The following is a 136,499-nucleotide window of genomic DNA, read 5'->3' on the forward strand; positions in this document are numbered from 1 at the left end:
CCAGGGGCGCTTTCCCGCACATTCCCACATGGCCCGGGCTCCTGCACCTGCCTTCCCGGCGGGAAAAGCACCGGCTCCCTGCGTGTGCTTGGCTGAACACAGGGCAAAACAGAGTCAGAGCAGAAAAAGAGCGAGAGAGCCCAGCAGGAACCTGCCTTGGGCGCATGCCAGCGCAGCGGGCTAGGAGGGGTGGGATCCAGCTGCCAGCGGCACCCAAACCTGGATTTATTTTTCTTTTCCTGCTCAGCCACCAGCCGGATGGGGACAGGGAAGGCCACGCGGCCCCGCCGCCCCCGTGCGGAAAACAGGGCCGATTGCAAAGCACCGGGAAGAGCAGGGTCAGAGAGCGAGGTCCTGGGGAAAGCCAGGGAGCTGCCTGCGGGCGGGCTCTAAAGCTCAGCCCATTTCAACTAATTCAGGGGATTTTTGCCCCCTGAGGCAGCCATTGGTGAAGGCTTTGCCTCTAGACATCTCCATCAGGTGATTTTTAAGTAGTTTTCAGCCCATAAAACAGCAAGTGCATCAAGAGGGGCCTGAAGGAATAGGGATCCCCAAAGTCTGAAGGCTGCCTGGTCCCAGGGCCGATGACGGAGCGATGGGGGCCTTGGGAGGAGCAGAGCAGCGCCCAGCCCCTCTCCCAGTGGAAGAAAGCAAGAAAAAAACGAGGACTAAGGAAACCTGGAGCTGCTTCCCCCTTTTGCGGGGAACGGGAGCTCTAGGGCACCCCAGCTCGCGCCGGGAGTCCGGGCTGTCTCTTTGCACGGAGCAGATCCTGCGCCGGGGCCCAGCTCGGCCCCGCGGGGCCGGTTCCGCACCGAGACACCCGTCTGCAGCTCCACGGGCTCGTCCGGAGCGGACGCTCCTGGCCCATCCGTGCTGCTCGTGCCATGGACGCGGCGGGTGGCGCCTTCGTCCCGAGTTCCCTCCGAGCCCAGGTCCAGACGCCGTCGTCGTTTCCTTTCCATCCTCTTTTTCCCCTCTGATGGACGGACGTGCGCAAAGCTACATAACCAGGAACATTTGTATAAAGAAAACACCAAATGTATCAAGTCAGCAGTGCTTAAACCGCCCTGGCTGCTCTTTAAATAATCAATTCCTATTTAATTAGCTTACCACAAAAATTCCATTAAATTTAAATAAATAGACATGGCAGGAGTCCTCCAAGGCCCAGCAGGCTGCGTTTAAAGAATTCTCTTTGAGTTCGTTAGGTCGGTGTCTAATCAGCTCGCGGGCAAAGCCCTTGTGTGGCCCGAGCCACCCCTGCGACGCCGATAAAAAGCAACTGAAGTTGCAAAAGCCGCTAGTTTTGGGCTGGTTTAGGGAGACGAACTGAGTCACTGAGAAATCAGGTGGGCAGCAGAGCTCGACAGGTCTCTGCCTCTAGGAAAACCTTCTGGTTTTCCCTTCTCTTCCCGAAAGTTGGAATGTGGCTGAGCTCCGTTTGCTGCTTCAGGGCAGCAAACTGCCCCTGCCCAAAGGGACAATTCATTCCCCAGTCTTGTCAAATGAGCCCAAATGATTTTCCAAGCCCTCTTTTAATATTTTGGGACTTGCCATGGAGGGAAGGGATCGTCCGGGCGGCTCGGCAGCCCCAAGCTCCAGAGGAAGCTGAGGTCAGAGCAGGACTGCCGAGCTGCAGCCTCCATGGTCATGGGAAGGACCAAAACCTTGGGAACGTTTGAGCCCACAGCTCAGCACCGGGGGGATCCCATCTCCTGGCTCCCTCCCTGCCCTGCTGGGGCGGTTTCTAGCAGAGCTCTGCTTTGCCAAGGGAGAAATGGCTCCGATTCCCTCTCGTGGGCACTGCTGGAGCTTGAATCATTCGGTGCTGAGGCCGGGCACGTCCCAGGGTTTCCAGGATGGCTGGTGGGAGGCCACAAGCATCCCTGCATCCCGGTGCTGGAGCTGCTGGGAGGGTCCAGCAGCTTATCCCTGTTCCAGGTGCGGTTGGAGCGGGAAGAGCCCCCAGCAGCCTCTGTTAGTGCCCTGTCCTCCCTCTCCACCACAATAAATCACCACTCTGATATTGGGAATTCCAATGGGAACACAAGCCCCACCAATGGGAACAGCACCAAAGTGCATCCCGCAGAGGGGCCTCCTCACTCCCTGCCTCAGTTTCGCCTTTCTCCCTAGCCAGGTCGGGTGAGAGTCCATGGGTCGGGTGGGATCCCAGCCCTGCCTGGCTCACGCCTGCTTGGAAAAATCCCTGCGGAGAGACTTGCTCCCTGGCATTGGCCAGCTGCCCGGCCGCACTCCGCCCGGGAAGGCCGCTCCGTCCGGGAAGACGGGAGATGTCCCGCCAGTGTCCGCGCCGCTGCCCTCGCAGCCCCCCTCCCCGCATGGGCGTTTCGAAACGAGCCCTTGCCTGGCGAAATGAGCAGAGAAAAGTCCCCAAGCCAAAACCACCCTGCGCAGAGCAGGATGTCTTCCCACCCAGCTGAACTCCACACGTAATTTACGGCTTGCACGGAAAGCTTCGAGGCGCTGGCGGCACGGAGCGCCTCTTCCACCCAGCCCGGCTGCGTTCCCGGAGGTTTTCCCTCCAGAGGTTTCTTCTAGCCCGGAGATGCTCCAAACGCTGCCGGCAGCCGGGGCTCTCCGCCTGGCACCTCCTCACCGGGCTCCTCCTCGGCAGCGGGACCGTTTGCAGCTGCCCCTTGGCTCTTTGGCCCTTCTTGCACCTTCACCTCCAGCTCTGGGGAATTTTTGGCAGCTCGGCAATGTCTCCAGTGGGGGCAACTCGCCAAGGCTCCTTCTGCATCACTACATAGAATGGACTTTGGGGGCCCTTTCTCTTTGGCTGTGTCCCTCGTGGCACTGTCATCCATTGCAAAAGGCGCCAGGGATGGGGGCCCCCTCGGTCTATTTTACAGTTGGAGAAACCGAGGCACTGACCTTCCTGCAAACTTCTCATGGGCTGCTTGTGCCTCCCGTGGTCCGTGGAGCCCGGCCACGGTCCCCTCCAGCTTGTGGACACATCGCCGAGCTTTTTCAGTGCATTTATCTCAGGGGACGAGCGGGGTTTGAAGTTTTACCAGCCAGCACAAGTGCACAACCCAGCACATCTGCTCGCTGCAAAGAATCATGAATATTCGGCACCGCTTTGCCTCCAGCTGCGTCAAAGCCAGCAGACAAAAGGGAGCTTCCTCCCCAGCCTAAAATCTTTGTGGCCGCGCGGAGCAGCTGTGCGAACCCCCCGCCAGCCCCGTCGTGCGGGGGACGCGCCAGCGCGTGGCTGGGCACAGGCACCTCTTACGCGGCGAGACGCAAACGTCACCCGCGTGAGCATCTCTCAGGGCTCTGTTCCTCCCTAGGAAAAACTGGCCGGCTCTGGCCTGGAGCTCCGAACCGGGGCCGAGCCGCTTCCCAGCGTGCCTGAGCTCCGGCACGTAGGAAGCAGCCCCCGCCGCAGCCTCCGCCGTGCTCCGGCGCTCCGGAATAGCGCTGTCGCTGCGTGCCATCGCGCCACCGATGCTGCTCGGACGCCTGAAAATAACCTTGGCCGCCGTTCTGCTCCCGCCATGGGGCTCCGCGTCCCTCTGTCCATCCTTGTCCCAAAACCGCCCATCTGCCCCTCGGCCCAGCCAGACCTGGTGAAAGAAGTGAAGATTGGGAAGAGCCGCACCTGGTCCTGGGGTCATCAGTGGGGCTGGACCCCAATGCCCCCTCCAGAACCCACTGACCCCTCCCATGGGGACCTGTCACCCCAACACAGGGCACCCATCACCACCACCCTCAGACATCTCACCCATTGCCCAAACCTGGAGCACCCATCAGCTAACCCAGCGCCCCCAATGTGGGGCACCCAGATCCCTAACATGTGGTACCCACTGCAATCTCTCACTGTGGGACACCCATGACACTAACATGGGTCACTCATCACCCTGACTTTGGAGCCCACCACCCCCTCCCCAAAATGGGGCACCCACTGTCCCTGCCTTCGCGCAGCTCAGCCGGGACCCTCACAGGGCCACACATCACCCTAAAGCAGGGCACCCCCCTCAAAACAGAGCAGCCACCACCCTAACATGGGGCACCCATGACCCTGACACGGGGCACCCCGCAAACACATGGCACCCGTCAAAACGGGGCACTCATGATCCTGGCATGGGGCACCCTGCAAACATGGGGCACCCATTGAAACGGGGTACTCGTGACCCTGGCATGGGGCACCTCACAAACACGGGGCACCCCTCAAACACAGGGCACTCATGACCCTGGCATGGGGCACCCATCACAACAGGACTCCCCGCAAACACGAGGCACTCATGACCCTGGCATGGGGCACCCAGCAAATACGGGGCACTCATCAAAACAGGGCACCCATGACCCCGGCACGGGGCACCCCGCAGACACAGGCACCCCTCAAACACGGGGCATCCATAGAAACGGGGCACTCATGACCCTGGCATGGGGCACCCCGCGAACACGGGGCACCCCTCAAACTCAGGGCACCCAAGACAACGGGGCGCCCATGACGCCCGCCCGGGCGCTCTCCCCGCCGGGCGCCGCGCTCCTTCCCGCCCGGCGCGGCGGCGCCATCTTGCGGGCGGTCCTGGCCCGGCACGGAGCTGCGGGCGGCGGGAAATGGCTGCGGCGGCGGGGCGAGGTGGCGGGAAAGGCGCGAGGCCTGAGGAGGGCGGGGAGCTCCCTCCGGCCACCCCCGCCCCGCTCCACCCTGTCACCGCGTCCTCCCGGTGCCACCGGCGAGCCCTGTCACTGCTCATGGTGTCCGTGACACGTGGCCAGAGCTCTGAGTCCCTCCTGCAAGTGTCCAGCAGGAAGAGGCTCCGCAGGGACGCAGGGATGCAGAAGGCAGGGGAGCAGATACACTACCCGCCACAGGGCTTATGTATGAGCAGAATGCTCAAGTTTCTGTATTCATCAATAAGGGGGTTTCTCCACAGTTTGGCTGAAGAGCAGGACAAAGGGAGGGGAGACTGAGTGGAGCCATGAGCCGAGTGGGACAAAAAGAGCCATCTGCAGGGAGATGGGGCCTTTACAAAGGAGGGAAATAGGGCAATTCCCCCACATTCTTCAGCAAGGGGGACAAAGGAGTTGGTGAGCTCAGGTGAGAACAGATGGCGGGAGGCCGGAGTTCGGTGTAGGCGGGCTGGGAAGGCTGTAACTTCTGAGTACCTTGGCCAATGGGGAAAAGGAGAGGGCGTCCCTCGGTCGGGAAATTAGGATAAAAGGGGGGCTGCGTCCCCCAGCAATCTGAGAGACCCCACAGGGATATGCCCGGTGGACTCTCCCTTTATTCGAATAAAGTTGTAGGACTCCTCTGTCTCCTTTTGGACATTCAGTTCTTGACAGCGAGATTTTCCGCACAAGTAAAACCTCTGTGTTACCTTCCCCACCCAGCGTACCAACCTGGGGTGACGCGCACGTTCAAAACTCACATGCTGCAAAAGTCTTCTAGAAATAGGTTGTCGTGAGGAATAAGCTGTCCTGAAACTAGCTCAGACACTCTGTTCCGTAATGGCAGGTGAGCAGTTGAATTCAGGTCACCCTTATGACCATGCGAGTCTGGCCAGCTCTAAATAACGGCACCATGGCGGCCTGCCTGCCCGGCTGGCCAAGTCCATGGTCTCCACATTGGCCATCGGTCTTTCCAGATAAAATAGGCATTGAGCTGGTATGACAGAGCAGGACTGGCTACCCAAAAGCGCCAACAGCTCCCATTGATAAAGCACTTTGCCAGGTACCACGCATAACTGCACAAAAATAGCTTGCATCCATAGAAACATCTCCACGGGAAACAAGGGAGAGCTGAGTTTACGGCACGCTGGCTGGGTGCCAGCACCAGAGACCACGGATGTAGGTGTAGGTGGTGTTTCTGGCCCAGCTTAGGAGCTTTAGGAGTGTTTTCATGGAGATCTGCATTTTGGTGTAGCCAAAGGTACCTGGCACTGAGGGACATCACGTCCTCAGGGAGGGCCAGTCCCATTCTTCCGTATGTCCAACCATCCCGCTGGCAGGAACAGGCCATGCGATGAGCCGCTCCATGGGCATTTTCCCATGGGATACATCAAAGGAGGGCAGGCGGCAATTTGGCACAGCCCTTCGGCAGGAACGTAGCTACAGCGAGAGAATATCCCTATTGTCTCCAGAGGATTTGCCTATGGAGCTTAAGTAATTCACGTGCTTAAGTGGTTTGCTGGAGCGGAGCCCGAATGCAGCTTTTGTGGAAAATCACTTTTTTTTTGACCTTGGTGTTTTAACAGAGCTGCTTTAATGGTCCTTTCCCCAAGACTGGTTTACACAAAGATAGCAATTAATGAATACCAAGGTTCTCCCATATCAGTTAGTTAAGGGAAGCTGTGCAAGATGGGGCGAGAAAATTCGCAGAAGCTGTTGCCTTCCATCAAGGCTCTTCCAACTAAAAGCACATTTATTCAGGGAGGTTGTATTGCAGGCTACTGAATTGCCAAGAGGCTGCGAGTGCCGTAGGAGCAGATACAGCTGCCCATGGGAAAGTCTGTTCCCGGAGAAAGCCGGCTGTGAAATTACAGCAGCTAAAACAGAAGGTGGCGTTCTATATTAAAATACAAATCAGTTTAGCCGTCTTCCAGAGAGAAGCAGCTTGGAGCATCTAGGGTCTTTAGATGTTATCAAGGTCAATGGTTAGGGTTAGAGCCATGGTCTTAACTGAGGATGATGATAAAGAGTTTCATGCTCTCTATAGCTAAGAGAAAAGTGACTCTACGCTCTATACTGGCCTTAAAAAAAAAAAAAAAAAACTAACTTGGACCATCTATTGGACCATTTATACCAGGAACAACAGCAACAAAAAATCCTTCTCATGGATTCTCATTTTGGGGTGATCCTATTCTGGGTTGAAATTCATCTCTACAAGACTCTCCCAATAGCTTGGACCCCAGCACTCTGATTTTGGTGGTGCTAGAGCTCGACTGCAGATGTTTATCAGCACAACAGCATGTATGTTGGTCAGACCTTCAGAAGGGATAATGTTGAAATGATCTGGATTGAAAACAGCACCTGTTTTCATGGTTTGCAGTGTAGTCCCACAGTGAGCTGCATGGGCCCAGCCAGGAAGGTGGTGGCAAGGGCAGGACCTTTAGTGGAGTGTGGCGCAGTACCTTCTCCAGCTGCCATCACGTGAGGACCCCCAGGGTTCCTAAGGCAAGAGCGTAGCTCTTTTTATTTGACTCTTTTCCTTGAACAGGGAAACATAATTAGGTGCTCCTTAGAGCACCTAAGGAAACTCCATACCCACAAATCCATGGGCCCTGATGGGATGCACCCCAGAGTTCTGCGTGAGCTGGCGGATGTCATAGCTAAGCCGCTCTCCATCACCTTTGAAAGATCCTGGAGAACAGGGGAGGCGCCGGAGGACTGGAAGAAGGCCAATGTCACACCAGTCTTCAAAAAAGGCAAGAAGGAGGACCCAGGCAACTACAGGCCAGTGAGCCTCACCTCCATCCCCAGAAAAGTGATGGAAGGGCTCATACTGGCTGTTGTCTCCAGGCACATGGAGGACAAGAAGGTGCTCAAGAGTAGCCAGCATGGATTCACCAAGGGGAAATCTTGCCTGACTAACCTGATAGCCTTCTATGATGAAATGACCGGCAGGATAGACGAGGGGAGAGCGGTGGATGTCGTCTATCTCGACTTCACCAAGGCTTTTGACACCGTCCCTCACAACATCCTCCTGGGCAAGCTCCGGAAGTGTGGGATAGATGAGTGCACAGTGAGGTGGATTAGGAACTGGCTGGATGGCAGGGCCCAGAGAGTGGTGATCAGTGGTGCAGAGTCTAGTTGGAGGCCTGTAGCTAGCGGGGTCCCCCAGGGGTCAGTCCTTGGTCCAGTCCTGTTCAATTTATTCATCAATGACCTGGATGAAGGCACAGAGTGCTCCCTCAGCAAGTTTGCTGATGATACGAAACTGGGAGGAGTAGCCGATACCCCAGAGGGCTACGCTGCCATCCAGAGGGACCTGGACAGACTGGACAACTGGGCGGTGAAAAACCTCATGAAATTCAACAAGGCCAAGTGCAAGGTCCTGCACCTGGGGAGGAATAACCCCAGACACCAGCACAGGCTGGGGACCGACCTGCTGGAGAACAGCTCTGCAGAGAGGGACCTGGGAGTTGTGGTGGACGACAAGTTGACCATAAGGCAGCAGTGTGCCCTCGTGGCCAAGAGGCTAATGGGATCCTGGGGTGCGTTAAGAAGAGCGTCTCCAGCAGGTCGAGGGAGGTGATCCTGCCTCTCTACTCAGCCCTGGTGAGGCCGCATCTGCAGTATTGTGTTCAGTTCTGGGCCCCACAGGACAAGAGGGATGTGGAGCTGCTGGAGAGAGTCCAGCGCAGGGCTACAAGGATGATCAGGGGCCTGGAACATCTACCCTATAAGGAGAGGCTGAGGGAGCTGGGCCTGTTCAGCTGGAGAAGAGAAGGCTGAGAGGGGACCTGAGCAGTGTCTAGAAGTACCTCAAGGGAGGCAGTGAGGAGGGTGGTGCTGGCCTCTCCTCACTGGTGGCCACCGACAGAACTAGAGGAAACGGCCAGAAACTGGCATCAAAAGTTCCACAGGAACTTAAGGAAAAAATTCTTACCACTGAGGGTGCCAGAGCACTGGAACAGGCTGCCCAGAGAGGTTGTGGAGTCTCCTTCTCTGGAGATCTTCAAACCCGCTTGGACGCAGTCCTGTGCCACGTGCTCTAGGTGACCCTGCGCGTGCAGGGGGTCGGACTAGATGATCTCTAGAGGTCCCTGCCAACCTTCAGCATTCTGTGATTCTATGATAAGGGGTAGAAACTGAGATATGTCGCCATTTCTGAGTAACATAAAAACCAAGGCTATGAGCTCCTGTCTTCTGTGAGGGTCCAACAAAAACAAACAAGAGGGCAAAAGCTGAAGAGAGAGGACAAGGAGGAAAAACATTTTAAGCCAACAGAAATGGTTTCCTTCTCCTGCCATAAAGAAGCTCAAAAGGATGAGCAGCTTTTTGCAAGGTCACATCTTTTTGTTTACAACTTCCTTTTTTCCCCAACGCCAAAATCCCTTTCGGAAGGCAAAGATGGGGTAAAACACCATTTTCTTGTTCTTTATCCAGAGCATCACCCACCACACTAAGAAACCTCCTGCTCCGGACAGATGTCACACACAGATGACACAGGGCAGAGGGATGGTGGCCACGCTCCTGCTTGGCAGCAGGAAGGCTGGTCCCACGGGTCTTTATATCGTTATATTTCCCTGGCGGTGACGTGAACGACAAGCGACTGCAGAGGGTTATCGAGGGGCACTGGTGGGCGGCACTAGGCGGCACTGCCAAGCGCCGCGTGTTTCCCTCACGCGGTTGCGAACGCGGACGGGGAGTCCCCGCGGGGCCGCCCCCCTCCCCGCCGGCCTCGCCCCGCCACGTGGGGCCGCCCGCCCCGCCGCGCTGCGTGGGGGGGAGTGACCACGGCGTGGGCGTGGCCACAGGAGGGGCGGGGACACATCGGGGGCGGGGCTAGCGGTGTCTGCCGGCAGCAGTGACGCGGCTTTCGCGGGAGGGCGCGCGGGGCGGGGGCGGGGCATAGCGCGGCTGGGGGCGGGGCCAGGCAGGGGCGGGGCCGAGCCCTCAGCTGACCGGCCGCCATTTTGTCAGGCAGTCGGAGCCTGAGTGGAGCTGCCGCTCGCGGCCGCGGCCGCTGCTGCCTCGTAGCCGCGTCGGGAGCGAGCCCTGCCCGCCCGGCATGTGAGCGGCGTGGCCCAGCCCGCTGCTCTCAGCCGCCTCTAGCGGTAGCAGGAGCCGCGGCGGCGCCCCCGGCTGAACCCGGCCCCTCAGCCCGGAGCGTAGGCCCGGCGCGCCGCCGCCATGGCGCTGAAGATGGTGAAGGGCAGCATCGACCGCATGTTCGACAAGAACCTGCAGGATCTGGTGCGCGGCATCCGCAACCACAAGGAGGACGAGGTGAGCGGCCCCGGGGGCTGCAGGAGGCGCCACCCTGCTTGGGGCCCGCCCGTCACCCCGGCCTGTGCCCCTCTCCGGGCACTTGGGGCTAGGGCTGCCTCTGCCCCGGCTGCGCTAGGCTCAGGCCCGCCGGGTGGCTCCCCCTCCCTGGAAAGGGGATGTTGCCTGGAAAGGGGAGGGTGCAGCGGTCCTCAGAACGAGGAAGATGAGCCGTATCCGTGGGCTGGAGGCCAGCAAGGAGGCCTTGAGGGAGGGCACTGGGGGAGCAGTGAGTCAAAAAGGTGGATAAGAGGGGGTGACACTCTGTATTTGCTTTCCTATTTAGTGTGTTATTGTGTTGTTGAGGTTGTTAATACATCTAGTAAAGGAATTGCGGACTTCCTGCACAGCAGTAATCAACTACATCTAAAGCTGAGTTTAAGCACAGTTCCGTTCTGAAATTGTTAATATATACCGTCTAGCTAAAGCATTTTCTGCACTGGTAAGCTTATGTGGGTAGGAAACAGTTGGACGTGTTGGCCTGTTGTTCGTTTTGCATTAGAGAGATGTTATCGGACAATTAGTAGAGGTCAAATAATTAGTCACCAAGAACACGTTATGTGAGATTTTCCACGTTGAGTTGGAAGTGTCATATATTAATTTGAAAATAATGGACCCTGAGGATGTGATTTATATTCATCTACAAGTAAGCGGTGGTTGCCTTCAAAGCTCTTATGAATGGCCTAACCTTTTACTGAGGACAACTACTTCTTTATTCTTAACCGCTGGAGCTGTTGGATGGTTGGAATTGTAGCTTATCTTCCAAAAAACACTTGGCTTTGCAAATGACTTCTAAGCACCACATGCACCATGCAAGGTGCTACTTGCTAATGATGATACCTGGGAAACTATTTAATTTTTATTTCTGTCGCTGAGCCTTGGTTTGGCGTCAGAGGAGGATAGTCCTGCTGTGCAGTGTGCAGCACCCTGCAAAAAGAAAGGGAAACTCTATGGAGGATTGGGAACAGTGTTTATTAAGCCAGGTGATACCTATATGGATATTCCCCGTGTTCAAATGCACTCCTGTAGTTTTAAAATGTTTTTTGTTAGAACTGGAGCAGCTAATCAGTAAATTTCATGGGATGTTTTTGCATGGCCCCGTCTGTGTGATGCTTTTAATAAACATGCTTTATTTTTTCTGTGCACAGGACAGCAAATGCTTCTTGAACTGCCAAAGCTCTGAGCATCCCTCTGTGCAGGTCCAGGCTTCTGTGCCTTCCATCCTCTTTGAGGAGGTTTGCATGTGCTGTTTTCATTTCTAAGATAATTTTGTGAAAAATAGCTCCTTTTCCAGGATTTCATTTATTCAGAAGGTAAAGGGCACGAGTGACGTTACACCCATCATGCTTGAGAAATTACTGTGCATCATGAGGTGGACTTAGTGTTTGTTCTTAGCCTGTGGCAAAGCTTGGTTATAATGTGGTAGCTTTAATTTCCTTTGCCTGAAGTTAAGAAGGAACATATAACAGGTACTTTTTTTTTCATACTGTTGGAAAAATATACGCAAAGATAAGGTCGAAGCAAGTGTGTTGCTTCTTCCTTCTGTAAGTTAAAGTTGTCAGTTGTGCTGGTTGAGGGGTAATGTGGTTGTTTTCTCTACTACAGCTAGCAAAATAGGACTGTAAAGCTTCTCTTACTAAGATTGGACATAGATTTAGTGCTTCCTAGTGCATAACCATGAACAGTATTTCTAGTTTTGAGGTGATATTGCAAAATGAGAATAGTATTTTAGAGGAAGTAGCTGCAAAAATTCTTCCTCTTTTTCCTACACTGCTTCCATTGTGCCTTGTATCTACCAAGGGTTGCTCAAATACGATGTATACTTGTTTGATTGGCATCTGTGTCTATGCTTAAGACACGCATTTTGGCGAATTCGGAAAAGCAAATTCGTTGAGAACAAACTGCAATATGATTTGGTCGCAGGGGTATTAACTGCTGACTCTCAATAAGAAATGCAGTGAAAAAGATGTCTCTGGAAAGATGGTGTTGTGGTTGTTAAATAAAATGAAAGAAATGGGATAAGAGTATTGTCTTGACCTTTTTCATACAGTTATGCATTCTACAGAATGCTAACTTCTGTACATTTGTTCTTGCCTCTTGAAATTAAAATAGTCATGTGGAAATTCCATCCTTGTGTCTTTTCACCTATCTGGGCAGCCTCTCCTGGTTGGAAGGAGTTGGTCAGATTTATTCCCTTGCCGTTCTTAAATGCAAGTTTTCTATTCCACTCTAGGTGCTATCACAGGCTATTGTATCTGGTATTCCATTCAGCTTGTGGCTTCATCCCACTGACACATCAAGGGTGTATTCATAGTGAAGGATATGCCAAATGGCTGTCACCTAGATTTATGTGGGAGGTTTTGACTACAGCTTTTCTATAGACCAACTACGTTCTTCTGTGATATATTAATCTTGTGATCTTGAGGCTATCAATTTTAAGTCCTCAGCTCATAGAGGAATGGAGGGTGCTGGAGGGCACCTCAGCTAACATCCATGCTGCCAAAAGCTTAATTACCTGTCAGAGGCAACGCTCATTTTAGTATCTGATCTGTATCCAAAGCTGACCCATTTATTTTGAGTTTAAAACACTGAAATTGGAGGCAGGGTGTGCTGTAAGGAGAGAGGCAAGAGGTAATGCCTGAGTTAACCCAGCCGCTTTTCAGTGTGGACCTGCTCCAGGCTCCCAGGGAAGTTTGGAGCTGCGTCGTCCTCCTGTGAAGTAACCACTGTGAAGGGTATGAGGTAGTATAACAGCATTAGATTGTTTCCTAGTTTAACCTGTTATGTTTATTTTTCAGCACTTTATGCCGATGCTTTGATCCCTGCAGTGTTTCCTGGTGCTGGTTCAAAATTTCAGAGAAAGACAAGCCTACTAGAAAGACCCAATTTGTGCCATTCTCACTTCACTTTTTTTTTTTTTTTTTTTTTTTTTTTTTTTTTTTTTTTTTTTTTTTTTTTTTTTTTTTTTTGTTCCCCTAATCTCTCAATCTCCCAGAAAATCGGTCCTTTTAACAGTGAAAGCAATGGATCTTTTATCGGTTATTTATTAGGTGCTTTTGTAACCTATGCAATATATTCTCCCAGTTCTGTCTAGGTTTTGGATGCACATCTGAATGAAGGGATAAGTGGTTGGTACCATGAATGGATCTTCTTGCTAGATAAACCAAACTTCCAAACTAGAAAATATTGTTTTTTCTTTTTTCTTTTTTTTTTTTTTTGGTTAGGGATGTTCTCCTGAAGTTGAAATGGATGGAGAGAGACTCCTTTGCTTGATACTGTTTGGCTGTTGCACAGTGTTTTGTATTTGCATTTAACAAGCTTATTGTACCCAACAAGAAAAGCACTGTTGCCTGCGAAGGCGAGAGGCACCTTTACAAAACTGAGGTAGTGAAGTAGTAGAAATGGAGCTATTAAATGAGTAGTGACTTGCCCTGCTCAGGCTATAGCCCTGTGTGTTTCAGGTGCTTATATAAGGCTAAAGCAGAGGCACATTGGAGTTTTCGTATAATGTGCTGGAAAATGTGCACTCAAGTACTCAAAAAAATGTCACTTACCAAGTTGGCAGTAGGTTCCTGCTTCTTTAATGACTTATGTAACAAAAATGGACTTAAATCATTGGAAAAACCTCCCTATCTCCCGCTCTTTTCTTTCCTCCTAAATAAAGGGTTATTGCAAACAAATACAAATAGCTACTTTTTCAGGTAAAATCATGGTATAAGGTGTTTTGAGGAATCTTATAATATTACGGAGGTCTTGCATGCACAGCCTGTCATCAGCCAGGCTGGAGATCATCGGATGCTGCAGTCTCTTGGCTTGGCCTCCAGCTGCTCTTGCAGTATCAATACCTAATAATAAAGATTATGGAGCGGGACATAATAGGGGAATTCTGAGGGATACTAAAAAGTTTGTGAAGGCTGAAGCCTGGAAACCAGCCCAGCTGATAGGCAACGTGCAGATCCTTGATGCCAGGTGCTTCTTCCTGTTGCTGACGCTCCATCGGTTACTGCTGCCCGTATGTGTTAATGTCTTTGAAGGGAGCTCGTTATTCCACCCACTTCTGAGTAGATCTAGTGTCGCTATTGTTAGTTGTGTGTCTGAATCACTAGAAAAGGCGAAGTCGGAAAGAGAGACACTGCACAAAGGGAAGTTTGCTAAGGACCTTACATGGACCAGTAAAGCAGATTGACCGTGGCCTCCAGGGTAGTGAGGACAGTGTAATAGTGTCCTTGGCTTAGTGCCTGTGTCACAGGAACTACAGGGTCTGGAATCTGGTAGCAAAAAGGAATGAAATGAGCTTTTCCTCGTATACAGAGAGCAGCTTAGGCTTGGCGCTACAGCTGGCTTCCATTAGCTTCTTGCTTTCTCCCGTCTTAAATATTATTTAATTGGTGGTGGCCTAAGTGGGGCTCCTGGCCTTGTTCCCAGTCTAGAGCCTTTTGTAGCTGTCTTTATGAGGGTTTGAAGCTCTGCACAAGAATCACTTTATCATGTGCATAAACACAAATTCGAGTGCAGAGAAGAGGAAGAATGTTCTGATGCTTCATCCTAAGGAATGGAGGGGACATGCACGGTGTGCCTCTTGTGAAGTCCAAGGAAGTACTACCAAAAAAGTCGAATAAGAACAAAGATATTAACTGCTTTGCTGTGGTGATCTTCAGAGAGCTACTTACTGATGTTTGATGCAGCCACCTTTGTCCCCATGTTAAATGTAGAGAATGAGTTTTTCGTCTTTTTTTGATCTCTTCCGGTGTGTCCCCAAGGTTTACTGAGAGCCCTCTTCCTCCGCAATGCAGGTCAGTGAATATTTTTGATGTGCAAAGATTACCTTTGGGTTGTTTGTCTGGAAGTGTTCTTGAGTGGTGTGTCGTGTTCCTGATGTGGTACCGAGAGCAGCCAGGGAGGCATAAAACTGCACATCAGAAAGTCTGAGTCATGGGACCAGTTATAAAATAAGTTAAGGAACACAAATGATTCTTTAAAACCCCTGACTGTTCATACTGAAAAAAATTAAAGTCCTTCATAAGCAGTCTGCCTAAATCCAGAAAGATGCAGAAAAAAAACATGGTTTGTGGTGATATCAATTTTTTTTTTTAATTAATAAAAAAAAAAAGCATAAGTTCCAAATAACAAAATGTCTGCAAAGCCTGCCGAATACTTGAGCGTAACTGGCAGTAGAAAACTGGGACACACAGACACCTCCTAAACCAGTGGTCTGTGGGGTGGTGGAACCAGCAGCTTGCAGGCCACATAGTTGAATGCTGGTTTTGTATATGTATATTTTGTTTTATAACCTAGATGTTCTAAACTGTTAGTTTTCACTGAGATGCATATGTTAAAAGATTTGAAGAATGTTTCAAGACGCCCATACTTATGTCTGCTTTACTCTTTAAGTAAGCTGGTTTATCATGGTAGGATTAGACCTGAAGAAAGGTATCACTTCCAGCTCCATCTGTGTGTGACTAAATGTCATTCCCTCAAGCAGTGGACGTTTAAGTACAATTGTACAGCAGGAAGCAAGTTAACAAACTGACTTCACTTACACAAACGTTTTTACTGCATTTAAGAAATAGGAGATGGCCATTAACCATCTTTTTCTGACCACTCTTCCTTATCCTTCTATTGCTTGGAACTTCTCAAAACATTTTCATTTATTAGTGCTACTTTCTAATATTTTGAATGCTTTGTTTCTATGTAATATTAATCCATAATATCTCACTGAGCTTATTTAATTGTTGTCATTTCCCTCCAAACTAATTCCTACCAGTGTGAATCTCTAAGACAGCAGATACTTTGGTTTTGTAAAAGGGGGCAACTACTTCTTACATGGACACAGAAACTCCTATTAAAGCCTGAGATGATGCACAGGAATGTGACTGGGACTAACAAATTGAAAAAAAAAATCAATCTTAGAAGTTCTTTTATAGCGTTTTCCTGAGTAATTTGCTAGTAAAGGTTTGTATTACATACTGTGCTTGCAGGGGCGGGCGTGTTTACGTACCCTGTGAGTTTACTGATGTCTTCTCAGGTATAGTTTAGACAGCATAAACTACTGAGGATTTTCTTAACTGCTATGCAATTAAATTAAGTGTCATCAAATCGGAGACATACTTGTATTGAGGGGCATCTCTAAAGTCTTAGTGTCCATGTGTGTTTACTGGTTTTGTTGGCATGCATTGGGTTTTGCTATAGAATATTCACGTAGTTGTTGGCGTCGCGGAGGAGCCTGTGTGGGGAAATGGTGCGTGAGAACTGGCTGCTCTGTGCTCCGGGCTCCACTATAGAGGCGGTTCTGTGTGAAATGTTTCAGGTGGCTTTGGTTAAACTGCAAAAATGCTGCTCCTAGCCGGAGAGTGACAGAATTTTCGTACACCTACAAAGAAAACCGTTGATTTTTGCAGTGCCTGTGTCTTAAGGAGAGCGTAATGCTGTGGATATATGCATTGGCCTCAGTTTTAATGCCTTTTCTGACTTGCTCTGGCTTAAGACAAGCAGCTGCAACTCTGTATTTCTCTTTTCCCCACATCTAAGCCTTCTATGTTGCTTCCCTGTTCTGAAGACTGTATGTGTTTCTATAGTGTCTTATGGAATTGTAATTGATCTTTGTTTGGAATTGCCTGATATGAGTCTAAGACAGATGCATTGCTTAGTATCTGTCTGAATTCTTAAATAAAGGTCAATGGCTTTTATTGGTTTATGAATCAGTTTAGGATAGGTGATCCTAAGCTTCATTTGGTGCATGTAACTTCAGCCAGTGTAAACTAAAACGCAGATATGTGTGAGTAATTCGACTTTTCACACTCTGCCATCAATATTGTTTGTCTGAGGAGTCTTGCTATCTAGCGTCAGTCGTGATAGCAAAGAGCATAGCAGATAATGCACCGTGCTCCTATTAAGTGATATGGAAGATGACTGTTGCCAAGTGAAATGCCAAAGGGTGACCAAAAAATGTCAAGAGGTCTCCAATTTATATCGTATGGAACCATGCGTTGGTCTAGGATCTTGCAACCACCTACAAGATGCGTGACTAAATCCCTGGAAAGTCAAATATTAAAGGCAAGCTAAAAGTTGTTGAAACATGTAGAGCAATAATTTTTATTAACAACTGAGCAAAAGATAAACTTTTCTTTTTTAATGCCTTTCAAGTTGTAAGGCGTTTTCTGAGCTCTTTATTGCATCTCAGTAGTCTTTACATCACGTTATTTTGTCTCCTGACAACCCTCGTGGTTTCCTGATAACTGTTCTCATTCTGTAGTGCTTGTTTAGTTTGATTAGTTTATGGTTTTAGTGGAGTAAATTTAATGTGTGGGATTGTGTCTTGCTGCTCTGTTTCTGTCAAGCCAGGTAGTCGCCTTAAGGAAGGGAAGGACCCTGTTGCTTAAATAGCTTTAATTTTTTTTTTCTGTTAGTATTTAAATGCTGTAATTTTTTTAGCTCTGTATGGCTGAAGTTAACATCCAATTTGTTCCTCTGGTACTGTCCTGTTTTCATTGCTCAAGTGAACTGAAAAATAACATCTTTCACTGTTTTTGTGCTCTCAGCCATTACCTCAGTTGATGTATTTGGGGCTGTCATGGTGTGGTGCTCAAGTTTCAAGTGCTGTATGTAGTCAGTTTATTGGTATATAAGTTAAATATAACTAGTTCAGTTGTGCTAATGCAAATTATTCCTTCTGGGGAGTTGTTAGAAACCAGGCAGGTGAGTAGCATTTCTTTGCAGCTGTCTTCTGGAAGTCACCAGGTAGCAGATGATCTCTGTGCCTGCAGCGGTATCTCTTGCTCGAAGCATAGGAGAGTTTAAAAGCTGTTTTGCCTCTCCGAGGTGTGTGGTGCAAATGTGCTGTGGCTTGCATCCGACTGGCAGCCTTTCTTAAGGTTGGCAAATCCAAGGAGCGGTTGTTGTGGATTTTCCTGGAAGTCGGTGCAGCCAGTGCTTCGCTCTCATGTGAGATCGTGTCATGTGCTTGCACTCCAGGTGAGTTTGTGGAGAGGCACGCTTAAACTCAAAGTGCTTAAAAAGAACACCTCATAAATCCTGCAGTGTTTAAAACACAGGCCATATTCTACAACTGCTTCAGTTCTCTTTATGTTCTTATTCCAGTTTGTTTTACAGTGATAATTACACATTTATTTTAGATTGTGCCTTAGGCCTTGTGGCATTCACTCTTAGTAATCACCTTAAAACAGTGTATTTAACCTTGAAAGAGCAAGACAAGTAGGGGCTGATGCTCTTTGGTGTTTTTCTGTTTTAATCTGGATGAAAAAAAAACTTTGCTGTTTCAGTAAGTGGCAGGTGAAAATCAACAAAACAAATAATCCATGGCAGATGCACTGGATAGAGATGCTGGTAGGGATTGGGTGGAGGATTTCCTTGCCTTGGTTTGCTTGACTGCAATCCTCAGCAGAATTAATAGCAATTTGCCTTCTGTTGACTTCACATGACTGATATGTGGCTGAAATGAGGGTGCAGCTTCCTTAAAGTAACTGAAAATGGATAGCTTTCATGATTAAATTTAATGTAAAAATACTGAAATGATATTCTAATTATTAGTGTCCTTTTATATCCTGTGAAATACTAAATTTTGAATGCAGATAAAGGATTGTATTTTGAAGAATGTAACTGTTTAGGTGTATTAGTGGGTTGTTTTTTTGGGGGGGAGGGTATTTTTTGCAAATTTCTTCCTTCTGTGCTTCTTGACAAACAACAACCTTTCAGTCCTTTGTAAACCTCTCTCAAATAGTGAATTCCAGGTTCTCTGGAGGCTGGAATAAAGTTTTGGTACTTTTCAAAGTTAATTCAAAAAACCTGGCTTGGTGGAAGCTGAGAAGCTGGAGAATGAAAAACCTTATAAGTTGAAGTTTTGGCTTCTTACCATGACCCACTTTTCTCTCTGCTCTTAGTTTCAATGGGCTTATGTCTTATTTTCATTCTTGATTCCTCCACCCTCACTTTAGCCGTTTGCATTAGCTTAAATACACATATTTTCTGGGTGCGGTCTTGGAGCTCCTGAAAAATTCAGACCTGTTCTTAAAATCACCATGTACATTTTGGAAACGGATGCAGAAATGCTTGCCACATCTGCCTGATGGAATACATTAAGGAATGGCAGTTATGACTCTGTGCTGTATTCACAGCTTTGCAGTGTGATTACCCTATTCATCTGCTTGCTTTATTTGGGTTTTAGCTATGCTGCTGCTAATATTTCCATAATCTTTCTTCTTCTGAGCAATATGTGAGAAAAAACAACCCCTAAAGTGGTTGCTGTAGCATTTAACTTAAGGAGCCTTTCCCGGGGCATTGGGAGGGGCTGCCATCCTGCTTGACAGTCCAACAAGAATAAGAAGATCCCTTCCTTCCCGTGACACTTTTCCCTGGGTTATCCATACTCCTGTGGGCACTTTGCTGCCATTCTGATAATGTCCTTTTGCCTGATGACTCTGCTCATCCTTAGCTGCAGAAGTGAAGTGTTCTTAGAGCTGCAGTCTGGGAATGGCTGGAGATGTGTAGGTATCGACTTCAGTGTTTTCCTTAGTTGACTGGCCAGAAGTGACCCTCTTGCGAGGGCTTCAGGTAAGATAGAGTTAAGGAACATAATAGTTACGAAGCATGCAAATATTAAAATCAATACTGGGAGAATAAACAAATTCTGAAATATTTTCTTTCTGCATTCCTTTTTCTTTCCATGTCTTGTCTTTCCTCCTTGGGTTATATAAAATATTTTAGGAAAACATGAGCCTTTTACAAGCTTGGAAACTTTTTTTTTTTTTTTTTTTTTTTTTTTTTTTTTTTTTTACCATGCTACAAAGTTACTATATTGGAGGAATTTCTCTGTGGGCTATCAATGAATCAATGCTGGTACAAGCATCCAGATTTTGGCCTGGTTTATATGTAAATGTTTCTCTCCTGCAAATATCTAGGCCTTGTTCTGTCTACCATGCTGACAGATGCTTTAAAAAAAAAAAAAAAAAGAGAGACACTTCATTGCATCAAGTGGTTATTCTGAATTTTAGCCTAGTTCTGCAGCCTGCATCGAGCACCCTTGAAGCTGTCATGGAGAGTTGAGGGTATCGCTCCGTGTGAAAATGCCCAGTCTGGGATTCTGCAAAGACAGCGCTCGGATTAGCAAGAACTGGTCTGGAGAAGCACATTTGAGTACTTGTTTCCTTCCTGTTTATTTAGACACTAACTGTGGTAGCAGATGTGGCTGAGAGCTGATTGTTGGATTTTGAATGATAATGCAAGGCTAAAAATAGATCAGTTTTGTTCGTATCACCTATTCACACCAGTGTTACTCCACAGAGATTATCGAAATGTTAATACCCCCTGATCCTCTAAAGCTTGCTATCTATAGTACCTTTTGTTCCTTGTAGTCTTTTAGAATTTGATGTACAGATATTCAGGAAAGACTTTTGTGCTTTTCAAAAATCTTGTATTTTATTAGCTTATTAGATCTATTTTTTTTTTTTTTTGCTTTCTCACCCCCTTTTAAGCAAGTTGGTTATTATGTTAGGCTGATTCATAGAGCAGGATTTGCCTGCAGGCTGCAGAGGCCGTGGGTTTGAACAGTGACCGGAGAGATGTTTGGGAGCGTTAAGCTAACGTTCAAACAGTTTGGGGATCGAGTTTTGGGAAATGCCAGTAATGCTTTCTGTACATGGGCATCAAGAATGAGAACCTGCATTGAGTCTGGCTTTGAAAGCTGGCTCTGATGTTGTTGGCTGAGATGTGGCAACCAGATACACATGGGAAGGATTCAGTGACACTGTTCCAGCATGCTGCTCTGTGCATAAAAAATTCAAGGGTAGGTACAATGTATTTCTAGATCACTTGCATGTTGTGTAAGTGGTTCTTTCAGCGTCTCTGTTCACATATATTTTTGCCTACTACCAAAAGCTTTGACTTCGAACGCTTGAGTTTAAACTTTCTATGGAAGCTGCCTGGGCATGACTCCCCTTCAGGCTGAGAAGGATCTAAAATCCCTAATCTTTGTGACTTGGGATAGTTCTCTACTTGAGAGCAGCCCTCTCCTGTTCTGGTGGAGGTGCTCGCTTCCCCATCTCCAAGAGGACAGCTGCTCTCTGTAGGGATAAGAGTTGTTTGGTGGTTAGTACATCTGCAGACATGAAAACCTCTCTGTGGTGTTATTTCTTTCCAGATATGGGTATTTGGGATTATGTTACATTTCTTAAAGTAAATTCCTTTGCTAGTTTTCTGATCCCAGTGCCTTCTGAGTTGAGCTGTCCTCAAGAGCGGGACTGCAGGAACGGGCCAAGCGTTGAGGTTCACCAGAGTCAAAGTGTCTCAATAATGGTACAATTTCACTTGAGCGGATCATGCCATGAGAAATCAGCTTTATATCTCTAACCTCAAGATTTGAGAGAAAAAAAAGTCAAATTATTCAGTCTGCTTTGAAGCTGTTAACCCAAGGAGACAGCTCCTGCCCTGAAGAGCATTTATTCACCTTGTATCTTGGTGGTGGGTTCCAATTCTGGGATCGCTAGACTCTAAATTGCAGCAGTGTAAGTGGTCGTTATGTGAGTGTGGCTCAGAGCATAAAGTCCCTGCATTAAAATTCAGATGCTGCTTTTCTTCCCTTGGGTCACAGTAGTTTCTTTGCACTTCACACCTTATATAAAGTATTTTTATTCTCATCTGTTTAAGAGTAGCATCCTCCAATTTGAACTGCTGAATTTCATACTTAGAAGTATAAGGACAGTGTAAATGGTCAAAGAACCATGAAGCAAATAAACTTCATGGGAATAATGCATTAATTCTAGTATAAAGAGGAGAAATGTTAATAGTTGAACTTTGATGTTGAAAAATGTTTTAGTGGAAAATAATAGTATTTGTGCAGAATTTTGCTTTGCAGTTAGGTAAGCTGCTTCTGGCCTGGTTCCTCTTACAGTTGATTTTTATTGAATGATAAATACCTCAGTGCGTATGTGACTTTCTAAGAGAGATTATTTCTCTGTCTTTAAATCTTTTATGATATCTCTAGCAGATGCCTTTAACACTTTAATCATAGTTAATTGTAATCTGAAAGAGTCTCTGTCTGAATTAAACCTATTTATAAAGTAAAAATCTGTACACATTTAAAAATCGTGTTTGCCATATCCTTCCCACAAGCACAGACATGATTGAAAAGAAACAAAGGCCAAATATTTAAGTGCAAACATCAATGTTTAGCTCTCCTACTTATTGAGATTTGTACAAATAAAGAGGTGTTGCTTACCAAAACGTGTAAATAGCAAGATCCTTACCTAAAACACGCACCAGGGCAGTACCTTAACTTTGGCATTTTTTGAATAAATGGAAATAGTTAACAAGTTCCAGCTAAAAGTATTTTTACCTTGTCTTCAGCTCAGATACCTGTGCTTGTCCTTTCCCGTGCAAGGGCTGTTTTGTGTGCACATATACAGTGTTGTAGGCACAGGATGCCCAAACAAGGGTAACTTGTATTTTCATCAGTCGCTTAAACCTGTGGGCTATTTATAGTCCTTTTATAGTGCCTTTTTTTTTTTTTTTCCCCTCTCTCTATACACTTAAGTAATTTTGGACTTTGCGTTGAGGTTAGTGGCTAATATATGTTCTAAGAGCAGTGAAACACACTATTCATTGGGCAGCTTTTCTTTACAAATCTTTGAAATGAGAGCTCTGGACTGAACAGTATAATGAGGGGAAGGAAATGCCCTGAAGAAACCTTTATGTGGATTTCAGGTTTTGTAATAAAGCATGATGTTCCTGGTTAATGAGAGTTTCCATCAAAATTAAGTGCCTACCTAGATAATGTGGATGTGGGAAATTTGGTGCTTACAAATGATGAGTTTAGCTTTCCTCTCTGAGTTAACAGGCTTGAAGCCTACAAAACTGAATGTTCTGTGGTAAATGAGCATGAAAGTAACTTTCTTTCTTTTCTTCATTTCCCTCAGGCGAAATACATCTCCCAGTGCATCGATGAGATCAAGCAGGAACTAAAGCAGGATAATATTGCAGTGAAAGCAAATGCAGTCTGCAAACTTACATACGTAAGTGCCTTGCTGGGACATAATGTAACATTATCTATAACTTTCTGTCCTTCTTGCTGACTGCCAGCTACTCAAACAAAAGAAGCCATCAACTTCAACCATGGTAATTCTTGCCTAAGTTCCCACGTGATTACACAAGTATTTGAAACTCGGATCTCAGTTTCTCTTTGCTCAGGCCTCTGTGGAGAAAGGGGGAAAATGCTGCTGAAGAAAGGGGTTTTCTTAATTGTTTTCTTCCTTCTCCTCCCTTTGAAAGGGGAAAACAAAAATCAAGCTCAACCAAACTGGGAATAAAAATCTTCCCCAATGATATGTCAGTAATTGCAAATGTAGTGCCTGAAGTTAGGCAAACTTTTAAAACTTGCTTCTGGTGCAGCTTTTATGCTTTTACAGTGTGACATGGAATGTAGCATTAGCCCCACCTTTAGATAACTTACAGTACTGTTTTTTGGACTCTTACCTGGTTCCATCTTTAATTTAGGGTATCCGACTATTTTCTCAAGTATCTTGTTTTACAACTTTGTTGTCTTGGCTTCTCTGTTAACAGTTGCAGATGCTGGGCTATGACATCAGTTGGGCTGCTTTCAATATTATTGAAGTCATGAGTGCATCAAAGTTTACGTTCAAGGTAAGTTCTTTGTGCAATTAAAACTGGCTAACAGCAATAATAAAAATTTGCTACAGTGAAGCTAATAGTTTTTAATCTGAGCACTGTCTGAGCTTATAAATAACCAGCTTTCTCCCGCTATCTTGTTTACAGAGAATTGGTTACCTAGCTGCCTCTCAGTGTTTCCATGAAGGGACTGATGTAATTATGCTGACAACGAATCAAATCCGAAAGGTAAACTTTTGTCTTCAGTTTTCAAGCTTCTTTTTTTGTGTGTGGTCGCCTGACCTGTAACTTCAAATCTATAAAAAATACCATTTGGGAGGGGAACGCAGAAAGGTCCAAGTGGAATTCTGTCATGGTCTGCTTTCGTTCCACAATCTGAGGGCATCAAATGCTTGGTACTTGTCCTTAGGTTCCCTCCTGCCATCTCATCCAGCTGTACGTTTACTCAGCACAGTGCCAGGTGAAGAGCATAGCACAATATCAGTGACAACATCAGTGTCTCAGGCAGCCCTCGTAAGAAGGCAGTGGCTCAGCGTGAGGTCTCTGTTCCTGAGATAAACTGATCAGTCATCTGGTTTTTGTGAACTTACAGGAGGGACTGTTTCCTTCCAGTAAGAACTGATCAAACTTGGGCTTGCTGTGTATCATGAGCTCTGATTTTTATAATTCGTACTAGAATATATGCACATAGGAATATTAATTTATTTAACAGTTTGAATCTTAGAAATACTTGAAAGAAAATATGGTATACTAGCTTCAGATAGGCACACTGGCTTGTGTTTTGTCTTCTTGGACTGAAAGTCATGAGTTGATTTTTTTCCTTCTAGTTTACTGACAGCTTCTCTTCTGTAACAGAGAAGTTAAGGTGGGCACTAAAAGACACCATGAGGTTACAGTGAAGTGATGGCAACTTTGAATTAATACTATATAATTTGGGATTTTTCGATTTAATTTCTGATATTTTTTGGGAGATTTTTGATTGTATCTGGGGTATATGATCTGATATGTCTTCCTTTCCTTGTTTAGTTCTGATGCTTCATGCCCTTTATTAAACCCCGGGCTAAGTGTATTTTAGTGGGGATTGGATGGCATCCCTCTCAGTAGTTAGTATAAATGTTCCCATGAAATAGGAAGTCTTCATAACGAATGACTAAAACTGTTCTGAGAAAGTTGTTTCTCTACTTCTTGTTAAATCTTAAATTTTTGAGCCTTTTTTTCCTTTTTTAGGATCTGAGTAGCCCTAACCAATATGATACCGGAGTTGCACTGACTGGCTTGTCCTGTTTTGTTACTCCAGATCTTGCCAGGGACTTGGCAAATGACATCATGACGCTGGTGAGTTGATAAGACAGACCAGTCTTTTGCCATATGTAGATGTGTAAAGAAAGTTTAAATCATTTGAATCTGGTAAATATCTGTTGAACTTTGAACTGCAAGTAAGAACTAACACTTTGATATTTTTGTAAGACTTTTGGGGAGCCTTCACAGATGTTAGTTAGCTAAAAAGGATAACTTTGTATATATCTGCTATTTTGAGGGATAAATGGCGGTATTTTTTTTCTCTCTTCAGAAGCTGAGTTGTTTAAAAATAGCCAAAATCCTTAGAGAACATTTTTGAGAGCTACTGATGTTGAGATGCGGACCCTGAGATGAGTTCTGGAAATGTAAATTTGTTAGAGTCTGATCTCAGTTGTTTCACTAACAGATGTCTCATACGAAGCCTTATATAAGGAAGAAAGCAGTGTTAATCATGTACAAAGTCTTTTTGAAGTACCCAGAGTCCCTCCGTCCTGCATTTCCTCGCCTTAAAGAGAAACTTGAAGATCCAGACCCTGGTGAGTGTATTTTCATAAATTCTGCTCAAAAGCACCTAGATATAAATGTCTTGAGACTTGGTGGAAAGAGAGAACATGCAAATATTTTGTGGCCATCTTTGGTGTACTGATTCATCGTTTAATAGGTGGATGAGCTGAATTTACCGTATCAATAATGCATTCTTAGCAGCATCCCTTTCTTATTCATAGGTAACGCTGTTAAAACTGTATAATCCCTGGGTTTTGTATTTACATGTGTGTGCTTGCATGTGTGTGTTTAGAGAGAAATTTAAATATGTGTGTTGGACTAATTGGTAAGAGTACGTAAGATCCAGCTTTCTGGGATGATTTAAAAAAAAAACAGAGGAGAAGGAAATAGGCTTATTAATGATGCTTTATGAAAATGCTTTATAAAAAGTCTTTTCTACTAGAAAACGTGGACTACCTAGAATAAAGGACTCCCAAATGAGGGGGGGGGAGAGGGAATGGATTTTGAGGCTAAAAAAGAAATGAGTATGCTGAATGAGATAAAGACTTTACTTTTCTTGCAACTGTTTAAATTAAAAAAAAAAAAAAAAAAGGTATAATAAAATACCTTTTAGGTATAAAATACCTAAGGTATTTTTATACCTAAGGTATAAAATACCTTAAGGTATAAAAATAAAAATAATTATTTTAAAGAAACAAGTGTCTCGAAGCCTGATGATGGGTAGGGCTATTGATTATAACGTCTGTCTTCTACAAACGAGCTGTCCTCAGAACAGGAAAGGAATAACAATGCCCTGTTCCCTGACCTAAGGCAGACCTCAGCTTGTTGAAAGATCATAAAGCAACCAAAACACGAGAGCAGCCCAAATTAATAAAACCCTTTTCCAGTTTGCTTTGCGTTCTTATTCTTTGTTCCTTGCCTCAGTCTTGGCAGTGAGACTCTTTTAAGGTAAGGCTCAAAAGAATCAGACGTGAATCTGAATCTTTAACCGCTTTTGTTCAGCATATTCTGCACCAGAAACAGCACTTGCTGTGAAGCCTGTGATGAGATTTCTGCTTTTCCCACCTGTGTTTTAGGCGTGCAGTCTGCTGCAGTAAATGTTATTTGTGAGCTGGCTAGACGCAATCCCAAAAACTACCTTTCCCTGGCTCCGCTGTTTTTCAAGTTGATGACGTCGTCAACCAACAATTGGGTTCTCATTAAAATTATAAAATTGGTGAGTGTTCTAGATCTCTCTTTGCAGGCTTGGGATTCTCATTCCCTAACTTGGGGTGTGGAAATAGATCCCCTGCTTTGAGCTATTGTTACCATTACAGCAAAAAGAAACTAGTAATCTCTCCTAGTGTTTGCAAACAGAAGAAAAAAATAGTTTAATGTAGCTTTGTAAAATCTAGTGAATTGTAATTGAAGTGATGTTTTTACAGTGCTTAAAACCAGATATTAAATCAGTTTCTTGTCCATGCTTTTTGAATAGTTTGGTGCTCTTACTCCATTAGAACCTAGGCTGGGAAAGAAGTTGATTGAGCCCCTGACCAACCTTATACACAGGTACGTACGACAAATATCACGCTGGTGGTTCAGCATCGGTGATGAGCATTTTTGTGGAATCTGGATATACTGGCAATGAATGACAAATTGAATTACATCAGGACTATTTCTAAGAACTCTAGTAAGATATAAAAACCTTAAAGGAAAAAGTTTGAATGGGAATGAGCAAATTTGACACGGACACCTGTATATTAGTGAATGGCTGGAGCGCCTCTCAATTGGCAAATTTTGTCCATCCTCCTAATATTGCCCTGGGGCTCCTCTGAGTTAAGCCAGCCAGCAGACTTGCATCCAAATATGCATCTCCTACCCTGTTTCTATCCCACCCCCTCTCCCTCACCGTGAGAGTGACAGTAATGTAGCTATTAGTGAGGGTTTCATCCTGCTTGTTTTTGTGGGTTCAGGCATTTCTGATCTAATATCCCTGGTGCATGAGGCAAAACACCCTGCCATCTTCCACTAAATGTGCAGAAACCAGGAGGATTGTCCTAGTTCTGAGTGTACTTGGGCCTTGGGTGTTGTGGGTTGGGTGAGCGTTGAGACGCTGCTCATGACCGCGACCTCGGGAGCTGTTTGCTCGTTACCTTAGCAGACCTTGATTCCCAGCTCTGCTGCTTTATTGCTTGTGAGGTCACTGTGGGACTGGGAGATGCTTCATCTCCCAGCTTGTTTTCTTTGAAATTCTCTGAATTGCACTGCATGTCCAGAGGGGTGCCCTGGCAAGAGTTTTCTTGAATTTAAGTTTTGGGAGGAATTGAACATTTGAAAAATATATTGCTGTCTTATTGGAGTGAGCAAGTGTGTACCTGCAAGCTAGCAGATTTCTGAAAAGCTGTTCTGCTTGTGTCCTACTGATTCTATTTGGCAAGTTTTTTTTCGGGGTTCTCTGCCTTTTTTACCATCTCTTAAGATCAAAAAAAAAGTCAAAATTTGATTTGTTTCTTGGTCAAGATTGGTTCAGAGTTCCGTAACTGGTGCTGAGGTTTTGTGTTATCACTTCCTTCCTCATTTCCCATGTCAGTGCAGTTACTTGCTTCCTCCTGGAGAAGCAGTGGTTTAAAGCAGGACCCTGTAGATGTTTTGGAAGTCAAGACGAGGACTGCAGAACTTTTTTAAATTTCAGTAGCCATTTCCCCTCCTCCTGTCCCCCCAAGAGTCTTTGAGTGAGGGTTGTTCCTTCATCTTTGAAGGTGTATATGGAACAGAAGACAATTTCCTATGTAATTAAAGGTGTTAACTTGTGTCAAGATATTGCTGACAACTCTTCAAAATGTGCTGTTTCTATTCCTTATTTAAAATACCTGATTTCTGTTTCAGCACCTCAGCCATGTCTCTCTTATATGAATGTGTGAACACAGTAATAGCAGGTGAGAACTGAAATTTGTAAACTAAAAAGAACATGATTAACGTCATCATCAATTAACACCATCTGCACACTTTTTTTTTCTTTAAGTTGCAGCCTATTAATATGTTTCCATAACTGAATTAACTTGCCTGGCAAATTTGTTTCATTATAGCTGTGACTAAGATCCTTTGCTGTCAGTAGATAAAGCTGAGTTATTGCTGTTACGGCATATTGGCTAAAAGCTAAAACAAAGGAGTAACCAACAATTAGTAATTATTTGTGCACAGACTCCTAAATATTGCTAGAACTATCAAATATGTCAGTAGCAATAAAATTAAAATAGGGTTGATGGCTCTTGTAGTCCTGACAAAGTTTCTTGTTTGAGGAGGAGTAGATTTACCTTTGCTTCTTCATGGCTTAAAGTCTTGGTGCGATTCCTTGAAGGATATCCCTGATTCAACACTAATTCATCCAGGCAGTTGCTGTTCCTGCTGTCCTTGGACGTGCTCTGTGGCAACAGCAGTTACTGAGATAAATGCTGCTTTTTCTGCTTGAGGTTTCTTGTGGCCAGAGCTTTACAAGTGTCCGGTATAATCAACCTGAAGACCCATTTTTTGCCCCAAGTGTCTGCTGACTTGATTACAACTTCAGTGTAATTACACTGAAATCTAGAATCAGTTGTTGAAATTCATTATGTTAGGGGAGCATGCACTTAATTCAGCTCTGCAGTAGCTCATGACGGCTGATTTAGTCTTGGCTGTGACAGGATATTAATGAAATAAACATTAATGAGAGCAAAGCTTAATGAAAAGCAGCTGTGACCTGACTTCTAACAATTCCAGCCTTTGCCTTTTTTTTCCTGTCCTGCTCTTTATTAGTGTTATAAAAGTATACACAACTAGTTCCTGTAACAACACACATGGGTCGGCAAGGAGACATCTTTCCTTGTGAACTAAACTGTTGACTTTTATGTTTTGTGTTGTAATGTAAGCAATAATTGAGAAGACAGGAAAAAATCTAAAATATTTGTTTCTGTGTTTCAGTTTTGATCTCTCTGTCTTCTGGGATGCCTAATCATAGTGCTAGCATCCAGGTACAGCGCTTGGGATTGGGGTGGGAAGTTGGTTATTTGTTCTGCTCTACTAAAGGCCATGGGGAAATTGAATTGGGTTCTTCTGCCATGAGTCCCAAGTAGTGCCTCACTGAAGTGCTCTCACTTAGCTAGAGTCTTAATGACTGAAGTATTTTCTTTATAGATTCTCTAATTTCCTTTGTTATGAAATGCAGGTTCTTCTCATTTGGAGGTTCCTTAACTGTAATATTCATCTGCTGCTATCACTGCAATCATGAGAACTGTTCTTTTAGTTTTAAAACCTGCTAGTGCAGCAAGACTGGCTTCCTAGAAGCTAGAAGGGTCTTGGTCAGCATACTTTGTTTATTAGAGCCACCCCTGCATACTGAATGTGCTCTATTAAGAAATGTTTTAAAGACTTTTAAGGCTTCTATAACAAGCATGACCCAGTCTTCTTTTTTCAGCTTTGTGTTCAGAAGTTAAGAATATTAATAGAAGATTCTGACCAGAACTGTAAGTATGTTGCTTATCTTTGTGGAAACTTGTAGTGAACAACCACTGGAGAGAAACTGCAACAGTTGTAGAGCAATGAGCTGCTCCTCCAAAGAGCTTGCTCAGTATAATAGTGTCTGGTATGTTGTAAACAATTGCTGGAAGTAATTTTGGGTAGTGAACACTTGTAAGGAGTTTTTTAAAAAGACAGGAATTATTGCTGTTTGTGGTCTTGTAAATCTAAAACATTGCTATTTCCATGCTCTGGCCTTTTGCTCTTTAAAACCTTTCTGCTTGGAAAGTAGTGAGGGATATTTTGTAGTGTAAGCATAATAGTAACATGCAGGAAGGGTGGTTCCTTTTTGTTTGTTTTGAATACACTTTGCTCCTTAAAGCCATTCTTTCTTATGCAAAACTTCTTGCTGCCTTCTGTGCGTTTTGGAGGGTTTTATTGTTTGTTGGATTTTGAGAGCAGGGCTCCTACTTAATAGCATTAATAAGATGGGATCTCTAAAACATGTGCAGTTTTAATACAACACAGAATCTCAGGATCAATAATTTCTGTCGGGGCAAAACAAGACTGGTAAAGATGCCTATGCAATTATGTCCCTATCTGTGATATTGCAAAATGAAGGAATGCCACCTGTGATTAGGACATTTCTTTCTCTCCTTATCAGAGTTTTATTTCAGTGTATTAAAATCGGGGGGTTAAGTAGAAGCACCCATTAAGATTTCGTGCTCAACACAAAACAGTATTTCTATATTTGGAAAGAAGTTTTATTTTGTGTCTTTCACAGTGAAATACTTGGGATTGTTAGCTATGTCCAAAATCCTGAAAACACATCCCAAGTCAGTTCAGTCTCACAAGGATCTCATTCTCCAATGTTTGGATGACAAAGATGAGTCCATCCGACTCAGAGCTTTAGATCTCCTCTATGGCATGGTACGTATTTACATGTATTTCTTTTTCCCCTCCAGTCTCTCTGACTTTTTAGTCGAGAGGCTGATGTTTAAGAAAAATACTCAGCTCTTCCCCTCTCCCCAGTAATCTTGTGGTTCTGATCCCTAAAGTATCTTTCACTTGGTGCAGGGAGAGAGGTTGGAGAAACCTATCTCATATAAAGGGATAATGCGGATACTATGTCTCAAAGCTTCCCATTTAGAGGAGAAAGTAAAGAATACAAAGGCTTTTTTTTCCCCTCATGAGATGACAGTAACTTCATTAAAATTAGATTAGGGCAGCAGTTTTTTAGTGTTATTGCAAAAATAATTGGTGTTTCTTGTTAGCTGTGTGAATTAACTTCTGCTTAGCCAAAAGATGGCCTAGGAGAAAGTTGATCTTTTGCTCAGTCCCCTCTCTGAGGAGTGCTGTATAATGAACTTTATTGCAAAAATACTTTTACTTATATTTTTGATAGAGGTCTTTACATATGCTTACTGAGAGATCATAGCCAGAGGCAGAAGGTCATAACAACTGGTGATATTTACTGAGTGGTTTGATTGCTTTATTTAGACAAATGGCTTTCTGGAACTGCAGCAGAGCTGTGTTCTGAAATGCTAGAGTTCTGTTAGATGTAAACAAATCCTCAAATTTCTTCAGTTTTAAAGTAAATGTTACATTTTTACACCATCAGAAGCAGAAAAACTCATTTCTTCCTGGATTTCTGCATTATTGCTAGTAAACCTGATCCTTTTGATCAGTTTTCCATTCATTGGAAATTTTTAAAGCTTGACTGGACCAGGGCATGAGCAGCTGATGGAGCTTTGAAGTTGGCCCTGCTTTGAGCAGGTGGCTGGACTTAGATGATTTTTCAGAGGTCACTTCCAATTTAAATCGCTCTGCATCCTTGTCTCTGGAAGAGTAGACAAGTCCAACTTCATCCAGGAGTGAGCAAACTTAGTTCCTCTTTGCAACTGAACTGCTTAGATAGGAGTGAACATCTGCTTTCAAAATGTTTTGCCATCTCTTGTGTTCTGATTAAGTAATACAGGTCCATCAAAGAGTTAGCAGCTGCTTTAATGCAATTAGAAGGACTTAGCCCAGCCAATGGCTTAATTTTTTGTTTGATCTTTCAAAAACTTCGACAGGTATCAAAGAAGAACTTGATGGAGATAGTGAAGAAACTGATGATTCACGTGGATAAAGCTGAAGGGACAACGTATCGGGACGAGCTGTTGACCAAAATCATAGATATTTGTAGTCAATCCAATTATCAATATATCACAAACTTTGAATGGTCAGTGGTTTTGTGTGTCAACTTCTAGTCAGCACTGATAATGCATGATCATCTGCTAATAAAACTGTCTTCCTGTAGGTATATAAGCATCCTGGTGGAACTGACCCGACTGGAAGGCACGCGGCATGGGCATCTCATCGCGGCTCAGATGCTGGACGTCGCTATCCGAGTTAAAGCTATTCGGAAGTTTGCAGTCTCTCAGATGGCCATGCTCCTGGACAACGCTCATCTCATAGCCAGCAACGCCCAGAGAAATGGGATCTGTGAGGTGCTTTATGCTGCTGCTTGGATATGTGGGGAGTTTTCTGAGTAAGTTTTGCAAAAAAGCAACCTGGGTGCCCTTTCAGTAGCTTTTTTTCGAGGGAGGATTCAGGTCACTGTTACTCCTTTCAGTGTTTTAGGTGTTACCCACTTCATTGTCATTCCATTAGTAAATAAAAATTCCAAGTTCACTAACGTGCATGGTGAATGGCAGGATGGGAAGGAGGTGGCTGGATTGCTGCACCCAGAGATGGAACCTAAAAATGGAGTTGGATGCTCAGTTAGCAGGGGGAACCCTGCACTGCTGTGGACAGAAGCTGCCGTGCCCTCGTGTGCACACACCCCTTTTGGCTCGTTAGAGGGTTTTTTTGGTTTGTTTCCTTTTTGTTCTTTTTAGTGGTTTGTTTGTGGGTGGTTTTGTTATTGTTTTTGTGTTTTCCTGGTAGGCTAAAGCTGTAAATTCTGTGTTTTGTTATGACTGCAGTCTGGAAGGGAAAAACATGCAGATAGCAAATGTTTATGTATTTGTAGCCTGCCTTATCTTTCCAGGGTACATCGTACTGCAGTCAAGGTTTTTACAAGTTCTTCTGTTGGATGAAATGTTGAGCTTTGTCCATTGCTGTCTCTTATTTGTCCACCCTGTCTTTTTTTTAGACACCTGGAAGAAGCAAACCAAACTTTAGAAGCTATGTTGAGGCCTAAAGTTACAACTCTACCAGGCCACATCCAGGCAGTTTATGTCCAGAACATGGTGAAGCTCTATGCGTCCATCCTGCAGCAGAAAGAGCAATCTGGGGAAAAGGAAGCAGCCCAAGAAATCACACAGCTGATGATTGAGCGTTTGCCTCAGTTTGTGCAGAGTGCAGATCTAGAAGTTCAGGAGAGGGTAAGAGAACAGAATTACCATGGTATTCATCATACAGGCACCAACAGAAATGATAGATTCTGCTATGTATTTTTCTATGAATGTGTACATGTGCTTTTGAAAGCAGTGCTGCCACTGGAACTTTGCCTTTTTTCTGTACTTTGTGTAAGTCAGGGAAATGGGCACCACAGAATTGAAGTGGGAAGAGCCATTTCATGTCAGAGCCTGGATCTAATTCCAGTTCAGTACCAGCTCTGCAGACTGCTTGCAAGAGCTTCACTCGGGAGGATTTAGTTTGTGATTATGCAAGCGTGAATGTCATTAAGCATTCATTTCTGTACTTTGAAAAGCATGAAGTATCGACAGACTTGAAGTCTGTCTTCCAAGGTGGCCATTCAGAATGATATAAATTGACTACAGTGATTTGGTGGTATGCTACTAAGTTAATTAAAAAGAGCTGCTTTTAAATATTGATGCCTGAAATGGATCCCCAGGGCAGTCATGTTCTGAAACAAGCTGCCCTTACATCCATCAGAAATAATCATTGGTTGGAAGGTGAGCAAGTTGAAGACCATTATCTGTAGCGTCTGCAAAAACAAAACATAATTCTTAAAACTTTACTGTAGCTTGCGGAATTCTCCATATAAGACTGGTAAATTAAGTTTATTTTGTTTTTATGTATGATGTAGATTAAAAATAGCAAATGGTTACTTTATAGTGAAGCAAGATAATCAGAATCTGCTGCTGAGTTTTTCATCCAGTGATTAAAAAAAAAAAAAAATGTGGACCATGAAGCATGGACTTGACCTCCTCAGCCCAGCCGCATTACACATTCCCTGATTAAAAACCTACATTTTTACTTTCAATATTCCTTTTATTTTAAGAAAATTTGTTTCTGAAAATAGTCTAGTGCATACCTAGATCTAAAAGAAACCTTTTGTAAGGCTAAGTAAATATTACTGTATGCTATGGGGAGCAGAGATGCCTGTGTTTGGAGTTGCATATTCAACAAAACACACTGGATGCAGCTAGAAGAGAGGATCTTGGATCTTTAATATTTGTTCCAAATAACCAGTTTATGGTGCTTCCGTTAACTTTGACTACTGCACTGAGGGAATTTTCTTTTGGTGTCTTCTCTTGCAATTGGGTTTTAGTTCAGTTGTTATTAACTTTGAAATTGCTTTTCCATTTGTTTTTAGGCTTCTTGCATCTTACAGCTAATAAAATACATTCAAAAGTTACAAGTAAAAGAAGTACCTGTAGCTGAGGAAGTAATAGCCCTGTTTGCTGGTGAGCTGAACCCTGTAGCCCCTAAAGCACAGAAAAAAGTCCCGGTTCCCGAGGGGTAAGTTTCATTCTCTCTCCCAAAGCCTTATTTAAACTTGTGAACTCTTAAACGAAGCGTACGGCTGGAAAACTCGAAGCCTCTGAGTAACGTTCCATGTTTGTGTTTACTGAAACTCTTTCCAGCTTGGACCTTGATGCCTGGATCAACGAACCTCCGTCAGACAGTGAGTCTGAGGACGAAAAGCCCAAAACGATTTTCCACGAGGAGGAGCAAAGGCATGCCAGACACAAGCAGCCAGAAATAGATGAAGAGGAGCTGGCCAGAGTGAGCAAGCTTTTAAAATGTTTTTTCTCTGCGTACTCGTTAATGGAGATTAAGAAGCCTCACTTGACTGTTTTGTTCAAATGGAAAACGCTAGCCCTTGCTAGTACTGAGCTGTTTAAACTGATGTATTAGTTGTGATATATATATATACACACACACACACACACACATATATATATATATAAAACAATATATGTATATAAATATATATTGTATATGTATATAAACATATATTGTTTTGAGTACTGTGGAGTTGATGTTTTGTAAAAATTAATGACTGCTTAGTGATTTTTTTATTATTATTTTTTTTATTATATTTGCTGATTGATGGGAGAGCTTGGGTTTACTTTGTGAGAGTTTACTGTTTCTTTCCTGCCAAATCTATGTCTTGCAATCCACTTTGAAGTGCAGGGTGCTAAGGGTGGATACATGCTGAGCTCTGCGGTTAATTTTTGTTACATACCTCCTCTGCTCAGCTACCTTTTATTCCATTGCCCCCTGCAAAAGAAGCAGCAGTTAAAATCTTGGTACCTTTGGTCATAGACCACAGCACACTGTTAATTACTGTGTGATGTGACTGTTGCCAGTAGTGATAGCACCTTTCCCGCTTCTGACTTAGTTCCTATTTTGATGGAGAAATTTATTTATTTATAAGAATCCTTACTACTTCCTCTCTGCTGCAAAAATGAGGATAGAAATGATTGAACTGCTATCCAAATCTGCTGTCTAGAAGTTACTATCTCTAGACTAGACTTGGGGCATCCTTTCTTTACCTTTTGAGGAGTATTCTGGTGGTTTTAGCAGCTCTATTTATGTTCCAGTGTGTCTCATAACTCCCAACCTCAACAGCTGTTTTTGATAATTTGTCTGTAGTCTTTGCAAGTAGTTTTGCAATGCTCCAAGCAGGGAGATCACACTTGCCCTCCAATGTCTTTTATCTGTCTTTGCTTATAAACCAACATTACTACAATTATCATTATATTTTCCTTTCAGCGTCGAGAAGCCCGGAAACAAGAACAGGCAAACAACCCGTTTTATATTAAAAGCTCCCCTTCCCCACAGAAGGTGAGTCACACTGCACATCTACTGCTGTGAGTGGTTACCTGCAGCTCTTAAGCCTTGTCTTTAAGAAACCCACAAAGGATCTTCTATCATAAGGTCATCCAGCTCCCTGTGCATCTTGAGTGGCCCTCCAGCTTAGAGTTAAGTGCTGCAGTGATGCTGGGTGCTTCTGCATGCCCCTGTCTGACAAATTCATGGTTTGCCCCGGCTCTGGGGGATGGAAGTTGCCAGACACATGGTATAGAGCAACAGAGAGAGAAAAAGTAACATTTCAAGCTCAGTACTGAATAGCCAATCCAAATCATGCCAGCTTAAACATGCAGTTTATTTTCTGGATCAAAAAGTCACTGCAGTTTTTCTTGCCACTTCCTTCTTTATTCTCTCTGCTCTTCAGGGAAGCAGCCTAACTTTATCTCCTTTATATTATAAGGAAAACCCCTTTTCCTTCCACCTGGGCTTCATGACTTATCTTTTGAAGTGGCAAGTTATTCCCAACAAAACAAAAAATGAGAAGTTTTCAGAGTTGTAACAAACCATTTTCATGGCAGAGCACTACAGCTAATAATTACACCTTGCTACCAGAGGGGATTTAGTACCAAACTGTTTGAAATGTGTTTGTTTATATAGATATGTATCTGGTGATACTCAAAGTAACAAATTTTCATTTGGCCAGCGATACCAAGACACTCCAGGTGTGGAGCATATACCTGTTGTCCAGATAGATCTTTCTGTCCCCTTAAAAGTTCCAGGTAAGTGCAGCTAATCTTTGCAGTGTGTTATAGAAATTCAGTTAAAACGCACAGGCAGGGAGCATGCTTCGTGTAGATTCTTAAACACGTCTCCTTAACTAACGTGTCTTTGAGAATACAGGTCAGCCTGAGCGAGAACCCGTGTTTTCACAGATGGACTTTGCAGGCTGAGTGTCCATCCTCCCCAAACAGTATTTAAAGAAACTCTCTGACTAAGCATGTTGCACAGCCAAGTCTGTAACACAAACACAAACTAATGACTGTCCTGGGTAGGAAACAGTCACATTTGGAATGTTTTAGTGGGCTGTCTTAGAGCCCGTGGTTATGTAAAGTAATGATTTTTAGCCCATCTTTGTAATCTGCTTAATGTGAATGAGAATCGGAGAGCAGGATAGAGCTTTGTCCTATTTTTGAAGAGAGATGGAGTCTAGTAATAAAGCTGCTGCAAGAAGATGTTAGAGCTTCCCCTGTGTGAGCTGATGTGGAATTGTAGAGAGGTGTTGACCCTCCTGATTCTGAAAAGCTTGAATCAAGGTTTGCTCCTATCATATTGTTGTGGTGATCAGTGTTCGTTTGGACTCGAGCCTGAAAGCAGTTTGGCTTCCTCTGCAGGAATGCCTATGTCTGACCAGTATGTGAAACTGGAAGAAGAGCGAAGGCATAAACAGAAGCTGGAGAAAGACAAGAAAAAGAAGAAGCAGAAAAAGGAGAAGAGAGGTAAACATCACCGCCATAACTCCTTGCACACCGAGAGCGAGGAGGATATTGCCCCAGCTCATCACGTTGATATCATCACAGAAGAGATGCCAGAGGTTAGTTGCCTGTTTGTGGTGCTTGGAGCTGCAGGGCTTCTCTTTGTGTTTTTCTGGAGAGATCCCTGCCCCCCCTTTCCCCCACCCTCTACTTTCCTGGCAAATTGTCAGCCGGTCTGGATTCTTGCTGTCCAAGGACTCTGATTTCTTGCAAAGTAGTTTAAGAAATGATTGATGGAAATAGTCTTCCTTTGTAGGAGGAGAAATGATTGTGTTTTTTGTGTGCAAAAAGATGAAGAATACTACTGAAGCTATTAAAAAACAATATGCATCTCTGCTCTAAAAGTATCTGTCCAAATAGCTGCTTTATTTGTTATGCTTTGCTGCCTCACTCTGACATTAGCTTGCTGTCTAGTCAGCAGCTTTGCAGCTGATTATAGTTAACTGCACATGCTAATGATGTAATCTGTATTTGTTCCTAAAACTTCCTTTAATCAAAACCAAACAGCAGCGATTCAAAATCTGCAGTTTGCAAAGAATGGTTTTCTGTTCTAAATTAATCTCGTAGCTGGATGCTGCGTTCAGCTGCGCTGTTCTTACAGCTCGTTTTGCCTCGATGCAAGCTGCTGTTCGTGCTTAGCAACCTAACGAGACAGGTTATGGAGTTTCAAGTTCAAGGATTCAAAATTCAACTTGCCTCTTGTTTACTTCTTCAGCGGGTGGTCTCTCTTTCTCTCCTGCAGAATGCATTGCCCAGTGATGAGGATGATAAAGATCCAAATGATCCATATAAGGCACTTGATATCGATCTGGATAAGTAAGTGACAGTTTATTGTATGAATTTGCTTTATTATTAACCAGGATGTGTGAGGGCTGGTCAGGTGGAAAAGAGACAACGGTGAGAAGATTCTCTCTATGTCTTGGATGTAACCTTAGCTGGTCATCCAGTTTGCATTCCCATTATGTACTCCTGGTTCCTACAGCAGCATAGAGGCTAAACCCTAAGCTGCTAAAATGATGAGAGCTCTCGGGGAGAGGGGTGTGAGGGGTGGGAATTGCACAAATGACTAGAAAATGAGAAGCAGAAACTGCAGAGTTGGGGCCAGATTTAAGGTGAGCTTTTGGGTGTGTTAATATCCTTTTTTTAATTATTCTTGTAAGACTTTAAAGACTATATGTCTACAGCCAGCATTTACACGTCTTCTCTCTCTCTCTGGTGCTTAAACAACTTCAAAGCTTGTTTCACTGTCTGCAATTCTAACAGAAATCTGCACAAGTTTGGCACCACAGTTCCTTTAAAATATATATATATATATATATATATATGTAGTGTCTTTAAGAGCAGCTTTGGAAGGTGCCTCTCCTCCCACCCCAAATTGGTCATGTTCCTCTCTGAGTCTGCAGCAGGCAATACGTAAAAGGAAATGAATTTGTACCAGCAGCGTTAGTGTTTGCATGGGAAGCCTAAACAGCATCAGAAACACTAAGCAGTCTCTAGACGTGCTCCAGGAAGCGTCTTTGTATCGTTTCCATCCATTCTCCTCCCGTTTCACACAAGTCACTGTGCTCTCCTGTCACGTTTTCTCATATCTCTGTCCTTTCTCTCTCTTTCTGTGCTTGCACTGCTATGTCTGTCACGCTCGCATGCAGTCTGGTTTCAGGGAAGCCTTCCAGGTAAGAACGCAGCACTAAGTGCTTGGCCTTCTTTGTAAGCTTGGTTGGTTTCAGTGGGCAGCCTAAATACTAGGAGGGTCATGATGCTATTGAAATCACTGACCCCCATGTTTGTGTGACGGCTACGTTGTTGACTTTTTCTTGCTGTTCCTGTGAAATAGTTTTGTGCAATAGTTTTGAAATGAGATCTGCTTACTGTTCAAACAGGGGTGAGCTTGCTGGCTTCTGCAGGGTTGGCTTCAAAGTAAAAATGCATCAAGTCTGATGCTGTTTACAATATAAGCAAAAAATTGAGGCGAATAAGACCAATAGAACTGGTCTTTCTGAACTGGTGTTTGCTGCTCAGATGTGAAAATGTTAACAATAAGTTTGAGGCAGTCAGTGGGCTTTTTCCTCACTGATTTCTGGATGGTATTTGGCAAGAATTGGGAAGAGAAGAAATGACAGAAATTGCTAAGGAATGGATTTTGGGCATGTGGTAAATCTAAGCTACCAGACATGCTTTTGGAAACAATTATTTGAAATACAGCTTCTTTACGTAATGGTTGAACACAGATTGAGAACTTCTGAAATGAAATGATTCATTGCTTCACGTCTTTTTCCAATCAGTTACCTATTCTCTGATAACAGAAACCCTGCCTTTCCAGGGCTGTTTGATTCACAGCTTGGATTATCACACTATTGCAAATGCCCTCCTCCTACTTGTTTGCTCCTCCTTTGAGAGAGGCTGCTGGGCATGCAGCATATTGCTGTTCAGCCTGCAAGTGCCATTACTGTTCTGAGGTGTTTGGGTATTAGCAAGAGCTTTACCTCTGACACCTGCAAAACGTCTCCATCAATTTCTAATCCATGAGGGCAGTGCTACAGTTGCGTAAATAAACCTTTATTGGGGTACACAAGTAGGCAGTGATTGAAATTTGGGGCCCGGCAGTTTCTAAACAAAGCACGCTGTGTCCTGCAAGTTCAACACGCCAACTAAACTGTGGCAGAGACTGTCCTGCTGCATCACGGGGCTAATGGCAGCTCTGTTTTTAAGACCCTTAGCAGACAGTGAGAAGCTGCCAGTGCAGAGACACAGAAATGCTGAGAACCTGAAGTCACCGGACTCAGAAGCAACTCTTGCAGAGAAGAAGAGCAAGAAACCCAAAAAGAAGGAAAAGAAACACAAAGAAAAAGAGAGAGAGAAGGGAAAGAAAAAAGAGAAAGAGAAAAAAGTAGTGGAGGAAGAAGAAGAAAAAAAGGTAATTTTCAAAGACATTTGAAAATTGTTCAAACACACCGTATTTAAAAAAAAAAAAAAAAAGGCAGTTACAGACTGTATATATTGCTGAGTGGTTTGTTTCAGCTGTCAAATGTGATTGTTCCTAAACAAACAGCTGAATGCTTTTGATTTTATTTTCCTTAAGTCACTACTACCCTAACTGTGTATTTCAAGACATCTGTGACTAAAGATAATACTTAGCCTTATCAGCAGACTTCAGCTTATGGCAGCCTATGCTGATGATTGTCTAGATCTAATCTCAAAGTTGAGCTCATTTTGTCAGTTTTTAAAATAAGGAACTCTCTATTTATTGAAATATATGGAACTCATCTTCATTCTCTGTCCTGCTCCCATATATTTCATATTTTTTTTCAGTTAAAACTTGGCAGCAATTGACAGTTACTCTGAAGACTCAACTAACCTCTTCTGTAAACCAGGCTACAGAAATGCAAGTTTTCTTTTCTCTTGGGTTTCAGGGGGAAGACTTGGATTTCTGGCTTTCTACTGCTCCACCACCTGCCTCCACCTCCCAACCACAGGTAGACAACTTACCAGGACACAAGAAGCTTTTTCTGGTCTTAGTCTTAGCTGCAATACATGCACCTTGTCACAATGTGGGAGAAAATGGAAACACAGATTTCATCTCCTCAACTTACTGCCATGAAATGGTGGAATTTTATTTCCCTGGTTGATGGATGCTAACTGGAGGTTTCAGGCTTACTCCACTATGCAGATCAGTGGATAGAAACACAGAGGCAGCTACTGGCCATGATGAAATTTGAATTAATATCAACTAAGGCTTTGTTTTCTAGCTTGATCTAGGCACTTTAGACCAAGAGAAAAATCCCATGAGTTTCGATGGGAGATGTTTGACAAAGAGACAGGGAATATAAAGATTTTGATCCTTTCAAGGAGATCTGTGTCTTGTCCAGTCTGTCATGTTTGCCAAGTTTCAGAGATCTCTAATGAAAGGCTTTGTATCATGTTAGTCTAATCTAATTCTTGAAAGAACAGGAGGGTTTTTATGGAGAGGGATGGCAGGGGAGTATCATTATTGAGAATTTTTTTGGCTGGAATTCAGCGTTTTAACTGTGTTTGGTAAATCTATAACCCTTCCGATCATCTGTGCAGAGCGAGGCTGAAGCAAGTGCTGCTGTTGTGGCAGAACCTGAAGGAGTGAAAAAAGAAGAAAGGGCAGAACGAGAGGAAGAGGAGGAAGAAGAGGATGAAGGAAAGGTAAGTGGCATAAGTTAACACCTTTTGCCGTGTTTTCCTTATTTATAAGCACACGGGGGCTCCCAGCTGCCCTCTCCCCTGTGCAGTGACCATCTGCAAGTAGGCAGCAGTGGGCTCGTGCCGCCCTTTGGGGAGCTCTCAGCACTTCAACAGGAGGGTTCTTGTTCCTCGAGCTGAGGATCAGCTGGTGGGGCCAAGGCGGTGCCTCGAGTCCCGGGAGGAGATTTGGCCTCCTGCCTGCTGGCCCGGCTGCCGCGGGGTTTAGGAATGACGTGTGCCTGGGGAGCAGGGTGCAGGGGGCTGCTGGCGCTCCACACGGGATGGGTATTGGAGTGGAAGGAGTGAGGCCTCTGTTTCAGCCTTCTGCAGTAGCAGGGAACTGTGCTCAGGCTTCCAGGAAATTACTTGCTGTGTATGGAGAGACAAAGGGCTGAAGTGTTGCAGAGGGCTCATGATATGATGTCTGGCAAGATAGGGGCTTCTTCTAAGGGCTTGTTATAGTTTCTCTCTCTCTCTCTCTTTTTTTTTTTTTTTTCTTTTTTTTTGGGGGGGTGGGGGTAGAAGTCCTCCAAGCATAAGAAGAAAAAGCACAAGAAAGAGAAAGAAGAGAAATCCAAGGATAAAAAGAAATCCAAGAAGAAGCATCATCGCAGTGAGGAGGAGACAGCAGAGTCAGTTCAGAATGGAACGCTAGATGATGAGCCACTACCAGTGAGTAGCTCTGCACTGGCAACTCCTGCCCCTTCCCCAGGGCTAGAGCTAAACAGTGTTTGGAGGGAAGGAAGATGCCACTTCAGAGAACTTAGTTCTGTTTTTCTGTTTTACTGTGACTGTAACTTCTTTTTCGTTTCTTGTCTTTGTTTTTTTTGTTTGTTTGTTTGTTTTTCAGCCTATGTCCAGTTACCGACTTCTTGCTGAAAATCCCTACATTAAAATGGTGAGCTTTCTGGTGTTCAAATAATGTCCTCTTTTTGTGTTCCCTCAGAAAAGAAAGAAATACCCTACATAATACCCAGAATAATGTAGCAACTTTTGTAGACAGCATGTAGCTGAAGAGCTATTGAAATGCCAGCAGCTAGAACACTAAGGAGGTTCAGTCCCCATTCCTATGGTTGTCTCCCTTAACCAATCTTTTGAGCTGGTATTTCCCCCTACTCAGCAGTGCTGTAGAGCTCATCACAAGTGAGCTTTTAATCATCCTCTAACTGTGTCAAAATACCTACTTTCAGACTTGCCTTATTCTAGTGCTGTGCCGCTTGGGGTTTCTCGAGCATCCTTCTGATTTTCCTTTCTTCTCCCCTTCGTTTGCAGACCTATGATATTCAGGGAAACCTGCAAAATGACAGTCAAGTTACTGTCTCTGTTATCCTTGAGAACAAAAGCACTAGCTTCCTGAAGAGCATGGAACTAAATGTCCTGGACTCTCTCAACACTAAAATGCTCCGACCAGAAGGATCATCAGTACATGATGGGATTCCTGTGCCCTTCCAGCTACCCCCTGGTATGACAGCCTTTGTGCATGGGTCTTGGAATATGTTTAGTTCTGCACTGCCCTCCTGTGGAAGGAGTTGTCTGGGCCTCTTACTCTTTTCCAGAAAGACACATCCTGTTCACACAGTTCATTGAAGATAAATCTTTTGACAGTATGGCTATAGACACGGGTGGTTCTGTACAGCAAGAGCTAAGACTAATGTAGAACTGAGTCCAAGTGTCAAGTTCTTTTACTGGATAGCATGTTGGAACATGCCAGTGTCACCAACTACAGGAATCCCAAAATATGAGAACAACTTTGCCATGAGATTTAAAATGAAACAAAAATGTAGACAGCTTGCTTTCATTCTGGTTCTTGGAATATTAAGTCTGTTTTGGATTTATTCTCAAGCTTCTGGCCACTGTCTTAGTGACAGAGGTCTTCTGCAAGGAAAGCTTGCAGTAAGTACCTGTCACTCACTTTACACCCTGAGATGGAGGGTAAAGACAGGGCCTAGCACAGCTGGGTTGCTGCTCTACCTTAAATTTCACTTTCGTTGTAGATTAGAATAGTGAAAACTCACAACTTTCCTGGGACTTAGTGATTTTTTAGAGTGCTTTTTTGACCTCCCAAGGAAAACAATGAGGAGTTTGTTTTTTGTTTTTCATTCTATATAAAGCAGTTCTGGACATGGGCCTGTGCATTAAAAGAAAACCATTAGAAACAATTATTTCTGTTAACTATCTAGAAAGTCACATATCTTTCAGTTATGCAAGTCGTGCAAACATTGTCACTGCTAGACATTGCCCAGGTACTCGCTCAATGGTCTGCACTAAAAGCCAGGATTGTTGCTTTTCAGAAACTCAAGAATTAAGTGCTGTAACACTTTTAAATCACAAGAATTGTGCAGATAACTGCATTTCCAGCTCCTTGGAAAACTTGTTTAGTTGGTTGAAAATCGTCAATACAAGGAGCTAAGCTATTCTAGTCGCTGCTTAGACGTGGAAACCATTCTCTGACCTGACTTTCTCCCTCTCTTTTCTTCCTGCCAGGAATCTCTAATGAAGCCCAGTTTGTGTTTACGCTTCAGAGTATTGTTGTGGCTCAGAAGTTAAAAGGAACACTGTCCTTTATAGTGAAAGTAAGTGAGCTTTAAGCTCTGTGCGTAAGGGAGCTTGTCGTGAGTGGAAGGCACTGCTTTAGAGCTTCTCCTAGGCATCATCTCATCTCTGCTGCACCAGCCCATTCTGTGCTGTGAGAAGTATTTTTCACATGGCATCTCATGGAAAGAGTGTCCTGAGTTACTACATGAGCATGTCCTAAACTGTCATTCCTGGCAGTGTATGAGCAATGCAGCCTGAAATGTTTGCCACATGGTCAGCTAGAAAATCCCTGCGGTGACGTGTCTGCCAGGGAGGAGGAGGGCACAGGAGCTGCAACCAGCAGCCTCAGTAACCCACAGAGCAGTTGGATGCTGCTCCCTGGAATGGGGCTGGAAAAAAACAGTAATAAGAATTCAGATAAAACTAATAGGGATGGAAAATAAGTAAGAGTGGGGTTAGCTGGTTGCACTGTTTTAAAGTATCAAACTAGTTTCAAGATTGTATGGGTTTATTTTGATAAAACTAATAAAGAAACTACATGAATAGCCCAAAAGAAGAGAATGGAGGCTTCAGAGTCCAAACTTAGCTGTTGAAGAGTTTCTTAAAAATAGTGACCTAGTGGCTAGTTTTACTGCTTGAGAGTTGAGAAATACCATTTTATTGTTTTGCTTGGGAAATAGCGAGCTGAATACTACATCTCTGAGTCTGTTCCATATATTTCACCAGGAGGAGATTGAAAACCTAGCCAGATCCATCCAGTTGTGTGTCCTTGTACTGCTCTAGGCAAATGTAGCAAACACCTTGTCTAAACTTTGTCCCAGTAGCATGGTGTTGTAGCATGGTGGTCGCCCCCTCCTCACAGTGATCCCTTAGGGCCTGACAGGGTTTATTGAAGGGAATTCAAGGGAACTGCAGAATCTCGGCAGCCTCAGCTGTGCCTGTTCAGTAGGTGGGGGTGGTACCTCCTCTTGCTGCCTCGGGGCTCCCATTCATCTCCTTTCCTTTGACCTGTTGCAGAATGATGAAGGTTCAACCCATGAAAAACTAGATTTCAAATTGCACTTCAGTTGCGCTTCATACTTGATCACGACGCCTTGCTATAGGTAAGTGCCACCAGGAGGAGGCACCTCAGGCACTGGTGCTTTTGCCACCCATGCGAAGCTGAGCTTTGGCTGTCGGCCGTCTCTGCAAGATGCACAACATGCTTTGGACTTTGGCTGCTTGTGATGGCTTTGCTTGAAGTTCAGTTCTCTCCTGCAATGTCTGACTTCTAAGATGTGTCCACCAGTTTGTTTCAAGTGGTTGTTGAAGAAGGGCCTATGTCCTGGAGGCTGCACACGTGCAGTAGTTTTGAGATCATATGCTTCTCCAGCGCAGTCTGGAGTGTGCCGCCCATGGTGGGTTCCCATGTTTGCTCTAACCCCCACTCTTCCTACCAGAACTTGGTAGTACTTGGACTTTTGCATCCTGAGATACCTTAAGGTCTGCATGGAGCTAACTTGGCAGATTTCACTTGAATTTGTAGCACACGTGTTTACTTTCCTTCCTGTTTTGCAGTGATGCTTTTGCCAAGCTCCTAGAGTCTGGGGACCTGCACATGAGTTCTGTTAAAGTAGATGGAATTAGCATTTCTTTCCAGCATTTACTGGCAAAGATCTGTTTTCATCATCATTTTTCAGGTGAGTTGGCTTCAGTGCAAAACCTTCTGCAAAATTCCTTGTTCTGAAATGTCTGCTGTGCTGAGAGGTGGTAGAATGTGCTGTGGATATCAGAACCAGATACCCAGATTAAATAACTCTTGGAGAGAAGGTTTTGTCAATTTTGTAATACATTGGTGTCCTCAGAGCTTGTGGATGTTGTTCTCTGTGTTCTTTCCTGTCCTTTCCCAAAATGAGCCCTCTTTTGGGTCTTTGAGCTGGGGGGTACATACAGGTGTCAAGGGAGTTGCTTGCTCATAGTTAAAGCTGTAACCGTTCCCAGGGGGATGCATTTGATCTCCAGTGTTTCATCCTGCCTTTTTTGAGTCTTGTTTTAGTAAGGTAGAGATAGAGCTACTGGAGCTCGGACTGACAAATTCCAAATTAATTAAAACATGGGGAATTGGGAGAACAAAACAAACGACTGCTTTATCATATCCTGGTGTGTGTGCAGGATGCTACCCGATTGTGAAAGCATTCCTACAGAATGTAGATCTACACTCTGATTAGTGTTTTTGCTGCAGAACCTTTGCGTCTTACTTAAGACATATGACTAATCTCAGAATTACAGAACATCCCAGGTAGGAGCCAGGAAGAGACAGGCATGTTGCGCTATCCGAACCCTGTCTCCCTGCTCCCTTCAAGCTCCTTATCCCTCGAGGCCAGGCAGAGCAGTAGTCCCTCGTCATGGGAAGCAAATGTTAATTCATTGTGCCTTTTTTGTTTTTATTAAAAGTCCTGTTTTCTTTATAGTTGTGGAACGCGTTGATTCTTGTGCATCCATGTACAGTCGCTCTATCCAAGGTCATCACGTCTGCCTACTGGTAAAAAAGGTGAGAGCATTATTTGAAATGAAATGCTGAGAGGACAATCTGTAGCCTTGCCTGCCCTAAACAGGGATATTTCTCTTCCCTTTAAATCTTCTGGGAACATCATGGGCCACTTGATTCATCTTGATTCACGGATCATGGATCATTCACGTGATGATCCGGCCCATCCCGTAGTCTTGTCTGCCCAGCCTCTGCCTCCCCGCCGGTCTCCTGCTCCCCATCCCAACCTGGTGGGGAGCAGCTGGCAGCTCCCCTGGCCTGAGCTCCCGTCTCAACCCATTCCCATCCCGGGCAGGAGGCTCTGGGCCGGCTCCCGGGCTGCTCCTGCTCCCCAGGCTTTGCTGGGAATGCAGATGTGCCCCCATCAAGAAGCAGCTAACGGATTTCTCTTTTCTTTCCAAGGGAGAAAACTCTGTATCCATAGATGGCAAATGCAGTGATTCCACCCTGCTTAGCAACTTGTTGGATGAGATGAAAGAGACATTGTCCAATTGCTGAATACTCCTTGCAGAATACTCCAACTACAAGAAACACACCTAATGTGTAAAGACAAGCAGACCCAAGTGTTAAGTTTCTCCCTCGTACGCATGTACTATCCTGGGGCACGTGCTTTTCAGTTAACTCCACCACTGTTTGCCGTTTAGACATTTTAAGGCTGTATGTTACCTTTTTATTTCAAAACTTTTTACAAACCGTGGTGTTAACCCTTTCTAGCCCAAAGAGATCCTGGTGACATGACTGGAGGAGGGAGGGAGGGGTTGGTATTTATTCAGCAGCTCATGATGATCCCTTAAACTTGCCATCTCTGTGGAACTGTGGACGAAGCAGAAGTTTCTCAACAGTAGCACGGTTTGTTGCTTGTGCTTATTACTGGGAAGGTTGACTCGATCCCTAGCCATGGAATATATCTTCAGGGCTGCTGTAGTTGATGTATATTTCTAGCAGAGGCTGGTGCTGGACCTGAAAGGCCTCTTTTTTTTATTATTATTATTATAATTATTATTGTTGTTATCTCAAGCGCAGAAAGAAAGATCCATTGTGATCAGCATATAAACATCCTCCGTCTCCTAGCGCTAATCTGAATGAGCCTGGTGAGAATTGGGATGTTTTTGAGTTTCTCTTTATAGTAGTTGCCTTGAGCCTTAACCTTCTTCTAGTGACAGTTGAAAGACTAGAGGGCAAGTGTGTAAAACACAGGCTGACGCCTTGCTGTTTGGCTACCTGCTCCCGTTCCCTCCCGCCGTGAAATCCATCATGCCTCCCCGCTTTGAGCAGTCTCTGCCGATGTGTTTTATGAGTCCACTTCAATTTCACATTCCTGAAAAGTGTAGCAAGAAACTGGAAATCCAAAGGGGTCTGTTCCTGCTTCTTTTTTTTTTTTTTTCTCACCGTTTTCACCAGCTGAGGTTGACCGCTGCCAGGCTCGAGAGACGCGTGCGTGCGTGAGCCCTCGTGCTGGAGCAGAGCGCGGGCCCCGCGCTGGCCCTGGGCTCCCGCGGAGCCGCGCGGGTGCAGCTGGGCGCCCGCAGCAGAGGTGGCCGTGCCGGGGTGGAGGGAAGGGGGAGCTTGGTGAGGGGCAGCGCAGACCTGCGTTCACCTTGCAGGTTCCCTCTGAAGGAGGAGAAGGAGAGTCTGCAAAGCGGATCCATTCTGCACTGCTGAAATCATGTGGGATCACTGACTGCAAGGGGATATCTTTCTGTCCTTCACAGATAATGTTCTTTTTCCAAACTCGTCTGCTTTAAAGCTTTATTTTCAGTTTTTAGTTGCACCTGCACACCCAGCACCCCGAGAACACGTGCGAACGGTTTTTCTTTGAGGCAACAACTGTTGGTCGCTCTTCCCGAGAGGGCCCGGGGAGGAGGGGGGTTTTTCTGCCCCTCTCCGGCACCGCCGCCAGCCCGGGCGCCAGCAAAGCCCGGTAGACTGAGCGAAAACCCCACGCAGGGAGCGGGGTAGAGGTTGATCTTATCCTTTGGGTTCATGTCCTGTACTTCCTAAGCGTGTATTGTGCTCTTTACACTCTTCCCGTGTTAGGGTGTTTTTTCCAGAGGCTCTGCTGTGGTTTTGTTGCTAGGAGCAGCTTTGTACCGCGCGTGCCGCAGGAGCGCCTCCCGGCTGCCACGGCGCCGCGTCGGTACCGGTCAACCTCGGTGGTTCGCCAGCTCGTGTAGTAGAAACTGAGCATATGAAAATTGTCTTAAAGGATAATGTTTCCTCAATTAGTGGTTATTTTTTTTTTTAATTCATCAATGAAAACTGTCACTTTAGCATGTAGAGTCTTCTCTTACAGAATCCTGTGCAGTGATTCTAGAATTTTGAAGCTGTATGATGTGTTACATTCACAAAATGATTTGCTATCGACATTCCCTGGAAAAGAAAAAAAGAAAAAAAAAAAAAAAAAGAAAGAAAAAAAAACATACCACAAGCTGCTGTAATGATTTTGTGTCAACATGATCCAATAAACTTTCAAAACAAAGTTAACCTTTCCTTGGTTTTAAGCAGCTGTTTTGTAGGACTCGTCCAGCCTGTGTGCACTTGAAAAGGTTGTGTCGATAGTCGGTGTTGCCTGTCACCGAAACGCAGGTAACCCTGGGCCGAAGGCTGCGTTTCCCCGCTGCTGAAGGCTGCAGATGCTCTCTGCCACCCTGCTGCGTCTCGGGGTTACGTTGTTTGACGTGGAGGTCCCCCAGATCCGCAGAGTTTGGGTCTTTGGGCAGGTAAGGGGCACCCAAAACCCCTGGGGGGTGCGAAGCACTTTCCAAGGCAGCAGCTTGAGGTAGTTCCGTAGCAGCAAGGGCCTGGTCTGCGGCAGCGAGGGGCCCGGCCGGGCCCCTGTCCCCTCTGAGTTTATGGGGTCGCTGTCCCGGAGCCGCTCGGGGCAGGGGCCATCGTCAGCGGCTTCTAAACTGCCCTTACCTCTGCCTTTGCCCAACATGCTGTTCCTGTGCTCTGAGCTGCCTAAGGCCCTCAGTTTTTAGTCAGCTTCTGCAAGGTATCATTGAAAGCAATATTTGTTGCCTAGCACAAAATGCAGAGATAGAAAATGTTATTCAGGTGGTGTCATTTAAGCCTGCATTTGTTTAGTTTTTGTGGATTAAAACTGCAGCTAAATCAGCTCTTTAATCAGAAAGAATCTGCAGAACAGAAGTCGTTTCCACCTCTGCTGCTCCCTTGTCAGCCTGGCATCGCCTACAAAGCGTGGCAGAGACCTGGCACTATTGATGTGAGGCTCAAACCATCAGGTACCATCACAATGCGGCCATTTGTTTCTAATACTTGCGGTGCCTGTCCCTCAGCCCGAACAAGGAGACTAGTTCCCAGAAAACGCCCGGGGCTGTGGGAGGCAGGAGCCCCCAGCCCTGCAGCGAGGAGGACCCAGCGCCGGCCCTGCTGGAAGCAGCCGGTCGCTCCCGGTGTTTGCTGCTCCGCAGGTTGTAATCCTGGCTCAGCCCTCGCGGTGGCCACGCAGCCAACACGGAAACAGCCATAAAAAAACAAAGACTAATATTGAAGAAAAAAAAAAAAACCACAGCACAAAGCCAGGAAGCACTTGGAGGGAATGGAGAGTGTTTAATGAGCTGCAGTAGCTGGACAGGCCCGTGCTAGCGCGGACAGGGAGCTGGTGCCAGGGGCTCCTGGCTTCCAGCACCTCTCCCTTTAGCCAGGCGCAGTTTGGCCGTGCAGGGGAGCGGGGTCCCGGCCTGGTGCTTTGGGGCTCCCACCTGCTTCAGGCCCTGTCCTGAGCAGGAGCGCTGGCTGTTGCGGGGAAAAACAAACTGGCAGCAGCTCTGCGGCTTGGAAGGGGAGGACGAGGGGCCAGGGGTGAGCGGCAGCGCGGACGTGGGGCCGCCCTGCGTCCCCTGGCAGCACCGGGCGGCCGCAGCTGCCACAGCCTGCAGCCCGTGGGCGGCTTCAGCGCTGCCAATGCCAGGAGGAGACGAGCGGCTGCAGCCCTCGCAGCAGCCCCCGTGGTCGCCCGTGTTTACAGGGCTCCTCCCTCCCCTTTGGTGGTGGCAAGATGGCAAAGCCATAAACCGCGTGGGAGCGCCAGCCACCTCTGCGGGGCTGCTGCTCCGCTCTCCTCACGGCTTGTTTTTGTTTTTAAGCTTTGCGGGGACTTCACCCCCGCTGTCCAACTTCCCCTTTCTGCTGTTTGTGTGAATTTCCCTTTGCAGCAGCTGCTTCTCCCCGCTTCTCCTTTCTCTTACTTTAAACTTCAGGAACAAGTGATGGTAGTGCCAAACCCTGCGGCATCTCTGCCCAGGGCAGAGCCCAGAGCAAGAGGGAGGGAAGGAGAGAAGAGCCCTGGGCTCTGAAGGACGGTGTGTGGGGGGGGTGTTTGCAGCCAGGTACAACCTGTTTGGGGCTGAGCCACCTCCTACCTCAAGTTACCTTGAGTAAGTTGAGTGTCCCGAAAAAGCTGGAACAAAATATTCCTGCCTCCCTGGAGGTTGGGCTTGGTCCCCATGGAGGGCAATGAGAGCTCTTTGCTGCTGTTCCTTCCCCATGGCCCTGCAGCGGGGCCTGCTCTGCTGAGGCTGGACAGGGGTGAACGCGAGGGATGAACGCGAGGCCAGGCTTGGAAAAATGGGAAAGGAGCAGGAAGGCTGCAGAGCTACTGCAAGGCTGGAGGTGTTGAAGTGAGAGCCAGGATCGCTCCCCTCTCCAGAGCTGGCGCTTGTCTGAGGCCAGGGCTGCGGGCTGGAACCCGGCCCAGCTCCTGGGCAGCTGCTGCCCACTGCTTGTTGCTAAACGGGCTTCCAGGAGCCACTTCCCGCTGATCCGACAGCGTGAGGAAGCAGGGGGTGACATGAAGGCAGCTGTGGATGGACAGGGGCTTGGATGAGGGGGCGAAGGCTTCCCCAGGCAGCGATCGGCCATCATGCGTGCAAGGAAGGATCCCGGCAGCGGCCGTCTCCCCGGCGGGAGAGGCTCCCGTGGCACCCGCAGGTTTCCACGTCAGCTGCCGCACAGGCAGCAGCGCTGCCCCGTCCGCACCACTACCATCCTGCACCACTGCGGCTGGCACCGCTCCGGGGCCTCGCGGGCACCCAAACCACCTTCCTCACGGTCCAAACGTGGCCCAGAATGTCCTGAGCAGCCCAAGGCTGAAATATAGCTGAGAGGGGCACGGCGGGGCCTGCGCAGCCGCCGGCCCCGCCGTCCTTCCGAGCGTGACTCACCTGTGCCTTGGCCATCACTTAGCAGCAGGATGTTATTAACTCGCTGTGTCAACACTTTATTCCCTCAATATCACCTCTCATTTCATTAATTAAGGCTCCTAAGAATAAGCAGCCTCCGCTAATTACAAAGAAGGGCAAATTACAGTCGGGCCATCCCTGATAAGCAATGGCAAAGCTGAGGTTTAAATTATGCTCTGGGTTTCAGGTTGTCCAAGCAATGCTAGGACAGAGCAACCTGAATATGAGAAGAAATCCCCTTTGCCAGAAACCAGAATGCAGGTTCACTCCTGCAACCGCTGTTCCTGACGTATTAAAGAAAAGGCAGTCGGCTAAAGCTGCTCACGAGGGTGAAAGGGAACAGGAACATTTTCCTTGCAGGATGCTCATAAGTAGCTTGAATTAACTCTCCAGGCAGTAGCTGATCCAAGAGGAAATCCATGGAGTAGGGAGATTCCACGCGCCAGGAGACACGTGGCAGAGGAGGAAGCGCAGGGGCCACGGTCGGGACTCGTTAAAGCGTCGCGGACGCAGCACTGGCCCGAACGTGTTGGCGAAGGGTTTCACTTCACCTTCCAGCGAGTTATTTAAAATCTACGTGTTCCCGAGATTTAAAATCTACTTGTTTCCCTCCTCCGCAGTGTCCCAGGGACACTCACTCAACCCCCGGCCGTTGGGCGTCAGCGTCGCTGCATTTTGAGCACCTGAGCAGGCCCCATGGGCTCTTCCTCGTGTCTTCCTTCAGCCTCTGTGGAGTTTGTGAGGGGAAGGGAGGGTCCAGGACTGAATCCTGAGGCATAAGCAAGATCTTGGAGATTTATCTCGGTTTTCTAAAGGCACGTGGAGATGTTCCTTCTTTCCGGGAACCTGTTGGCCATCTCCAATGAGATGTGAAAGGGGTTGAAAGTTGTTCCTCAACTGCCAAGTGTAAGTAGTGGAATGGAGCGTGTGATATGAGAACGCAGGTGAACACGATGACCAAGGCCCTGGGAAAAGCGCTGGGAGAGGCGGACGAGCGGGGGAACACGGCTCCACCGCAGTGTCCTCCTCCCACGGGAGACGTCTCCCAGGTCACTGTTTTGTTCCCATCACTGCTGGGATGTCCTGGCTCTGGCACAGGCGCATGGGGATGGGATGGCGTGCGGCCAGGCCGGGCACGGAGGTGGCATCTGGCGTCAGAGCGCCCCTCAGCTCCCGGTATTCCCATTCCCACCAACCTCAGCCTCACCCGCCTGCCCCTGTCCCCAGCCTGGCCCTGCTGTGCCCTGAGGTCCCTCTCCGGCCGTGTCCCCATCCCCATCGGATTGCTGTCCCTGAGACCCCAAGGCCTGTCCCTATGGCGCCCATCCCTGTGCTCCTTCTCCAAAGCCTGTCCCCACGTCCCCAAGGCCCATGGCTCTGTCCCCATGTCCCCAAAGCCCTTCTCCATGTTCCCAAGGCTCATTACCACGTCCCCAAGGCCCATGGCTTGGTCCCCATGTCCCTAAGACCTGTTCCCAAGTGTCCCCATGTCCCCAAGGCCTGTCCTCCTGTCCCAAGCCTGTGTCCCCCAGCCCTGTCCCCATGTATCCCCTGTCCCAATGTCCCCATTTCAAAGCCCTGTCCCTATGTGTCCCCATGTCCTGTTCCTGTGTTCCCAAGCCCTGTCCCCATGTGTCCCTGTCCCCAATGCCCATCCCTGTGTCCCTGTATCCCCATGTCCCCATGCCCTGTCCCCATGTGTCCCCCTGTGTCCCCCTGTTCCCAATGCCTGTCCCCATGTGTCCCCATGTCCCATTGCCCTATCCCCAAGGCTTGTCCCCATGTGTCCCCCTATTCCCAATGCCTGCTCCATGTGTCCTCATGTCGCATCGCCCTATCCCCAAAGCCTGTCCCTATGTGTCCTCATGTCCCATCCCCGTGTCCCCAATGCTGGTCCCCATGTGTCCCCATGTCCCCCTATCCCCAAAGCCTGTCCCCATGTGTCCCCCTGTCCCATCCCCGTGTCCCCAATGCCTGTCCCCATGTGTCCCCATGTGTCCCCCTGTCCCATCCCCGTGTCCCCACGCCCCCCACCGAGCCCCGGCCCCTCCCTCCTCGCCGATGACGCAGCAGCAGCAGCGCCCCCCCCCCCCCCCGCGCCGTGGGAGGAGCCCGCGGCCGCCGGGCGCGCGCGCGGCCCCTTTAAGAGGAAGTAGGGCCGGCTGGCGGCGCGCGCGGGCGGCGGCGCCGGGGCCGGGTGGTGCTGCGGCCGCCACGAGGGGCGGCTCCTCCGCGCGGCGCCCGCGCTGTCTGCGCCGAGCCAGGTGCGGGGCCACAGGGGCTATAGGGGAGGCGGGGGGGGCTGAGGGCGCTATAGGGGCCGGGAGGGTTCGGGGGTACCCGGCGGGGGCTCTGTAGGGGCCGGGGGGGTATCGGGGGCATCGCAGGAGGGGTGTGTAGGGGCCTTCGGGGATGGAGGATATAGGGGAGAGTCTGTAGGAGCCTTAGGGGAGGAGAGGGAGCGTCTATAAGGGCCTTCGCGGGAGGAGGGGGAGCTGGAGGAGCGTCTGCAGGGGCTTTGGGGGGAGCAGGAGCATTTGGGGGGGATTCTATAGGGATTTGGGGGGAACCGGCGGATCTATAGGGGCCTTTGGGGGAGGAGGAGGATCTGGAGGAGCGTCTGCAGGGGAGCTGGGGGGTCTGAGGGACCTGAAGGGCAGGAGGGGGAGCTGGAGGAGGCTCCATCGGGGCCCTCGGGGAGCTGGGAGCCCCGGGGGGATGCGGGGCGAGTCCGTAGGGTCCCGTAGGGCGAGCGGGGGCGCCTGGGGGTGGATCTGGAGGGGCTCGGTGCGAAGCAGGAGGAGCTGGGAGAGGGTCTGCAGGAGCCTTCGGCCGAGCTAGGGCGTCTGCAGGGCCCTTAGGGGAGCAGGAGCCCAGAGCTGAGTCTATAGGGGCGCACGGGATGTGCGGAGGGTCGCGCCGGAGCGGGATCCATAGGGGGATCCCTGCGGGATCCAGCGGAGGGGCCGGGCGCTGGGGACGCCGTGTCCCCGAGGGGCCCCTGCAGCTCCGGCAGCGACGCGGGGCCAGAGCCGGAGCAGCTGCAGGGACTTCTCAGCTCCCTCCTCTCCCGTCTCGGCCGCCAGCGACGTTTCCGGAACAAAAGCACCGCTCTGGCTGCGTTCGCGTGTCAGGAATAGAGGTGGCTCCTGCAGGATATTCCCGTTTCCAGGTGCCTTTCCCGCGCACAGCCCTGGCTGTCGGGCTGCCTCCCCTCCCAAGGGCTCCCTCCTCACGCTGCTTTTGCTAGCAAAGACTCTCAAAATGAGCACAAGCGGTGCCGAGAGCAGGGGGTTGCCACCCTGACCGTGAGGAGGAAGTGTCTCAGATGCTCTTTTTTTTGTTTCCTCTCTCTTTTTCTGGCTCTTTCCATCGTCTCTTTCTAGCTGCTGTTGCAGCCGTGCCTAAAAATGTTGCTGTTGTAGGTAAGGGCACGGGTTGGAGAGAAAAACGACTTAAACTCTTAAGTCTTTTAAATAATTGGGGAGGATGGGGAGTTCTCCACTTTAATCTGACCGCAGTGAGCCGTAGCTCGTCTGCGGCCGCGGGAGAGACCCTGTGACGCTTGAGGCCGGGCCCTTGCTTGGGTTCTGTCCTTGCTGTGAGCCCAGGAAGGCTCCTTTGGCGGTAACCGCCGGTGCCTCAGCTCCTCCCAAGCCCGCTGGTGTGTGCGACAGGCACGCAAGGAGAAAAGGGCAGGAAATCCTCCGGAGAGAGGGAGAGGAAAGAGGGATTTGGAGCTGCTCGTGTGCTGCACAGATGTTTGGAAAAAGCATCTCTCTCGCGTGCTCTGTAGTGGCGAAAGCCGGGTTCCCCTCTCGGAGGACTGAAGAGCAGCTGTGGTTTCTGTTTCCCTCCCCGTTTAAAATCCTTTTCCAGTCGGGAGCTCCTTGCCAAGTTTCGGATTTGGAGAGGGGTGGATTTTTTCACTGCATGTCAAATCCCCCCGTCCCGCTGGCCGCGGGGCCTCGGGCTGCCTCCCAGGCCCGGCTCCGTGGATTCCGGAGTGCAGCTTTGCACCGTCTCGGTCACGTACTCGTGCAGCGAAGCGGGCCGGGGGGGCGGCACTTTATGACCTCTTGAGATTCCCAGAAAGGGAGGAGGAGGACGGGATGGCCGCGGCCAAGCTCCTGCTGGGCCGGTGCCACGGAGCCCCGCGGGCCGCTCCTGCATCCCTGCACGGCCGAGCCTGGATGGCGCACGGAGCGGTTCCGCGGTTCCGGCACGCCAGCCGTGCTCCGGGCTCTCCTTGGCACCTGCGTTTGCACTGCTACCCGTGGCCCAGCCAGGGCACGGGCGCTCCTACCAGCTCCCCTGAGGCTCAGGCAGCGAATTTGGTGAGTTCTCAGCACCTCGAGTGAATCCCCGCTCGGGGGCTGCGGGAACCGCTCTCCAGCCACCTGCTTGGCCACGTCTGGCTCCAGCCGTGCGGCCCTTCCGCAGCGATGGGACGGGAAGCACCACGTGAACCCCCCCTGCGCCGCCAGCCCGTTTGCGAAGGCCGGTCTGGTGTGTTTTGTAACTGCTGCGTTTCTGTAAGCGGGCCAGGAATCTCTCCAGCCGCAGTGCGCGGAGCACCGCATTCTCCTCGCCAGCGGCGCGAGCGCGTGCGGTCAGCGGAGGGAGATTGCAACATCCACCGCCCCGGGTGCGCCGCTCGCGTCGGTGCCGGGGGCCACCTTCAGCTTCCGAGCTTTAATTCCTAATGCGACGGGGAACCCTTGGTGATGCCTGGGCCGTAAACGCGACTGGGAGTGGGGCTGTAACCAGCTTTGTCGGAGGTTTAGCAGATTATCCGTGGAAATACGTAATATCCAGCTAATGCGCCCGCCGAGGAGCGTACCTTGGGCCTGTGTTTATCCTGGGTGCCCTGGGAGGCCGCTTTCTCGGCAGCTCCCACCTCCGTGTGCGTCTCGCTTCCCGCCGGAGCTGGTGTCGTGCCAGGAGGGCCACCGGGCCTGACGCTGGGATGAGGTGACGGGGCCGAGCGGACCGGGAGCGCCTGTGGATCCAGGGGGAAGCGCGGAGTTGTGTGAAGCTGGGGCAAAAAAGCAGCCAGCTGTGACGGCCGAGGCTTCTTTTGGAAAAGCCTTTATGAAATCACAAGGTGCTGGATGTAACTTTTTAATTATCATTTTGCTTTTTCCTCTGCAGTAAAAGACAAGGCAAGGCCCGTGGTGCTGCTGTACACCTGTATGTGCTGCAGGTCTTGCAGGTTTAGGGTAGTGTCCTGATTCCAAAGGCCGTTCTGGGAATGCTCCTGGGGTTTTCCACAGCCGTCGCTGGGCTGGTGACATCATTTTTCCATCGCACGTTGGCCTGGGTCCCCTTAACGGCCCCCCTGTCCTCTGCTCCCTGCCACGGTGGCCGGGACGGGTCGGAGGAGCCGGCGCTGTCCGGCCCAGGTTGCAGGTGGGTGTGAGGGATCAGACACGGGGCCGTTTCGAGGACGTCATCGCAAGCAGCCGCCGCGAGGCGAGTCCAAAGGCCGCTCTGGCTGCGGCAGCAGCAGAGCAGGGTTTATCGCTGGGCTGGGAAGGGCTCCGATTCCTCCTCCCGTAATGGGCGGCCTGTCGCGCTGCAGGGCGAACCTCTCTCCTGCCTCCCGCTCCGTGGCAGGAGGTCTCAGCACGGACAGCCCCGAGGGCATCGCCCGCGCCGCGGCCCGCAGACGTGTTGGGTTACGCCGGGTCCCGCATGGCGGGCGCGGGATCCGCTTTCAGGCAGAAGCAGCGGCGCTCGCGTCTGGGAAGCGGGATGTTGGCGTAGGAGAGGGTGCTCAGCTGGGGGAGAGCGGCCCTGGGGCCTCGTGCCCTGGGTCAGCCCCTGTTCAGAAGCTCCCGGCAGCAGGACCTGCCCCGATCCTGAACCTGCAGAGAGGCCACCAAAATAGCGCTTGCCACTGCAGCCGTTGTGCTGGCCCAGGACACGCTTCGTGCTCCACATAAGCGCTTCCTCTGGGCTTTTTTTTCCCTTTTTTCCTCTCTTTTAGGTAGGTGGAGGCTGCAGTTAGCGTAGGTGAAGCTGCTGGTTGTTTAAAATAAGGGCAGTAGCGCGGAGGCAGGAAGAAATGTGTAGTCGCAGCATCGACTTGAGAAATGTCAGGTTCCTCTTGATGAGCCTTCGGGGAGGGCCGAAGGGAGGAGGAGGAGGAGGGAAGGTATTCCCGAGTGAGCAGGCTCCAACGTCCGGCCCTGCAGCCCTCGGGAAGAGGACGGCTCCGAGCGTGGTGCCGCCAGCCTCCTGCTGCCTGCAGCCCATCCCGGGATCTGTGTGCGGTTAACCCGGCTCAGCGCTGCGGCTGCACAGGTAGCTCTGCCCTCGCGTGCGCCCGGGCCCGACCGTGCAAGCGGAATCTGTGGGAATCTTCCAAAATTGCAGCAGTTCCAACATCATGATGGGCACGAGTGTCGCATAAGAACGGGGGGAAAAGACAACTTGGTCCCAAATCCATAGGATTTGGGTTCTGGGAGCCGTTCCTGCTGCACTGCAGTCTTTTCTAGGCTTTTAAGGAGTGTTTTTTGAGTGCAGAATCTGCTGTCTGACCCTTTTGAGGAAGGGAAAGTTAAAGACATGACCGTTTTGAAATGTCACTTTCTCGTGTGGCTCCGTAGCCTTCTGTGGTGACTGCCCCCAAGGCCGTCGGAGCTGGAGCTTCAGCTGAAGCCTAGAGGTTATTGAGCCCGTGCTGCCCTGCCAGAAACGGGCCCTGCTGGTGTCTGTGCCTTCTCCTGCCCTCCACAAGGCTCCTGCTGCGCGGTCCGCGTCGAAATACGGAGCTTGGCGTCGAGCAGCTGCCGTCCCCAAGGGATGTCCCGAGGATGCGCGTCCGTCGCGCGTCCGCCACCAAAGCTCCTCCTAACCCAACCCTGCCTTTACTCAACAGGGCTTTTGCCATTGTTATAGAACCTAATTGGCCTCTAAAATGGGCCTGAATACGTAGCAAACTCAAGTATGCAGCTCCTAAGGGAGAAAAAAATTAACAAAAACAAACACAACAAAGCAATTAAAGCCCTATATGACTGTTTTATGCCTTTTTGTTATGCTGTTTCCTGTTGTTATGTGTGTACCATCAGATAGGCTCTGCATTTGCATGGCTTCAAGACCTGTAACCAGCCTCTCCTGCGCCTAAGCAAGGCCGCTTCCCGCAAGCGCCGGCGTTTCCCGGGTTCCTTTTGGGGGAATTTTTGAGTCCTTGTGCCGCTGACTTAAACTGCGGGGCGGGGGTGGCCACAAGCAGCAGCACTTTCTTAGAACTGAGCTTTGTGGTGGGGTAGAAAGGGCCTTTTGTCTAAACCTTGGGAATTTTGCATTTGAAATGTGCATTCCTAAACGGCTCTGGCGAGTGTGTTGTTAAGGCGGCTAACCAGTTTCGAAAGGAAAAAATAACATGGATTTCGCCCTGCAGAGCAGCAGAATGAACTCGTCACCTTGGTGTGACCCTGTCTGGGGTTGTAGGCGCAGCTGGACCAAATCTGGGTGCTCGCTCTGACTGGATGCTCTTTCCCCTCAGAGCAGCTTCCGCTGCCAGTAGCAAACGTGGAGGGAAACGAAAGGAAAACGGGAATGTTCAGGGTAATGCGGAGCTCCTGGGCAGCTTCTCTGAAGCTTTGGGCCCGGCAGCGTTGCAGGAGGAGGTGCCGTTTGTGTCCAAACGCAGCCCCTGCCTCGTCCGGCCCAAACAAAACCGTGAGTCTCCTCGACATGAGCAAGAGCTGCGCCTGGTTAAAAAAGCCCCGATTTACAGAGGGAGCCGATTTGCATTTGGGGAAACCTCAGCAGCTCCATCCGCGGAGCCGCGATGACTCTGTGATGCGTGGAGCAGTTCGGGACAGTCGGACGTGGCCGTCGTGTGTCACTGGTTCCACCTTGTGTCCTGCGAGCGTCTTGTTCCGTGGTTAGAAGTAGGTTGGCAGAGAGAAACGTTTGCTGCTTTCATTATAGAGCCATTTAAAGCAGCAGCTGGAAAGCTCCCGCGGCAGAGGCAGGTCACCCTGCTCGCTTTGGAAGCACCGAAACCCGCGCCGCGATCGGCCCCATCCTCACTCTGCACGTTAAAACTTGGGATCGTCGCAAGCGAGGAGCCTCCGGCGCGGAGAAGCGGAGCGAGGCCGGGCGGCCGTGGGAGGGTACGTGCGGGAGGAGCGCGCGTGGGGGAGCTACGACGGGAATGTGCGTGTGTGTCTTTGTTTTTTGTTCAAAACGGCTTTGGAAGCCCCCAGGTTAACTAGCTCGTTCAGAAAAGCCGGCTTTTGTGTGAAGCGCTCGGTGCTGCTTTTGCAAAACATTGGTGTTGGTGTGTTCCCGATGGGAAAACATGGCCTGAGCGGCCAGATTAGCTGCAAGGAAAGACTCAAAGCAGCCCAGCAGGGAAGTGCGGGGGGTTTTCCCCCTGTTCCACCCTTCCTTCCATGGGGCTGCAGCCCGGTCGCCCGGCGAGGCCTCTGGGCCGGGTGTTGCGCGGGCGCCCAGGGCCCGGTGGCTCCCGTCTCGCAGGCTGCGCTCCCGGGGCGGGCGCAGGGGAATGGGTGTTTTGGGAAGGCCGTGCTCGCCGGGTCGGCTCGAGGCGAGCGAGGCGGCAGGGCGTGAGGCGCTCCCCGTCCCCACCGCAGCCCGCGGTGCCGGGAAGGAGGAGGGAGCCGCCGGCGCTCGGAGCGGCTGCGGGGCCGGAGACGCGAGTAGGCGCTCGCCGAGGGGCCGACGGCGGCTCCTGCTGCCACATGTCACTGGGGTGGGGGATCAGGAGGTGACAGAAATGGTCACGAGGCGCCCGGAAGGTTCCGGGCCCTCCTGCCCCTCCCACGAGGGGAAGTGTCTGGTGGAGACGCTGCTTCATCCGACACGGCCCCGTCACGGTGACGTTACCTCGCGGGGCGGCTGCAGGTGGGATGTTCCCGGCTGTCTGGGGTGCTCTGCCTGTCTCTGTCCTCCACACTGTCCCCAAACCGCTTGGACAAGTGACGAGAGCCAGGTGAGCGGCTGCCCAGGCCCCCTCCGTGAGGCCGTGCCGCGCGGTCCCCGTCCGGCCGCGGGAGGAAGGGCAGAGCGTTTGGAGCAGCCGTGTCGGGGCTCCTGCAGCAGGAGGAAGTTTCGGGACTGGAGGGAAATGCCAGAGCGAGGGGGGAGGCGGCGCGGCCCTTCGCGGGGAAGCGCCTCGGAGCCCCTTGCTGTGCAGCTCCGTAACCTCCCGCGTCAACACGGAGCGCTCCGCGGCCGTCCTTGGGATCGGAGGCAGCTCCAACCTGGAGGCTGGTTTGGCTCCGGGCTGTCTGCCATGCTGTAGGGGTTCTTGTTGTGGTTGTTTTTTCCCCCGCGGCAGCTGTGTGCTCTTGGGGGAGTGATGGCCAAGGTCCTCCTTGAACGCGTGTGACGTGCGCTGTAATCTCGGCTGCCTGGGAAGGGGAATGCGCAGAGCTCGGTGCGTCCCTGTCCTCCGTTAGGGCTCCCGGGAGCTCCGGCTCATCCCGGTCTCGCCTTCCTGCTCTGTGCCTGAGCTGGGACTGCTGCCTGTGCAGGGAGCCGCTGTGCGTGTGATATCATCTCCAAGCAGTGCCAGGGATGCTTTGGGGCTCTGTGTGTCTCATTTTTTTTCTCTCAAGCCAAATGTTTCTGTGTAACTCAAAGGCCGTGATGAAATACTCCGCATCCGCTTGCAAGTCTTGGCTATTGGGGTTTGTAACTAGCGTTTCCAGACAGATGCTGAATCACCCGAGAGAAGATTGCTGCTCTGTCGAGGCCTGTAGTCATCTTGAATAGTGTCTCGCTAGGAAGAAGCTGTTGGTAGGACAGATACTGCCTTGATTCCAGATGAGCCATGTGAAAATCCATTTTCACCCCGCTCATGTGACAGTTTTTTCTGGAAAATGTTTGGCATTTCCTTTGCTGACGTGCATGGGCAGGCCCGAGGGATGCTCCTGGTTCTGCTATTCAGTTTCAATGCTCTCCTCCTTGGGCCCTGTAACCACAGCTTTCCTCCTGCTTGAAGAATATCCCCATACAGTGAAAGGGAAGATGCCCGGCCCGGGTGCCGGGCAGCGTGGATGGGAATGACTTCCTGAAGCCCCTGCAACTGGAGGGCTCTTCAGCGAGGTGGGGAGCAGATCGCAGACGCTCCTGTCCTCGGGCGCTCCGCACCGGCGGTGACACCGGTGCGTTTAGGAAGGCCGTCCCTCCCCGCGCCCTGGGAAGGGAACGGTTGTGCGCGAGGGTTTCTCTGGCACCGATTCCCCGCTGGGAGTTGCTGCCCGCCAGCGCCTGCTGCCCGCGTGGCCGGCCCGGGCCCCGCTGCCTTTGCGGCGCTGCGGGGACCGCGCGGGCTCAGCGCCGGCGCCTCCGCCCCGCGCAACAACGTGGTGTTTTGCCGCAGGATGTGGCGAGACGGTGACACGGCTCGCGCTAACCCCAGATACTCCGCTGGGCGGCGGACGCCCCTCCGTGCCCTTCGTTGCTTCCTCTGTCAGCGTCTGCGGAGCGATCGAGCACCTTTTAAGGTTACATTTTCTGCAAATTCTCCTTTTTTTGACCTTTACATGGTGCACAGCAGCAACTGTTGCAGAGGGCAAAGCTGTAGGGCACAAACGTGGTATCAGTCATGTTCATTTAGTCCAGTGTAAATCTCAGTGAATCGCATTAAAATATTTTCCCATTCGCCTCAACTCAGTACCTGCTGTGGCCCAAGTTGTAATGGCAGTTTGGGTGCCCCTACATAGACCAGCGTCTACCGAGCTTATTCCTACCTGAAAAGCAGCTCTAGAAAAACAGTAAGTGTGTTCTTAGGGAGACAGACTGTGGATTTCCTTTTTCTTTTTCTTCCTTATTTCCTCTCTCCTTGCTGTAATTAAGTAAGAAAACAAGAGGCTTTGGTTTCAATCTCTTTAATCCAAAAGCAGTGCTGATTAGTGCTCTGCATTACCTGCTAACGAGGGGCTTGCGCAGCAGATTTGGGGTCGACCTTAAATGTGAGATTTCCATGTTAACGTTTGAGGATCCTATTTTCAATGCAACTTTTTTCTAAATAGGTTTGTGCTTGATGAAGGGAGGCTTGTTTGCTTTTTTGCTTAGCAAAATGATGAAAATGGTTGTTCACAGGGGTCTACCAGGCATCAGTCTTGGTCAGTTGTTGCTTTTATTTCTTGTCTGGCGTGTGGAAAATAGATTTGTGCTGCAAACGGGTTTCTGTATTGAGCTTCCATCAAAGAGCAGCTTGACACAAATTCAAAGGGGGGGATGGATGTGGGAACAAAGGAGGGATAATTAACTGCAGATCAAACCGAATTAACTTTGAAAGCAGGCTGACAAGAAACAGATCTTAACTCGTGCCTCTCAGCCCTGGGAGCTAATCCCCTCTCTGGGTTGCAGAGGAAGAGGAGCTCGCTTGCTCTCTGGCCGCTTTCCTGGCTCGCAGGGCGCTGAGCCGCGGAGCACAACGTGTTACGTTCTCTGTGCACCTGCAGCGAAGGCTGCGGCTGCTCCGAGAGCTGGGGCTATTTTGGGATGTTCTGGTTCCGGGTGCCTGAGCTGTGACTTCTTCTTGTACCCCCTCAGCCCGTCCTGGTCCTCGCGTTGAGTGCGAACGCGCCGCCGGGGCCGGTGGCTGTGGCAGCGGCGCGCGCCTTGCAGGAGGTGACGCTGGAAAGGCCTCGCTCAGCCTCTCAACTCGCTGCTTTGCAACTGGGCAGACAGGGCAGGGCTTCCCCCTGCTCCCCTGGGTGTCCTGCTGTGGCGATGGCACCGTCCCCCAGTGCCTCCGGACTGTTGCAGTCTGGGTTTTGTGCTCTGTCTGATGCTTGCGAGCGAAAGAAACGTGGTAGTTGCAACGTGTGCTGGTGTAGTCCTGCCTCAAGGTCTTTCACTTTGCTTCTTGCTGTCCCATCTCTTCCCTGTGGAAATTCCAGGCTGGCTCCCTCATCCCGCTGCTCGCACACAGGCAGGTCTTGCAGGACCCGGGTCGCCAAATGGTGTCTCCTCTGCTCCAGGCTTCCCTGTGGAGGGGAAAAGGAATGGGGGCAGACAGAAAGCTGGCGCTGGCCTCCAATCCTCTCCCCAGATCTGGGGCAAGGGCCCAGATGGTATCCCAGATCTCTTCCTATGGGATTTAAACAAGGTTTCCTGTTGAAAGAGCTGCTTCTAATCGCTGCCCTTCTGTGCTGCATTGCAGATCAGCACGTGCTGCCAGGACCAGATGAGCAGAGAGAGATTCCTCTGAAGATTAGTCCCCTGCAGCCCTGCCCCTGGAAGAGCTCCAGCAGCTGCGTGTCTCCGGCTGTCATCACTACAGATCTGGAAAAGAAAGAAGAAGAGAAGAAAAATGTCCCATGCTTTAAAGCAAGTGTTCAATAAAGACAAAACTTTCCGGCCCAAGCGCAAGTTTGAGCCGGGCACTCAGCGCTTTGAGCTGCACAAGAAGGCCCAGGCCTCCCTCAACGCCGGCCTGGACCTGAAGGTCGCTGTGCAGCTGCCCCCGGGCGAGGAGCAGAACGACTGGGTGGCCGTGCACGTGGTGGACTTCTTCAACCGCATCAACCTGATCTACGGCACCATCAGTGACTATTGCACGGAGCAGTCCTGCCCCGTCATGTCCGGGGGGCCCAAGTACGAGTACAGGTGGCAGGACGAGCACAAGTACCGCAAGCCCACGGCTCTGTCGGCTCCCCAGTACATGAACCTCCTGATGGACTGGATCGAGGTACAGATCAACAACGAGGACATCTTTCCCACTAATGTTGGTGAGTTAGATCCCGCAGTGGCTGAAGCCGATGTGACACATTCCTTTGGGGCCCTCTGGCCCTGTTCCTTTCCCAGGAGATGCTGCTAATGGTCAGTGTTGCACCGGTCGCTATTATAGAGCTATCTCCTTTTACACTGCTTTGAAGCAGGCAGAGTAATAAGCTCCTTTGAGCACACTGAGGCACTTCAGACCTCTTCTCATGTGCTAAATACCCAGAGCTGCAACAGAGCTCATTTGGAGTCCCGGATCCTTAGAGGAGAGCAAGGGGAAGCCAAGCCCGGGCGGTGGAATCGAGAGGCCGCTCTTGGGAGGCGCAGGCTCTGCCGTGACTCTGGCAGTAGCTGCTGCTGCACGTGGCCTCTTGCAGGCCAGCTCCTGCGCAGCTGATTGCTGGTTTGGCTTCGGCGCGCGCTCCGCGCTGGCCTCGTCGTCGTGGCCGTGTTTCTGTAATTACCATTCTCATTATTACAGGCTGGTGCTCGCTGACTTTGCCCTTTCTAGCTCCGTTCTTGCTGATGCGCAGGCAGCCGCTTCGTGACAGCGGGTGGGTTGCTTCCATGGGCAGCAGTGAAGGGAGGGACAGCATTTTATCTACTGCCAACGTGAGGGAAATGAGAGCTTGTCCAGAGAGGCCTAGGTCTGTAGCCAAGTGCAGGGCTTTGCCTTTTGGAGGACGAGAAGTTGTGTGTTCTCCTGTTCTGTGGTAAGAGCTGAGCTCCCAAGGCTGGGGCAGATGAAGTTGCTCACGTTCAGGGCTCCCAAGTTCCCCAAAGCAAAGGCCGAGGTGCAGCAGGGAGCGGAGGAAGGGCCATCCCTGCCCTGAACTAGCCCTGATTAGAGGGTGGTCGACTCGCCTGCTTTGCAACCACCCTCCTCCCAGCGCGAGGCAGTCGGACCTGCTGCTCGGGCAGGCCCAGCAGCCCGGGGCAGTCGGGAGGGCAAACGTGGCCACTCGGAGCGAGGGCAGGGGGAGGGTTACGCGGGGCCGCGGGTGAAGCCGGCGCGTTCCTCCTGCCGCGCGGCCGGGCGCCGGGCAGCTCCCTGCCCCGGGAAGGAGCCCCGGGATGTGTGGGGGGATGTCTGGGAGCTCCCTCCTTCCTGCCGCGGCGCCCGTCCCGCGGGAGCTCTGCTGGGAGCAGTTGGCCTCCGAGGAAGCGTCTGCCCGTGCAGCCCCGTGAGCGGCCGCGGGGCCCGTCCTCCCGTCGGAGCAGCGCTTGAGCCAGGCACGGGGAGGGCAGTATGGCCAGGAACAGCCACTGCAGACAACTAAAACACTAAAATCCTCCTCACTCTTTCTGCCTACTACCCAAACGAGTGCCCTGTTGTTTTATTTGGGGCTTTTCTGTAAGACTCTGTGGGGATTAAGGAGCACATTTATTTTGCACAGAGAGGTGGGACAAGTTTCTGGAGACAGGTGGGGTTTTTGTTTTTAGCTTTGCTTTTACGGGATTGCCCAGCCTAACACAGACAGTGAAATGGGTGAATTCTTGTAGAGCACTTAAAGGGCTTAACTCATCCTGGTTCCTCCAGGGATGACCCGGGTGAACTTTAAACTGTCATATGCTACCAGGCCAGCTAGACGGTCACAGACTGCCCTGCTGCAGGGCCCCAGCTCAACACCCGGAGCAGCTCGGCCCAGGCCTCCTGGCTTTGCCCAAACTGATGCCTTTAGATGGGACCTTCATGCCTTAAATTTCTAAGCAAAGGGCCAAAATTCACAATAACTCAAGGGAGTTGACCGTGCTGACCCCTTCTTCTGGGAAACGGTTTCTGGAGTGGAGGTTGGTAGTTTTCTGATATTTTTCACCGTTTGTGTAAACATGTTAGATAGACTTTTTCTTCTGCTCCTATGAGACTGAAGCAGCTGCTGGAAACCTCTGCTCACGCTGGTGTTTGCTTCCCGCTTGGTCACTAGCAGCAGTTGAGGGTGTGCAGGACTTGGTAGCCTAGGAAATCATTGCTTTAAAACATCTGTCCTGAAAGTCAGAAGAAAGGAATTCTTACCTTGGGCAAACTCCTCTCCTCTTGCCTCAAAATATATGATTTGCCAAAAACGATTATGGCTTTCATCCCAGGAAAGCAGTTTTAATTCCAGTGCCGTTTCTGATGGTCAGACCTTCCCTTGCAGGTACTCCCTTCCCGAAGAACTTCCTCCCGGTGGTGAAGAAAATTCTCTCCAGGCTTTTCCGGGTCTTCGTCCACGTCTACATCCACCACTTCGACAGGATCACCCAGATGGGCTCGGAAGCCCACGTGAACACCTGCTACAAGCACTTTTACTACTTTGTGAAAGAGTTCAATCTAATAGACACCAAGGAGCTGGAACCGCTGGTGAGTAGCCAGCCGGGCTCGGGGGCCGTGCACCTGAACGGGCGCTGCCAAGTGTCGGCGCGTCGGGGTCCACGGCCAGTGCAGAAGGGGCAGCCTGGGGGTAGAGGAGTCGTGGAGATTTTGTTTGCCTTCTCCGAGCTGTTTGCCCGAATTCAGGCCTTGTGATTTGCCCGGCTGGGAAGCTGCGAGTCAGGAGGTGCCCGCAGAGCTACACGGGGTTGTCTGGGCACGGAGGCAGCGCTCTCTTCCCGTACTGGTCCGGCAGCCTCGTGGTGTTCCCAGTAACCACCTGCCTGTGGGCACGGCCTGAGCCCAGCCCGGCCCTATGAGCCATCCGGATGCGGACGGAGCATGAGGCTCCCTTCCCCGTGCCCGCTTCCACTCTGGAAAGTGGGGTGGATCGCACTGCCCTCCGGAGAAGTCTGGAGGAAGGAGGAGGTGACGGTGTTTCTAAAGCCGTGGAGAGCGGAGCGGATCTGGGGAGGTGCTGGGCAGGGGGAGGGTGCCCTGCCCCTGCGTGGGGATGGGGGAACCCACCCAGCCGGGCCCTCGAGTACCGGCGTCGCTGCGTGTCGGGGAGGATGGCTCTGCCTGAACAAAGGTGAGGTTGTATCTTCATCCCATCCTTGCCTGGGAGCTGAGTCTTCGGTTCATGGTTCTGTGTCTTGTCTGTCCCTTTGGCAGAAGGAAATGACCTCCCGGATGTGCCACTGAGATCAGACCTTCCTGCTCTCACGCCGGTGCCTCTTCGAGGATGCCGGGTCCCGCTCCTGCATCGGAGACATGCTTCAAGGCGAGAACAGAGACGTTTGTTAAAGAAATCTATATATTTTTAATGAGTTTCAATGTAAAACTGTGAGATTGCAGGAATATTTTTTTAAAGATGCTCTAGATAAACTAGTTTTTTATAGTAATTTCTATAAGAGAAAGGAAATATTTTTGGCCGCTTGGTGGAAGTGCTGGTCCTCTAAGGAGGGAGGCGCCACCCTGTGCTGCCTCCTCCCCGTCCCCTCACCGCAGTGGCATTAAGTGAGCCACGACGCTCCGCGTGGAGCCGGGCTGTGGAGCTGGTGCCGATGTGGGAACGGTGCTTCCCTCCGGACACCAGCCTGAGGGGAGGTGACGTGGGGACGGGCAGGGATGTGCTCGTGTGTCTGGATTCACGGGGGCGCTGCGAGGAACTGCTTGGTTCCTGCACTTCCTCCACTGGCTTTAAGTTGAGGTTATGGATGGAGCTGCTCTTGTGCTTGTCCTTGTACTGGACAACGTGTCCCCAAGGCCTCACCCACCCTTCTTGCTCTCTCAAAGATCTGAGGCTTCTTTCCATCCTGGCCAGGCCAAAGCTGCCACTGCTGATGGATTTTGTCCCCCCTGGAGAGCACGGGGCCCTGGGCTCACGTGTTGGCTCTCCCATCGCAGCGCCGCGCTGGAGCCCTCCCGTTCTGAACCCGCTTTTGCCTTTTCCATGAGCTCTGAGCCGAGCTGCTCCCCGTGGCACAGCCCAGCCGTGGCTCTGGCCGCCCTCACCGGCTCCGCACGGACAATTCGAGGTTCTTGCGGGGGCATCGAACCTTCTCCCTTCCGGAGCAGCCCTTCCCCGCTCTGCTGCACGCAGCTCTTCATAACCAAAGCATCTGGTACGCAGCCAGAGACCACTCGCCTTACGCAGCGCTCGCAGGAGCAGCTCCGTGCGCCACGAGGGCTCGGCGGTGCCCCGAGGTAGGTAGGAGGGTCTACCTAGGTCTGGGGGCGGCGGGGAGGAGGGCTCGCGGCAGGACGGAAAGGCTGCATGAACCGTGACCAAACTGTACCACTAACTGCTTCTTCCTTGTAACGACCGCGTGTCCTGGATCGCTGTACGTATGTGACTCTCGTTTCCTGTACTCTCATTAGGACACTTGCCGATACCACTATAGCCGTTGAAATGGAACCAATAAATTATGTTGTATTTACCGAGCACGCTCCGCTCGCTCGACGCCTCGTGATTCCGCCCTGGGCAGAGGCTTTGTGTCCACGGGACCATGCGGATCCCCGGGAAGCGCCCGAGTGCGGGTGCTGCTCCAAGCCCTGCAGCACCAGGGACTCGTCCTGGTCTCGCGCTGCTGCACCGGGTTTGCTCGGCACCTTCCCGGGCCTGTGCTCCAGGGTGAGTGTGTGCCAGAGTCGGATGCTTGGGAGCATCCTCCTCCCAAAGGCTGAGCTGTTGCCCCCGTGTGGGTGCTCGTTTCCATTACAAAACCCTCCCTGGCGGAGGTGTGGGTAGGGGACATGGATTTAAGCTTCCTGCCTGGCTCCTTGTCCCTGCTGTCACCAGGCTCTCAAAGGTGTCTGCAGGCCAAGCTGCTGAGGTTGATAAAACCGGAGCTGCGGCGCCTCTAGGGGTTGATGTTCCCCACAAGTTACTGGGGCCAGGAAGACCAGGAAGCAGCCGTCAGCTCTTGGGACGGGACCAGGCCCAGCTTGTGGCTTTGTGTCCCCTTTGGGACCACTGCCCTGGAGGAAGCTCGGAGGGGGAGAGCGGGGGAGCCGGAGCGGGGCCGGCGCCGCTAGAGGGGGCAGCGGCCCTGCAGCAGCTGCAGCTGCGCGCAGGGACGGGGCTGCTGCAACCGGGGCCGCTGCAACCAGGCCGGGCCCCGCAGGGCGGCTGGGAGCCGAGCGAGCGGCCCCTTCCCTGGCGTCTGGGCTCCCCTGGGGAAAACGGGAGCAGCGCCCAGGGCTCCTGGTGCTCCTGGATGAGGCCATGGAGCTCATGGCCCTCTCGGCCTCCCCACTCCAGCCTAAAGGAGACAGGGGAAGAGCTGCACCCTGGATGGGCCCAGGGCTCCAGGCCGGGCCTTGAGCGTCCGCCTGTTCCCCCGCTCTCACCCCCGGCCTTGCTGCCCCCCTGGCCCTCGGGGCTGGGGATTAGCGGCTCTCACGGCGCCTCCCGGCCGAGGCCTCCTGCAAATCCCTGCTCCATCTGCTGCGGGCGCTGCCTCCCCCTGCCCGCCCGCAGCGGCGTCTCCCGGGTGTCCCCGAGCGCGGGGATGTCCCGCGGCCGGGTCAGGCACAGCCTGGGCCGATGGGACCCTGCAGGGCCATGCGGCTGCTCCCGGGCGGCTCTTCCCGCTCCCAGACCGTTTCCAGCAGCTCCCAGGGCCCACAGACCTCAAAGCACCACGAGAATTGAATGTTCCCTTTTCCATCCAGCAGGAAATTCCAGTATTTTTAGTTTTTTTTTTTCTTTCAAGAATTTTTTTCAGTTGAAACAGAGCCGCTGCTCAAACTCCTCCCGTTTCCAGCAGAGGAAATCTGAGCTCAGGGAAATATCCCAAGGGAAAACGGGGGTGGGTTTCCAAACCAGCTCAAAGCGGCGGCACTGCGAGAGGACGCGGGAGCCCGCGGGACGCGGGGCTCCTCCGCACCCCGCGCGGCGCCCGCGGCGCGTCCCGCCGCCTCGCGCTCCCGTCGGCCGCTCCCACAATAGCCGCTTTCCGGAGCGGCAGCTCGGCCCTTCGCGCTTTCCTGTTTTCCCTCGGCCAGACCCAACGCGCATCCCCCGGCCCCTGCGTCTCCCAGCCCCGACCCAAGGTGCAGGGAAATACCAGGGTGTTTTTGCAAAGCCTCGTTGCAGGGCGCAGGGAAATCATGGCATTTTTGCCAGCTTCATTTGCGGGTGCAAGGAATTTTTTTTTTTTTTAAGCCTTAATCTGGGTTACAGGGGAAGTTCTCCTTTTCTTTTGCAAACCTCATCTCAGAGCACAGGGAAAGTGCAGCATTTTTGCAAGCCTCATTTGGGGGCACAGGGAAATACCTTTTTAAAAAAAAAAAAAAAAAAAAAAAAAAAAAAAACCTCTCCCAGGGCACAGGGAAAGTACAGCTTTTTTGCAGGTCTCATCTCGGGTTATAGGAAAAATTCAATTTATTTTTGCAAGCTTCCTTGCAGAGTGCAGGAAAAATGAAGTGGGTTTGTTTATTTGTTTTTGCTTTTTTTGGTAAGTTTCACCTTGGGTTACAGGGAAATTCCCATTTTTTTTTTTTGCAAACCTGATGTTGGGACGCAGGGAAAATGCAACTTTTTTGCAAGCTTCATTTGGAGGTGCAGAGAAATTCTCTTTTTTTTTGCGAGCTGTATCCCTGGCTGCAGAGAGAGAAAAAAAAACGCAGCTTTTCTGCAAGCCTTAAGCTGGTGCACAGGGAAATTTTTTCAACCTCCTCTTGAGGCGCAAGGAAAATGAAGCCCTTTTAGAGCGAAGCTTGCAGAGCGCAGCAAAAAACTGCCGCTTTTTTGCAAGCCCCGTCCCGGGACGCAGGGAAATCCCGGTGTTTTTCCAAGCGCCGGTCCCGGGCTCCGCTGCGCCATGGCCGCCCGCGGCCTCTCCTCGCGCCTGGCTGCAAAACAGGCTGCGAGCGCCCGGCTCCTCCCCCGCCGCGCTGGGAATCGAGGGTAAAAACAACCACAGAAACAGGAGAAAAAAGGGGGATTTGGGGGTTGCTCCTCGTTTCCCCCCCCCCGGTTTCGCCTCGGGGGGGCCGGGTGCTGCGGGGGGGTTGGGGCTGGGAAGGGCCCCCCCCCCCCCCAACCCGCGCGCAGGAGCGCGGCGGGCCCGGCCCGCGGTGACGTCACGCTGAGGCACGGCGGGGGAAGGGCCTGCAGGCCGCCCCCCCCCCCCCCCCGCAAAGGGCTCGTGACACGGGGGGGACCCGCGCCAGGACCCCCCCCCCGCGGCCGTGCCCTGATAACGGGGACCGGGCGAGGAGCCCCGCGGCCCAGCCCGGCCCGGGGGTTGTTCGTGTCCGCGCGGTGACGCAGCCGCCGCGAAACGTCCCCCCGGGCGCGGGGGGGCCGCGAACGGGGGACACGGCCCGGGGGGGGCAGCACGAGGGGGGCCGCGGCGGGGGGGACAACGGGGCGCAGCCGCGGGGGGGCCGGGGGGGGGGGGTCCCTGCGGGGCGTCCCGCGTGCGGCAAAAGGGGCCCCCGGGGGGTCCCCGTGTGCAGCGCGGGGGGGTCCCCGTTCCCGGTGCACACGGGGGGGTCCCGGCGCAGCGCGGGGGGGCGGTTCGCGGGCGGGGGGCGGGCGCGGGGCGGGCCGGGCGGCGGGGCCGGGCGGGCGGCGGCGCCGCTATAAAGGGCGGCGGGGGCGGCGGCGCCGCGTCCCCTCCCGGCGGCGGAGCGAGCGGAGCGGAGCGGAGCGGGTGGCGGCGGCGGCGGCGGCTCCATCGGCGGCGGCGCCGCGCGGTGAGCGGGGCCCGGGGGGCCGCCCCGCCCGCCCCCCCCGCAGCGCCGCTGACCCCCGCTGTCCCCCCAGGTCTGCGGCCAGCCCGGACCGGCTCCTGCTCTGCTCCCCCCTCCCCGCCTCCCTCCCCCCCTCCCCGCTCCCGTTTTTTAACCCCCCCAAATTTTCCGCCTGCAACTGCCCCCCCCCCCCCCCGCCCCCTCCAAGCAGCCCCGCCGCAGCAACATGGTGCAGAAGAAGTCCGAAATCCAGGGATTCCACCGCTCCTTCAAGGTAACGGCAGCGGCGGGCGATGCTGCGGGTGCCTCCCCCCCGCCCCGCGGGGATGCTCCGCGGCGGCCCCGCATCCCGGGATGCGCCCGTGGCCCGAGCGGAGGCCGCGGAGCGGAGGCCGCGGCGAGGCCCAGCCGGGCGCATCCCGCGCTGCGTCGCGGCGCTTGCATCACCTGCCCCGCTGCCCCTTTGTGCCGCCCTCGCCAGCCCGGGCAGCACCCGGGGCAGGAAGGAAGGAAGCGCCTGACGCTGGCGGAACCCAGCGGAGGGTTCACCCTGCGAGAGGCCGGGGGGACAGGGGGGTCTCCTGCCGCCGACCCCCCGAGAAGAGGCGCTGGGAGGAGGCGGCGCTGCCGCAGCCTGGCCGGGATGCTCCATGCGGATTTGGCCCCGCGGCCTCGCAGGGCCTCTCCCCCCGCAGCTCCCGGCTGAGCCGGTTTGCGCGAGCGGCCGCGTCCTGGCTCGGAGCGGCGGGAGGGCCCGGCCCGCGGCGCAGGGCGGTGCTGGCGCCCGCCCAGCGCCCCATCGGGCACCGTCAATCCCGGGCCCCGTTGCGCAAGCGGCTCGCGCCGCGGACGGTCCCGCGGTGCCAGGCCCCGGTGCGGGGCAGGGGCCTCCGCAGCCCCGAGCGCCGCCCCCGCGGCCTCCCCTGGGGGTCTCCCTGCCCCGGGGGTCCCGGCGCCCTTGGCACCGGTGCTGCCGTCGTGTGGTTCCAGCTCTGTTCCCATCGGCCCCAGTTCGGTTCTGCTTATCTGAACCAACAAGAAATCCTGCTTTTAAGATCCTGGTTTTTTTTTTTTCTTATTATTTTTCTCCCTCTTTTGCACTTCTCCCCTCCTCCCCAAGGCCCTCAGCGCTGGAGGCAGCGGTAAAGCTGCGACACTCCAGAGTCCTCTCCGCTCCCGACCGTATTTACACCTGGGTGCGACGTGGCCCCGCTGGGCGCTCGGGGCTTCATCCTGCCCCGATGGGGCTGAATCCGCCCTCACGGCCGGAGCAAACAGGCCCTTTCCAGCTGCTTCCAGCACCGCGCCGGCCCAGAGCGGGGAGGGGGGTTGGCTGCTTCCCGGGCCGCGCTCCGGCCTGGCGCCTTTCCCGGGCGCTGGGGCATCGGGGCGGGTTTGGAAACGGCTCCGCAGAAACATCCACCTCCGCCCAAGCGGCTTTCGTAACCCCGGCAGGCCCGGGGGGCCTCTCTGCCTGCAGGGCTGTGCTGGCGGGGGGTCCCGGTGGCCCCGGGGCTCTGTGTTAGCCGCCGTGGGGCAGCTTCCCCCTCGTTTCCCTCATGGTGCCTGGCCGAGCTGCCTCCGGCCTCCGTGACCTTGTGTCCGGCGCTGAGGACGCGCCGAGGAGTGCGGGGGGTTGAAGCTCTCCCCATGGCCGCCGTGGCTCCCCCCCACCTTCCTCGGGGTAGTTTGGAGGTAGAGGGTGATTTGGGGCTGTATTTTTGTGGGGCCACCCCGGGCCCAGCCTGGAGGCTTCGTCCCCATCAAAGAACGTGGTCAAAGCCTTCCTCTTCCCCCTCCTCCTCCTCCTCTTGTCACTTTGGGGCTGCCATCGCAGGTGCTGGGGGGTCCTTGGCCACTGTCGCAGTGCCTTCGCTCCCCGCGTAGACCTGGTAGGGCGGCCGCCGCTTCACGCGCCGCCTCCTTGCAGGGCCAGAACCCCTTTGACGCGGAGTTCGACCGCTCCGCCGCCCTGGAGTCCGTGTTCAACTTCGAGTGTCCCACCCGTCCCGGTGAGCACAGGGCCATGGGGGCCGCGGGGACGGCGCGGGGGCGGCCACCTCACCCGCGCGCTCTGCCGCAGACGTGCCCTCGAGCCAGCCCATCGACATCCCGGACGCCAAGAAACGCACCAAGAAGAAGAAGCGCTGCCGAGCGACCGACAGCTTCTCGGGCCGCTTTGAAGGTGAGCGCGGGGCCGGCGCGCGCGGGACTGGGGGGTCTCCCCGCTGGAGCCCCACGCGCCGCTGCTCCCGCAGACGTCTACCAGCTGCAGGAGGAGGTGCTGGGGGAGGGCGCGCACGCCCGCGTCCAGTCCTGCGTCAACCTCATCACCAACAAGGAGTACGCGGTGAAGGTGCGGCGGCCCTGTCCCCAGAGCGGCGCGGACGGGGTGCTCCAAGGGGAGGGGGGCCCCGTCCTGGGTCCCCAGGGGCAGTGTGGAGGGGTGTGTGTGGGGGGAGGTCCCCATATGGGTGCCCACAGGGTGTCCCTGTGCTCGGGTGCAGTAGGAGGGGTGCATGGGGGGGGGGCTCCCCATATGGGGACACAGGGGAACACATGGCGGGTGGCCCCATATAGGCCCTGGTGAGGGGGTGTCCCCATGCCCGGTGCAGCGCGGATGGTGCAGGGGGTTCCCTGTCCCCGCTCCTGCCCCGGGGGCTGTGCCCCCCCGCAGGTCTCCAGGGAACACGCTGGCTGCGGCCGGTGGCCTCGAGCCCGGGAGGGGGGACAATGTAGCCCTTGAGTCCACCCCGCGGCCAGGCTCGCAGGCAAAGTCCCACGGGATTTCAGGGCACAGGGCCAGGAAAAAGGGCCTGGCTGCTCCAGCAAGCCAATAAGAGCCTCAAATCCGCCCCCTGCATCACCCGCGGGCGTTTGGGGGTGTCATCAGGGCCGGCAGCGTGAGCGGGGCTGAGGGGCCTCCCGTGCCGGCGGCTGCGCGGGAGCCTCTGCCCACTGGCCCTGCTGCTGCGGGGGACCCGTCTGGCCCCGCCGCCTGCGGAACGGCCCCTTCCGACACCTTAACCCCTTTGGGACCAGCCTCGCGCTGCCCCGGCCGGGCCGCTGCCGTCGCAGCCGCATTCTCAGCCTCCCCCCGTCTCCTCCCACGTTCCAGATCATTGAGAAGCGCCTGGGACACATCCGCAGCCGGGTTTTCCGGGAGGTGGAGATGCTGTATCAGTGCCAAGGACACAGGTACACAGGCTGGCAGGGCGCGCTGAGGCCTGGCTCAACCTTGGGACACATGTGGGCTCCAGGCCGCAGGTCTTTGGGGTGGCCATTCCGTGTCATCTGCCGGCCCCGCTTGCCAACGCAGCATCAGGAAGCCGACGCTCCCAGCGGTGTCAGTCCCACAGTGGCAACATCCACACTCCAGCTGTGGGCATCGACGTGGGGTGATGCCAGCTGATGCCAGGTGTCCTCGCAGGAATGTCCTGGAGCTGATCGAGTTCTTCGAGGAGGAGGACCGCTTCTACCTGGTCTTTGAGAAGATGCGTGGAGGTGAGCGAGGTTCCTTGGGGCACAAAAGTGTCCCAAAATGCCCCAAGCGGGAGCGGGATGGGAGCCCTGGCCGGAGCCCCATGCCCACGGCCGCGCTCTGCTCCCGCCCAGGCTCCATCCTGACGCACATCCACCGGCGCCGCCACTTCAACGAGCTCGAGGCCAGCGTGGTGGTGCAGGATATCGCCAGCGCCCTCAACTTTTTGCACAACAAAGGTAACGTGGGAGATGCCGATGGCCGCTATGCTGAGGAGAGCGGGAATTTTGTCCAACTTGGGTTTCTTTTAATGAAAAATTTAAAAATTGAACTTCTTTTTTTAAAAAAAAAAAAAAAAAAAAAAAAAATATTTTCCCCAGGAATAGCGCACAGGGATTTAAAACCAGAGAACATTCTCTGCGAGAGCCCCGACCAGGTAAGCAGGACCCAGGCTGGGGGGACACAGGGGAGGCTGTGCGGGGGGGTAACCGCCGGCTGTCCCCGTCCCGGGCCAGGTGTCCCCAGTGAAAATCTGCGACTTCGACCTGGGCAGCGGCATCAAGCTCAACGGCGACTGCTCGCCCATCTCCACGCCGGAGCTGCTCACCCCGGTGAGTGCCGCCGCGCGCCGGCTTTCCAAGGCCGTCGGGGCCCCCGCGCCGGCCCCTTGCCGCTCTCCGGGTGCGGACGTGCGGGCCGAAGGGCTCGGCGCAGCGGGATGCGAAGAGGGGAGGGCTGTTACGTAAGGCGCTTCCCGGCGCGGGAAGGGGCCACGGGATGGCGGCGCCGCCGCGGGAAGGCTCCTTATCGGCCCCGCGCAGCCGCCCGCGCAGGGGTGGCGCCCAGGCAGCCGCGGCTCGAGGGGCTACCGCGACACCGGCCCCTTGTGCCAGGGCACGGAACCGGGCGGCCGCCAGCTCCCCCCACCGCGGCGGAGCCGCTTTCCCCCCGCTCCCGCCGCCAGCTCTGCGTTTCACCAGCGCAACGAGTTCCCCGGGCTCTGCTCCCCGGCGCCTGCAGGGTTAAAGCTTCGCAGCTCAGAGGCTTTTTTATTTATTTATTTGTTTTAATTCCCGCGGCATCAGCTGTTCCCGAGGCCTCTCGCGGCCGCCGCGCTCATTATCTGTTTGCCGCAGCGTTTTTTTTTCCCTGCCTTTCCCGTCCCCTCGTCACCAGGCCCGTGTGGCCTGACGGGTCACGTGAGCTGGAAAGCCCCAGACGGTCCCCGCGGCGGCGGGGGGGACGGGGCCGCGGAGACATCTGCGCCGCGCGGCAGCGCTTAACCCCTGCGGCCCCACTGGCGCAGCCGCCTTGGCCCTCACAGCTATTTATTTTCCCCGCGTTCTTGCGGCTTTTCATGCCTGCCGCCGTGGTCGCTCCTTGGTGTCCCGTCGCTGGGGACATCCGCCCGGGAACGGCGCCGTCCTTTTATTTTGTTTGTTTCTGGGACGGACGTGGCAGTTGGGGTGGCCCAATTCCCGGGAGAGGTGCGTGTTGGCCTGGGAAAGGCCGGGCCTGGCGCCCGTGCGGGGACTGAGGCGTTGGCCCCCGCAGTGCGGCTCCGCCGAGTACATGGCCCCGGAGGTGGTGGAGGCCTTCAACGAGGAGGCCTCCATCTACGACAAGCGCTGCGACCTCTGGAGCCTGGGCGTCATCCTCTACATCCTGCTGAGCGGCTACCCGCCCTTCGTGGGCCACTGCGGCTCCGACTGCGGCTGGGACCGCGGCGAGGCCTGTCCGACCTGCCAGGTGAGCCCGGCCGTGCACGGGGAGCCCCAGCGGGGAGGTGGAGGTGGCAGCAGGGGTGGCCTGGTCCCCAAGATGGGGGTGGTGGGTGGTGGTGCAGGTGGCCTGACCTGGTCCCCAAGATGGGGGTGGTGGTGCAGGTGACCCAGCCCCAGGGCAATGGTAGGTGGTAGGGGGTGGCCCAGCTGCAGGTGGTGGTGCAGGTGGCCTGTCCCCAAGAGGGTGGCCTGGCCCCCAGGGTGGTGGGGGTAGCCCAGTCCCCAGAGCAGTGGGTGGTGGTGGAGGTGGTAGCAGGGTGGCCCAGTCCCCAGCATTTGGGGTTAGGTGGTCGTGGGGTGCCCTGGCCTTGCGGGGTGGGTGGTGGTGCAGGTGGCCTGTCCCCAAGGGGGTGGCCCAGCCGTGGTGGTGGTGGAGGTGGCCTGGCCCCAGCATGGAGGTGGTGGTGGAGGGGGGATCCAGCCGTGGTGGCGGAGGTGGCCTGGCCCCAGAGGGTGCTGGTGGTGGCAGTGCCCGGTGCCGCTGACGCCCTCCCATTGCAGAACATGCTCTTCGAGAGCATCCAGGAAGGCAAGTACGAGTTTCCCGACAAGGACTGGGCGCACATCTCCTTCGCAGCCAAAGACCTCATCTCCAAGCTGCTGGTGAGGGACGCCAAAAAGCGGCTGAGCGCGGCCCAGGTCCTGGAGCACCCCTGGGTGCAGGGGGTGAGTGCCTGGCGCCCCGCGGCCGGAGGAGCTGCCGGTGGGGAGGCGCCTGCCCTAACACCTCCCTTTGGTTGCAGTGCGCCCCGGATAACACCCTGCCCACCCCCATCATCCTGCAGAGGTGAGCACAGTCCCCCCCAAACAGCACTCGCCTCTTGGAGGCCAGCGCTGGCGTTGGGACGTCCCCGATGTATCCTTGGTGTCTCCCGGCAGGAACAGCAGTGCCAAAGAGCTCACCACCTTCGCCGCCGAGGCCATGGCCGTGAACCGGCAGCTGACACGGCGCGACGAGGACGCCGAGGAGGAGGAGGAGGCCGAGGCGGCGGCCCCCATCATCATCAAAGCTACCTCATGGGCCATGCAGCTCTCGCCCCCCTCCGAGTCCAAGCTGGCCAAGCGGCGCCAGAAGAGCAGCCTGGCCAAGGCGGTGGCCGCTGGCCAGCGCCTGGTGGCCCCGCCGCTGGTGCTGGTGGCTGACCAGGCCTGAGCACCATGGCCCCACGGGCCGTCCCTGCTCGCCCCCATTCCCCACTTCTCATTTTCTTTTTTTCTTTTTTTTTTTTTTTTTTTAAAGGAAAAAAAAATTAATAATAACAGACACTGTTTCTAGCTAGGGACAAGATCAGGACTCTTCCCTGTTGGCTGGTTTCCAAGGTTTTGCTGATCTTGTAAGTCTGGGGGTGGGAGGGTTTGTTTAAGATCTATATATATATTATTTTTTTCTAAGGTATTGAATGAGGCGTGAGGTTGCTGCCCCCCGGCACACCCGAGGTTGCCGGCGGCCGCGCGGGCTCTTGTTTCTCCGCTCGTGGTTTCTCCTCTGACTTCTCCCCCTCTTCTCTCCCGCGACGCCGCCGAAGGGCCCCCGCGGCCGCCCCTGGCCCGGCTCATACTGTGAACGCAGCCCTCGGCCGTGACGCCCCAGCTCTTGCCGGGTTATTTTCTGGGGGTCGATCCCGCGGGAGGCGCCTCCGGGCGCACGAGGGAAGCCGGCGGTTTGGCTGGAGCGGGACCCGCCGCGGTGCCGGCGCTCCCAGACCCCCCAGCCTTGGCAGCCTGCTTCAAAATAAGCTATTCCCTCCCTCCCCACCTCTTTTTTTTTATTATTATTCCTGATTTTAAACTGCTCGCCCGACTTCCTGGCAGGGCCGGCAGGGAGAAGAAGCTTCCTCGGTGTCCAGGCACCCCCAGTTTGGGGACAGCACTGGACAGGGGGGCTCGCGGCAGCCCGGGCTCGCGGCCAGCTCCTCGGGGCGGCCAAGAGCCGGCGCAAACCCGGTGATTCTGCAGCGGGGCAGGTGGAAAAATATTTTGGGGAGAATTTTTGGCCCGATTGTGGCCCTGGGCTGGCCCCAAGCACACGCGTGTGCATGTATGTGCATGCGCTTCGTGCATGCGCCAGCGGGTGCGCGGCCCCCAGCAGCAACGCACCGAGCTGAGCCCCCCGCCGTCCCCTCCGTGTCCCTCCCATCCCAACGCCCTTTCCCCCGGCCCCACGACAAGGGGAGCTGCCCCCCGGCTCCTTGTCCAGCTCCCTTTGGCGCTCGCTGCCTCGAGCTTGGTGTTTCGGATAAGCAGCTTCCCGCCGGGGCCGGGGGGAGCCGGGAAGAGCCCCCGGGTGCGTGGGGGGTCAGTCCAGCGGCGCCTCCCAATAAAGTTCTCCGTTTTATTTTAAGACTGCTGACAGCAATACTATGCAATATCCGTTGTTGGGGCTTTTCTTTCTTTTTTTTCTTTTTTCCTTTTTCCCCGTTGTTTTGTTGCAGGGCGGTGCGTGCGGGAGATGCCAATTGGGGGGGCCCATGGCTCCCCCCAGAGCCCCCCCGGCTCCGGCCCTTCCCTCCTCACCGGGGGGCAGCGCTGGGCACCTGCCCCTCGCCAGCCCCCCGGGAGGAAGAGGAGGGGGGAAAAACATCCATCTCGATTGTACGTTGTTACTTTTTATACAGCTTCTTCTGTTTTATCAGTTGTAGATAATTCCTGGTTGTCTTATATTAAGAAATACTTGAATGATGCACAGTGCGCGATGCCTTGAGCTGGTGTTGTGGAAGCTGTCGTTAATGCTGCGCCCGCAGCCCTCGATTTCCTTTTTGTTTAAAAAAACCGACCCGAGGTGGGGAGGGGATGGCGGGGGGACCTCGGTGAGGTGTGAGGCCCTCCCCCCAGCACCCAAAACGCGGCGGGAGCTTTTTTGGGTGCTGCTTGGGCCCCGTTCTGCTGAGTCGGGCCTTTTTTTTGGCCAGGTTTGGCGGGCCGGGGCGACGTGTCCCACGGGATGTTCCCCGCTGCAGCCCCTCACCTTCCTCGTGCTCTTGCCCCCAGGAGCATCTGTCCTAGAAACCACCTTATTTTTTTTTTCTTTTTATTTTAAGCTGAGAAGTTAAGCATTTTGGCTTCCCCAACTCCCTCCTTTGTCCGACTAACTCAGCTTAGGATGGTTAGAAACTTTTACTGTGAAGCTAATTTTTGTGTGTGTGTGTTTCTTTTTTTTTTTTTTTTAAATCAACACGGGAGAGACTTTCCCCTCCTCGGCCCGCGCCATGGCCGGGCAGGGCCTCTGGGAGAGCGGCGCTCGCTGCGTGGGGCGGGAGGGGGCCAGGGGGTGCCGGCTTGGAAAATAAAACTGAAAAGATGCAAAATGAAGAAGGAAAAAAAAAAAACAAAAAAAACTTAAAAAAGCAAACAACAACAAAAAAAGCACTTTACTGGATGTACCAGGTGAACTGATACAGCTGAATTGAAGTTTTCTTTTTTTTTTTTTTTTTTTTTCCTTTATAACAATTGTTGATGCCAGAATTTTGTATTCTGTTTTGTAAGAATTTAATAAAAAGGCGTGGAGACCTACGCGACAAGGCGGCTCCCGGTGTCTGCCTTGCGCCAGCCTGTCCTGCTCGGGCGGGAGGGGGATGCCCGTGTCCTGGGAGGAGGCTGGGAAGCGCCCGCGGGAGCGATGCTCTTCCCGGGACGTGATGTGGGGATGGAGCCCCAGTTGCAGGAGCGGCTCTTTGGGACAGGTCCGGCCGGCTCTGCCAGCCCCAGGCGGGAGCTGGTGGCAGCTCTGTCCCCATGTCCCTTCTCGGGGGCCGGATGCCTGATCTGGGAGGCGGCAGCGCCGCTGCCCAGGGCTGGGGGTTATTGAGCACTTGCACTTTGAGGGCATCGTATAAATAAACGCTTTGAAGGGCACTGGGGGTCTTGCAGGGCTGGAGCAGAGAGGGAGCTGGGGAAGGGCTGCAGGAGCCCGGGTTTTTCTGTGCTCTGGCCTGGGAAGAACTGCTTTCAATTATTTAATGCAATTTTATTTTTCGAGTGTGTTCTTGCCTGGGGAAAAAAAGGGGGGTTCCAGTGAAGCCCTGAGCTGGGATCGGCCCGAGACCCATCCTGCTCCATTGCAGCCCTGTGTCCAGCAAGCCCGAGGCCTCTCCAGAGGGAGAGGACCTGCGGGATGGTGCCTGGCTGCCCTGAGAGCAGCAGCTGCTCCCGGCTGTGCCCGGAGCCGCCGGGCTCATCCCGGCGATCCCGGATGCTTCAGCAGCATCCTGCCAGCCGCCTCCCTTTCCGCATGTTCCCCCTTTGCGCAGCCCGCTCTCCCAAAGCCGGTTCTCCTTCCCTGCGTGTTGTCTCACCTGCGCTTGAATCACAGCTCCTGAAACTCTTCCTCTCCCGCCCTTTGCTCACGCTCCATCCCACAAACTCTCCTCCTGTCATCACCAGAGAGGTCACCCGTATCCCAGGCTTGGCCGCTGACGCTGGTGTTAGTTTGGCATCTTTTTGCGGAAATTTCTCCCTCCGGTCGCTCTCCCTTTCCCCAGCTCCACCGCCTGCTGCTCGGAAACCTTTGGCAGCACGTGCCGAGAAGGGCAGCTCCGAAAATAGAGCCACGCTGAGTTAAAATAACCCGCTTGAGCATCATCCCGAAATAGGCTCTCCTGCCAGAGACAGGAATAAGCCCGGAGCGACGCATGCTGCAAAAACGCTGCGTGCAGGGCCGGGGCGAGCCGGGGACACGGGACACGGAGCAGCTTTGGGTGCCCCTGCGGCTTCTCCAGCTTTCAGGCTGCTGTGGAGCCGGCGGCTCCGGTGGGAATGGCTGTGACGTGTGAGCTCGACGGGGGAGCGGGCGGCTGAAGCATCGTCAGCATTTTGGGAGAATAAACCCGGCTTTGCAGGTATCTGGGTAAAGACCCAACGTCTCGATTCATCGATGGCTCCTCGGGAAAGCAGCAAACAAACCGTTTCTACCCACAGGCCGCTCAGCCCCAAACTCCTCTCCTAAAAGCCCAGGGAAGCCCCCAAGGCCCTTTGGCCAAGGGGAGGGAAGGGCTGCAGCCGCTGAAATGTTTCCTTGTCCTCCCCATGCTTGGAAAACAGGGCAGGGGAGGGGAAGGAAGGAGGCGACGCGAAGGCCGTGGTGACTCCCAGCTCCCCTGCAGCCAACCAGGCAAACTGGTTTGACGCTATTTCTCTGGGTGCCATTTTGGGGACAGTTTGTGGCTATACACATTATCTACCTCGGTACCATCTCTGTCTTGAGGACCAAGTGTTTAACCCTCTCCAGGTCACAGTGTCCAGGAAAACGGAGGAGAAAAGTCTCAGTGTGTTGGCACGGCCTCACGTGGGCCTCGCCGGCCTCCGAGCGGGGACGGCGCCTTCGCGCTAGCTGGGACAAGCTCTGGGGCCAGGAGCAGCCTGGCTGGAGGAACGTGTCCCCTCTCGGCCTCCACGGCGCGTCCCCACTGCGGCAACGTGGGGCTGGCAGCCCCCGGATGCTCTAACCGAAAGCTGATTCCTAAACGCATCAGGTTTGGCAAAGCTCTTCCCCCCACACACATGCAAACACCTAATGTGCCCGCCCCGCTCCTCCAGAAAGTCGGTTTTATTCTTAAATTAACCCCTTTCAGAATGAGTTGCTCAGCTATGTTAGTCCGGCTCAATACTCCTTTGCTTGGGATATATAATCCAAATATTTTTTTGTTGTTGTTGTTAATGTATTTCCAATGTCCTCTGCTGTCGAGCTCTCCCACTGCACTGGTTCCAGCCATCCCCCTGCAGCTCGTCCTTGTGCAGCCATCAACTTTATTCCCAGCCCCGCACTGGAGCAGCCTTTGCCCATGGGCTCGTGCTGGCTCCTCCACCCAGCGCTGTTGCTGCCGTTGGGGTTTCTATCGTCTTCTGATTCCTTATCAAAACGCAGCCAAAAATAGCGCTGCCTTTTGCCGAGTGCCAGATTCACGAAGAAATCCTTTGGCTATCACATCCCGGGATAACAGAGCCTTACCATTTTTAGGAGAGTTTGTGCTCAGATTGATTTCTGCGATTTTAAAAGTCTCCCACATAGCGGTGCTGGATCGTGTCTCTGCTGGAAAACGTCGCGGCCATCGTTAGTGCTCGGGTCTCGGGAGGCCGGAGCGAACACCTTGTCCCATCCGCAGTGATGACAGGAACCGGCTGGTGGATGAACGGGAGCTGTGTGCCGAGCTGCGACGCGGCCGTCCCACGGGCAGAGCACCGGAACGGACAGAGGTGCCGGGCGCTTGGAGTCCAAGGGCTCCGAATGCAGTTGGAGAGGAGGGACCGTCTGACCCCCAGGACAGGCCCCATCCTTCCATGTTGGAGAAGGGAGAGGCGCTGACCCTTGAAATCATCATTCCTTGAGGATGGTCCAGCCTTGGATTTGCTGGGATTTGGAAGGGGGATGGAGCAGGAGAGAGGCTTTGTCCTCCTCCACCTCTGTCCCCGCCGGCAGTCGCTGGATGGACATTTACACATCTCCCGGCACCGGGCCAGCCCCTGGCCATGGCTTTTCCCGGCCCTCACGGAGCTGTGGGGACCTGCAGGCCTGTCTGCCCTGGGAAAGGCCGACCCGGCTGCGGGAAATCACCCGATTCCGCAGGCTGCGCCCGACTCCGCAGGCCGCGCCGGCGCGTGCAGCAGCCTGGAGCTCCCTCTAACGTCCAGGGCCCGCGTGAAGCCGCCGGTGGTGGCCCACGGGGACCAAGTCCGCGGGGACGGGACAGGCTTGGCCCCGGCAGCCACCAGACCATGGATGTGGCTCCCGTTTGGGGGAGGAAAAGCACCGTGTCAAGATGCACAGCGGGAGCCCACCCAGCACCAGGGCGCATGAAGCAAACGGCACAGAAGGCACCACGTTTTAAAGATATTTCTTCTGTGTTTAATGCTTGGCTATTTTTGATTAAAAATTTCAATGAAAATGTGACCTGCAGCCAACTCGCCCTCAAAATAAGCTTAACCTTATTGTGTGTTAACCTTAACCAAGGGCTTCACATCGCCCTCGGCGGGGTCTCTGATGGCTGGGGCACTCTCCAAACTTGCAGCATCTTTGAGCAGGGTCGAAATGGGAGCTCTGGACGAGCGCTCAGGATACGGGGGAATACGGCCGCTGCTCTTTCCTGGGGCGCTCACGTGGCACCTCGGTGCCCAAACCCTACGTGCTGTGACACAGGACTGGACTGTGGAGCTATTAACTGGACTGTGGAGCTATTAACTCTGGAACGTCGTCAGGGTGCTCTGCTAGACCAAGCCCTCTGTGCAGATACGTATGTAACGCGGCAGGAACGAGTATTGGCGACGCTACAAACGCTGACTGGCCGCTCTCAGTGGAAAACAAGGGAGTATTAATACCCCTGGGGTATGCCACGGCAGTGACTGGCACAGGGCTTGGTGTGAGCCTGCAGCTACGCGGGTCTCGATTCAACACAGAGGCCCCGCGACCTACAGACGGGGCGAGGGATGGGGCTGCCAGAGCCACGCGGTGCCTCGGGCCCGCAGCGTCCTGGGCGCACCGGGGTCTCCATGCCGTGAGGGGAAGGTCTGGAAGAGCGGGAAGGGGCCCCCATGCCCCCCTGCTGCCCCCAGCCCCTCTTCTCGCTCCTGTGACTGCCCCATGGTGTGGCCCAAATGTGCCCCCCTCCCCGGCCACCACCACTGCCACCAGGGGCTTCCCCTGTGCCCCCCAGAACGGCCCCCAGCCCCCAGATCTGCCCCTGGGCATTGCCCCCCCCCATCCCTCAGAACTGCCCCTCGCGGGACCGTCCCCCTCAGCCCTGAATCTGCCCCTCTCGGGACGGCTCCCCCCAGCCCCAGATCTGCCCCCTGCCCCCCAGAACTGCCCCTCCTCTCAGAACTCCGCTCTCACCCCCAAATCTGCCCCACTCGGGATCAATCCCCGCCCCCCATGCCCCAAACCTGCCCCTTCAGCCCTAGAAATGACCCCCCTGTGGGGCTGCTCCCTCCCCATCTGCCCCCTCCCCATCCCTCAGAACTGCCCCCCGGGAGCCGCCCCCCCATCCCCACACAGCGGCTCCCACGGGGCTGCCCCCTCGTGGGATCCCCCCCCCACACACCGGGGACCCCCCCCCGGGGCTCGCCCCCCCCGCCCGGCCCTGCCCCCGGCCCCGCCCGCTGCCCAGCGCGGCCCGGCCCGGCCCGGCGGCGCCGCGCGCAGCCCCATGCGCTGCTGCTGCCCGGCCCTCTGCAGCAGCAGCCGCCGCCGCAGCGGCCGCCCCGCCGCCCCCCTGCTGCTCCCCGCCGCCGCCGCCGCCGCCGCGTCCCGCCCGCCGCCGCCGCCGCTGCTGCTGGTGCTGCTGCTGCTGCAGCGCCGCCCCGCGCCGCCCGCGCCTCCGCACAAGATGGCGGCCGGAGGGAGCGGCGGGGGCCCCGGGGGCCTCTCCTCCTCCGGGCCGCAGCCGCCGCCGCCGCCGCCGGGCAACGGCGCCGCCGCCGCCTGCACCAACGGCGCGGCCGCCTCGCCGCCCGGCCTCACCTACAACCAGTGCGGCGCCAGCAACGCGCCGGGCGGCGCGGCGGGCCCGGCGGCGGCGGCGGCAGCGGCGGCGGCGGGCGGCGGCGGCGGGGGCCCCGCGGCGGGCGGCGGGGCGGGCGCGCCCGGCGGGGCGCTGCAGCGGGAGCCCGTCTATAACTGGCAGGCGACGAAGCCCACGGTGCAGGAGCGCTTCGCCTTCCTCTTCAACAACGAGGTGCTCAGCGACGTGCACTTCCTGGTGGGCAAGGGCCGCGGCTCGCAGCGCATCCCGGCCCACAGGTGGGCGCCGCGGCTGGGAGGAATGGGGGGCCCGGACTGTTCTGGGGGGCCCGGGCTGCTGGGGACACCCAGGCCTGGGGGAAGAGGAGGAGGCGGCGGGTGAAGGTTGTTGGGGTGTCGCGGGCTCCGCAGGGCCCGGGCGCCCGAGCCTGTGTGGAGGGGGGATGAGGAGGACGTGGGCTCAGGCCGCGGGGATGCCCGGAGACCCTGGCGTCCACGGCAGGACGTGGTGTGTGTGGGGGGATGGCCCGGTTTGGGGGCCCAGGTGTCCGAGCCAGGTCTGGGTGTGGGGGGGATGTCCCGGTTTGGGGGCCCCGGTGTCCGCGCCTGGCGGGGGATCCTCCCGGCTCCTCCCGTGGGTGCCCCAGGGCGGTTGTGGAGGGGCCGGGCGCCCTCCCCGTGACCGGGGCCCGGCTGGACAGGGATGGGGGTTGTGTCCCCCTCCCCGGCACCTTCTGCAGGGGCCACCACCGGGTTTGGGCTCCGGGTCCCTCCCGGCTGCAAACCCAGGGATCAGGTAACTTGGCTCCATGTTTTGCTCAGCGTCGGGAGCTGCGGAGCGAAGGATGCGGCAGTAACGCGATCGTGGGCCCCGCGCTGCCAAATCCCGGCCTCCGGCGCCTCCAGTGCCTCAGCGCACCGGCACGGATGGCCGGAGCGGGGCTGGCACCGCGGCTTGGCCTTTCCCGCGGTCCTGGCGCCCTGGATGTGTTGGGGGTGACTCTGCTTTTCTGGCTGTGGCGTTGAATCCCTCCAACCCCTCGGATTTCGTGTTTTCATTGCACTCCCCAAATCGCGCGGCAGGGTCCGACTTCCAGCTGTGCAGTGTTTCCCTGGAAGGGCCGGCGCAAAGCGGGGCTGGAGCGGCCGGCAGAAGCGCAGCAGGAAGCGGCAAATCCCTCGCTTTCCCTCGGAAGGGATCCGTGTTCCTGCGGGTGGCGGAGGGGAGGAAGGACATTCTCTGAGATCATTTCAGTCCCTGCCGAAAGAGACGGGAATGGGGATGCACATCAGGGCAGAGAATAGTGATTTGAGAAAGCGAATTCTGCGGCGGAATGGCGGAAATTGGGTTTTTAAAAATAATCTCTAGTGGGTTGTTGCTGAAGGCCTGGATTTCGGAGGGTGGAGGTCTAATCGCGCCGTGTGGCCCCAAATCCCTGCTCCTGAATGCGTCGTGCCGGGAAGAGCCCCCCAGCGCGGGCCGGCTGCTCTGGGTTAATGTTTAAGGCCAAGCTGCCGTTTAGGAATTTGCAATTTTGAGCTGGTTCCGCGCTGAAGAGCTGGAAACCGCCTCTGCTGGGGTGATACCAACTGGCTGGGCCGAGCGGCGCCGGAGCCCTCCTTGGGGCAGCTCCTTGGACACGGCCACGCGGGGCCGGCTGCTGCTGAGGACGCCGGTTGCATTTTTGTTAATGATTTGAAGGCTAATTAGTATTTGAGAGTAAGCTGAGAAACCACGTTCAGCCCAGAAATAAGTGGAAAATAAATGAAGCTTCGTCTTTTTTCTTTTTTAAAAAAGAAAATAGCCCCAAAGTGAAATGCCACTTAATTGCTCTGAAATCCCTGGGTGCTGCAGACAGAACCGCGCGTGTCATGCTGTGACATCCCGGTTAGGGATTATATGGATTTCATAAAACTTGCCTTTGTGATGTTACGTCTGGGATATCCGTGATGATTCACGAAGTGCTGCGGTTATTTTGGAAGCAGAGACCTTAAAATAAATCCACGCAGACCCCTTCTGTGCTCCCTTCTCCCGCAGCAGCCTGGAAGCAGCAGGTATTTTGTGCTGGGCGTGAGGTGCGGAGCAGAGTTGGAGCTGGGAGGCCCTGGGCTGCATCAGGCTGTTTGCAGGGGCTGGTGTTCGAGGTGTCTGAAAACGTGCCCAGTTAACGGGTGAACCTCGCTGCAGTTTGATCTTACTGGATTAATTTTCAGACCGAGTAAAAGGTGGCAGTGGGAGGGTGCCCCAAACAGGGGGACTTGCACAGCGGCTGTTTGTGCCTTGACGAGGTCGGTGAGATGCTGTTAAGGAGCCTCCGTGGTCGTGGCGGTTGGGAAGGGCTCAGGGTGCGTTCAGAGTCACCCAGTTTTCCAATAACCCCGAGAGCAAGTAGCTGGTGAGTAGCTTTGTTTTGCTTTTTGCTGCCTCTTTCCCTATTGAGGGATTCACATGGTGCTTGGGGCAGCCCCTGAGCATCACCTCAACCTCACCTACCTGGAGCTGCATCGCTGGGATCGTTGAACTTGTTAATCAGGCAAAAAAAGTGACGTGGAGGTAAAGGAGCAAGGCGAGCACGTGGCAATGAGCCCTGGAATGTGTCCAGCCCTCGAGGTTTGCAGCAACGGGGAGGTTTTGGGTAGCTGCTTCCAGATGCCCCTTTTGGGGGCTGATCTCCTGGACGTGTGTGAGCCCCACGAGGCTCCTGCTCCCCCTTTGGGACCTGCCTGCTCCTGCTTTCTAGCTCTAGACACAGGTATCGAAAGATTTTCCTGCTACGGAAAATGATGGAGCAGGGAGGCGTCCGCAGTGATGGGGCAGCCGGGATTCCCGAGCCGGTTGTTTTGTTATTGTCATCGTAGATGCGGAGCAGGAGCGTTGGGTGGACAAACCACCCCGGTGGCAGGCGGAGGCACTAGGGGAACAGGGAAGCGATGCAGAACTGGTGAGTGAGAAGCCATAAATAACGTAATAAAAGACAGACTTTCTCCTCGGCTTCCAGGAGCTCAACAAGCGCAGCAGAGTCAACTTTGGATCCTAGGACACGTCAAAGTATTAACCTCCTCCAGGGTCCCGTGACTCTCCTCTTGCCGGGAACCAGTTTCCTCTTACTCCCGCACGTGCGGAGGGAGCGGAGAGCCCCGGTGCTCCCTTCCTTAGTGCTTCAAACCGTGTTTGAAAACAGCCCTCAATGCCCGAATTCTTCCTGGGGACGCAGGTGGGTCGCTCGGAGGGCACGGGGTGCCGCGTTCCCTTCCGGAGCCGCGGGGCTGCCGCTGGCCCCGTCCCTCCGCGCGGGAAGGAGACACCGTCGCTGCTGAGAGCTCCTGCAGGTCCCCAGGGCTTGGTGCAGCTCTGGTTTAAAAGCACTTCAGCTTCAGAGCTTTGGGAAAAGGTGCAAAAAGTGGGGAGAAAACCCCAAACCTAACACTCCTCTTCGGAGGAGTCTTAAACATTTGTATAGAAAGAGTAAGCAGATACCGTGCAGAGAGGGATTTCCTTAGGTTATTTGCATCCCCTTAAAGCTACCACCGCCATCCTGACAATAGACTCCAACCTTTGCTATCCCGTGTGCGTTTCTAGGACCTGCTGGGATCCCCTTAGGATTCAGCAGTTGGGTAAAAAAAAATGAAAATCAGGCTGATTTGTTCCTGGGTGAAACAGAAGCAAAAATATAAGAGTGTTCTTTTTTTATGTGCATTCTTTTCCCATCACTCCTGGAGGTCCTTCCCTGCTGAGGGTGTGCGCTGGGCTGGCTGTGAGATTGAAAACATGGAGAGTGCAGCGAATTTATGTGAATTTTAGTAGCAAACAGCACCCGAGGCTGCGTTGCCAGCGTCCCTGCTCCCGTGCGAAGGAGGGTTCTTGTTTCATCCGCAGCTCTGTTGGGACCGTGGCTTTCTTTTATTTATCCTTGACGTTTCCCTCCGGAATCGGGCCATGGGAATGCGCGGGGGCTTCCTTTGCTCTTCCCAAACGGCCGCGGTTCATTCCGAGCAGTTCTACCCGGCTGCAGAGTGAGGAGCAGTTTGTCACGCGGAGCAGTTCCGAGTTCGTTCCTAGTTTGTTCCGAGTTCTTTCCTAGCGGTTCTACCTGGCTGCCGCGGGCGCTGTTGTGTCGGGAGAAGCCCCCTCTGAACGGCAGGAGAGGGAAAAGTGGGAATAGGCACATTTGAATGGAAACAAGAGAAGTTTCTCGGGGAGGCTGCTCCCTTTGAGTGCAATCCTGCTGCAGTCAAATCGGACCCAAACCGTCCCGCGGCGCCGCACAGCCGGAGCAGGCGAGCGTTTCCTCCGGTGCCGCTCGTCCCGTCGTGTTTTCTGCCTGCAGCTCCTGATGCCTCCCTCCGGGAGGATGGGATGAGGTTTCCGTAGGCATTTTCTGTGTTTGACTCCGCGGGTTTGGGCTCTGCGCTTTGGTGGAGCTGGAATCCATTGAACGCCTTGTGTCCGCGTCCCTCGAGCTGGTGAGGCCGGGCAGAGGCTCAAGGAAGACTTTGCAAAGCGGCTGCACGTGGTGTGATCCACAATGCGCAAAATCCATCTTCAGGGAACCGTAATTATGGGAATGCGGCTGCCAAATGAAGCTGTTGGCAGCTTTGGAAATTCACAGTAAATAAAAGGAAACTCCCTGCTGTTGCAAAACATTTTTGCCTCAGCCCTATGGTTGATATGTTTTCCCTGGGGGCGGCCTTGGTAACAGGAGCTAGACTGGGATTTCTTTCTTTCTTTTTTCTTTTTTATTAAGTTAATATGGGTTAACAAAAGGTTTTTTTTCCCCTTTCCCCCCCTTTTTTGGGTTTTAACGCTAGGTTTGTGCTGGCTGTGGGAAGCGCCGTCTTCGATGCGATGTTCAATGGTGGAATGGCCACGACCTCGACGGAGATCGAGCTGCCCGACGTGGAGCCCGCTGCCTTCCTCGCTCTGCTGAAGTGAGTGTCCTGCACCTACACGGAGGGACCAGGCTGACTGCGCACCGGGATGTTTTCAGGGAAAGCACTGAACCATTTTGTGAAGGGGGAATCATTAAGTTTCTAAACCAAATGCCTCCTTGTTGATCTGTTGAAGCTCGTGTAAATGCTCCTGTGAAATATCTTTTTCCCTGGGTAAACGCCTTGTACATCTGTTGCACAAAAATACCCGGCTCACTCCGCATCTTGGTTTAGCAGTAGTTAAAATGAATGTGCCCTCCTGCCGCTACCCTCCAGCACAAACAAAGCTAAACTGTACAGTTTGATTTTGTAAATTTGTTATATGTTTATACAGTTATACCATGCAGCTGCAGCACCAGGGAGCTGTTCTGATTAGTTAAATTAACTATTCAAACAGAGTCCTATAAGTTCTTTTTTGTGACATGGTTTGACTTGATCCTAACGCTCTTTAAAAGAAGTGGGGGGAAATAACCCTCTTAATGCTCTATACGTTGCAAATACTTGGAGCCCATTCGGGTTGTGGCCCTGTGAGCAACTTATCCCAGGTGGGCAGGGTGCGAGGCGGCGTCAGCGCTCCTGCATGGTGCGGAGCCTGCTGCGTGTTTCCCTCCTCTCTCCTGGAGCCTTTTTGGAATTTTCCCTGGGATCGGCGCGTGTGCCGTGGCTGGCCTCCTCCTGGGAACGGTGGCTGTGTTTAGCTTTGGCACACTTTTTGCTCCACCTCCAGCAAGTGCTTCCGTGGTGCCGGTGCAATCTTAGAAGATTTTTAAAATCCGTCTTTCCTAGAACAGGATGCCAGGAATAACAGGGAGCCCCTTCCCCTGGCTTGTTTTAACTCGGACACCAGCATGTGGGGGATCCCTCTGAGATGTGACTTCATCAGCCAGTCGGATCTTACTGGAGGCTGAAGTTAGCATCTATCTTTAAGGCTTAGGTTAAAATAGCCAAACTGGGTCGTTTCCCCAGTTTCAGCAGCCGTATAAAAAGAACAAAATGATCTCGGAGGAGAAGCATCATCTGAAAAGATCTACGGTGGTTGCTCTTGATTGTTTTCAACAGAAACATTCTTATTTTCTATGGAAAAAAAAGGTGTATTCATTGTGGTGACTCTAAGGCAATTGTGCACATGGTGCAGTGATGTGTTAGCTGAAGTGGAACTGACACTTCTCAAATGCCCAAAAGTGGAATGTGCTGAGGGAAGCCTGGCGCTGGGTCCCGTACAGAGCTTCCCGAGCAGGTGGGAGCTCTCACGGAGCACAAGCCGCCGCGGAGCCGGCGGGAAGCTGATACTTGCAAATGTCTCTGGGGTTGGTCCAGACCATGACCTAATGCCCTGGGATCAGGGGAGACTCTTCCTTTCCCAAGGAAGAAGCTGCCAGTTGTGAATGTTCAGCTGGAGGTCCCTTCTGGACATGAGATCTAATGGTGCTTGAAGGCTAGCGGCCGTTAGATCTTCCATAACTGCATAGGGATTTTTCCTTTTTCCCGGTAGCCCAAGGAGCTTTTTAGTTGCGTGGGCTACAGTCTAACTCTGCTTTTAAAACTAATCCTACTTTTTTTTTTTTTCCCCACGATTTGAGGATCTCTGTGTTACCCGTTAGTGGGTGCTGTGTGGACTGCAGGTGAAATCACTACCCGAGTCATTGCAGTAGACAGAAACGACTGTTCTTAAAGCAACTGTGTTTTTAATAGAAAGGGATTGCTTGTGAACCTAGGACTGGTGAAGGGATGTGAGCAAAATACGTGCACGAGCCTGTGGCTCAAAGCTGTTGTTTAGTGTAACTGAGCAGCCTAAAATTTTAACTGAACTCATCCAGATGCTGTTCCAGGCTAGGGTAAGTGGCAGGCTGAACAGCTCATTGCACGTGGGGTGCTCAGACAGCTGAAATATCTGATAAAGTAACCTAGAAACTATCTCCTTCGTTCCTTAAGAGTTAAAAACAAGGTAAAAACAGTATTTCCAAACCAGAGTCAGTGGAAAGGATTTGAAGACTGTTCCTGCTCTCAAATATAGGAAATAATGCCAGGATGATGGCCAGTGCACAGACATGGCTTTTATGAATTTCAAAATTATTCTTCTGATTATTCCCCGACTCCTCTTGCTGTCTTGTTAGCTACTCGAGACCAATGTTTGTGTGCATGCTTTCAGATTTCTTTATTCAGACGAAGTTCAGATCGGACCAGAGACTGTTATGACAACACTTTACACAGCTAAAAAATACGCAGTCCCGGCGCTCGAAGCTCATTGTGTGGAGTTTCTCAAGAAGAACCTCCGAGCAGACAACGCGTTCATGCTGTTAACCCAGGTGAGTGTGCGCCTGCCTGGAGTCCCTTGGGCAAGGTCCAGCGGAATAGGAAAACAGAGGCATCCTGAACGGTAGGAAGGAGCTGGCATCTGAAATGCAGCGGTGCTGGGGGCACTGTATTTTGGGTTCCTCCTCTTGTCCTGATGAGCAGGTTCCTATAAAGAGCAGCATAGAGCAAATGTTGCTGCCACTTCCTAATTGCCTTTTGTTTTGGCGTGGCAGGCGGTTCCTTGCAGGGTGTGAACCGGGGAGCAGTTAGCAGGATGGAAAAAAAATGATTTGCCAACACGAAAAATTAAATGAGAGGATTTGTTGCGTGTTCAGGTCCAGGATTGGTGGAAGGAGCTTCCCTTGTGCAGAGTTTACTGCAGCCAGCTGGTCAGGCCTTCTTCGAAGCATTCTTTACAATAGAGTTTCTCCAAAATGAGAGCAAAACGTGCAAATTTTTGGGACTCCTTTGGTCATTCCTGTTATTCTGAGGAGAGATGGTGGCTGCTTGGTGCATGTAGCAATGGCATCTCTTCCTCAGCCTTTTCCAGCCCGCCTTCCACGGCGCAGGAGGAGGATGAACGTGGGATCCTAGTGGAGACGTTGGGAGCATGTGAGGTCGGCGGGGTGTCCTTGTGCCCTTCCTCCTGAGCCTTGAATTCCTCCGTGTCCCTTTTCCCCTGCAAGCTGGTGATTCTTTGCAGCTTATGCTTGTTTGGAGAAGACCTGGCTCTGCCCACAAGCTGATGGAAGCAGCACTGCCACTTTGCTCTGTTCTTAGCCCCCTTCTTGCCTGAAGATCCAGTCTTGCCTCGACGGTGCTGGTAACAGCCCATGATGAATCGGTGACTTCCAAGCGGTGGCCATGCTATTCCTGTTCTCCGTGGGGTAGGACAAGAAACAAAGAGATGTTTTATGTGCAAAATCCCTTCCTTTAGAGGAGGGACATGTTTTTTACTAGCTTTGAGGGAACATTTCATACCGGCAGCCCAGGAAAGCCACCGTGACCCCTGATGAAGCAAACCTCGAGGAGGAGTCTTCACAGCCACTGAGCTGGGAACCGACGCATTAGCGTGGTCTGGATATAGGGCTGGTTGACCAGTTTTGGCCTAAAGCAGCTGCTCTGCTGAGCCCTTTGCTTCTTTGTCGTGACTAAACTGGGATTTTATCTGGGTTTAAATATTTGTATCAAGTACTTAAAGTGGTTCCACTTTAAGTTGCCCTTGTAGACGTGCTCCTCTCTGCTGGGAATCGGCTCTTGCTGCATGAGATGGCTGATGCTTAATGTAAAATACCACGTCTTGCTTCATACATCAGTTTTTAACGTGCCTCTTTTCCACATGCCATGAACGGGTGAGGCAGCCTCTGCGGCACAGCAGGAATCACATCCCCTTCACTGGGAAAGATGCAGAAGACTCAGGGCTCCAAGATGCTTGCTTGAGTGATGGTAGCCAAATCTGTACTCCCATCTGCTTCATGGTAGGGCAGTTGTCACTCTTGGGCTGCAGCCCTCCTGTTCTTTGGGTTCAGCGGCCTAAATTTGGAAGATCTGGAGTTACTATCCAGGAGCTGAAGCGGGATCTTTCCCACAGATGCTGGTTTTCAAAGAGGCATCTTACGTTAGTCATCCCCTCCTGAGAATGAGAGGACTGAACTTTTTGGTCGTTTCTTTGTGCTGGGGTTTTGTGGCATGGTGCCTCTCTGCAGCCTGACTTCACGGCTTTGCCCTGGTGACATGTGGGTTCCTGGGGACTACTTTGCAAGTCACAGAGGTGCTTGTTTGGCCCAAGAGTGTCCTAGTTTTTCAGGTATCAAAAACAAGGTAGTACCTGACACACTGTCTAATTCCCAGTGCACTGGACAGCTGAAAGGCCAGATGGAGACAGGCTTCCCTGGTTCCTTTTGCTTCACAAAATTAGTTTGTGGCCTATCTGTTATGATCAGTTATCACTAGTAAAAAAAAAAAATAGATATGAATCACTCTTTACTATCATAGTTTACCAAGAATCACTCTTTGCTATTGTAGTTTACCAAGTCTTTAAAATGTTTGAGGCTGGGAATCTTTGAGAAACTTGTCTGCATCTCAGCAGCAGGCTGCACAAGGCACCTTGGGAATCTCTTCTCAGGATGCTGCCGCTTTGGGTTGGTCACTTTGAAGATCAGACTCTGTTTTTGCTCTTCCTGAACAAATCCGGCAGTTTGTGGCGGCAGCTACAGCCTGGAGATCTGGGCTGCCTCTTGTACGAACCGTTTCCCTGCGGTGCTGGTGCTCCAGCGTAAGATCCCAGACCCCCTCCGCGTGCATCCCTGCTGCTCTAGCAAATGTGACACTGGCAGTGTTTGAAGCAGGTCTCTGGCAGGAACATAAGTGGCAAGCGGTTTTGCTGGTGGTTTGTGCCACCGTGGTGCTCTGTTGTGCCAGATGTACAAGGGAACGTTGCTTTGATCAACACAGGAATAATAACCTGCCTGAAGGGAGAGCCCTGTGAGCGGAACGCGAGTCCTTCGCGTGTCGAGAGAGAACTGTGGCAGCAACGGAGCCGGAATCAGTCGCAGCTCCTGGGTGCCAGGAATGTGGGGTGCCAGCTGCCCTCCGCACTGAGAGCAGGGCACTTCACTCATGAAACTTCCCCCGTTCTTCCAAAACCGGATACTTGTTCCCTCTCTTTGCTTTGGACTTCTCGGTGTTTAAGGTGGGCCCTTCCCAACTCTCCAGGCTGTGGAGAAGTGTGAAGCAGGAGAGGTCCAAGAGTGCTTCCAGCAGCTGGGTTTCCAGCCCAAAACAAGCTGTTTTGGACATTACCTGGGGTATTGAGTGTAGTGGCATTGTCACGCTAGGTGTGATGTTCAGACGGTCACTTACTAAGTAGCAAAGACAATCAGAAAGAAGAAATTGTCCCTGTGGCTCCTCTGTGTCCCCAAGTGTCTGAGAGGCTCTAAAAACCCTCTTTTCTGCTTGTACAAGGCATAGGGATGGTAACATATTCATAGCAGTGAAATGGTTATGACTCTGCACTTGCCCCGGGCAGGGAAATTCTGAGCGACTCGCCACGCTGTGTGCAGGTTGTGTGTTTGGCTGGACTAGTGCCCTCGTTTTGGTGGAATTTCTTTAGGGTAAGTAGCTCAGAGTGGATGCTCCCGTGCAAAACACACGCTAGGATCCGCCGGGCTCGCCGGGATGTGGGCAGGTCGCCTGCTACGGAGCTGAACTAACGTGTGGGCTCAGCGTGACGGGGCCCTTGCAGGACAGGCCACCCCTGCACCCCCTCAGGGCGAGCGGGCGGCAGTCATTGGGCTGAGCTTTCTTCTGAATCTAAAAATGCCTTAAAAACGCCTAAATTCAGGTGCTGCCCGCGGCCGGCCCAGCGGATACAGCCCTTGCTGGCGCTCGGGCCGTGTTGAGCGCTGCGGCGTCGGAACCCCGACGTGCCCGGGGACACGCGCGGCCCGCGTGGAGGCCGCGCCAGCTCCTGAGCTCTCGGGTGTTTGCCTCGTCCTGCTGAACTGCTCACCAAAGGCCACCGCAGCCGCGTGAGTCTGCGGTGCAGCCAGGCCCAGTTAATGAAGATGGCTCGGGGAGGAGGAGGAGGAGGGATCCGCGTTTAGTGTAAGCCCCACTTAAAAATACCTTTTGTGTTAACGCCTGCTGCTTCGTTACTAGGCAAGACTTTTTGACGAGCCTCAGCTGGCCAGCCTTTGCCTAGAGAACATAGACAAGAACACGTCTGACGCCATCAATGCGGAGGGGTTTACAGACATTGATCTGGGTAAGCATTTTTCCTCCTTTCTCGCTTAAGTTCTTCCACGTTCGGTTAATACTTGGCCCTTTTTCTCCCGTGGCTTTGCTGTTCTGCAGCAACCTGTTGAATGAACAGTCCTTGGCATTAAGTAGCTAGAGATGAGGCAAAAGAGCCTGCTCGTTGGCAGAAATATTCTGGAATCTGCTTGCTTAGGTACAACTTGATTTTTCTGGGCATGGTACAAAGCCCGTTCCTGCTGTTGATGTTGGCAGGGCTGGGGTGGGTGTAACTTGCCTTCTTTTGTGGAGTTGGCTGCGTTCGCTGCATCTCTGTCAGGTTTTGGAGTTAAAAAGGTGTTGCGTTTTTGGAAGCAAGAACTGGGTATTTTAATTATCCTATGCAGTAGCCAAACTTGCTGGGCACAGTTACTAAACATAAAAATTCCAGCCTTAACCTTCTCCTGATGAGATGGGCTGTGAAAGTAAGACACGAGTAACCTTCTGGCTTTTGTGCTGCTTCCTCCGTCCAAATTTAACATCAACCAAGTTGCAATTCATTCTACTGAATGAAATCTCCTGAATTTCCCCCCATTAACAGAGCAAATAACTGGGCAGCGTTTGCTGCTCCCGTCCCTTCCTTATGGAATATGCAGATACCTCTTCGTGACGCTGCAGGCAGCGCTGGGGTGTTCCGAGCCACTCTCCGCTCTCTTGCCTTGGCTGAACACGTGGTGCTTTCTGGCTAGGCGAACTGGGGTCGTCCGGGTTGGTGCCTAAAGCTGTCCCTGTCCCTCCTGCCTTTGCAGACACCCTGGTTGCAGTGCTGGAGAGGGACACGCTGGGGATCCGGGAGGTGCGTTTGTTTAACGCGGTGGTTCGCTGGTCGGAGGCTGAGTGTCAACGGCAGCAACTTCAGGTGATTCCAGAGAACAAGCGGAAAGTGCTGGGCAAAGCGCTTTCCCTTATCCGCTTCCCATTGATGACTATTGAGGAGTTTGCAGCAGGTAACTGAACAAAGGCATTTCCCGAGCCCTGGTTGTTGCTTCCTCTGAACAGAGGATCAAGTACATGAAAGTGGATTTGCTCTGTGTGTGTTGTAATAATTTAAATCGGAGATCTTCCCCCCTGTTCCCACTGACCTGCAAAATCTACTGTGTAAAGGCTGTTTCCATCCGCGATTGCTAACGTTTGTTTTGCAGACTGCACTCGCATTGAACAGGAGCAAATGCCTCCTCCCCGGGCCTTCTCCTGGTGTTTTAGCTGGTCCCCTCTCGTTGAGCAGGTCCCTCGGCGTGCGCCTGCTCCCCTTCCTGACCATTGCAAGTGTTCAGGCATTTTCAACACCAAAATGCAGCGCTAACGAGGCTGCAGCTGATTGGCACTGACTGTAGGCTGCTCCCAACAAGAAACAAGGGGGTTTTTCCCCACCTCCTGTTTCCAGTTGCCTGCAATCCCGTGGTGCTGCTGGGGTGTCCTCTTGGTGATGCCTCTGGACAGGAGGAACTTCCCATCCTCTGAGCTCACGGGTTGGTGCTGTTCATTCTGCGTCTCTCAGTGTTTTTTCCACCCTTTGCATTAAGATCTTGATCTAAAAAGAATCTAAATCATTTAACAGTTTGACTGAAGACTTTTTTGTTTGTTTGGCTTTGTTTTCACTGCCTGTCGTTTCCAGCTTCGTAGTCTGGTGATTCTCCAGGGATTGAAAACTGCCAACCAACAAATATTTCTCATGTTAAAACAAACTGTGGGGCTGTTTCGAAAACTGCAACTTGGTGTAGGCTCCGGATATCTGTACCAACAAGCAAAAAGACACCTTTCAGTGACACCTTTCCCTATCCAAACCACTTCTGAAAGCAGAGATGGCATCGGCTTGTTAGCATTTAATGCGCAGCCTGCTAAAATGAAGAGGATAGTAGTAAAAAGTAGAAACTACCTGCCTTTAAGTTGCCCCTGTTTTGCTGGCACGGCAGTGACGGGCTGCAGGGCTGCAGAGAGGGCCCGGGGGGAGGCAGAGCCGCCCAGGATGACGTCCCCGTGTGCCACACGGCTGCGAAACCGCTGCGAGTTTTGTGGTGCCAAACAGCAGCTTTGCAGCGGATTATGGGCTTAGCCTCGAGCTTAATTAAAGAGGCCCTCCTCCTCCTCCTGCCCCGCGTGCAGGCAGGCGGGTAGCAGCGCATGTGCAAATAAAACTAGGCATTTTTGCCTCCATCCCTTTCCTTTCGCCCTGCAGATCTCCTACACCAGCCTCGCGCTCCAAGGGGCGCGTGAGTTTTGGCATCGGTAGGTTGAAGCCGGGGAGCTGGGAGCCCCCTCCCCGTGCTGGCTCTAACTACAAAGTCGAGCTCCTCCACTTGGGTCTTTGATCCCTCTTTTTGCCTGGAGAGAAATTCCTAAGCTCTCCGCCTGCGCTCCAGCAAAAGGAGGGTCCCCAGCACCAAACGGGGCAGACGTGTGAGCGGGGGGTGCCCGGATACGCTCCTGCTTCATCCTTCAGCGCTCCTGGGCAGTCGCTGGCTCCTTCGCAAACCACAACAGGGGCAGGAGGAGGGAATGTCTTCGCTTTACCCCCCTCTCCCTGCACCACCAGAAGCATTTTGCAGGCTGTGGTTTTGCCAGCGTGTCGAGCAATGCCGAGCGAGACGTGGGGTTTTGCAGGGAGATGTTTGAACCAGCAAGTGGGTCCCTCCCTTCCCCTCAGAGCAAAAGTAATTGGAAACCTTTGAGAAGTGGGTGGCAGCCGCGCGGGATGAGTCCGGGCACGATGGATGTGGGTTAACGCTGTTGAGCTCAGCGGCCCCCAGCTCGCCCGCTTCCAAAAGCAGCTTCCTTGGAGCCTTTCAGCCATCCCCGTCGCCCCCACAGACCGGGTTGTGTCTGTGAATGGGCACAGCTTTAAATACTGCCCAATTTAACCAACTACAACTTGCGTTGGGCCAAAAAGTAGCTGGGAATTTGCTCCCTTTATTCCAGACTTTGCAATGCAGCAGTGCAGCTGTTTTTGCAGTGCGTCTTTCCAATGTGCAGTAGTGCTCTTTGCATTAAAACTCTCTTGCAAACGGAGGTGCAGAGACACTTTTAAGTATTTGCTGCAGGAACTGAGAACTCATTTTACCCAGTTCCCCTTTGGAAAGTGTCCGGAGCAGCTGCCAGAGCTCGAGTTCAGCAGCGCCGCAGCACAAATACCCGGTTACCGGAGCAGAGACAGGGACGGGTTTCAACTCTTGCTGGAACCACCAGGGCTTTTATTAGGTTCTGCAATAACAGGCAAAGCAGCTACTTAAAAAGAAGCCCCTCAAAGCTGGGACTAAACACCCAGGAAGGGGGTCGGAGCAGGGCATGAGCGGAGCCGCCTTTCCCTGCACAGAAAAATATCCCAGGTGCCGCTGCCACCCGCGGGGGTTTGCCCAAGCTCTGAACAGGGATGCTGTAAAACACCCTATGTACAAAAATCCCTGTGCGCTCCTGTGTCCCAAGGGAGGAGCGGCAGGGTCAGCGGAGCCCCGGCATCGCGACCGGGCCCTGCAGCCGCCCGCGGTTTTGCAGCGCGGTGCCGCGAAGCCGCGCGGTGCCCGTGCCCCTTCCCGCGCTGAGGGCGCCGCCGTCTCTGCCGTCCCGCCGCAGGGCCGGCGCAGTCGGGGATCCTCACGGACCGCGAGGTCGTGAGCCTCTTCCTGCACTTCACCGTGAACCCCAAGCCGCGCGTGGAGTTCATCGACCGGCCGCGCTGCTGCCTGCGGGGCAAGGAGTGCAGCATCAGCCGCTTCCAGCAAGTGGAGAGCCGCTGGGGCTACAGCGGCACCAGCGACAGGATCAGGTCAGTGCTGCGGCCTCCCGGCCTCCCGCTCCGGCGGCCTCCCGCTCCCGAGCGGGCGCCCGCGCTGGGCGCGCTGGTGTCACCGAATCCTTATGGGTGGAAAAGAGCTTGAAGATCAGCGAGTCCAAGAGCCAGGCCCCCCGCCCCGTGCTGCTCCGCCGTGTCCCTGAGCGCCGCATCCGCACGGTCCTTGGGCACTGCCAGGGACGGGGACTCCTTGGCAGCCCCTTGCGAGGCTTCACCACTCTTTCCGTGTAGAAATTCTCCCTAAGTATCCAGCTCGAGCCTCCCCTGGTGCAACTTGAGGCTGTTTCCTCTTATCCTAGTCGTAGTTATCCTGGAGAAGAGCTCGACCCCGGCCTCGCTGCGGCCTCCTTCCAGGCCGTTGTGGAGAGCAGAGGGCCTCCCTGGAGCCTCGTCCCCGCGGCGCTGGATAAACCAGCTCCCCCGGCCGCTGTCGTGCGCCCTGTGCCCCGGCCCCGCTGCAGTCCCTCCGTGTCCTCCTTGCAGCGGGTCCGACCGGAGCGCAGCCCTCGAGGGGCGGCCCCGCTCCGCGGCCTCGGCGCCGCCTCGCAGCCCTCCAGCCCGGCCGCCCTCGGGAAGCGCCCGGGCGGTGGTGGCCGAGATTGGAGCAGGGGGGAAGCACCCGGAAAACCTTCGTGTTTGGGGGCAGAGAGGACCCGCGTTGACAAAGCGCTTCCGAAATGCCAAGGCCTTCCCCTGGGGTCGTCTTGCTACACAGCGCCCTGGGCCTTTCCTCCCCTTGCTCCAGGGTTTGCAACTGCACACTCCAGCCATTCCCTACTCCAAGACCTAACGCTTGGAGAGCCTTTGGGGCTTATATTTGATTTTAAGTTCAGCTGCTGGCAGCATCGGGCTTTATCTTGAGAAAAACGCGTGTTTAGTTTCACCGCTGAAGTTTTACGCGGCTCCCAGGACATTGGTCCTTAGCTGGGTGCGGATGTTTGGGTTTGAAACCAACGTGGAAGTGCTGATGGGTGGGAGAAGAAATTTGGTGGTCGATCAGGCGGCTTCGGATCTGCAAAACTGCTGCCCTGTTAGGACAGTCCAAGGTGCAAAATTCCAAATGAGGATTTCTCTAAAGCACTTCAGGTACCAGCAAGCCCCGTGTTCAAAACTCCCACGTGCATTTGATTAAATAGATGCAAAATTAAAGGGAATGAGGTATTTGTGCATCCTGTGCAGATGTGGCGAGTTGGTCTGACTTTTCTGATCTCTTCCTGCAGGTTCTCAGTAAATAAAAGGATATTTGTAGTTGGGTTTGGATTATACGGATCCATACATGGGCCAACGGATTACCAAGTAAATATACAGGTATTTTGTCTTTACTGCCTTAAACATATTTGCTGCTGGAGGGACCATTTTGCACGTTTTAGTGAATACCCGGGATCATCCCATCTGTATCTGCCGTGTGGATGAGGCGGTTGGCAGATGTCGTGCGGGCCAGATGGGCCCTGGGATCAGAGGGATTATCGGAGCGGCGGTTTTGGGGGCGGCGTTGGCGGGTCCCGCGGACGCTGGAGCAGCCTCTGGATGCAGCAGCTGTGTCGGGACCGTCCCCTGCCACTCCCGTACGACTGTGCTGGGGCTGCAGCAAGGGGACGTGTCGGGAGCCGCGTGCTGCCCCGTGTGACGCGCGCCGGTGGCCGCGCTGGCTGCGTGACGCGGGGGTGGCTCGGCGCCGTCACCGCCCTGCAGCGGGGCAGGGGCAGCGGCGTGGGGCCGGACCCGCGCGAGGGCGGCCCCGGTGAGCGCGGAGCAGCGTTGCCGGCTCCGGAGACTGAACCGAGGGCTTTCCTTGTAGATCATCCACACGGACAGTAACACCGTCCTGGGCCAGAACGACACGGGCTTCAGCTGCGACGGCTCCTCCAACACCTTCCGCGTCATGTTCAAGGAGCCCGTGGAGATTTTACCCAACGTCAACTACACGGCGTGTGCTACTCTCAAGGTACCGCGCCGAGGATGGGAGACATTTACGGGACAGATGAGAGCAGGTTCTTTGCTCCCCTCAGGGCAGCGGTTCTGAAGGGTTCCCCTTCAGGCCTGCAGCATTAACCCCGAGGGTTTGCTCCGCAGTCCGTCCTTCCAGCACGGAGGTGCAACGGGAATGTCGCCATCAGCATTCAGAGTTAGATTTTAACTTGAGCACAAGCTTATAGTAATGAAGAGGCTACGTTAGCGATGGATTGATGTCTCTTCTGTTCATACAGCAGAGCTGCCCACTTGGCGGCTGTGTAGTCCTGCTGGCATTGGCTTCAAGTTGATGGCTCTTAAAATCTGGTTAAATAAAGCAGTAAAGTTCATTAGAGGCAAGAGCGTTGTTCAAAATGCCTCAGATGCAAGAAGTGGGCAGGGAAGGGAGGTGTTGAACTTGCCAAAGCCGTTTCCTTCAGGGCAGGTGGTGAGGCCAGGTCTCCCGGAGCGTCCTTGGGCGCCGGGGCTCAGCTGGGCTCTCATCCCTGTGCTGATCCCTTCTCCCATGTCCTGTAATCAACACAGGGTCCAGATTCCCACTACGGAACCAAAGGACTGCGCAAAGTGATCCACGAATCACCCACCACAGGAGCCAAAACCTGCTTCACGTTCTGCTACGCGGCTGGGAATAACAACGGCACTTCTGTGGAAGATGGACAAATCCCAGAGATCATCTTCTATACATAGTGCAGCTGCCCGGTTGGCTCTGGACTTTTCCGTTCTCTTCCCCGTTGACCTTCCAAACTAAATTTCTGGCTGAGTTTGACCACACCAATTGGAGCCACACTAGCCAAAGGTCTCAGTAAAATCATTTCAAAGCTCATGTTTTGCCTTGTGCTAGTGATTCTGCTGCTATCATGTACCAGAGTAACTGGTTTACCAGTGTCAGTCGTAGATTGTCCGTGGCTACTCATTTTTCACCTTACTGATTAACCCTATCTAACAACATGCATTTTTCTTTTTTTTTTTTCTTTTTGACTGTAATGAATGTAGATGCTTTTCCACCAGTCAGAAGCATGGAAACAACTGGCTCTGGTTGTGGTTGTATTTGCTGTGGGGAGAAAATCCTGCAGAAAGACACGGTCGAGGGCACTGCGGCCCGGCCCGGCGCCTCCCTGCGGCCACCAGAGCGGGGCGGCCGGTGGCCTCTGCGGCCGTGCGGGCCCTGGGCGGCCGCGCAGCTCAAGCGCCCCGAAGACACTCGTCGTTTCCGGGCTCTTCCCGCTGCTTCGTGACAATCCCGCGGGGAGCCCCTGGGCGGCCGCGCGCGACGGCCCCTGCCCCACCTCGGCCCCCGCGTCCCTGCATCTTGCTGCTGTTTTCATGCACGTTTCAATGCATTCCCCCCCCGCCCCTTTTTTGTCTTCGTTTTGTTCCCACGCGTCGCCGACCCGGTGCTGGGCCGTTCCGACACCGCTGCCCACGTGCAGGGTGGGAAGAGGCTCCGTGTGCGGCTGCCCGTGACCCGATAATGCAGCAGATGGACGAGGATTTATGAAACAGTTTAGGAAAACGTAAAAGACTTTATTCTTTTTTCTTTCTCAGTTTGCCTGTGTCTGTTTGCAGAGTGTGTTTGGGGAGGCTCAGGAGGAAGATCCCGTGTTCACAAGTATCGCCCGGCTTTGCCTTTTACCTGCTCAGCACTGGTTGCTTTTTCCCCGCAAGCAGGTAGGATTTAGCCGAGCGGATCCCGCTGTCCCGCGGGGGAGGCAGCGCCTGGCGGCTCCTCGTGTCGCCGCCCGCTCGCGGCACCGCGGCCTCTTCCTCCCGCTCGCTGGCAGGGGAAGCCCTCGTGGGCTGCAGCCCCTCCTGGCGCGGGGGCCAGGAGCCCCCCGAGGCCGCGTGGGCCCGGCTGGTGCTGCCCCACGCTGAGCTCTGGCCCCGGGCGCTGCGGACGCCCCGGGCAGCAGTTGCCGCTTTATTGACTGCCAGAAGCCGGAGCCCGGGTGTTCCCTGGTGATGCAGGTGGCTCAGTCCCCCTGCCAGGGGCACTGGAACCTCCTCCTCTTCCTCTGCCCTGGGTGTGTGGCCGGCCGGGAGGTTCCTTGGGTGCCACGCGGCAGCACCGGCGTCGGGAGCACCTCGCCCTAGTAAGCAGTAGCTGTTAGAGATGTGGGTAGTGTGTTACGTTCCCTAGGAAGACGTTTTAAGCTGTGGATATTGTAAGCCTACTTCAAGGTAGGATGTTTTTAATATGGCCAGTACTTAAAAAAAGAATTGAGAAAAAAAAAAAAGGGTCCATGACTTTTAGTTATTGAACCTCAGTGCAATGCGAAGGGTGGCGTGAGAGGGGTGAGCGGGGCCGCCGCGCGGCTGCACAGGGCGGCCCCGGCGGAGCCGCCGCTCGCGGGACCTGGCGGTGCCGGGGAGGAGGCGCCTCTTGGCGTTTCCCTTCATCGGGGCCAAGAGCGGAAATACTGGAAATGGGAGCGAGGCGAAGCCGCGCGCTTGGCTGTGGGAACGGCCGGGCCCGAAAGGAGGCCTGGGGCGGCGGGGGGGAGGCAATGAGCGGCGGCCCCACAAGCATCTGCTTTTTACTGCCCGTTTTGTTACACCGGGTCTTTCCCCACCCCCCTCTCCCGCTTTGGAGCCGTGCGGTGGGTCCTGCCAGGGAGCGGGGTCAGCCCGAGGCGCCCGAGCGGCTCCCGGCCTTCCGCCTTCCCGCTGCAGCGCTGGCTTGTGCAGGTAGATGAATGTAACGCGGTGCTGGACGTGCCCGTTCCCAGCGCACGGGGGCTCTTGAGTCACGTCCCCTCCACGCAGAGCGGGGCCTGTCTCGCCGCCAGCGCCCTCTCCGTGAATGTATCCGCGGCTCTCGCTCCGTGTCCACGCTCTGCTTTTGGCCAGCTTTGTGATTTGTAAATAGGAAATCAATAAAGACAGACGTGCGCGTTGTCTTTACGGCGTCGCTTGGTGATTTGAAGCCGGGCGGCTGGCGAGGACCCGTGCGGAGGCCGGAGGGCTGAGCTGGAACGTCCCCCCAAACCCTGCAGCTCTGCCTCAAGATTTAGGGCTAAAATTCACTGACTTGGGGACTTCGATGCTCTGACACACCCTGAAATCCCCCGTGTCCCCCAGGGCTCTGTTCCCTGGTTGGTTGCGGGTGCCGTGGAGGCCGTTGGGCGCAGGGTCCCGTCCTCGGTGGCAGCAGCAGGACCACGGTCCCCTCTCCCGGGCGAAAGGGCCAAGTGCCGCTTGGGACAAGGGCACCAAGAGGCTGCGCTGGAGCAGCCGGGGCCGCGGGAGCCCCGACCCAGCTGCTGCTGCCGAGGCTGGAGGGAGCTCCGGGCAGTCCCGGCTCCGCGGGGCCGGATCAACCCTCCCGGAGCAGCAGCCTCTGCCCCGTCCTCCTCCCTCCGCTCTGGCCTCCCTCTCGGCCTCTTTGCACTGCCCTGGGACCCGTCCCTTCCCACTGGTGCAAAGGGGGCACCATCGCTGCCCCCCCGGCAGCCCTTCTGCCCCTGGGCAGCGCCTGGGGACAGGGGCTGAGGACCAGGACGCTGCCACCCCAGCCCTGGGGACACGGGAGGCCGGGGCCGTGCAATGGAGCACAGAAAAAAGTGGATGGTTTTAAAGTTTTTTATTTTATTTTTATTTTTTTTAAAAAAAGCCCCTAACTTCTATGGCTTCCAGGAAGCATCAGAGAAATTTAAATGCGGTTTCTGTACACGGTTGCTTTGTTTCATCTTAAAGCAATAACTAAACTTGCAGGGGAGCAGCCGCCTCCGCGGGGCAGCGGCCTCGGGGCTCCGCGCGGGCGGCGCCGGCGGCCGCGGCCCCTTCCCCACGCGGCTCCTCTTCGGCCTCCGCCCGAGCGCTGCTCCGAGGAGGCTCCGCATCCAGGGAAGAGTTAAGGCGATTTAAAACATTATTTTAATTTCTTTGCTTGCTGTGTTGGGAGACGAGGGCGAACGCTGCACATCAGCCACCCCGCCTGCCCAGGGCTCTCGGAGCCGGTACCAAAGTGGGGCCGAAGGCTCAGCCGGGACAGGGTCAATCCCCACGTGAGGAAGAGGAGGCCACGGCGGCAGGGACGGACACAGGGAGGCCCCCACGCTCGGGGGGCCCCCGGCGGCTTCGGCAGCGGTCGGGCCCCGGCTCCCCTCCCACCCCGGCTCAGCATCGCGTCGGGCCCCTCTGTTGGGGCAAAACAACAGGGTTTTGGTAAATACAAGTGTCTCCCCCCCCCCCCCCCACGCTGAATGTGTCACCAGCCGCCTGCCGAGGGCCGGGGTTGGCCTGGGTGTGACCAGCGCTAAAAATCCAGTTCAACAGCCAAAAAAAATCCCGTGCCCCCCCCCCCCCCCCCGGCCTAATGTCCCCCGGGGGCTCCCGGTCACCAAGCGGCTCCGGCGGGAGGGAGGGTCGGTCCCCACGGGCCGTCGCTTTAGGCCCTGCTTGAAGAGGGACAGGGACAGCCGGGGGCACAAACAGCGGGACGGGCCGGGCAACCGGCTGGCCCTTCCCAAACTCCAGCCCAGCCACCACCGAGCCAGGGACAAGGAGAGGGGACACGGGCTGGGGACACGGGACAGGCCCCCAGGAGGCAGCAGCAGCCTCGGGCCACGCTGCTGCGGGTGACGGTCAAGGACGGACAACTGAGCACGCTGCACCGAGACTCACTTTAAATTAACTTAAGAGACAAAGAAGCAACAGGAGAAAAAAAAAAAAAAAATCCTCCTTAGGCACCGCTCCGGCCTCTCGTCCTTGGCTCCTCCGGCGACGTCCGAGAGTCTCTAGAGTTGATCCCTGTTTTCGGACTAGTTATAGACTCAAAAGCAAGTGACGCTGCAGGTTTGGTTCGGTTTCTTTTTTTTTTCTTTTTTTTCTCTTTTTTTTTTTCCTTTTTTCTTTTTTTTTTCTTTTTTGTTTTCCTTTTCCTGTCTGGGCAGGGGGCGCCGGGGGGAGAGGGGGGCTCCCCGCCGGGCTGGGGGGGATGTGGGGAGCCCCCCCCTCCCCGCCACCATGTCCCCGCCGTGTCCCCCCGCGGTCGAGGAGCCGGGTGGCAGCGTCACTTCCGCCGCTTCGTGGTTTTCCTCTTCCTCCGCTTGAAGAAACAGCAGCACCTGGGAGGGGGACAAGGGAGGTGACACCCCTGGCAGAGCCCAGTGACACCCCTGCAACCACCCCGCAGGGCCAGGGTGTCCCCTCTGCAGCAAGTGACCCCCCCCCACCATGGATGGATCCAGGACACCCCCCCTCCTCGCCCCCAACCCCTGCAAGGGATGGATCCAGGACCGTTTCCCCCCCTCTCCCCCGCCAACCATGGATGGATCCAGGCCCCCCGCCATGGATGGATCCAGGATACCCATTTCCCTCCCCTCCCCACCCTGCCCCGCAATGGATGGATCCAGGGTCCCCCCCATGGGTGGATCCAGGCCCCTGGCCCTGGGTGTGGGGAGGCCTCGTGGGTCCCTGTGTGGGGGCGCTGGGGCCGGGCCCCGCTCCTCACTTGGTGTCGTCTGTCACCTCCACCTCGGCGGGGGCCGTGATGGGCGCGTTGGAATGGCCGGCGGTCGGGTCGTCCGTGTTGAGCTCCCCGTTGGTGGAGCTCATCACCTGTGAAGCGCGTGAGCGCGGCGCCCGTGTCCCGCAGGGCTCCCCGTGTCCCCCAGGGCCCCCTCGTGTCCACCAGGGCCCCCTCGTGTCCTGCGGGGCCCCCCCGTGTCCTGCGGGGCCCCCACGCCACCCTGGCCCCCTGTCCCGGCTCTGCTTGGCGCCAAGGGAAACCCAGTGGCTCCGTCGCTCCCGCTCAGCCCCGTCGCTCTGCAGCAGGGCCGGGGTCACATCCAGCTCCGGTGGCACCAGGGCCCGGCCGAGCTGCCCCCGGAGCCCCAGTCCCCAGTGCCCCGGCCGGGCGGCTCCGGGCCAATCCTCCCAGCACCCACTGCCTCTGAAAACCCCCGGGGCCCTTGCAGCCCTTCCCTTCGTCCCGTGTCCCCATCCCATTCATCCAGGAGCCATCGGATCCCCACTGAGCCCCATCCATCTCCGGTGGGGACAGGGTGCCGGGAACACCCTCCGGCGGGCGGAGGCGGCTCCGTGGCAGCCCCTGCCTTGGGATCAGGGCTCACCCTGGCACCTCCTGCCGGGTCCCTGCGCGGCCGCGCTGCTCACCTGGTGCTTGGCGTGGGGCTGTGCTTTGTCCCTGCTGGGCGGCGGCGCCTGCACCTCGCTGTGCATCGTGCCGATGGGCGTGGGCTGGGGACGCGGGACAAGGTCAGCCCCGGCTGAGCCGCCCGCGCGCGGCTCCCCTGGGATGCGGGAAGGGCTCGCGGGGCAGCCCGGGCGCCAGCTCCGCTGCCGGGTTCTCCTCGGCTCCAGAAGCCGCCAATTCCCATGTCCCAGCATTCCCGCAGAGGCGCCGGAGCCCAGGCCCGGAGCCCCCTCTCCCCGGCAGGGCCCAGCAGTGCCTGCTCCGTGCCCGGCCACTGCCCCCCAGCTCCCTCCCCGCTCACCAGGGGCTTCCCTGCCCAGTCGTATTCGTAGTCGAACACGAAGCCGCTCCGCTCGAACAGGTCCGTGAAGAGCTTGCGCAGGTAGTCGTAGTCGGGCTTCTCGAAGAAGTCGAGCCGCCGCACGTAGCGCAGGTACGTGGCCATCTCCTCTGCGGGACACGGGGCGCTGGGCTCGCGCGGGGCCGCGCGGGGCGGCGCGGGCCGCGGACCAGCCCGCGGCGGCCTCACCTGGGAAATTCTCGCAGAGCACCTCCACCGGCGTGGCGCGCTTGGTGTCCCCGATCTTCTGGTACCTCTCCTTCAACGTGTCAGCCTGGCGGCGAAGGGAGGGCTCAGCGCACGGGCTGGGCATGGTGCAGGACGCCCGACGGGGCCGTTGGGCAACTGGGAGGCTGCTGGGCGCCCTTTCCCAGCAGGAGCGAGAGCTCCATCCCAGGGAATGTCCTTCCCACCTCCCTCTCCTGAGGCAGGCGGTTTTGAGGAGGAAAGGCCTCGTGTGGGAGCTGAGTTCAAAACCCGCCCCAGCCTTCGTGGCGGGCCCGGAGCCATCGGGAAGGAGCTGCCGCTGGTGCCTGGGGCTCGAGGGAATCTGAGGGTCCCCCCGTCACAGGAGCAGGCAGGGCCTGTCCTTCCCAAGGAGGATCCTGCAGTGACTCCCAGGGCCCCTCTCAAGCCCACGGCAGGGAGTAGCCGTTCGCGCTCACCTTGAGGCCTTGCCAAGGGAGGCTCCCACGGAGGAAGTACATGAACATGTGGCCCAGCGCCTCCAGGTCATCCCTGCGGCTTTGCTCTGCGTGGAGGGGAACAAGTGATGGGCACGTTCCCAGCACAGCCACCCCCTGCGCCCCACGTCACCCGTGTCCCCACTCGCAGCCCCGTCCACACGCCCCGGCGCCGCTCACCCTTGCCCAGGTGGGTGTTGATGCTCATGTAGCGCGCCGTCCCCGTCAGGCTCTTGTGCTCTCGGTAGGGGATGTGTTTTTTGGTCTCGGGGTCAATATACTCTTTGGCCAGGCCAAAATCGATGATGTGGATCGTGTGCTGCCGCTTGCTCCCCGGCCGCCCCACCAGGAAGTTCTCTGGCTTGACGTCTCTGTAGATGAGGCTTTTGGTGTGGACGTACTCCATCCGTGTGATCTGGGGACGGGGACGCGTGAGGCCGGGCTCCCCGCGTGCCCTGGGGCGAGCAGGGCCTCCCAGCAGACCGGGCCTGCCCGTCCCTGCACTCCCGCGGCGGCGGTGCCCGGCTCACCAGCTGGATCGCGATCATCAGGACAGTCTTGAGCGTGAAGGTCCGGTCGCACAGGTCAAAGAGGTCCTCCAGGCTGGGGCCGAGCAGCTCCAGCACCATGGCGTTGTACTTCCCGCACGGCCCGAAGTAGTAAACCTGAGGAATTCCTTCTGCAAGAGACGGCGCCGGCGCCGTGAGCGGCCGCTCTCCCTCCGCGCCGGGGCAGGGAGCAGGAGGCAGCTCGGCCGCGTCCCCGGCCCTGCCGCGACGGGGGCTCCGCACAAACGCGGCCTCCCCGCTGCGGCTCCCGCGCGGCGCGAAGGCCCCGGCCGCGCCGCCCGCCCGCACCTGCGTTGCCGAGCTGCTTGTAGAACCGGTACTCCAGGTGCAGCTGCGGGGCCCGGGATTTGATGGGTTCCTTGGAGGAGAGGACGGGAAGAGTCAAGGCCGTTGTAGGGAGCAGGAGGTAGGATGTCGAGCGGGATGTTGTCTCCTAAAGAGCTCCCCTACCCACCATCGTCCTCCTGCCCAGTCATCATCCCCTGCCTGTCATCGTCCCCCTACCCACCATTGTCCCCCCTTTCCAGCCATTGTCCCCTTCCCGCCATCGTCCCTTGCCCAGCTCCCCCCTTCCCGCTGTCCCCACGCTGTCCCCACCGCTCACCAATTTGATGGCCACGTACTCGTTGGTGTAGAGGTTCTTCCCTGTGGGGAGAGAGCCGGGAAAGGCTGAGGGCAGCGCGACCCCCCTGCTCCCACTGCCGCCCCCTGAGGCCTTCAGAATATCCCGAGCGGCTTGGAGGCACCAGAGGGGCTGGGATCACGCCTGGGAATTACCCCCTCGCAACCATGGATCCCTTCCCGCTAACAGTGGGATGAGCGGAGCCAAGTTGGATGGGGAGGGCCAGCTTCCCGCGCCGGGTCTGCCGGGATGTATCTGGCCCCGGAGCTGCGGCTGCTGCTCCTTTGGGTCTCCCACCCATCCCGCCCATCCCACCACCATCCCGCGCCCAGGGGTGCCAGGGAAGCCAAAGCATCCAGAGCTGCTCACGTCCCCGAGGGATTCCCGCACCCCAGAACACCCCGAGACAAATTCCTGCGGCCCGACCAAGCTCTGCGGAGCCCAACCCTGCACCCTCTCCCCGGCCAGGCAGGGATCCACATCCAGCTGCGGCTCCTGTGCCCGGAGCTCCTCATTCCCACTGGCGCTGCCCTGGGACAAGGATTTGAGGCAGCAGGTGAGGGAGAATCTCCCCATTCCCGGTGATCAATCCCTGTGGTCTTGGTGGAAGAGGCCTCGTGCCCACCCCGAGTCCCTGGTGCATCAACAGCCCAGGATTTTCCCACCGGCGGAGCCGGGCACGGCTGCTCCACGGACAGTATGGAAAAGGGCGGATCATGGAAAGGGCCTAGGATCAAACTGAACTCCACGAAGCGTCCACATGCTGCAGAGCTGGGGGGACATGAGGACCCTGCCCAAGGGGCTCCCACAGCTGGGAAGCGCCCAGGTCCACGGACACAAAGAACAAGGAATTTTCTGGAAATCGCTCAGTGCTGCTTCTGCCAGAGGCCGCCAGGAATTTGGGCAAAGGGGAGTTAACGGCAGCAGGTCCCGGCGCGGCCTGAGCCAGGAGACGCGGAGCGCGCCCCGGCACGCGCGGATCCGAGTAAGCGCTGCATCTGTCTCCTCGGATTTTCTCCAAGCAATTTGCCGAGGGAACAAGCTCCTCCCGGTGTAAGATTTCATCTGCTCCGGCTGCTGCTCTCCACCTGAAGCAGCAATAAATCCTCCGCGGGCGACACCAGAGCCAGCTGCTGAGAGCCAGGGCCGGCAGCAGGATTACGGGAAGAGGGATGAACGGGAGGTGTCGGCGGAGCGGCTCCGGCCCGGGAAGGGGCTCTGCAGCCAAACGGTGGCCGAGGCCACTGTGAACCTCCCCCATCCCAGGGGACCTTCCCCAAGTCGCTCCGGCTCCTGCTCCCAGGATGGGGAGGAGAAGCGAAATCTTTAACGACTGGGGAGCAGCTGAGCGGGGAGCAAGGAGCAGGAGAAACGCTGGGAGAGCAGGAGGCGACCCCAGCCCCGGCGCTCCTGGCCCAGCATTCCTGGCCCGGCGCTGACACCCACGGAGCAGGGAAGCGCTGGGATACCGGGCATGGGCAGTGGGCGCCAGCTCCGTGGTAGTCACGGGGACGGCCCAGCTGGGTGTTCACAGGCTTGTTCCTCACAGGAAACCAAGGGCCCCATCCTGGCAGCGCCGCCTCGGCCCTCCGGCACACCCAGCCTGCAGGGCGCTCGGGAAGCAGCGGGAGCTGCAGGCGGCCGCGCTCACACCTGGACGTGGCCCCAGGCCCTCCTCTCCTCTCCTCGCTCCAAACTGCTGCTTTTCCCCTTCCAAAGTTACTTTCCATCTTTCAGCTGCGGCTCCTCTCCGCTTTGAGTCCCCTTTTCCGCCTGGCTCCTGCTTCTCAGCGGCCCAAGGAGCAGCAGAGGAGCAGGGCTGGCCGCTCCGGAGCAATGACGGGGCCGAGCTGGGACACGTGTCTCCCGGTGCTGGCGTCCCAACGGGAATGCCAAGGCCATGGCAGGATCCAAGTCCCGCGAGCCAGGAACTCCTGCCCGAGTCCTTCCCCTCCTGGCTTCTCCCGCCTGCCCGAAGCCAAGATTTGAGGAAGCGGCTCCTGCTCGGGAGGCTCCGGGAGCCTGCGGGACACGTGGGCTCCGAGGTGCGGAGCGGAGGGAGCAGCACCCGCATCTTGGCATAGGGAGCCGGGTAAAGCGGTGCCCCTTAGCCCCAACTTCCATGAGCGGTTTTGAGGTGGCATCGCCACCGGGAGCCGGACTAGCTGCCTCCCAAGCGGGGTTTGCCCTGGACTCCGGCCCCGCTGAGCGGCCGCCCTTGCCGGTTTTCCAGGTGCTCCATGTACGTGCGTGGGTCTCACACCCAGCTCAGGGCCGCACCGGAGAAACCGCGGCCATTCCAGGGATGAGGACACGAGCGCCCCTCTCCCCTCCTGCAATTGAAGGCCTGGAGGAAGGATTAGAGCTCTTCCCTCTGCAGCACCGGGAAAGAAGGATGCTCCAGGCTGGGTCCAAGCGCGGGAAGCGTGCGACTGGCTTTAGGAGCGACCGTTTTCCCGAGTTCTGAACTGAGGGTGGTGGCAGGGAGGTTCGGGAACAGGAGGGGTCCCGCTGGGAATCGCTCCCATTACCGCTCACTCTCCTGCTCCTTCCGCTAGCCAAGGAGTCCATGTTGAGCCTTGAGCTTGGCTCGCCAAGGCCTGGCTTAACTCCCCGGCTCCGGGCCCGTTCTGGGGAGCTGCTCCCACGCGCCGCCCTTTCCCGAAGCGCTCCCAAGGCGGAGGCTCCGCCAACACATCCCGCTCACATTCCTGCAGGGATCCAGCCCAGCGGCCCCTGGCACTGCCAGGCCTCTCCCTGCCGCCAATTCCGATCTGAGAGTTCAAAACCTCCCAGGGCACTTGGAGTCCTTGGGAGAGGAGCAACCTACCCTCCCTCGCGCTCAACTTGCTTCAACCATTTCCTGCTTCATTTAGTGCAAACGGGAAATAACCACGGAAGTTTTGGGGTTGGATTCAGCCCTTTCTCAAGCTTTCAGAAGTGCTTCCAAAAGAGCCAGTCCAGCCACCGGAGAATTTATCTGAAATAAACTGTTGCCTCGTTTTCCCTAACCACTCTCTGCAACAGAACCAAGAGCATTCCCTCCCCTCCCGGAGCAGGGAGACGGCGGGTTGGAGGGAGACCTGGAGAGCACCCCCAGCACCTCGGGACACGCTGGAACACTGGGGCCACCTCCAGCCAGGAGAGCGCCCTATTGTCCCAGAACAGGCCCGGAGCAGGGCCGGGAAACCCTCTGGCCGGGCCCTGCAGCCGAGCGCAGGTGAAGGGGCCGCCAACAGCGCCGCGGCCCCGCAGTCCGGAACATTGTCCTGCTGTGGCAGGTGACCGAGCGGGACCCCGAGCGGGGACAGGGGGCCCTTCTCACCTAGACGGAGCTCCCCGAAATTGCCGCATCCAATCTTCTTGCCGACGCGGAAGTTGGGACCCACCATTAAGACTCCCGAGTTGGTTCCAGCACTCCGGCTTCCATGACTACTCCTTCCTCCACCTGCCTTGGACATCCTTTTACCTTCCTCCAGCTCCCCTTTCCCTCCTCTCTTATCAAAATCCATAAGTTTGTGATACCCCGGCCTCTCCACGGTTACGCTGCTGCCATACAAATCCAGGAGCTGCCGGAAGTCGAGGGGGGAGGAGAGAAGAAGCAGGACTCCTCTTTGTCAATACAGCATCCCGGTGCGTGGCGGGAGGCGGGTGCGGAGAAGGAGGGAGACGCGACCGCCGCGGGCGCCGGGCTACGGAAACGTTAGCGCTTTCCGAGGCGCCGCCGGGATTGTCATCGTCGCCTGCTACACGGAGCTCTTTGGTGGAGAGAACATCCTGCAGAGAGGCTCTTCCCAGGGCGCTCCTCAGGCTCCGAGCTGCAGAGAGGAGAAGGGAAAATCAGCATCAGGGAGGTGGGGGGCGGGCGGACCCCGAGCTCGGCCCCCAAAATCCTCCCGGCTTTGCAGCTGCTGCCGCAGCCGGCAGAGCTGGGGATGCTGGAGGCTGGGAGCGAGGCCGGGCAGAGCAGCCTCCGTCACGGAGCCCCGAGCGCTGCTGGCTCCAGGCCCGGCCCCGGCCGGCGGCCAGGGGAGGCTGTGGCCTCTCCTGACGTCAGGGCCTGACTCACCTGTGGCCGGAAGGAGAGGGAGGGAGCGGGAGCCTTGCGCAGTTGGGAAGCGCCGTTTCCCCTGCGGCGAGTGGAAGCAGGAGCCGCAGGGAGGCCACAACAGGGCTGCTCCAGAGCTGCTCCAGGCTGCTCCTGCTGCGGGGGTGGCCCTGGCCCCCTCCTCTCCTAGCAGCCCCTGGGGGCTGCTGTTCCCAAACCCCCTGGGTCCCAGATACCTCTATGAGCATTCCCGGGGCAGCGCGAGGGAGAGGCACTTGGAGAGAACAACGTCCCTGGGGCAGAGGCTGCTGGCAGCAGGGAAGGCCCCCAAGCGCCGGCCGAGGGGCCTGGGGCCACGTGGCCACAGGTCAGACCTCAATGGGGAGGCAGCCAGGGACCATCATCCTACAGGGAAATCCCCCGGCAGCCTCGCAAATTCCCAGGAAGCAGAAAGAGGATGTGCCCCCCCGCCGCGGGGAGGAGCGTGCGGCTTCCTCGGGGCACGGAGGCTGGGACAGAACTTCCCCGCGCGCAAGTGCCGCAGCCCGGAGCACAGAGCGGCTTTGTGCCAGAAGGGCCGTGCACTCCCAGCGGCAATTCCCACTCCTGGCTGCGGAATTGCTGCCGTTGGGGCTGCGTGGAGCGCGCAGGGAAGGTCGGGCAGGCTGGAGAGCCCCCCCAGCACCGCATCCAGCAGCGATGGTGCCCAAAGCAGCTCCAGGAGGAGCAGAGGAGGAAAATAGGGATGGGGAGGGAGGCAACGCGGGAGAAGCAGCCGTTACCAGCCCCAAACGTCACTGACATCGCTGCTCCTTCCCGGGGGTCACACGAGCGCCCGGTGCCCAGCAAGTCCCATAAAACCTCTGCAGGCAGCTCTTAACAGCAGGAAACAGCTCGTGGTGCCAACGGCGAGAAACGGCGAGTGACGGAGCCGGGCGAGCAGGGAGCAGCCGCCACACGCGGGCCCAGGAGCCGCTCGCCAGGACTGCGTCGCGCTCAGCATCCTCAGGCACGAAATCCCGCCGGGAGCGAGCGCGGCCTTGTGTTAGAGTAGCACAGTGAAACGCTGGGGGCACCGGGGGTACAAACAACCCCCGGGCGCTCCGGCTCCCGCGAGGCTCCGCAGCCCGGCGGGCTCCCGAGCAGCCAGCAGGAAGCTGGGCTGGGAGAGGTGCCGGAGCGGGGGCGCCCCGCGCTTTGTCCTGGCCGGCCGAGGGCGCCGGCCCCACGTGACATCCTGCGGCTCCTTCGCTTGCCCGAGAATTTCCGGCCCGGGTCGAGCGCACGGCGCTGCCCTCGCGCCGCTTCCACGGCTGGAGCGGGGCCGGGAAGCGGGATGGAGCGGTGACAGGGCCGCAGTCGCCACGGGGCCGCAGTTGCCACGGGGCCGCAGTTAGGTTGTGCCAAGGCAGTGGCCATTGGCCGGGGTGGAGGGAGCTCCGGCCCCAGCACTGCAGCTTTTTTTCCCCTTTAATGGCCTTTTGGTCCAGGGAATTCCAGCCCATGGAGCAAGACAGAGCCCCAGCAGCAAGGGAAAAAATAAATTTTAATCTTAATAAATGAGGCTTCCTGTGAGCACTCGGAGGCCGGCCCAGACAGGGCAAAGAGGGACTCAGTGGCCCTTCTGCCTCCGACCTCAGCAAGGGCCCGGGCAGCCTCCGGCCCGGAGCGGGAGCGAGGCCCGGCGAGGCTCCGGCCCCGGCAGCTGGGAGGTCGCGGTGGCTGCAGGCGCCAGCCCGGTTTCGAAGCCGACGCAGAGCAAGACGAAGCCAACGTCTCCCTCGCTTTGGGGGGAAAAAGGGAGAAGAGAAAACAACAGAAAACTGGCCTGGAGTTTGGCAGAGGCAACTCCAGAGCAAGCGGTGCCCTCGAAAGGAGCCCATGAGTGCCCCAACCCGGGAGGTCGGAAGCAAAACAAGCAGCAAACGTGAGTGGCTTCCGTCCCCCGAGTGCCCTAACGGGGACAAAGCGACACCCTGGGACCGCATCAGGCCCCAAGAGGGGGTCTCTGGGTTTGGTGCTCTTTCTCTTTGCTTTCTCTGCATCTAGTTTGCGAGCTCACCAGCCGCCGTGACGTGTTTTCCCTGCAGCCTTAAGGGGACAAAAACCCAAGGGGAGTCCAGAGAAAGGCCACCATTGCTGACCCCACACGGCGACACAGAGAACACCCCAGGGCTGCCTCATGCGAGGGGCAAAACTCGCAAGAGGCAACTTTTTTGCCACCTCGCTTTGCTGTCCAGCAAAACATCGTGTGGCTGCTGGAGGGATCTGTGTCACCAGCGGGACGCGGCGCTGCAGCCCCACGACGCACGCGCCGAGGTCCCCGTCCGAAGAGGTTGCAAATGGAGGGAAGACGAAGCTGGGGAAGAGGAGGAATAAACAGCATGTCCCTGCAGCCAGGGAAGCTTCTTGGAAGTGAATCCAGGCATCCCGGATGAGCTGGCAGCCTGCACGATCTCAGTGGGCCTTGAGGGTGGCCACTTAAAGCGTTTGCTCCACGTGCTCCACACTTGGGAAGCCAGGGAGGAACCCAGAGCAAGAGAAAAGCACCTTGAAAGCCCCAAAAAAGAGGAGCCCGGGATGTGGTGAGGCCAAAGCTGGAGCTCCAAACTCGCAACCCACAGGCATGGGTTCTTCCAGCTGCTCTGAGTGTCACAAGTGCCACAAAGCCACCCTCTGCCACAAACGTGGCTCTGCGCTTGCTTGAGGACTTGTGAGGTCCCTCAGCTCCGCTCTTCCGACGGCAGAAAGCTCGGAGCACACGGGCCGCACAGCTACCACTAAAGGGATTTTCCGAGATGCAAACAATGATCCAGCAGCTCGTTGGGGTCAGGGAAACTCACGTCCAACCTGCGCGTGTCCCACGGGCAGCGCCGGACACCCGCCTGCCCCAGGACAACCAGATGAGCTGTGACTGCAGCGACAGCAGGGGACACAGAGCCCCAGGGACACGGCCAGGCCCGCTGGGAGGCCACAGGGTTTAAGCACAAACTGAAGCACGGAGCTCCTGTGGGGACTCTCGTCTTGCTGGTCCTTGGAGAGGTGGCACCGCGTGCCACAATGCGCGGCCGACCTCGCACTGCCTCCAGTGCCGGCATTCATGAGAGCCGGGTGCATTTCTGAGGAAACGAGACAATTGGAGGGAGTTGTTTTTTAAAAAAAAGAAACAAAAAGTTGTTCTAATAACAGCGCTCGAGTAGTTCGGAGCAGGATTTTGCCAGGGAAGGCGCTTCTCGAGGGCCAGATCCGTAGGCCAGGCTCTTGCAAGCTGGATCTCCAGGAGTTCTCCTCCTCCACGGAGGTTTCCTCCATGGCCTGAAGCAGCAGGAGGGAGCGTGCGGCACTCGGAGTTTGTCCCATGTCACATCCTCCGAGAATCCCAGCGCTGGCTCTGGTTGCAGAGGACCCTGGGAAACCTCCCGGGTGGCAGATGAGCCTGCGTGACCAAGTCCAACTGGATCCCTCTGTCCCAATTCCCTCATCATCCATCAAAGGGAGAGGACGAAGGGCCTTGACCGAAGACAGTCAAGAGAGCAGGGAAAGAGCTGGGAGCTCCCGGCTGCTACCAGCTCAGCTGCCACCCCAGGCCTGGCTGGATCCTCAGCAGGACGGCGGAGGCAGCGGAGCAGCCAGGTGCAGGACGGATTTCCCCTTCCAGGAAAATCCCTCAACGCCAGGAGGACCTGGAAGCAGCTGTTTTCCCCCAAAATGCACCCATGGCAACCTCTGACGCGCAGGGATGCAGACCCCTGGGAGCAGCTCGGGTCCCTCCTCACCGTTCCTGCCGCTCTTCCCGCTCGGAGTGGCTCCGTTGCACAGCAGGAAGCCGAGGCTGCTGCCAAGGGCGACGCGGAGCCGTCGGGGCGGCTCAGGGCTGCGATTCGAGCACTCGCGGCTCTGCCCTCCGCCGCAGCCCGGCCGGTACCCGGGATAGCGGCTCCTGCGCAGCCACGTCGTCCGCCGGAGTTCCCTGGGGAATCGCTTGGCTCTCCGAGCAGCTTTGGAGCAGCGCGAGGAGCTCTGCATTTTCCCTCCCCTTGCAGGGGAAAGGAAAGAGCCCAGAGACTGGGGCAATTCCCTCAAACAGCAACCCCAGCGCTGCAGACTCCAGAGCGGTACCTGCCCGGCCGGGGCGTGAGCCAACGCGCAGCAGCCAATTCATCCAGTTGGATTTAAATCCAATCCAGGTCTTTGCTTGAAGACAACGAGTAAACCCAAGGCTGATGTTTCTTCCAGGATTCTAGTCTTAAGGGGGAAAAAAAAAAGCCAAAACTAAAAGCAACGCAAACTGGAAGCAAAGCTTTTAATCCAACATGATCCGAGCATCCTTGTTCCAAAGCTCCCCTCCCTTCCTGGCTTCCCTAGCCAGGACACGGTGTGTCTGCGAGGGAGGACTCCACCCGCGCGCTCCCAAACACGGCCGGCGCCTCCGGTGTGACCCGGGCCCACGGACAGTCCCTGGTCCCTGCCAGGACGGTGCTTTGCAGGGTCCTGCTAGGGCTGCGATTAAAAACACGGGTGCAGAAGTAACCTGACTCAAACCATCACCTCCAGCCACTCGGTTAATGCAGAGGAGAAAAGAAAGGACTTAAGGAGCATAAACCACCTGAACGCTTCCAATTGCCACTGGAATTAGTGGATTTGCTGTGCGGATGTGCAGTCCGGCTGCCCTGCACGGTGCAGCCCTCGCCGCACCTCCCCAACGCTTCCCAGCCAGGAGAACACCGGGATCAACCCCAAAACACAAGCAACAACCCCCGCTCAGGGCATTCCTTGGCGCCTCTCTCCCCAGACGGAGCTGGGCCACGAGAAAGGTGGCTCTGCCTCCTGCTCCGCGGCGCCCGCTTCCTCGCGCAGGTTTGCTAGGGTTTTTTCCCCTTGCTAAATTAAGAGCTCTCCTGTTAGCAGCTCTGCTTCCTGCCGAGGCCTTGCGCTCCGCACGCGGCCCCTTCCCTCCCCGGCGGCAGCCCAGCCGCCCCATCTCTCACTCCGAGCTGTTTCCTCGCAGTCTCCCAAGCATTTTTGGAGCGTTTCTAAACACACTCTATGAATTTCCAAGGGCTTCCTTAGAAGAAGCCTTAGTGGCACCTCTTTCCCTCTGTAAGGATGGGCAAAGAGGTTTAAACGACCCACTAAAATCTTGCTGTGTTTCAAGGGAGCTGGGCAGGTCTGAGCAACACTCAGATCTACCAAGTCCTCCCAATGCAAACTCACTATTTCTCCCAGTTCACTGAGATTTCCAACACTGATGCATAGGGGTTACAGGTTAACATATTCGACGGTTTTACAAACCAAAGAGGCTTCTCCTCCAGTCCCAACAAGAGCAGCACTGTCACCAAGGCCATTAGGATGGAGAAGCTCCAACCTCCCCAGGCTGCAGCCATGACAGGAGAGCTCAAGAGCAAAGAGGAACTTGGCCAAAATTGGGGATTCCCTCTGTTATCACAACAGAGCCGAAATCCACAACAACCCAGATCCTTAATATTGTTTAAACACAAGCAAGCTTGCACGGTCAACAGCTCTTCCAGGGCACTTCCCAAATCTCTCAAAAAAGGCAAAAAAAGAAGCTTCAAGAAGCACCTGCATCTCCCTCACTTGCTGCTAGCTACCATCCAACTGACTCCCTGCCATACGCAGAATTTCACTTTTCCTCACGTCTCCTATCGAAGTAATTACACCTGGATGGGAAAATATCAAATGTGTGCTACCCAAGAGCCGGAAATGCCACGATGGAAACTTTAGCAGCAGCACAGGAACCAAGTGAAGAAGCTAAAAATACTTTGCTTGGAAAATAAATAAATAAAGCTAGTAAATACACGCAGGCTAAAATAAGACCAGATCTGAAAACGAGACTGAAAAAAGATGAAACACAGCACAGGCTGGACAACTACTTTAGAGAACCGAGAACCTAGGAGGAAATTCATCTCTTTGGGCTCTTGAGCAGCACCCAGGTGGCTTATATCTCCAACTGCAGAAATCAAAAACTGCCAGAAAACACTGAAACTGCGTTGAAATGGCTAGAATGAGAACAGGTTTTTGGTTGGTATCGCAGGTGCCAGCAGGGGAACCGTTGTGCCTCGATGGATCCCTCCCAACACACGACTGCAGCCGATTCAGTCACTCGGCCTCTCGCGCTGTTGAAACGCGGTGCCCGCGACGCCCCAGGGCCAGCGGAGATTTTGGGCCGCAGCTAGAAGACGCCAACAGCAGCAAACGCCCCACGTCGAGCACGAGTCCAGCGCCCTGCCGCTCGCGCTGGTGCCGCTTTGCTCACCCTGCTGCAGCCCTGGCAGCTCTCTGAAACCACAACCTGCTTCGCTGTTACTGTAACAAGGACGCGCGAGGTGACGGACGGGTGACCAGAGTGACAAGCCTCATCCTGAGCATCTCCTGCCCCAGCGCAGGGTACCTCGCACCAAGCTGTAACTCTGCAGAATCTGTCACTTCTCTACAGTTCAGTGCCAATAAAAAAAAAAAAAAAAAAAAAAAACACCACCTCTTCACCCCTTCGGATGTTGAAGTGGTTTCAGTTTTACTCACCAGGAGTCACTAGCAGCAGACGAAAGGAAACTCATCACAAACAAAGCAGCATCGCTGGCTGAGAGACTTTATTTGCGCTGTGGCGAGTGCTGGTTAGATCCCGGTCACTAACTAAACCCCCCAGCTGCTGTGAAGGGACAAGCCACCTTCCAACAGGCTGCAGAAGCTGGAGCAAAATCTTGCCCGTCAGTCGTGTGCCCAACGCTGCTGCTGCTCTCCCCTCCGCACGAGTCACCGAGACGGACCTAAGTGCAGAACCTGCTTCTCTTCCAAGCGCTCCCATCCTGCCCAACTCCTACACCGATTTCATGCCCACAGAAACACCCATCCTGAGACAGAGCCTGGAAAGGTTTCGTTTCTACAGCTTTGACACCACGGCGTGATTAACTATAGCCCTGGTCAGGCTATAAAGGCACCAGGCACTGTGGAACCAAAGGAGGTTTGGAGCAGAACTCGGCCGAGCCTGGGAAAGGTGAAGCTCGGAGTGTTCCCCTCTTGCAAAGCTCCCAACAGCCGCCTAGGTGTCACGTCACGTACCACAGCCACGGTGCTGAGCGGCTCCTTCGCCTTGCAGCAGGCCCTGGGGACACGCTCGGCACTTTTTTTCTCCCTCTGACATTCAGGGAGGCTCCCAAATAACCCCACGAGATGCCAGGAGGCTCGAAGTAGACCCTTGCCTGCTGGCATTTACCATAAAAGATAAAAGGCTTGAAAACAGATGGAGCAGGATCTGCTCCATAAAACAACCAGCTCGGAGGTTCCCCATCTTCCCGGGACCAGGAGAACGAGACTCCCAGGACACTTCTGGCATTTCCACACCAGCAGCCTGTAAGCAGCTGTGTCAGCTCCCCATTTCCACTGCGTTGTCGCATGCAGAGTGCTGGGAAGAGGCAGCGTTTCGGGGCGCTGCGGAGCCCGCGCTCGCGTGGCAGGCAGGGGACGGGCCCCCCGGCAGGACCAAGGGTCCCAAGGAGCCGCACGAGCCCAAGGAGTTGCCCGAGGATCCCTCCACAAAGGCGCAAGAGCCGCTTGCGGTGCTGACGTCACTTGCTCTCCTCCCGGGAGCCACCGCCCTGGCTACCAAATTGGGATGCAGCTGCTTCCAAGTTGGTACCTGCCGTCCCTGAACAGGGACAAACTGCCAGGTCGGCAGTGCCAAGTGGGACACCCCGGAAGAGCCTCCGTGTGCTCTGCGAAGTCGGCACGCACGCCATATGGCTGCGGGCTGCCTCCTTCCCTCCCCGCAGCCCGGGCGAGAGTCCAAGCACCAGCATTAGGCATCTTATCTTCCTCATGTTCCCCCCTCCAAGCGGGTTTCCTGGCGGTCCTTTCCCTCCGTTCACCTGCAAACAGGAAGGTCCTGAGCCCGGGTGATCTCCTGCTTTGGGCATCTGAGCCCTGAAGATGGGGTGGAAGAGGAGGGAGGGGAGAGCTGTGCTGGGCAAGGCCCATGGAGCACTCACAGGGATCTCAAGCTGAGCAGCGTTTCCCAAGCAGAGAAAAACACTCGGTGGCTACAGGACAGATGCTTTGGGGTGGCTGCTGTCTTTCCAGGGAGAACTGAGAGCATTGGGACTGCAAAGGGAGCAGCTTCTGCCAGCAGACTGAAAAATCTGGGGCAAAAGGTGTTTCAGAAAGGGGTTATTTATTAGCCGGCCACATTCCAGCCGCGTTTTCCACTGAGGAAACGGATCTGCAAGGGCTCCAGCTCAGCCTGCACCAAGGTCTCTCGGCACCGGCTGCCAAAGGATGGGGTGTGGGCGACAGCAGCAGCCCCAGCTCTCACCCCATCCGGGGGCTGCCATCGTGCAGATCCACCTGGCCTCGCGTCACGCACATCCCTTTGCTGTCAGCACGATCCAGGGTGGCATAAGCACTTTTAATAGTAAGAGCCTTAATTTCTTCTCCCTTAACCCATATCCTTTGACAGAACCAGGTTAGGCAGCAGCCGTGCTGGCGGATCTGGGGTAGCTTCCCGCAAGGCAGGGGAGAATGGGGCACTGGCAACAAGGAAACTCTTTAGTCAACAAAATACAGCCGATTGCAACTTTCCCGACTTTCCCAAGGCCACATGGAAGTGGGGACAGTGGCAGGGAGCTGAGCAGCTCTGCTCTGTCCCACTGCAGTCACTCCAGAGCCCTGTATGGCAGCAAACACCGTTTCTCCCCAATTTCCTCCCTCAGCCTCCTCTCAAATGGCCACGAAGGAACAACCAAAGGCAACCAAGGACCCCCAGCCCCAAGAAGGGGCAGGAAGGAGTAGCAAGGGGGCACCTGTGATCAGTCCCTGTTACAAAGCAAGGGGGCAGAAGGATGCTCGGCATCGTGCACCATCCAGCAGTGAGCGATCTGCGAGGTATCTGCGTTTCCTCCCGCTCCGCAGCGGGACGGAACGGCTCAATCCCCTCCGCATCTTTCCTCGCACCGCCTCTCCGCGGTACGGAGCTGACCTGCTTATTTTGCAGAGGGGAACCGAAGCGGTAAGAAACGGCACACCGTGGCCACGCTCTCACGGAAGGAAGGGAGAGAAGAAGGGAGAGAGGGGTGTTTCCCACCTAATGGAGATGAACACCCTTATCTTGCTAGCAGCAAGATCTGGAGCACTAATAGCACAAACCCATCCCTTCCCCCTCATTTTCTGGGCTCGCGCTTCTCTGATCTTTGCCCCGGAGCCCAAAGCCAACGCATAATCGCTCATCTCCAGTGAACGCTTCTAACCGAAACCAAAACTTAGGCTTTTTTGGAATCAGTTACTCAACATTACTAGTTCCAGTCACCTTTTCCCAGACCTTGCAGACACTGCTCAGCCACCCCCGGCTTCCTCATTCGCTCTGCAGCCAATTTGTGGGCCTAATCCACCAATTGGCCCGTTATGGGAGCAGGCCAAGATTTCCCTGAGTTGTCCAGAGCTTCCAGGTGCAGCCGGTGCCCAGATCAGTGCTCCGAGGGGGCAACTAATCCCACCTGGGGACGTGAGCCCCACATCAGCACAGAGGGGCTTCATGTCAGCTCACGCTGCCAGAGCCCCTGGCCTGAGCAAACGCAGCTCAGTTACCACCACAGATGGTATCGGTGCCTGCAGAAGGGGCAAAAAAACCCAAAATAGCCCAAAAAGGCTAGTACAGCATCTTGCTCTGCAGTCACCTGATCCCTGCTCCGCTCTGGGCTCCAGCATGCTGCCAATTTCTGAACTGGACGTGGCTTCAACTCCCTCCAACAAAAGCCTTTGCTTTGCAACTGCTGAACGGGTCAATAAAAGCCAGAGTGGGACTTGGCGCTCCGGGCGCGGATTCGAGGCTGCCTGCAAGCACTTCACTACGCTGCAAGGAGGAAGTTCTCAACGTCGCAGAGCTCGGCTGAGTTCTGCATACAGGAGTCTGGGCAAAACTTTCCCCTGGGGCTGCCTCACGAGCAGCTGGGTGCTTTTGATTTCGCTTCAAGAGAAAACATGTTGTTTTTGTTCATTTTTGGTTTTGCATCTAAGCAAGATGGAGCTAAAAGAGTCAAGTATGTCGAAAAGCAGCCAAACAAGAGCACAGAGCATGAGGAGCCAGGTCAGGTCTTGCACAGGCATTCAAGGAAGTCCAGACTTCGCATCCTGATCCAGGCTTGCTAAGTCGGCCTGCCTGGAGTGAGCGGGTAACCTCCTCGCTTAAAACAGTCAGAACAAGTGGGGAAAAAGAGTGCAAGGTTTGTCTCGATCACCCTTCCTCACCTCCCGTGATCGGCTTTTCCTCATCTGTGCAGGGACCAGGGCAACCTGATCCTCGTTTGGATGGGCACGGGTGGCATCCCGGGCGCAGAGCTCTGCACAGGGATGAGCTCGATGCCCATAAGAAGCGGCAGCAGCAGCTCTGCAGGCTCGCGCAGTGGCAGCCGCTCCGAGGAGGAAGGTGAAGGAGAACAGGAAAAGCCACAAGAACCTCAGCAGACAGGTCCAAGGAGGGGGAAATCTGCCATTAACGGGCTCTGCTGCGGAGCGTTTCGCAGCTTCCAAGCCACCGATGAGCGGGAGCAGCGCAGCGTTTCTTTGAAATAAGCTGCTTTCTATGAGGAAGTTTCCGTGCGCTCCAGCCCGGCTGCCCGCGGCAGCCCACTCGGATGTTCCCCTGAACGGAAAAGTGACTCCAAACCTGTGCCTTTAAATCCCCATTGGCAGCAGGAGCTGAGGCCGGGCCGCGGAGCTGACACACCCTGTGCCGAGCCCGGCTCCGCTGCACAAACATTTCCTCCCCGGCGCTCCCGCGGCTCCGCAAAGCTGCCTTGGTACCTGCCATGGCACAAGGGGAACCGGGGCCCTTTTACAGAGCCCTGTGAATACAGCAGCTTCCTACCCGTAATCCCCCCCTCACCAGCTGCAGTGGAAGCTCCAACTTCTTTCCCTCAAACTTCTTTCTTAAGGGAAATATTTCGAGCCGAGGCGGCATTCCTCGGCGCGCGAGCGAGTTAAATATTGGCCCTGAAACAACAGCAAGTGCCTTTCAGCGATTCTGGCTTGAGAAGCGCCTGGTTGGACTTTGAATTTTTGGCTCCGAATAAAAGCAGGAGCAAAGCGCTGCGTGTTGTACGCTCTGCTCCGGTAGACGTCCGAGCCCCTGGAAGCAGCTCCGTTCAGGCGGAGGGGGCAGCCCTACTTGCCCTCCAGCTCAATCCAGGGTGGTGCTGACGGCAGCCAAGTGGCCCCTTTGCTTTCCCCACGCTGGTGCCTGCGGATGTGGCAGCTGCCTCTGCTCCCGCGCAGCCGGCCCGGGCAGGCGAACACGCAGCCGAGCCGCTTCCTAGAGGCAGCCCATGGAGACCGCACATCCAAGGGCTCCCCGAGCTCCCAGTCCAGCCTGCAGGACGTCTCCAGTACCGGCGCAAAGAGCCGTGATGGTCGCGGCACGCGGGAGGCCTCCCTTCCCTGCACCAGGACACCTACCGCAGCGCTGAGCGCTCCGAACTCAGACACCCTCTCTCGGGATGTGCCTGCGGATCAGCTTCCAGAGGCAGCTCAATGGGAACAGCGGGGGATTACCCCTCCAAGCACGTCCTGGCCTCCCACAGAAGCTCAGCGCACGACAAGCAGGTCTGTGCGTGAATCCCTGCAGCTCGAGGCAGAAATGAGCCCATTCCTGGCAGCCCCGACTCTTGTCCCACGTCAGGCTGGCCCCAAAGCCACCAACAGAAGAGGCAACTGCTGCTAGAAAACATGAGCAGTCTCTTCCTATATATATGTATATAAAACGTACCTCCGTTTCCAACACGTGCTCTCATTAGTCTCCTTCACACTCCCTGTGCTGGGGAGTACAAAAGCTAGACTTCAAATAAAGCCTGCAACGCCCTTAGGATAAGAGAAATCCACATAGTTGGGAGCGGGGTACTCCAGGAGAGCCAAGTCCGTCCCTTGCCAACACACGTTACCTGGAAGGTGCTGGAAAGTCCCACTCTCGCCGTGCATCAAACTGGAGAAACAAGGCAGCGCAAGCGCAAACTTCATGCCTCCAAACAGCCCGTGCTACCAAAACGGTTGCTCACTTCGCTCTCTGTACCTCAACGCTACCTCGGCCCTCAAAAGCAGCAGATTTTCTATCTGAAAATGCTTCTGTCAATGATGGAGTCGGTAAGAATGGAGCCCCGAGCAGCGGGAAGATCGCACCCATGTTTCAGTTTTATACTGGACTGTGAATGCCTTTTGGGAGTGCGCTCAGCCCCTAACGCACCCACGCGACTGCTGCTCCTCGTGAGACTTCCCAGCACCCAGATCAGGGATCGAAGCCCCTCAGGGCTGGTTGGCACCATGTTCACCTGGTAGCCACCAAACGCCACCAGCCACTTCCTCTGGGACCCTGGTCTGCTCAGCCACAGGGCTGCAAAGCTCTTCCAAAGGAGAGCTTTAAACCCCCTAAGGTCAATATTAACCCCTGCTAATTCACTTTAATGTATCCCCCTCAGGCTGACAAAATCCTAACAGCACCTGCCAAGCAGCTAACTTCCCATAAGGGAAGCAAACGCCAGGCTGCCTTCATTAAAAACCAGGACATCCTGTTAAATAACTAAGGGTTACGGGACGCTCGCTAGTTGGTGAACACAGAAAAACAAATGTCTAAAAACCACTCATGTGCCTCTCCTCCCAGGTTCTCGATGTCTCAGCACAGCCTCCAGCATCCACTGTGTAGAGGCAGGCGAGAAGGCCCGAGTGCCAGGCGCCCCTTCCCGAGGCTGCACCGGGAACAGGCTTCCCTCGAGGCACCATCTTAGCACGAGGCTTTTTAGCCCATCCGAGTGCTCAGTTCTGCTGCCTTCGGTGAATTAGCTCAAAACATCGTGGCTTTTGTTTCCTAGAAGTGAGCGCGCTCACAGCGAGACCGCGTGTGAAGGGACACCGGGCCATTACGTGGAGAAGGCAGATGCCGGCAGGACATTGTTCAGAAAACAAGAGCTGTCGCTCACCTTCCAGCGGAAGCACCAGCTTCATGGGCACTGCAAAAGTCTTCCCCAACATGCAGCAAACTTTTGTCCATGACCTCTTCAGAACTAAGGAAGCCATCTGATGCCTTTGAAGAGCTAATCGCACCCAGGAACACTTCCCATGGGCTATTAGAGAAATCAGGGACAGCTCACTCCACGTGCCATTGCTAAAACATCCTGCAAGGTTTTACCTACACATTTTGGTTTTCCTGAAGAAATGCTTCCTAAATCACAAAACATGGGATTGCCTCAAAATTAAATGCACCAACTGCCTGCAGAATGACCCAACACACACACTGTATGTTGCTTTTCCACCCATTCCAAGCATTTACACCCAGGACTCACTGCTCCTGTTCTCCTCACCAGAGTCACTGCTGCCAAAGCCGAGGTGGAAGACACGGTTTTGAGCACGTCAAGGCAAGAGAAGCCTCAGAAGAGCAGACTCCTGTCTCACACGAGCTACCAACGAGCACCCAATAGCCAATACCATAGTCAAGATGGGGCAGGGGGTATTTTGGAACAATTCGGCTACATGCATGCTCTGCATCCAACTTCTTTCTTTCTAAGCCAGTTACTGAGGAATCTCATAGAAAACTCGTCCACGTAACACACAAGAGGAAGCTCCATCCAACAGAAAGCGCAGCTCAGAGCGAGGATTTAAGAAAACTGGCCAAGAGATGGAGGGCAACTAGAGCAAACCAGGAGGCCAAGCGAGCCCAAGGAGTCCATGTCCAGCTGCTCCGGCGGAACATCCCCTCACATGCTCCCCAGAGCTGAATCCTGCTGCTTCTCCACAGCTCCAGACCTACCGGAGATCCTGATTGCCAGTAGGAAGAATAAACATCCACTCTAATAAAAAACGAAGCTATAAATACACTTTTTTTTTTTTCTTCTCTCTCTCTTTCTCTCCAACGGGAAGAGAACTTTTTCCCCAACAGAATTCCAGAGTTGCAACGAGGCCTGTTCCCCCTTCTTCCCTCCCGGCTCCTGGGGAGCAGCAGGACTGAACCAGCACAAGCAGCTCCGCGGCCGGGCCCGTGGGAGGCGGCTCCGTTCCACGGCTTCCCCCTGCGCCAGACCACGTGCGTCTGCTTGAAACCCAATTACAGGACGGAGGGCAGAGCCATCGGCACAAGCTCCTGTCTCAGCTCCGGGACCCCAGGGCTCTGCGCAGACATAGAGGAACCAAAGCGGTGGGACCAAAGCGGCGGGTCGCAGAGCGGGGCACAGCCCACCCCAGCATCAGTGAGGAGGAAAAACCACCGCCCGCATCACGGGGCAGAGAGAAGCCGGAGCAGAGCGAGGCCCAGGCGCAGTAAACACATTTATTGGTGGTTGCTCCAGGACATCGGCTCTCCCGGCCTCATGGGCCTGGAGGGCAGGGGGAAAATACCGATTGCCCCGAAGCATAAGCCTCCCGTCACCCACATCGATCCGCTGAGTCACTCTCACAGTAAAGGTCCTGACAACGTTTGGGAGCTGGAAAAACAGAGTGCAGGCAAAGAGGCAACGCGGCGCCTTGTTGGTGGCCTCCAGCACCAGGGCACAGGCCAGGAACCTGCCACCTTCCTCTGCTCCGCTCGCTCTTCCAAGGAGGCTGTGATGGAAAGCGGACACAAGCCACACGCAGGGGCAGACGCACAGAGCTCCGAGAGGAACTGCATGGAAAACACTTTCAGAAAACGCACGGAAAACTTCCCTCCCAGGAAGTGCCCCCGAACGCAGCCCGGTTGTTTTGAGGCAAGTATAAACTAGTGAGGCTGCTGGTTTTGCAAAGAAAACTCCAGGATCAACAGATAAGGACTCACAGATTTGCAAGGCAACAACCGCGAGGGAGAATCCCAACACGGGCCAACATAGCAAGGCAGCAGCTCCTCCGAGCTGAGAAAGGATCAGCAGCTTTGGGGATGGAGCTTGTAGAGGAGCTTGGGGTTCCCCCAAACGTCGCCACTAACTCGAGAGAAGCTGCCACCAGCTCCAATTTGCTTTTGACCTCCCTTCATTTGCACCACAGGGCTACAATCCACTCAGGGGACCAAGCGGTGAAACGCTGGTCAGTACTGATTTAACCTGAAACGCACCCAAACTAAAACAAACCCCCCAAAACACCTTTGGCAAGTTGCTCACAGCAGCCGAGCTTGCCCAGCCACCGGGAAGGGCTCTCGCACCATCCCCATGGAGGCCTCCTGCCCTAATTTGCAGCCGCTCTCTTTCAGACATGCTGGCAAACACCAAACCTTTTCTCCCATCCGTTACATAAGGCCCAATGTGTAACCCGGGGGCACGGCGCGCGCGGCCGCCGCAGGACAGTCCAGCTGGCAGATGGACTCGCGCACTCCTCCGAATTCGCTTCCAGATCTCCAACCACTTGTTGTACGGAAGGAAAACAAACGAATTAGTTCACGAGGCAACTTCCAAAGGCGCCGGGGCAAACCCTGCGCGCGCCAAGCACCGCTGCGCGCACCCGCATCAAGGCGCCGGGCCCCTCCAAGGTGCTTGGAGCAGCCCCAAAGGGCAACGGCCCCAAAGGGGTTCAGCCACCTTCACGTTTAACTCCAGAAACACATTTAACATGGCGGGCCCCCAAACGGCGCGCAGGCGTTTCCTTAGAAGAGGAGGCTCTTTTCCCACCGCCCCCGAACTTCAGTGGGTTTCGCTGAACCTCCCGGCCCCAGGGCCCCGACTCGAGCGGCTCCCGCGGGATCCCAGGCGGCCCCGCGCCAGGGAGCTGCTCCTGCTGCTTCCTGAGGAGCAGCCAGAGCCAACTCCTCTCTGCTGGGGGCAGATGGAGCCGGGGGGCGGGGGGGGGAAGTTATTTTTCCAGTTTCTCACATTCACCCCCAGCAGCTTTGCTGAAGTCGGGGTGGGGTGGGGGTGTGCAGAGAGGGAAGAAGCTATTTTAAATCCCAGGATGGAGCACAGTCCCTTTCCCCAAAGCCACCCGGCCCGCGGGCAGGGGGAGCCGCATACAAAGGAGGCGACATCCTGCGGGCGGCGCGGCCGGGCCGGGCGGCGCGGCCGGCGGGGCGACCCCGGCCCACGAAGGGACGATTCCCCACCCCGGGACCAACCCAGAGGAAACGCAACGAGGCGGCGCCGGCCTCGGCCCCCCGGGTCCCCTCGGCGCCGCCCGGGCCCCTCGGCGCCCCCCGGTCCCATCAGCCCCCCAGGCCCCCTCAGCGCTGCGCGGGTCCCCGCTCCCCCCCGGTCCCCGCAGCCCCCCGTCGCCCGGGCTGGGCCCCCCACGCCGGCTCTGCCCTCTCCCCGCCCGGGGCGGGCGGCAGCAACAGGGCGGCCGTTACCTCGGCGGGCGCTCAGCGGCGGGCGGCGCTGCCGCGGCCCCGCGGCCTCCCCATGGCGGCGCCCCCCGGGCCGGGTCGCTCTAAGCCGCCGCTCGCCTCCCCTCAGCGCTCCGCGGGCAGCGGGCAGGCAGCGACACCGCTACGCCGCCGGCGTAGGCTCCGCGCGCGCCCATGCGCCGCCCGCCACGCCGCCGGCGTAAGCGCCCTTCCTGAATAGCGACTCCGGAGCGGAGCGGCCCGGCGCAAGCGCAGCCGAGCGCAGGGTGGTGGCGCAACGGCGTTGGCGTAAAGCGCCTTCGAGAATAGGCGGCGCGCGGCGGGCGGAGCACCGCGGCGCGGGCGGAAGCGCCGCTTTGCGGCGGCGGCGCTTTACGGCAGCGGCGTGCTTGGCGGCCGTGGGCGGGGAGGGTCCCTTAACCCCTTGTTGCCCGGCGACGGCGGCCGGGGCGGGTCAGGGGGTCACGGGGCCGCGCGCAGGGCGGCTCCGCCGGGAGCCAATCGGGAGCGGCGGCTCCGTGGGGATCCATGGGGATCCTATAGGGATCCTATAGGGAACGGCGGCTCCGTAGGGATCAGTAGGGACCCTATAGGGAACGATGGCTCCATGAGGATCCACAGGGATCCTATAGGGAACGGGGGCTCCATCAGGATCCAGTAGGGATGGATCCCATAGGGGATGGATCCAATAGGGAACAGCGACTCCATAGGGATCCCATAGGGATGGATCCCATAGGGATGGATTCCATAGGGAACAGCGAGTCTATAGGGGATGGATCCCATAGGGAACAGCAGCTCCATTGGGATCCCATAGTCCATAGGGATCCAATAGGGAATGGCAGGTGCAGAGGGGATGGATCCTATAGGGAACGTCAGGTGCAGAGGGGATGGATCCTATAGGGAACGTCAGGCACAGAGGGGATGGATCCCATAGGGATGAACGACTGCATAGGGATCCAATAAGGAACGTCGGGCACAGAAGGGATGGATCCCATAGGGGACGGTGGCTCCACAGGGGAAGGCTCCGTATAGGGAATCGGTGGCCCCATGGGGGGTGGATCCTTATAGGGGAGAAGTGGCCCCATAGAGGACAGCTCCCCTATAGGGGATGGGTGAGCCCATAGAGGATAGATCCCTATAGGGTCTGGATGGCCCCATAAGGGACAGTTCTCTATAGGGGATGGGCAGCCCCATTGGGGATGGATCCTCTATAGGAGACAGGTGGCCCCATAGGGAATAGCTCCTTAGAGGGGACAGGTGACTCCATAAGGCACCAGCTCCTCTGTAGGGGATGGGTGGCCCCTTAAGGGACAGCTAGGCTATAGGGGACAGGCTGCTCCATAGTGCACAGCTTCCCTACAGGGGACGGTCAGCTCCATAGCAGACTGCTCCCCTATAGTCCATCCTCCTGTAGGGAGCAGCTCCCCTATAGGAGGGGACAGCCCACACAAGGGACAGCTGCCCTATAGTTCAGACCCCTGTGGGAGCTCCCCTTGAGGGGACAGGACACCTCCCCTATACATCCAGCTCCCTATAGGTGCAGCTCATCTATAGGGTTCAGGTGCCACTATAGGGTAGAGTTTGTCAATCGTGTGACTCCCTCATGGGGGATAGCTCCGTGACAGGACACGTCCCCTATAGAAGACTGCCCCAAGGTGCCAGCCCCGCTATAGGGTACACCTGCCCTCTAGACACAGCCTGTCAAGGCACAGGCTGTGCGTCCGGCCACCCTATAGTGCCAGGCCTCCCCTATAGCGAGTGGTCACAGGGGAACAGCCCCTATAGGGCCTGGCCCAGCGTGGGACGCAGCGCTGGGGGTGCCGAGACCCCCAGGCCCTAGAGGCCACCGAACAGCCGTGAGGCAGCGGCCGGCCGGGATTCCCACCGGGATTCCCTCGGGATGCTGCAGTGTGAGGGGGGCCCACCCCGGAGCACGGGGGAAGCTGCTGTTGCGGCTGGAGATGGGATGGAAACGGCTCTTGGGGGATTCAAAACCTGCCACGGGGCCTGCAAGCGGGGCCGGAGGCAGCAGCGGGCATGAAAACGGACCACGGGCTCCGGGAAGTGCTGGGACTCCCCGCGGGAGATGACACCGGCCTCCCGGGCAAGGGAACGGCCTCGGGAGCCTCCCGCGCGGCTGCGGAGAGGCCGGCAACGGAGCCACGCGGCGCTTGGAGAGGCAGCGGCCTCGTCGTGCCCGAGCAACAGCTCCCTTAGCCTGGAAAAGAGGCTACTGATACCCCCTGATACTTATTTTTCCCTAAAGGAAGGAGAAAAAATAAAGTGGTGGGAGACGCTGGAAGAAAACAGAAATTTTGCCATCTCTCTGAGGCAGCTAATGGCTGTTTCCTAGGAACAGACACACAGCTCCAGTGCGGCCAGTTCTCATGGAGCGCGGGACGAGCATTTATTGTCTTGGGAGCAGGAGGAAGAAGGAAAGAAAACACAAAAAGGAGAATCAGAGCAAGCGCCACGAGCCGCCACGCACTGCCGACCGCCCCCAGGAGCCTGGGCCGGGCGACGGGCTGTCGGGGCTTGGGAATCTGATGTAAACATTTAAAACCGTATGGAGGAGTCCGGAAAGCTGTGGCATGGCCGTGGGGGAAGCGCTGAGTCAGCTCTCTGGAATTACAGATTTTGGCGGAATTACGGATTTTGGCGCCTACGAAGTTTGGGGATGGGGTACTGAGCTAGGAGGCAGATCCGACACAGAGAGTTCACTTAAGTTCCTCGGAAGTCTCCACGGTGGGTCCTGATTTTGGTGCCTGGCTCCAGCTTTCTCGCTTTGCCCTTCTCCCCATCCAGCATTTTCCACACGTCTGGAGATGGGTACTTGGATCATCCAGGAGGAAGAAGAGAAGCCAGATGCAGAGTCCCACGGCCATGCTTCTCCCGTCGGCTCCTCAGAAAATTCCATCATGTAGACACCAATGATTTCGGGAAAATTTTGGCAAGAGGCTGAGGATGCCCCGAACACGGAGGGTCCCTCGTGGGGGGCCCAGCAATGTCCTGCCCCCCAACTCCTGTTTGGCCCCACTGGACCGAGAAACCAGGCGGCACCTTCAGTCCCCCCAGCGCGGTCACATTCCCAGCGAATCCATCAACAGGCTCCTCTTCCAGCCCCTCCGACGGTGAGCGGCAGAGAGCACGTACGAGCCCGGCCACACGAGACGTTTCCTTGGGCTTGGAGGAAAAGGTGTCGTGCAGGTTCCGAGCGGGACTTCCCGCAGCGTTTACAGCGGGACACAGAAAAACGGGAACAGACCAAATGGGAAGTTTAGTAGGGGAGGGGAAAATCGTGGAAGGAACAGTTCTCCTTCGTGAACTAGTGTTTTATTAGATAAGGCACGTGTAGAGACAGTTTTCCAAAAACCACTTGCACAACAACTCCTTGGACAACCTCCCTGACCCTTTCCAGGAGCCAGTTTTGCTTCCAGCTGCTCCGTGTCAGGTCGGAGTGACCCTCCCTGTGCTGCAACCCCCTCGACATCCCATCCAGGATGGATGGGCTCAGGTCCGACCCGCAGGGTGCACCCCGGGGTGTCCAAAGTGGAGCACTTGGTCCTTCACGGGGTGACTGGTTGACATCTTCAGAGCTGAAGAGTCTGAACACTCACTCGCTATATAACTAACGGGAGCTGACCTTCCAGTTTTAACAGCTTCGGGGGAAAAAAAAAGAAAAATCACAGCATGCTCGTAAGGGAGATGAAGGAAACTGCAGCCTTTGCTGCTGGGATCACCGTAGGATCCGTGGGAATGGGACGGCTCAGCCTACAGGAGTCCTGGTGCAAATGCCCAGGAGGAGGCTCAGCTACGAGACTGCAGGCAGTTCTTGGGGAAAACATTCCCTCCTTTCTCTTGGCTTCCACTGATGCCTGGGGAAGGAGGAGCTGCTCTCGCTGCCCTGCGCAGCGCGTACCGGTTCTGCGCAGCCTGCGCCCGCCGTCGGGGCTAGGAACCTTCCTCGGCCCAGTGGCCAACGCAGCACGTTGGGATTTGAATCACTGCAGTGCAAACCAGAGTTAAATCTATGGGATGTAACGGAATTACTCCCATTCACGCCAGGCACGAGTGCTGACATCGATAGCAATCCTGCACCCGACTGCTGGCTGGCAGCCCAGGAGAAAAGGGGTTTTTAACAGAGCTTCCAGTTGGGAATTTCTTGGGTCAGCACAAGACCTTGACAGGCTGTAGGTGGAATTTAAACAGCACAGAGATCTGGTGCTGCCTACGGGTAAGAGGGTGAATGTCACCCGGGCAGCCGGGTCCAAAGCCCAACATCAGTCAGTTTGTCTCGAGGTTGAGGGGGGCTTTGAATTGGGCTTTTAGGGAGCAAGCAGCAGCCCAGCCGAGATGAATCTGCAGCCCTGGAGCACATGGATGCAGCGGGGCGAGACGGGTAGCACAGCAGCAGCAGCTCTAGCCAGGGACACGCGGGTTCCCCGGCTGTCACCTGAACAACACCCGGAGCAAGTGCCGGGACCTAAAGGATTCATCACCAGAGAACACAAACCAGAAGAGGTTGTGGATTTTAACCAGTACCTTCAGGATCAGCAGGTACCAAGTAATTTAAGTGTTATGTTTCCCTCAGGGTGAAAAATTCCAGATTATTCATCCCAGAAAGGAAATTCCAGTTGCTACTACGGCTCGGACTGCGTTGGGACGTGGCGGGGCGCTGTGCGCTTGCTGCAAGCTCAGCAGGGAGGCAGGAGGAGCAGGTCTGGTCATGTTCTCCGTCGTAGACGAGTCAGCCTTTTCCAGCGGGATCGTGAGAGCATTCCCCAAAGCAAGGGCAGCAAACGGTTGGTTCTTGGGTCTGCGACAAGCCAAACACTGGGAACTGAGCGCGAAACAGAACTTTGCGATAAGGCCGTGCGGAGCTCCGGGGCTGCAGCGATGAGACGGAGGCAAAAAACACCGGGAGAGTCGCCCAGATGCCTGGGGAAGGCGGTGGGAATGCAAATGATCTTTTCAAACAACAATAACAAAAAGACCAAAAAATAAAAGAATCCAGGCAGTTTGCAGCTGCGGCTGCTTAAGGCCATTGGTTTCCTGGGGGGTAGTTGGGCACCGTGGGATACTCTGGCAGGCTGTTTCCAGAAAAGTTGTTGTACTGGGCCTCCCTGCTGGGGGGGTTCCTCCACGTGCCGCTGT

General features: G+C 54.5%; 6 protein-coding genes across 8 annotated transcripts in view; 4 read left to right on the plus strand and 2 right to left on the minus strand.

Moving 5' to 3' along the window:
- Positions 1–9,740: 9,740 nt before the first annotated feature.
- On the plus strand, positions 9,741–47,481 carry AP3D1 (adaptor related protein complex 3 subunit delta 1). The gene is made up of 32 exons (XM_088526795.1): positions 9,741–9,924; positions 22,890–22,985; positions 23,533–23,613; positions 23,746–23,826; positions 24,826–24,933; positions 25,304–25,433; positions 26,478–26,617; positions 26,876–26,949; positions 28,267–28,316; positions 29,338–29,387; positions 29,831–29,879; positions 30,656–30,801; positions 31,947–32,095; positions 32,174–32,404; positions 33,011–33,242; positions 34,421–34,566; positions 34,692–34,833; positions 35,827–35,898; positions 36,569–36,644; positions 37,257–37,456; positions 38,140–38,213; positions 40,107–40,311; positions 40,808–40,870; positions 41,463–41,567; positions 42,129–42,278; positions 42,457–42,504; positions 42,879–43,068; positions 44,091–44,179; positions 45,159–45,244; positions 45,699–45,820; positions 46,592–46,671; positions 47,071–47,481. Exons 1-32 carry the CDS (start codon positions 9,829–9,831, stop codon positions 47,164–47,166), a joined length of 3,657 nt encoding a protein of 1,218 aa, XP_088382921.1. The 5' UTR covers positions 9,741–9,828; the 3' UTR covers positions 47,167–47,481.
- A 6,584-nt stretch (positions 47,482–54,065) lies between these two features.
- Positions 54,066–67,869, plus strand: MOB3A (MOB kinase activator 3A). 2 transcript variants are annotated; one of them, XM_088526797.1, is made up of 4 exons: positions 54,066–54,136; positions 64,030–64,597; positions 66,728–66,930; positions 67,615–67,869. In XM_088526797.1, the coding sequence occupies exons 2-4, from the start codon at positions 64,180–64,182 to the stop codon at positions 67,642–67,644; spliced, it is 651 nt and encodes a 216-aa protein (XP_088382923.1). In that variant the 5' UTR covers positions 54,066–54,136; positions 64,030–64,179; the 3' UTR covers positions 67,645–67,869. The 2 variants fall into 2 exon arrangements, with proteins under 2 accessions (XP_088382923.1, XP_088382924.1); XM_088526798.1 differs by lacking the exon at positions 54,066–54,136 and adding an exon at positions 62,555–62,632.
- Positions 67,870–72,357: 4,488 nt separating this feature from the next.
- On the plus strand, positions 72,358–78,595 carry MKNK2 (MAPK interacting serine/threonine kinase 2). Of its 2 annotated transcripts, XM_088526800.1 has the most exons (13): positions 72,358–72,421; positions 74,078–74,159; positions 74,231–74,332; positions 74,406–74,503; positions 75,266–75,345; positions 75,578–75,651; positions 75,763–75,867; positions 76,009–76,064; positions 76,144–76,239; positions 77,183–77,377; positions 77,914–78,078; positions 78,156–78,199; positions 78,292–78,595. In XM_088526800.1, exons 1-13 carry the CDS (start codon positions 72,374–72,376, stop codon positions 78,563–78,565), a joined length of 1,419 nt encoding a protein of 472 aa, XP_088382926.1. In that variant the 5' UTR covers positions 72,358–72,373; the 3' UTR covers positions 78,566–78,595. The 2 variants fall into 2 exon arrangements, with proteins under 2 accessions (XP_088382926.1, XP_088382925.1); XM_088526799.1 differs by having other exon boundaries at positions 75,763–76,064.
- Positions 78,596–85,547: 6,952 nt separating this feature from the next.
- BTBD2 (BTB domain containing 2) lies at positions 85,548–103,461 on the plus strand. The gene is made up of 9 exons (XM_088526801.1): positions 85,548–86,140; positions 90,671–90,790; positions 92,940–93,096; positions 96,746–96,851; positions 97,630–97,827; positions 100,448–100,640; positions 101,888–101,975; positions 102,466–102,612; positions 103,164–103,461. The coding sequence occupies exons 1-9, from the start codon at positions 85,548–85,550 to the stop codon at positions 103,323–103,325; spliced, it is 1,764 nt and encodes a 587-aa protein (XP_088382927.1). The 3' UTR covers positions 103,326–103,461.
- Positions 103,462–107,614: 4,153 nt separating this feature from the next.
- CSNK1G2 (casein kinase 1 gamma 2) lies at positions 107,615–131,581 on the minus strand. Its single transcript, XM_088526802.1, has 12 exons — positions 131,335–131,581; positions 114,335–114,814; positions 110,992–111,032; positions 110,676–110,745; positions 110,349–110,497; positions 109,999–110,233; positions 109,801–109,886; positions 109,325–109,409; positions 109,097–109,245; positions 108,756–108,839; positions 108,091–108,197; positions 107,615–107,704 (listed from the first exon to the last, which is right to left on the minus strand). Exons 2-12 carry the CDS (start codon positions 114,519–114,521, stop codon positions 107,650–107,652), a joined length of 1,248 nt encoding a protein of 415 aa, XP_088382928.1. The 5' UTR covers positions 114,522–114,814; positions 131,335–131,581; the 3' UTR covers positions 107,615–107,649.
- A 4,658-nt stretch (positions 131,582–136,239) lies between these two features.
- The window catches only part of SCAMP4 (secretory carrier membrane protein 4), a 10,591-nt gene continuing 10,331 nt past the window's right edge, over positions 136,240–136,499 (minus strand). Inside the window, exon 7 of the mRNA XM_010214063.2 lies at positions 136,240–136,499. This exon is cut by the window's right edge and continues 58 nt beyond it. Within this exon, the coding sequence (XP_010212365.1) occupies positions 136,381–136,499 (119 nt within the window). The 3' untranslated portion in view covers positions 136,240–136,380.

Source organism: Tinamus guttatus, unplaced genomic scaffold (genome assembly GCF_059628265.1).
Source record: "Tinamus guttatus ecotype Peru unplaced genomic scaffold, ASM5962826v1 Tinamus_guttatus_pri_ptg000254l, whole genome shotgun sequence".
Taxonomy (NCBI): domain Eukaryota; kingdom Metazoa; phylum Chordata; class Aves; order Tinamiformes; family Tinamidae; genus Tinamus; species Tinamus guttatus.

What these genes read in the sequence shown, in the direction of transcription:
- AP3D1 (XM_088526795.1), top strand. Translation starts at nt 9,829, where the DNA reads ATGGCGCTGAAGATGGTGAAGGGCAGCATCGACCGCATGTTCGACAAG. An exon ending in CCTCCACCTCCCAACCACAG is followed by an intron (nt 40,871 to 41,462) that starts GTAGACAACTTA and finishes TCATCTGTGCAG; the next exon opens with AGCGAGGCTGAAGCAAGTGC. An exon ending in AAGAAGAGGATGAAGGAAAG is followed by an intron (nt 41,568 to 42,128) that starts GTAAGTGGCATA and finishes GGGTGGGGGTAG; the next exon opens with AAGTCCTCCAAGCATAAGAA.
- MOB3A (XM_088526797.1), top strand. Translation starts at nt 64,180, where the DNA reads ATGTCCCATGCTTTAAAGCAAGTGTTCAATAAAGACAAAACTTTCCGG. An exon ending in CATCTTTCCCACTAATGTTG is followed by an intron (nt 64,598 to 66,727) that starts GTGAGTTAGATC and finishes CTTCCCTTGCAG; the next exon opens with GTACTCCCTTCCCGAAGAAC. An exon ending in CCAAGGAGCTGGAACCGCTG is followed by an intron (nt 66,931 to 67,614) that starts GTGAGTAGCCAG and finishes TCCCTTTGGCAG; the next exon opens with AAGGAAATGACCTCCCGGAT.
- MKNK2 (XM_088526799.1), top strand. Translation starts at nt 72,374, where the DNA reads ATGGTGCAGAAGAAGTCCGAAATCCAGGGATTCCACCGCTCCTTCAAG. An exon ending in GATTCCACCGCTCCTTCAAG is followed by an intron (nt 72,422 to 74,077) that starts GTAACGGCAGCG and finishes GCCTCCTTGCAG; the next exon opens with GGCCAGAACCCCTTTGACGC. An exon ending in AGGCCTGTCCGACCTGCCAG is followed by an intron (nt 77,378 to 77,913) that starts GTGAGCCCGGCC and finishes CTCCCATTGCAG; the next exon opens with AACATGCTCTTCGAGAGCAT.
- BTBD2 (XM_088526801.1), top strand. Translation starts at nt 85,548, where the DNA reads ATGCGCTGCTGCTGCCCGGCCCTCTGCAGCAGCAGCCGCCGCCGCAGC. An exon ending in CAGCGCATCCCGGCCCACAG is followed by an intron (nt 86,141 to 90,670) that starts GTGGGCGCCGCG and finishes TTTTAACGCTAG; the next exon opens with GTTTGTGCTGGCTGTGGGAA. An exon ending in TATTGAGGAGTTTGCAGCAG is followed by an intron (nt 97,828 to 100,447) that starts GTAACTGAACAA and finishes GTCCCGCCGCAG; the next exon opens with GGCCGGCGCAGTCGGGGATC.
- CSNK1G2 (XM_088526802.1), bottom strand. Translation starts at nt 114,521, where the DNA reads ATGGATTTTGATAAGAGAGGAGGGAAAGGGGAGCTGGAGGAAGGTAAA. An exon ending in TGATGATCGCGATCCAGCTG is followed by an intron (nt 110,234 to 110,348) that starts GTGAGCCGGGCA and finishes CCCCGTCCCCAG; the next exon opens with ATCACACGGATGGAGTACGT. An exon ending in GCTCTGCGAGAATTTCCCAG is followed by an intron (nt 109,246 to 109,324) that starts GTGAGGCCGCCG and finishes CGTGTCCCGCAG; the next exon opens with AGGAGATGGCCACGTACCTG.